This window comes from Excalfactoria chinensis, chromosome 1, assembly GCF_039878825.1.
Source record: "Excalfactoria chinensis isolate bCotChi1 chromosome 1, bCotChi1.hap2, whole genome shotgun sequence".
In the NCBI taxonomy this organism is placed as follows: domain Eukaryota; kingdom Metazoa; phylum Chordata; class Aves; order Galliformes; family Phasianidae; genus Excalfactoria; species Excalfactoria chinensis.
In genome coordinates, this window is record NC_092825.1 from 32,397,431 (window position 1) to 32,500,243 (window position 102,813).

Here is a 102,813-nt window from a genome sequence, read left to right on the forward strand (position 1 = left end):
GACGGCCTGCGATTGGATTAAGCACACTTTGGGAATATGTGCGGCTTTAAGAAGTGCTCTAGGGTTACTCTTTCTTTAGCCCATCTGGCTGCAGTGTACTTTTCCTACCGCACAGAAAATAACTCAGCTGTCTCTCAGCACAGCCCTGCACACGTTTGACTGGAGTCACTTTTTGTTCGGTTGCATTTCTCTGATCTATCTGTCGACAGCAAAGAACTTGCAGTGTATCGAGACACTTCGGCGCACCTAGGCAGCCAGCGCAAGAAGCGCTGCAGCACCATCTCTGCCCTCGATAGCATTAAACAGGAGAGCGCAGCCCTTCCCGCGCCCTCCTGAAGGCTCTCGCTATTCGCCCACACCGAAGCGGGAGCTCCGGGCGCGGCCCAGCCGCAGAGCTCGACCGTCGGAGGCCGGGGAACGCCTCCCGCCGGCAGCCCCGGTGCCGCCGCCGTCCCGCCAGCACCGCCCGGCGGCGCGGGCGCAGCCACAGCGCAGCGCGGGGCAGAGCGCGGCGCCGCCCGAGCAGGTCCCCCCGCTGGCCGCGGGCGGGGCGCGGGTGGCGCCCGGCGGGCCCGGCCCAGGGGCGGCCCCGGCCCCTCAGCCTTTGTTCCGCGCGGCGGCGGCGCGCCCACGTGCAGCGGTCCGGGCGCGGGACCCGGCCTGGCCCTTTAAACCTGCCGCGGCGGCGGGGCCGGGCCGGGCCGGACACGTGAGGCGGCGCGGCCGCCGCGCTCCGCATGTTGTGCCTGGCCCGCCGCCAGCTCCGCGCGGGGCTCCTCGCTTTGCGCGCTGCCTTCCTCCTCGCCCACCACCCCGGCCCTTCTCTCTGTCTTTCTCTTCCCCCCCCCCATCTCCCCCCCCCGCTTTTTCCACCCGCGAGTAAAGGTGGTTTCCTTTCCTTCTTTTTTTTTTTAAAGCCCTCATCCCCGTTCAGTCCGTGGGCAGGACTCGCATAATAATATTTCCAGTCCCAGCAGCTCACATCACAGACACGAACCCAGGACCGCCTCTCCTCCCCCCCAACCCCCCTTTTTTCCTCCCCGATCTCCCAAATCGCGTTATTATTAATTTTTAAATGAGCGCTCCCTCCGCCCGCTGCCGCCGCTGCTCCCGCGCCCCCCGTCCGCCCCGGGCGCGCTCCCGGCCCGGCCCCGCGCTGTGCGACCCCCGCTCGGCGCGGCCCCTCTGAGCGCACGGCCGCCACTTGCCCTGTGCGGGGCTCTCCCTTCTCTGCTCGGAGCGTTCCCCCCTCCCAGCGCTGCGATCGCTCTTTCTTTTTTTTTTTTTTTTTATTATTATTTTTATTTAATTTTTTTTTTATTATATATATATTTTTTAATTTTATTTTTTTTAACCCTCCCGCTCTGGGACCGCTCCACGTTCCTAACCCCTTCCGAAATTGTCGGAGAGCTCCATTCCCCTCCTCTTCCAGCACCGCCACCACCATCACCTCCTCCTCCTCCTCCCCTCTCCTCTCCTTTTTGGCAGCACCAGGACGTCCGGTGCGGCGGTGGCAGCGCGCAGCGAAAGCGGCGCGAGCGCTCCGTGTGCTTCCCCCCCGTCGCGAGGTGCCGCGCAGAGCCGGCCGGAGGGCTGAGCTCTCGGCTCGCCATGAGCGCCCAAGGCGAGGGACCCGGCCAGCCTTCCACCGCCGCCCCGGAGCAACCTGCCGCCGCCGAGCCGCAGAAGCGAGGACGAGGCAGACCCAGGAAGCAGCCCCAAGTCAGTACCGCGCGGCGCCGCGGCTGCCGCGGACGGGGGCTGAGCGCTGCGCGCGGGGCTCCGCTATTGTGGCGGCCGCTGGCCGGGGCCGCGCCGTGTCAGTGGGGAACGCGGCTCCGACCAACCAGCGCCCGCGGGGGCACTGCGAGCTCAGTTTGAAATTGCGAAAGCGGGGAGCGGGGGCTCGCCGGGCGCGCTCCTCTCTCAAGCCGGCAGGGTCGCGTCCGTGCGCGCCTGAGCGTGGCGGTCCCATCGGGGCCGGAGCCCGAGCGACCCGGCCCCGGCCTGCCCCCGGAGCCCGGCGCTGAGGGACAGGAGGGGATCTGAAGGGTCGCGCAGGGCTGCCTTTTCTCTTTTTTTTTTTTTTCCCTTCTTTTTTTTTTTCTTTCCCCCCTAACGCATCCCCCTTTCCCCACCTCCTCCCCCTGCACAGCGGTGCCCCCGTTCCGCTCACGGAGGTGGGGGCAGCCGGAGGGGCTGCCCTGCCCCGCACCGCACTGCCCCGCACCGCACCACCTTCGCCCCCCGCCGCCCGCCCCGGGCCCGCAGGGACCGACCCGCGCCGGGGTGGCCGCGCTCTCCTTACCTCACTCCCAGCCCCCGCCCGTCCGCTCCCGCCTCCCCCGAGTGCCATTGTCGCGGCGCCCGGGTGGCCGCGGCCCGGTGCGGCGCGCCCGCAACCCTTCGCAGGTCGCGGCTGCGATCGCGGAGCTGCCGCCCGCTAAGCGGGCTCTCGGCTATCGCCCCATTCATTCAGCATCAGCGGCTCCGGGGGCCGTGGGAGCCGCGGGCCGGGCCCCTCGGTGCTGTGCTGCAGGGGCTGAGGGCTTCGCTTTCTGGGAGCCGTATCCCCGGAGTCCCTCGGGTTTCCGCTTTGCCCGGTGCCGCTCTGACCAGCTCCGGCCCGCTGCCCCCATCATCGCCGTTCTGGGCCTTCCTTTATTTATTTATTTTCCTTTAAAATATCTTTTTTTTTTTTTTCCTCCCTTTCTTTCGTTTTTCTTCTTCTTCTTTTTTTCTAATTTACTTTCATTTATTTTAACATTTGAATGCACGTAAGGGAAAGCACTCGGCATCTCCTCGCGGCGGCCGCACCGCGGCGGGGCTCCCGCCGAGGCCCCGCGGGGAGCGGACCCCTCTGCAGCCTCCCCTGAGCCGTCGGCGGTCGGAGAGCTGCGGGCTTCGGGCCGCTTTAAGTTAACAAAGGGCATTTCATTTGGTTGTGCCCCATCCTGCTCCGGGGGTCCGAGTGAAACGCGAAGTATTGAAAAGTGGAAGAGTTGGGTAGGATTTGTGAGCCCGAACCCGCTTAACTTACCCCCATTGCCCAGCACTGGTTGGGCACTGTCAGACACAGGAGCTGGCTAAAGCTGCCAAAGCAGTCATTGCTCCCGTCTCGGCGTTTTAGGCTTCTTTTTGTTTGTTTATTTCAGATCCTTTCTCTCCCGTAAAGCTCCACTGGAGGGAACTTTTTGCCTTCGCGTTTTGCTGCGAATAGGTGTGAATGTAATGTAGAACGGCACAAAAAAACTCCCCCCCGAAGTATTTGTGTCTCTGGGAGAGTGATTAGTCTCAAACCTTTCTTTCTGGTTTTCCAGTAGGCAGCTTTGTTGGTTGGTTTCTTGTTTGTTTGTTGTTTGTGTGCGTGTTTTGATTCCCGAAAGCATAAGTGCATGTGCTAATTGCATCTGGTTATAATGAAACGCGATTAAAATGAAATGGATAACTCTATTAACTCCTGAATAGTCGTTCCTGCACGAGGGAAGCCATAGCCATCTTCTTTAAGAACTGCTTTCTGCTGCAGCGTGCTGGGGTGAGCACTGGAGCTTCTCAGGGATTTCTGAGCAATTGCAAGGAAAGTTGAACCCCTTCGGTGTGCAGATGGGATTTTTCTCTATACCTCGAGCTGTTTTTAGTTTTTCGTGTCGTACTTGAAAAGTTGTCGCATTTCTTTAGGCTGTTAATTCTTATTGCTCTCAGTAACCGCTCGGTTGTAGGCTGTCCTTCAGATCTCGGGTGCTGTAGCAGCTTGCCACAACAAGCGTGTTTTCCTGTGTTTAGGAACCAACTGGTGAACCATCTCCTAAAAGACCAAGAGGAAGACCCAAGGGAAGCAAAAACAAGAGTCCCTCTAAAGCAGCTCAGAAGGTGAGAGCATGAAAGAGAAAATTCCTAATGCTTTTTTTTTTAACTTTCTTCTTTTTTTTCTTCTTTTAAAATCAAATGGTAGCAAAGGACGTGCTCATATAGGCAGTGAGCAGTGGGGCTGGAGCCTGTGAGAAAGGCTCCCTATAGTGTATGTACGTACAGCGTGTAGTTTGCATTTTAAGTTTAGAAACAGCAGGCTGCAGGACCCGGAGCACAGAACTCAGAAGGGCAGCTTGCTTCTTGGATAGTGAAATACCACCACACATTGGATGCATTTTCTGAGATCAAGCAGTGAAATCAGTGTTAAGGATACTGCATCTCAGTGTAGATTTTTGGAAGAGGATATATTTCTTGCCCACTTACAGGCTATGCTATACAGACTAAATGTGTGTATTAAAGCTCAGTGTTTTGTCAAACACCGGTTAATTAGAAGAAAATCCAATTAAGTGTTGATGGAAATAGGCGCATGTATTGAAATTTACAGCTTTAAAATGTGCTGGTAAAGTAAACTGTGAGTTACAGTAAAAGCCCTCGATATCTCGTTTAGTAATCAGCTTCAAAGAGGCTTTCCCTTGAAGTGCTGTTTGTCTTCTGAGCCCCTGCCTGTGTCTGGGGATGGGAGCAGCCGTGCTTCCAATGGCTCTGCCTGCATCCAACTCTGGTGCAGCCTCCCTGGGCTCGTCCCCCTTACTGCATGGGCTTCGACAACAAATTCAGCGTGCCTTCATTATATCTGAATTTGAGAAAGCTAAGTGTCAGAAAACTGCCATCAAAGCAAATCATCCCTTGTTACTGGAGTTATTTTAGTGAAGGCAAATAGTTGTGCAGAGGCTTGGAAATAAATGCTGAGTTGTGTTTATGGTGATGGTCGCACAGCAGTTAGCACCAATTCGCAGGTACTAAATTGGAAACAAAAGCTTACCAAAGTCTGGTAGGGAGCTGCGATGCTGAAGGCTATCAGTGTCTTTAAACAGATCTGTGACAAAATCCGTGTGGAAGGTATTTGTAGCCTCATCTCATTATGGTTCATTTTTCATTGTGCCTATGGTGCTGACCTTATTTAGTTTGATAGCTTTCAGTGTTATAAATTCCTAGAGCAACTGCTGATAAGTGTTCAGTTGCTGGGGGGTGGTGGTGGGGACTTCATGGCTGTTTTACTCCAAGCGTTCTCAGCATTTGTTTGAGGGATGTTTTCCAGCTCTCCTTAAATTTGAGATAGGTGGGTTTTTTTTGTGGGGTTTTTTTTTGTGGGGTTTTTGTTGTTTTTTTCTCTTGAACTTTCTGAGCTGCAAAGAGCAGCGTATTCTGTCAAGAAGGTCAGGAATTAGTTATAACGCTTTACAGGTTAAGCATTTAAAATGTATGAAGCCACTCTGCAACCTCCTGAGCTTCAAAAGTTGTTTTGTTTTCCTTTTCTTTGTATAATCAAAATGTTCTTCACATTCACTTTGCAAAAGTTAAAATTCCACTCTTGAAAAGGGAAAGGGCAGTTTTTTATTAGCCCGCCATGTCCAAATGTGAGCTTTAGTATTTTAAAGATTACTCTTCAGAGTGTTGGCTTTCCTAGGAGGAATATTTGTTAATGAGATTAAGTTTGAAGTAATTCATAGAAACGTGCTTTCAAAAGGTAGACATTTCTGAGAGAAGTATTGATGTCATTTCATTTAATGGGAGCGATTTGAAAATGGCTATTAATGGAAAACAACGTGAAATCTCTCTTCCATCTGTGGGCGTATCAATTCAAGAGCTTTCCAGATGATTCTGGTGCACACGGTTGGTTTTTTTCTTAATCTAATTTATGATCTGAGCAATTTCACTGTAACAGTTTGATTTTCAGAACGCATCAGGTTACCTCCCTAATTAAAGCAAACCTTTTTCAGGTTTGGATATTACAAAAAGAGGCACTGAAGTCCTCGTGTCTTTTTATCATTAAAAAATAAAAAATAAAGTCCTCGAGGGGTACGTAATTACTGGTTTTATTTGTTTCCAGGTTTATGGATTCAAATATGTAAATGTTTGATAACTCTCCTAAAACACAAAAGGCTCATAAAGCCTTCTTAGAAAAAAGAGAGTCTGAGATCACGTTTCCACTAAATATTATAGCTCTTTTCCCAAATAGATAATTAACCCTCTCTGAAAGTGATTCAGCTTCTCACCAGACATCTGAACCGACCTCTCTGGCTGATATTAATGTTGATAGTTTTTCTACCGGTGGTATGAATGGAAAGGCTTTGGCACTGTAAGAAAGCCCTTTTTGGTGGTGGGGTTGTCACCTCTGAGAGCTGTGTGCTGCGTGTTGTGACAGACATATTTACACATACAAAGACATAAGACTTGCATTTAAAGCTTTCTATTCCCTGTCTTAGCTCTCAGGGTGAGCTCACACCGCTCAGGCCCTGTGCATGTGAACGTGGGTCCTATCCACACGCTTGGAAGTGGATGGAATTTCTAAGGAGTGGTGTGTGGCCTTTGCTTCTCCAAGTGGGTGCACTGAGTTGTGCTGTAGCGTTCACAGCATGCGAGATAAACGCACCCAGTGAGCAGACGTGAGAACGTTCTCGTGATTAATTGATGGGGTGTTCTCTTGCAAACCATTACACATCACAATTAAAAATACATTGCACAAACCAGCAGCCAGTTAAAAATACTCGAGTGCCGGGGCTTTGTTTTATTATGCTTCGCAAAGTAAATACGGTTGGCTGACAGTTTGCCCTAAAAGTCGTGATTGCATTGTGGATTTAAATATCTTGGCTCATAGGATTTTTTAATTGTGGGCTTTTTTTTTCCCCTTTGGTTTTCAGAGCTTGTGTTTGGTCTTAGTAAACTGGCCTTGGGGCATCTGAAAACAAACTGTGCTTGTTAGGAAATTAGCGACATGAAACTTCACAATGCATACAGAATGTTTCAAGACCCACTGGATAGCTAATAATGTGGCGATTCCTCTAATTTTTGACTATACATTGTTAAAAAAAAAAACACGTTTGCATATCACATATGCTTCCCTTGTTATAAAATGGGCACAAAAGGTAAGCAGCATTTGCTAGAAGGACCATTTCTCACTTCAGTTTTTGTGAACAGAACAAACACAGCACATCAGCACAGGAGGAGAGAGCCACCAACAGCCTCTGGTCACCTTGTGCTTGTGTTCCCCACAACCCGGCTGTTACTCAAGGCTGTGCTTTTAAACATGTCATTCTGTTACTGATTGAAAATATTGGTAAAAAATTAGCATTAAAAAAAAAAAAAAAAAAAAAAAGGAAGAAAGAAAGAAAGGAAAAAGAAAGAAAGAAAGAGGATTTATATGTTTTTCTAAAGAACAACTTGAGTTTTGCAGAAGGGTCGTAGTAAGGATATTCCTTTTCAGTTTCTGGGTGCTGTGTGGTTGAGTTCTGTTTGTTAGGCTGAGTTGCATTCCCAGCCCGGCGTGTTTCCCTGTGACATTCAGGGGCTTTTCTTTGTTTGGCTCCCACGGTTGGGCTTCACAAAAATACTGTATGGGCATAAATGCTCTCTTGTTGGGAAGGAAGAAAAACAATTATGGGGTCAAAACAAGGAAAAAGAGTGCTAACGTCTGTGTGTTTGCCTGAAAAGAAAATGTCAGGAAGGTATCACAGGAATATCCGTCAATAAAAACTGATCTAAAATGTGCCTTCAGTATGAGCATCTTGAGTAATGTTGCAGTTATTAAAGTAGTAAACTTCACCAATGATACCAGGTCTTGAAATGTCATTCTGTGAACACCAGAACCTGTGATTCAGTGTGTGACAACACTCAGTACCGTCTCTCATTACGTGGCCTGAGTTTGGTATGTGGAAAACCACGTCCCTCAGTTAAGCGGTCCAAAGGTAAAGAAAAAAATGGTGTGTGTGACCAGGACTCTGCCCTAAATTGGTTCATGAAAATCTATCGGGCTTTTCCCATGCTTCATTCTTTTGTACTGGTACCAGTCATAGCAGGCTGAAAGGGAAAACAAGTTCAGGTTTATCAAGGGATAGTAGTATACTTAGTGTACCTAAAAACTCAGACCACAAACCCTCTGAGCTAAGTGGATAAAGCAGGAGATGACTCCTGTGTAGAATTAAAACAGGTAAAACACACGCAGCAAGTGCAGTAGTTTTGTATCTAGCCAGTGCCTACATTTCTTCTGAGAAATTAAAACTAATAGGAAAAAGAACTTTTCTGTATGTTCCCTGTGCATAGTCTTTTGGCATGGTTTGACAGCAGCCATCCTTGTGCTGGGACCTCACCATTGGTTCACCTGCCTGCGGCTCTGGCACATTTCAGCGGAGGTCTCCAGCAGACCATTTTGCAGAGGGGCTAGAGTTCCCAAAATTTGGATTCTGTTGCATTTGCCATCTTCCTTGACAATAGATAGATGCCCAAAGAACACTTTATAGCCACTCAATTATTTATACTTGTCTTATTTTGTTAATTACCTGCAGCAGCACCACACCAGCTGTTTGGGCATGGCCATTGGTGTAGCATGGAGATGCAGAGATGCAAGGCGGCTGGGTGCCGAGGGGCTGGTGGCTGCCATTTGGGTTGGGCTGGCCTTGTGGTGCTGGGCTTGTCTAGATTGCACACCTGCCCAGAGACACACTGATGATGTGGTGGTGGCTGGCGTGGTCATCATTCTCACCCAGGACAAAAATAGCATTCCCCTATAGATCATGCACTGAAGAGTGTGTAAATCCAGTTCTAGTTCTAAAATGCAAGAGTAAAAATGAGATGTTGCTATGATTGGTCGCAAGAAATTTTTCACAAGTTATCATAACCTTGTTTTGATTACACACCTACCCTCCTGTGAGTTCAGTGATGCCTTAGCTGCATAGAACAAGAGGATGCCTCCTAGCATAGAGCCAAGTGCTGAGGAAATCCTGACCAAACACATCTCAATTTCAGAGAGTGCTTTAGAGGATTAGGGCAGCAGCTTCCTTTCTGCGTGAGCAATTATGGGCTGCTGCGGGTGGGGTGGCTGAGCACCGTGCTGTGCTGCCCAGATACGGACCCCTGTGATCTCTTGGTGGCTTTGGGCTCTCCCGGGATTTGTTCCCAGCTTCAGAGGCAACACTTCAATTAAAGCAGAGGGCCGATGGACCAGCGTGGTTTAGATTATGTAAATACCTGTGGAGCAGAAAAAGCAAAGCTTTAGCACTTACGTGTTCCTGTTCATATTAATTACTTGAAAATTATAGAGAAACATTGAATTGTTTGTCTGATCTACAATAAAACCTTTCTCCAAGCCCCTAAATTAAAAGGCAGTTTTGTGCTGCTGGAGAAAATACGGGCTATGTTTGTGAAATGCAACCTTAAAAAAAAAGTCCAGATGGAAAGAAGGGGAATATTTTCCTAAACTTCACACCTCTTTATCACCACTGGACCGCCTCTACTCCTTCGTGGTAGTTCCAGGAGTGTTTTGTCTTCCTCTGCCTTCTGAATGGAGATAAACACATCCTCTCCACAGGTTCCGGTTGTTCACTTACTGCAGTTTAGCCTGTGGAAACCCTCCTATTTACTTACAGAGTCCACTATACCAAAACATAGTAACTGGCATTCCTCTCTGTTTGCTCAGCTCACCTCTGGGGAAGATTTGGTTTTGATAAGGGCTCTGGAAGTGTTTTTTGTCTAACGGGAGGCAGAACTCGCGTGTAGCAGGAGCCTGGCGCCCGTCAGTGTGAGGGTTCCCCAAGTGGTCTCAGCCCCTGGCACCCAGCTGTGGCCTTTCTGGGGAGATGGCTCAGCCTCCCTGGCCCTGGAGTGAATCTTGCAGCTCCCACCGTGCCTTTAGTAGCACTAAATGGGAGACAAAAGCAGTTTTAGTTTCCAAAAAGTTAGATTTTTTTCATAGAGTTTTTAAGCTTTCTCTCATCCTTCAGGTAATTAAGTATGAAAATATGGATCAGTTTGAAAGGGCCCAAAACTCCGAAATGGACAGCTGCAGTATGTAGCAAATGCACTTTAACAAGTATTCTCATAAGAGGGTTTCATCTTACATGTAATGCTGGTATAAACGATTAAAGGACAAGTTTACTATTTTAACAAGTGTGAGTGATAATTTTGCCCCTTAGGAGTGTGAATTTTATTTTTCACAGCTTATTTTATTTTTTTCTTGGTGAGATATTCTTTTTAGAGTAACTGCGTTTACCTTGTAGTGCTGTTTGTGTAGGGATTCCTCTGCAGCTCCTTTGGCTCAGGTTCTCTGGCAGAGGGATCCGCTGTGCCCAGTGTTAGGTGACAGTGTATGTTACAGAGATTGACCAGCAAGTGATCTGCTTAATGAGACAGCTGATTTCTAGGGGCAAGTCAAACACCTACAGTGAACTGGAGACTAAACAGATCATGGAGACATGGAAGAACATGTAGAATGTTTCTTAGATATGTTTCTGCTTAGCAGTGTCTGAGGCAATGGAAGTCCCACTCTCATGGTGACAAAATCTCTCTCTTACCCTCAAGTGGGACAGGGCTGTTCACCTGAGGGTGTGTGGATAGGCAGAGCCTATCTAGGGGAAACTCATGGAAGGGTCTGTAGAAGAATCCAGATTTCCCTTAAGGTGAGCTACAGAACCAACTGCTGGGCTCATATAAATGTCACTGTCACTTCTAGGGTACCTTCCATACCTGTTTCCTTAAACCTCGAGTAGGATGCATGTTTTGGAGCAGTGAAAGGTTTGCTTAGAGCTTGAGGCACACAACTACCTAGAAAAACTCATATGGAGTAGGGGAGTTACCTTTTGTGTGAATGAACACGTTCGTGGTGACAGTCTGTCCAAATCCATTACATGAATGAACATCAGGAGCTTAAAAGGAGAAGTTGTAGCTGCTATAAAATGCTTTCTTCAGGCTTGAAACAGGCTGCATATCAAATGTAGTGCCTTGAGGTGATGTTGATGGCTACAAGCCATGGAAGGTTAGATGTGATGGTGTTGTAGTTCAGCACATCCCAACGCTGCCTTGTGCCCCTGTTCACAGCACAGAACAAAGCAGGGTGAAGCAGGGTGTCCCTCGGCCATGTGGGCTGGGAAATGGCAGAAGAAAACATCACAGTCCCTGTGGGCTGATGAGGAGGCTTGGTGCCACCCAGGAGAAGTACTTATGGGTAGCGTTGCAGGAAAGGAGTTCCTTGTTACCAGGGTTGTTAAATAATGCTGATGTATAAAATACACCGTGTTTCTTTTTTCCTTTACAGAAAGCAGAAGCCACTGGTGAAAAGCGACCCCGAGGGCGGCCCAGAAAATGGGTAAATATTCCACTTCCAATCATTTGATTTATTTCCATTTGATTTATTTTCTGTGTTACAAAACATGTTACAAGTCCATTCTCTAAGGAAACAATTATTTCTGCTTTGTTTGTGAAAAAGAGCATCCATATTACATGTCTGTTTGTTCTGTTGGATCGGCTAAAGGGTTAAGAGAGCAGAAAAGTTAACAACAGTTTCCTACCTTTAGACTCTGGTAGTTTGCTCAAGACACATTACTATCGAATGTTTGCTGGGAGTGAATATTTATGTCTCTTATCAGCATGGAAAGAGGCACAATTCTTCCTTCAAAGAGGAGCAGCAAAGAGATAGCTTGCTCAGTAACTGAGTAACAAAGGTTAAAGGGGCACTATCAGACATCCGAAGGTGATTGAGAGACGTGATAACATTCAGATGGTAGTTTGTACGAGGCAACATATAACGAACATTCCCTGGAATTAGTGTATATTTTCTTTGATTTCCATGAGAAAGAGCATAAGTGAACAGCAGGATACTTGCTTTTAGGATTAGGTTGTTCCACTCTTCAGGTAATTGTAGTCGTGATAGTGTGTTTTGTTTGAAACTTGCTCTTTTCCTGGCCATTTACTCTCTAGATGTGGCTGTCAGACAAACGTGTGTTGATGCTTTGGCCATGGAAAAATCTGTTTCATATACCTGACACCTTATTTCTCACTGATGTCTGTGTGTGCCAGCTGTCCATCTTGCATGCTTCTCTAGTTGTCTTTCCGTTTTCTGGTAAACCTTCTCCTCTGGACTTCTTTTTCAAATCCCTGCCCAGCTCAGTTTTGCTGTCCTGCCATTTTTCCCCTTTGGTTCAGTTCTTTCGCAAGGGTGTTAACACTGCTGTCAACGTGTGTGCTTCTGAAGGCTCAGAGAGCTTCGGAAGGTCCTTAAAACTGCTGCTGATGTTCTCCAGAGCATCAGCAGCTGAACACAGTAAAGGGCTTTAGCAGTCACATTAGGATCTAGTTTCATAGCTTTGTCCAGGGATGAAGTACTCTAGGACGTTTCAACAATTCTGTAGGGAAAACACTCGCACATACTGTGTGTGTTGCTTATTCCTGGAGTTTTTGGATGAGGAAGATTTCAGGTACAAGCATCTCCTTGGCACTAGGAAACAGGGTGACAAACATACCTATGCTGGTGATGTTCCCCCAAGGCAGCTTACAGCAGCTCAGTAAAAGACTGATCAGTTACCGCCTGCTTCCTCCCATTCAGTTCTGCACTCTCACATGTGAATGTTAAGTGTTGCTGGCTTGATCCTCTGTGCAGATCCTTGGGTGCAGCCCCACGGGAAGCAGCAGAAATAGCTGTTTTATGAGAGTAATTTATAACAGGCAAGCCATCTCCACTGATTGAGGAATGCGTGGTGGTCGAACAGGGGTGGCTGAATAGCTTTATGGAAAGGGAAAATGTAGTGGTATGAAATGTTCAAAGATTTGCTCTGAGTGCTCGTAGTCAGAAATGAAGTGAGTTTGCAGTGGAAAGAGCTGAACAATTGTGGCTTTTTTAGGCTAGAATGTTTTTCCTTTTGTATCTTTATGGGGAAGAAAGAGTAGGCAGTATCAGCGTGACATTGTATTCAGTATGGTCTGAACTGGATTGAAGAATCTGATTTACAGAAAAGGGAATTGTTGCTATTTAGTATGAGTATACATTGCTTTATTGTAAGCCCATGCATAGAGCAATTTCACTTTTTATTTTTATTTTCTATTTTTTGAAAGTAAGGCATATTTTAAGACCTTGTATTACTCTCCTGTTAGGTCAGTAGGAAGCATGCTTTGTTTACTTACATGTGCCAGTTTGGTGTGATTTCTTGTGATTCTCAGAGCGAACGCTCATCTCTCTAGCTTGCACCGAGGTAACTCTGTAGGCTGTGAGAACCAGACATGCCTTTTTCCTCTTTCTTCTCTCTTTCCAGTTTAAGTTAGTTTCACGAGTTCTTCCTCTGTGCATGGTGACATGGAGGGTGATACCGTATTTTGCTCCAGAAATAAATGCAGTTAAATTATTACAAGCCATTATCGTGCCTACTGTAAGTAAAATGTGTAAGTGAAATTCAAGAGGGATTGTGCCTAAAAGTAGCTGGCACAAGATCATCCTTTGCATTTTCATGTATTCAGAAGACACAGTTTTCTATCACCCAAACTTCAGTTGAGTTGTTAGTGGTTATTTTTTTGCTTAATCCCATTTTACTTACATACCAAGCCTTGATGATGACAGTTCTGTACCAATTAAAGGAAGGAGTCTGGAGATTTTCTTGTCCTTTGAGAGGACAGAATTCTGCCTTACAGGTATTTTCCTAAGATTGTGACCCCTTTTTTTTTTCTTTTCTTTAGTTTTTCTTTTCGTAAGGCTGGAGGTTCGCTGTCATATGTTGTTCATCAAATTGTAAAGTATTATTTCTGCTGTTTCCTTCAGTATGCAAACACAGAGACATATGAGCTAACAGAACACTGCAGAATTCCGGTAGCTGGTCTTTTTGATGGTTCAAATGAAGTATTTAATGTTTGTGACTAGCAACATGTTTATTTATATAGCATTTTTTGGAAAAGAAATAAATCTTCTTGTCTAAAAAACTTGGAAAGGATGGTCCTAGTGAAGAGGGCAGGGAACCCAGGTTATCGCAAGCATGTGATGCATCCAGTGATCTTTTCAGAGCAGTAATGTGGGCTTGGCAAGACTGTCGAGGAAAGAGGACTGTTATAAGTAGAACAGACAGTAAAAAGTGACAAACTCTTCTGAAAATACTCAGATACACAGAAAAGCTTTCCAAATATGGAAGGCTAATTGAATAAAAATCTTGACGGATCACACAGATGGGAAATGAAAATATGTGGAATCAGAAACACGATGTCTGCTGCTGGAGAACTCATCTTCACTGTAAGTTGCTGCACATGTGTGAAATGCATTGAAAGCTGTGAGACCTATTAATTGGAAGGGAGGTAAAACTCTTCGTGACCTCGGTACTCTGTAATTTTAGAGGTTTCAGTGCAGGAACACATTCTAAGCTCTTTGGCTGCATCTGCATTAGCATCTTAGGAGTGTGCTTTGGAATCAGATCTCCTAATTGTCCTAGTTATTGTATGCATTGCAGAGAAGCCTCAGAGCTCATGGGCTGGATTCATTTTGAATGAAACAAGACATGCTCCAGTAGTGCATCTAATGCAGTCCAGGAGGCATTCAACTCATAAGCTAGAGCAAAGCAAAAAAAGCCCACAACCTCTTGAAAGGTACATTGTGTGGAGTTTGGTCCTCAGCATCAGCCTGTTTTCTTCTGCTGGCTTTCTAGTGGGGATGTAGTCTGTGCTGCTTGGAAAAGGGAGGTGAAGCAACATGGCTTTTATTAGCAGAATTATGTGCCACAGGTATAAATTTAAATTCATAGGCATGCCCAGAAATCATCAAAATGTTTGCCTTGATTTCATCAGACATTCTTCACTGGGGCTTGATGCTGATTCTTGAGGAATCAGCAAGCAGTTTTGCTGCGTAAAGAGCTTGAAATCAAAGATGTTATTTTATTTTATTTTATTTTATTTTATTTTATTTTATTTTATTTTATTTTATTTTATTTTATTTTATTTTATTTTATTTTATTTTATTTTTGTGTGCGCAGACGTTGACTGAAAGTACTGGGATAAGAGTAGAGCAGCAGACTGAATGATGAATTACACTGTTATTTGCTCTGAAACCCCTGGAAATTTCGTACAGTTGTAGTGCTCTCTGGTATTGGTTTAATGGAGAAACCTGAAAGCCATTTCCGAAGATGATGTTTTAAAGGATGTTCAGGTCTTGTTTCCACTGTTTTTGTTGTCTTTAGATACGATTTTGGCGTTGTCTGATTTCACCTCCACTTTGTTTATCTTGGACCACAAGTCGATCATGGCAGAATGCTTTAAAAAAAACCCAAGCAATAGCCCAGAGCTTTTGGTGGGACTTTGGTGGGAAGAAGAGGTGGCTGTCATCGTGTCATGAAATTGTTTTAAAGAATGGGAAGATGTGGTTCTCCACATAATGGGAGGACAGAACCAGATGATTTCCATAGACAGTGTGTGTGAAGCACCCGTGTGACCACCCGGTCACTGATGCCCAGTAGGAACTGTGACCTGTTCTAAAAACCACTCTGACTCTCAAGAATCCTGTTTTCTACTAGACGCTCTAGATAGCACTTTTCTGATTGCTGGAAGATAAAAGATAATCAGAAATGACCTTAATTTCCTGAAGCAGGAATTTCAATTGATCCAATCAGGATTAGTGAGCCGTTGGAGTATTTTTGAAACTCAGGTTTTCCCCTTCTTAACGAGGGCGGAATTTCACTCCATACTGCAAGTCAGCTTAAGTGATGCCAAGCCACGTTTAAAAAATCATTACAGAATTCCTTTTTTTCTGAGAAGTGTTTCCTTCGATTACTTCCCAGTGCCGTTTTGACATGGCTGACGTATCAAGTCTCAAGCACAGAACGTGGGGGATGTTTCTGTTCCAGCAGTTTCAGTAGGCCCCGTGTCAGGGCAGGGGCCTACTCCTATTCCTCCTTCACCTGCACGCTTTTGAAAATTAAGGTTGAAATCCAGAAATACTTATCAAGCAAACCCCCCGCCTCAGGTCCTTTATAATCTAACAGGGATACCGGAAGACTGAGTCTCAAGGCTATTTCTCGCCTGTCTTTGTAAACCATTATCTAAGTGGAAGTTTCTGTCTGGTATTGCCATGATAATTGTCGTGCTTTTTAACCAATTTTGCTCATTTCTCTCTCTGTGCAGTAATTTTTACCTCATGTGAAGTCACAGCCTAGGAGGTGCTCAAAGGCACACAGGCTTCTTCACTGAGTGGAGAGAGAGATCTGCTGCTCTGAGATCTCAGTGCTTTCTTCTGTGTGTGGTGAGTTCTCATCTGGAGGTGACAATCTTTTGTCTTTGGGAAGGACAGCCTAGGTGAGAAAATAAGGCATGATCCAGACTTCTAGGCAGCTAAAGCCATGTGAGGGAAATCCCACCCTTTGGCATAAAGATGCTCTCCAATCCATACCTAAGCCAGGCCAGAGCTTTTTTATGATGACCTATTTTTGTTTTAATTATTTTGTGGTCCATTTGTAGCAAGCCATGATTAAGGCAAAATATAAGTATGGCAATAAGTAAAATATCTTGTGCCATGAGCATATTTTATGTCTGTGCAGACAACAGTGTCATCTGGGAGAGCTCATCGTTTTGGTTGTCTAAAGAAAGGGCTGTTGTAATTTTGAAAGCTAGAGTATTAACCTCTCCTTCCAGATTCCTAAATGTAAGGAGTAGGTAAAAACACTGAACTAAATGTCTTAAAAGCTTTATATTTATGTATTTACTTTCTAGCTCAGATGATCGGTAAATAAAATCACGTCTCAAAATGTAAAATTTTTTAGAAAGGTGGCTCTAGGAATTGCTAAACTTTTATCTTAAAATTAATAATTAGATTTTAAATGATTTGGGGGCCAATTTTTACCTTTATTTTCTAGTTTCCCTATTTAAGATTTTGGGTAAGGTTAAAACATAGTCCACGATTGTACCAAATGCATAAAAATACACCAAGAATTCGTTCTACTTTACCCGTGTCGAGAGAAATGTATGTCTTCATTTCTCTGCAAGCTCATCAGCAAGGATGGGACGCTGCTCTTGTCCTTCCTTGAGATCTCCCTGCAGGTATAAGCAGATGTGACACCATCTGTTTCAGTTGCAGGTCATCCTGGAGATCTAAACAGAAAATTTGACCAAATTTGACCGTGATCTTTCTTTTGCTAATTGATATTTATATTCACAGAAGTGTATCCCTCTAATTCTCTAATCTGGTTCTGCCTCTGTTAAGAGATATTACAACATCTGCAGTTTAGCTAAAATTTGCTTTGATTTCGACTGTCACTTCAGAATTCTTAAAGGAAAATCTTTGGTTCTACTTCAGACCCAAAGAGGAAGTTTTAATGAGTGAAAATGGTGAAAGTGAAAGATACAGCATCTGTAGCAAACAATAAACTGGAATACAGAGTTCTTTTCTTTTTATAATCTGCGCTAACAGGTGTTCAGAAGCCTTAAGAATTAGTTTTCTTTTTGGCTATTTATTTTGGTTTTCATAACCCTCATCGCCCATTTTACATAGGAGGAAACAGAGCACTGAAGCTGGTACTGGCAGTTTTGCACCTGCGGTGCCTGAAATCTCAGTTTTGTTGCTGGTGGGGTTGTCAACAGTCATACATCCAGCTACCTGACAGAGAAAGCGTATCAGCGAGTTCTTGCTCCTGCAGTTCCGTTTCTACTGCTGAAAACACCATGAATACAGAGAGAGGAGCTGGGCCTCACCTCCATTGAAAATGCACTCCACAAGGTTAATTGCATTGCCCAAGGAAATCTGTAGAAGCACCAGGAATAGCAGTCAGATTTCCTGGCATGCTGCCTTTGCCTGCAGCTCAAGGCCATCCTTCCTCAGTGCAGCATGCTCTGAGTAGGTTGGGTGAGGAGGGGAAGCACACTTTTACATTGTCTTTAACCAACAAGTGGGTTGTTTTTTTTTTACCTGCTTCTGAACTCAGGCATGAGTATGCGCAGAATGCACAGTACCTCTAGCATACATCTAATTGGTGGGCAGTGATGCATAGGAGTAAGAAGCTGAAGAGATGTATGTGTTCCTTATATACAGGATAGAGTGGAGAGATCTGGGACCAGCAGGAGTTTTGTACCCAAGGCAAACCTGTACGTAAGCCTGAAAAGTGTTTGAAAACACCATGCATATCAGTAGTGTTTTCTCCATTTTGTAACTTAATTACATGTAGAGGTCCAATACAGATCCAGTGAATGTCCAATACAGATCCAGTGAATGTCCTATGTGGTGACGACCCTGCAGCATCTGATTCCTTGAATGCTTTGGATAAGGTTGATCTGTTTTTCAGGAGTAGCCAATCTGAGCCCTGTCTATGGGACAAGGTACTGCCAGGCTGCCCCATCCAGCAGTAGTGTCTGTTCCCTGTCCTTCTGCAGGGAGCGGTGCAGAGGGAGTGAAAACCCACGTAATAAAGTGTGATATGGGACAGAAGATTCAGTGTAGAGATTTCAAGGTTTCTTATAGTTTCTGGATAATGATTCACCTTATTAAATGTATGTGTCCCAAGTTCTGTTTCATACTGCACGTGTCAATAATACAGTACCCTTGCAAGAAAACACCGCATTTACTCTCTGTTACTGATAAAGATGGGCAATTTTAGGAAAGGCAGTTAACACCTGTGGGGATGAATTTATTCCTCTCACATAAGAGCTATGATAATAATTACAGAGTAATAATACTTCTAGTTTAATTCTGTATCCTTTACAGACCCAAGTAGGAGATGTGGACGCTAAAGGGATGTGGGGCTGATCCTCCCCTGGAAGGGCTAGGGCAGGATAATATGAGGAAAGTGCTTTCAGGTGCATGAATGAAAGTCGTGGTGTGCTCTAAATGCAAGTATTATTGTTTTCTCTTGGTTAATCCTGGGAGTCTCACTTGAAATGGCAATTCAGTATTATATTTTTGGCACAGCGATGGATTTTCAACAAAAACAAACAAGTGGGGTTTGGTTGGTTGTTTTTTTCAGTAAATAGCTGTAAAATATCCTGACCAGGAGGTGGCTTCTAATTTTGCTGCACACAACTCAGAGGAAGGAAATGCATTTTTTTTTTGCATCAGTAGTGATGTACTTTATATGTGACTTAGTTAGCATGACCCATTCTCACTCTGCTGTCTTCAGTTTATTTTGTGCTGGACGCCAATTTAAAATACAAAGAGAAAAGAAAGAGTTGTTTTAAAGTCCCAGATTTTTCAGCCTTCAGAGGGAACCCCAAACCAGGACACCAAGGCTTGTGAAGCTGCAGGACTGAATGAGAGCCAAGTGTGGAACCTGTAATTACGGTGTTGCAGCTGCTAATGTTCATAATGCACTGTTTGTTTTGCAGTCATCTATTATTGCCTGTTCTGAGCAATTCTGATTTCCCATAAAATGCTTATCAGCCCTGCCGTTACTGGAGACTGTTGATGGGGTATGATTTCCTTGTTTGCAACGTAGAGACCTTCTTTCTAGGAAGATAATCTTTTCTACTTTGAGAGGGAGCTGCTGGCTACCTGGGCTTGGTCCAGGGTGCTTCTCACCTGGATCTGACCCTGAGTGCCAAGGGAAGTGACATGCCACAAGCTGCTTTGAGAACTCTGCAAACTCAGAGTTGCTATTCAGTGAGACAGGTAAAAGTAACAGGACCAGAGGAGAAGAGATGAAAACAAGCAGCAGTCTGTAGGCACACACATAAAGATCTGAAGTGACATTCCTAGAGCTGCTTTTTCTCTGTTCTGAAGTGCCCACTTTGAACTGGAACGTCACTTCTGTCTCAGTTTGAATAAGTTAAGGCCCTTAATTAGTAACTAATAACTCAATAGCCTTTTTCTTCACTGTTTTTCTTCTTGGGACTTTTCTCTGCATGGATCTTCAGTGTCAAGGGAAAAGCTGAAGAATGTTCCTCATTCAGGAACGCGCTGTAATTGAGGATTGAGACATTTGTCCAGAAGGTTGTGGGATTAGATCTTCCTCACCTTAATAAGCAGGCTGCCTTTGAGTGCTCCTGCTCTGAGACAGTGGTGTACCAGTTGAGTTTGAGTGCTGTGAGTGGAGCTGTATTATGTTCTTGACTGCAGGACAGCTTCTGCATGGAGTTGTGGCCTGGCCTGCAGCTCTGAAGGTTTCTGCAGAGGGTGCAGCAGGACTGGGAGTGACTGTCAGCTGAAACCTGGAGTGCAGCACAGTGCTAGCTGGATGTAAGCCTTACTATCTGAGTCTAACAGCTCTGTTCATGTTCAACTAATTGAACTCCAGTGTGCAGAGAGCTTCAAGGTTAAGTAGGAAAATACTTACAGAGTTACGCAGCTGAGAGGAACAGGTGTCTTGAATTCCATGCTAGAGCATCTGACAAACAAATAAGACATTATATGTGTATTTTGAAGTGTGGCTGCAGCAGCTTATGGTAACCTATTTGCTTGTGATTTTGATTCTTTACCAACTCTGATAGGATTGTGTGCTATTAGTACATGTACTATAAACAGTTTGTCGGTGATTCCGTTGTATGTATGTGTGTGTGTTATTTGTGTGTCAGTTTTAGGAAGCAAACAATGCATCATGTATGTCTTCATTTTGACTTTTTTCCCCCTCTTTTTAAAATAGACCTGCTGTTTTCAGTTTGTTTTACTCCAGTCTCTCACCCCTGAGAACTGTTGAAATGCAGACCTACAGGGTCAGACTGTGGTGCTATTTATGATGAGTTGAATATCAGCGCTGATAAATTACATTTCAAGTAGTGTATTATTGTTGTATGTGCAACAGGGTCAATAAGAATGAAGTCTGACCTGCAGAGGTTGATTGGCTTTGATTAGCAGTGATTTGCCAGTAGTGGCAGTCTCTGTTTTGAAGCCATTAAGACTGTCAGTGAATTGGCAAGATTTAGAAACTTGATGTCCTGTCTGCTTGGAGTAGCTGCTGGGAACTTAAAAAGCATTCAGACTGCTTGTTTTGCCTGCAGAAAAATCATGACTTTACCCTATACATTGTCTCAGTTCATTTTGACTGTTACATCAATTATCCTGATAGCGATTGAGGCCTTTTGCAAGACGCAATACAAACGCGAACGTGATCTTCCTTATTGTGATCTTATCAAAGTTGCACAGTGTTAACGTGTTCTTGAGGTTTCCTTAGTATTCACACTGAGCTCATTCATACTCTGGCTGCTCATGCTGCATTGTTTTCTGTTAATGATGGTACATGCCTCAAGAAATCCGCCCGGGGACTCTCATTCCACAGACAACTGTCTGTTTAAAAAAACAATTCACACAGCACATTGACAAAATACAGTACTTGGATTGTAGCTGTAAAAAGGCAAAGAGACAAAGGTAACTGTGCCATGGCATGCACTCTTGGATTCATTGGCATTCACGAGCTGTAGGAGGCAGGGGTGTGTGATGCGGTCACTTCAGTGAACTATTTGAAGGCTGGAATATGGGCACAACTGTGCTTTTACTTTCCCCATTTTTTTTTTTCAGAAGATGTGTTTTTGTAAATGCCTGAGTGATCCTGATGCTTCCGTTTGTATGACCTTCCTTAGGAGTCTGCTCAGCAAGTACATACAGAGTATGTCTGCTTAAAATAGTTGCTCCCATGAATACAATTCTATAGAAGGACTGTTACTGACTTTGCTACAGTTAGGATTTTCTCTCCAAATGCTTGTAAACGGTGATACATAAATTGGAAACCACTTCTTAGTTATGCTAACAGAAAACTACTGATTATGGTTTTGAGTAAGAGAAAGAATTTGCTCCTTAATCTGCAGCATATCTTGAGGAAGAAGGTTTTGTTCATCGTATTTTTGGTTTCAATTAGATCAAAATTCCTTAGGTAAGGCCAACACCCGTTTCAGAGAACAGAAAAAAGAGATAGTATGTTGTAGATGCCTTTCACACACGCACACAAAAGCACTTCAGAATTGCATACTTAATGATAAAGTTGCTCCCAGCACAAGCTTCTTTGTCTCTTTGATCACTTATTTCAGGAAGTCCAACAGCCACTACCGGCAAACAGGATACCCTTGCTTCCCAAGAAAGAGGTTATTAATCCTGTGTTTGCAAGTCACTAAGAACAGTATTTAAGGGAAAAGTTAGAGCTGTCGTGATCTTTCTGCGCAATTATAAACCCTCCTGGTTTGCTTTGTGTGATTATAATTTCAAATAAGTGAACGATGTCCTAGAGCAAGCTTTGTACACTTCATGGCTCTGTGTATCCTTCTGTACGCTCATTATCTTGAGTGTGTAATAACTGAGGTGCAGCACTTTACTGGTTTATTTGGCTTCCTTAATTTTTTATTGACTTGCTAATTTTGGTAAGAGCTTCTCGTGGCCATATCACAAAAAAGACAGGGAAGGGTTTTTTCCTTCTTTTACATTTCTGCAGCAGAGCATTCCATACACCCTGCATAAGTACAGAAACAGAACTGAACTATAGCTGCATCCTTTCTCTGTGTCTCTGTCTTCTCCTCCACACTGACTTCTGAGTACTTACTTTGCCCACACTCATTACTCAGGGCTACATAAATGTCATGGGTAGAAGCTTTGAAAAAATTCTCGTTTTGAGTAATTTGAGCATGATAAGATGGATGAAAAATTGAAAAGGGCATTTATTTAATTAAAAAATGTCTGACTGGATTTATTTGGAAGTTCTCTACCAAAATAAACATCTGGCTAAGGATAGTGCAGGTAACATTTAAGAAGTTCTTACAGCAAGGAGAATTAGACAGACAGAAAAAAAGATGTATGTAGAACCTAAATAAAAATACAGAACGATTTTTGAAGCATTGTGTATGTGATGTCTGTGCTCAGACCCTACCAGAAGCACTGTTAGAGCAGGGAATGGAGTACTGGCACTCCTGGGTTCTTAGGTTGAACCTGATCTCATTGGCCACCAGTCATATAGCCCCTCTGCCTATTTCTGCCTAGGAAATTGAAATGAAAAATAGCTTTTGCTTTTTTTTTAGGTCCTGTCATCTGACCAACCTATATCAGTGTTGCTGGAAGCTTTTATGTTTACAGCAATTCTGCTCCACATCTCTTGTCTTAGGGCAGTTGGCTTGTGTACCAGGGTTAGCTGTAGAAAGATGCAGTTCAGGAGGATGCATCCTGTCTTTCCTCTTTCCAGTTTTCCTCATCACTTTCCTTTTTTGGATCATATCATCCTGACACCTGGGCTTCTTCTATTAACTAGTTTATTAAGGTTGTCTTACTCTGCTGGGGAGAGAGTAGACAGATCTCAGAGCCAAAACCATGTCAGCTTGAGGACAGAGGCAGAATTACAGGAGATTTGAAGGCAGTTAAAAATCACATCATTCACTTCATATCCTGTCTAAAGCTGTAGGCTTGATTTTGCACTTCTAAAGAGTGCAGCAAAGAACTGGACACATAGCACATGATTTAGACTACTTCTGATACCAAGTTTGGCCCACACATTTCAAGTACCAAGGCTGAGTTTTGCTTGCAGCACATTTGAACCATGATTGACTTACAAATGAAAGAGAAAATTTTAAGGGGCATTTTCATACTTGGTGTGAGTGGAAAGTAGAGAATATTATTTATGCAGTTGGGAATGTCTGTGTCCATCGAGATGCAGTGTTGCCTTTGCTAATCTCAGATATATACGAGTATGGATTTTCTCCTTCATACAGAGGTTCTTCTTCTAGTTGGTCTGTCATCACTGACAGATCTCACGATTTACATCATACTCTGTAATGTCGGAAAGCATTGTGATTTTACAAGTTCTCTTTTATAGCAGTCTCTGAACGATGGGAAAATAAGCACTAAGAGAAGAATTTGCTGTTTAAACTCAAGTATCTTTGGTAATTATCAGAATCTTTGGTAATTATTCTGTAGTGCCAAATTGATGCTCTGTGCAGCGCTGCTGAAGGCGCTTGAGTTACCCTGGGGAGGAACTTACCCCCTGTGTCTGGAATGACTTGATGGCAAACATGTGAAGAGGAAGTGAATTTATGCTCCAGTTTAATATATTGGAAAGTTTTCCCTCGTCTGAAAGTCTTTCTTTATCTCTGAATTTCCTGGATTTTGTGGATTTATATTAGATCCTTAATGTTATTTCAATGTATTTTTTCTGGTGTTTGATGTCTTTTGGGTTGTTTTTACTGGGGATATAATATATATATATTTAATGAAACTAAAAGCACTTTTCCATTGAGGAGGTCACAAAGCTTTCATGAACACTGTGTAGCTACCAAGTGCAAGGCATCTCCTTATTTGAAACATATAGCTGTTGCTTGTGTAGGTAAAACGTTCATTTAAATGAGAAGAAAGATGCAAAAGTCTCCAAAAGAACATTATTGCACCTATTTTCCAAAGTTAAATATTATTGTCATTTTTAATACTTTTAGAAAAGAATTCACAACTTCACGTGCAGAATTCTCATGATATCTTAAAGTGCATGATCCACATTATAAATAGAATACCACACACTATGGATGTTGAAAAAAAGTCTTGAAAAAGACTTGTTTTTATTTTTTAGATACGTGGAAAGATGAATAAGCAGTTGCATGCTGAACTGATGTGCAGGCTGCTCACCCTTACTCTGTATCCGAATTTCCCATTCTAAGCCCATTGGTAGTACAAGCTGTGCAAAGACTACATACAAAGTCAGGCCTTGAGGATCAGAGAGGCATCTGAGGATGTGGGTAGTGGAGAGTGTCATTCCTGCACCATCAGAATTCTTAATATAAATGGAACTCCGTTCTCCCTCACTTGCACAGGCCTACTGAATCCATGGCATTTCCTCGATTATTGAGCTGTATAAGGGGACAAGGGAAGTTCCCATGGAGCACAGTGAAGGGGGCTGAGCATAGGATGAACTCTGGGGAGTCCCTCCTGGAAGATTTTCATAAAGTGAACTAGAGAAAACTTGTCCGACTTGATGTAATGTTGAATTTAGAAGTTAACCCTGCTCTGAGCAGGAGGCTGGACTAGATAGCAGCTAGGTGCCTTCTAATTAGACTTTATGCTGTACCCATCAACATACAGGAGCTCGCTGTATTTTAAATCTTTTAATGGCTGAGAATGTAAGTGGGGTGATTGAGCTTATAAAGGAATCCAGTTGATGCACAGATTCTTGGTTGATCTGTTGGGGATGCTTTAGGTTTAAAGATCTTCCATTATGTTTTTATGTAAATATGTAAAGTAATTGACTTGGTCACTGTAAAGTCCTTCAGGTGAGCAGAAGGCATGGGAATTGGCATGGTCAGACACCAAGCTGTGATGATCCAGCAGCTTCTATGAGATGCAATCAAAGCACAGTTGCCTCTGGGATTTCTGCTGGCCACAACACATAAAGCCCTGTAGGGTATGTAGAGCCACAGTTGTTTGGTTCTGGTTAGTTTAGACTGATGTTCATCAAAAAGCTTAATTTTACTGCTACATCCAGGGAAAAAGCCCTTATCTATCAATCAGCCACAGGATACCACTTTTTCTGCTTTGGTGAGAAGCAAAGAGGAGCATAAGGTTAACAGTAGCTTTAAGGCAAAGTCCTGCATTCTAAAAGTATCTTTTCAAATTGCAATAAATACATTCATGACCAGTACATTTCTGACTGCTTCTAGACCAAGGATGACGAAAGAAAACCTTCTATTGCTGGTCCATGACAGCATGTGTTAACATACGTTACAGATCAGATCTGGGAAAAGTTTTTGTTCCTTTATTTATTTATTTTTTCTGTGATTCGTTGCAGGAGAATAACCTATTTCTATTTAATAGAGTTCATCTGCTCAACCCATTTATTCCTTACTCGCAGTTTTGCTAATCCCTTTTTTGTGGCACCATAATCATTTCCACAGCAAATGGTTACGACGTTGCAAACAAAGGACTTCAGGTGCAGTATGAACAGATCAACTATTTAGAAACAGGTTTCCAGTTTAATGACACTATTAATAAAGAATGAGAGCGGAGAGGAAAAAAACCACACGATATGCTCTAGCAATAGAGCTGATTCAAGCTGAACACTTGTTAGGATTTCCTACGGAGTTACAGCATTATTTGAAGGTGATGACATGTAAGTCAGAAATGGATTTTCCACCTCTCCGCTAGAAATGCTGAAGTTGCTGTTTGAAGTTGCTGTGTTTGTCAGAAACAGGTTACATCCTGAAGTTCATGTGGCTTCAGAGCAACACAAAACCCCTAGCTATAACTGTTACTGAAGAAGACACTACTGATTCCTCAAGGGCTCTGCTGTGAGTGTGACTGCAGTGATGGGCTTTTGCAAAAGCTTCCTCAGACTCTCAGCAGCTCTGATGAACTTTCATGGCATTGCATTCACTGCTGGAGTGACCCAGGGAAAGAATTCTGCCAAGAATAATCCTACCTTTGATGCCAGAAGTTCCCAAATCTGTTTGTTAATGTTTCCTGCTTCCAGTTTCCCTTTAGGTTTTATGGCTTTTTTTTTTCACATCCGCTGCTTAGTTGTTGTCAGGCTCATAAACCCCACTTGAAGGAGTCAGGACACTCCTCAAGGCTGAGGAACGTCTGCATTATGTCCGTACCAAGAGGGTAGGTTATTAATTCCTGCCCAATTCAGTAGACTCATGAGTGTGAACAAGGCAATAAATACAGAAGTCCATAACAATCAATAGTTTCTGCAGCTGTCTGTATCCCTCTAGTCCTTCTTCTTTCTAGAGGACATTGCTGGGAGCAAGTCACAGCAGCTCTGGGACCATGTTCCTTACATTTCTTTCTCTCTACACACAGTGATGAGAGTCTGTCCTTGTCAATTCTTTGGCATCATTTTGAGGCTTTGTGCAGAGTTCATGCCACTTTCCCTGCCTGTGGCAATAGTCATTCCCACCGCTGCTCATTGATGTCTTTATCTAAAAGTGCCTTAAAAGGAGTAGTGAGCTTATGGAGACTTTATTAAAGGATCAGCACACCTCCTGGTGGAGCTTTCCTATCTGTTTGTTCTTCAGCTTCTTGTTGTATGATACCTCAAGACGTACCCATAATTACGGACATTTCAGTTAATGAAATTGATGAGTTATAAAAGACTTTTTCCTTATTTAATTGCATCTGTATTCTCAACACATCTTTGTCTTGCTCTCATTTCCCCTTCTGATACAGGCAGGAGGAGTTTCTGTGTGGGCCAGTAGCTCTAAACCTAAACGATTTCTAAATTTCCTTTTCCCTTTAGTTTCCCATGGGGACTATTTCTTAGTTTCTCAGAAATATTTCCCCTAGGATATGTCTCATTTTTCTGTAACTTTTCAAAGTTTGGACAGAGACTCTCTGTTTCCTGAAGTTTTAATAATCACATCCTCTGTGCCCAGTCATGGCCTGTTAATTGAGTCATACACACCAGGCTTCATAAAGGAATTTTCTATTGCTGCTCCTGAGACAGAAGAAAGAGTTCTCACAAGTGGTATTGGAGGAACAGCAGCAAATGTGGAGGTCTTTTCCTGGGCAGCATGACTAGCTGGGAGGGGCTGGTGACTCTTTGTTTATCCATCCTGAGGAAACATCCTGTGTGAGGTGCTCATTGCTTTTATGAGCTGAGAGAAGGAGAGGTAGAGCAGTCCATTTGGCCAACAGTAGCATTTTGTGCCACTGTTTTGACCAGATGTCTTGAGTATCTCTTGTAGTTGTTAAGATGGTAAAATTTTCCCATTTTGAAAGTTGGCCATTTTTAGCAATTCTGGCTGCAATATAGATTCTTCAGGTGCTTGACAAAGTCTCACAATGGCAGAAAGTACTTGGCAAAAGTTTTTAGGATCATCGCAGTGGCACAGACATCACTGCAGGTATGTGGATTACTTTCCCACACGTGATAATTCAGCCACCTGTGGTAGATACACAATCAAGGTAATTAACCACCATTTCTCATTGACTCATGAGTCAAGGTCAGTGGTGACCACCCATCTGTATGCAGCACCTCTTTTTCATTTCCTTCTTAGAATCATGCAATCATACAATCCCCGAGGTTGGAAAAGATTTCCAGGATCATCCAGTCCAGCTGCCTACCTATCACCAGTTATTTCCCACTACATCATGTTCCTCATAGAATCGTAGAATGACAAGGCTGAAAGGGACCTACAAGATCATGTAGTCCAACCGTCCCTCCCATTATCATAGCTACAGGAAACCACTAAACCATATCTCGTAGCTCCTCATCCAGACGCCTCTTGAACACTGTGAGGGATGGCGACTCCACCACCTCCCTGGGCAGCCATTCCAGTGCCTGACCACTCTCTGAGAGAAAAAGTTCCTTCTTACATCCAATCTAAACCTCTTCTGGTACAACTTGCAGCCATTTCCTCGGGTTGCCTGGCAGAAGAGGCCAAGCCCCTCCTCATCACAACCTCCCTTCAGGAAGCTGTAGAGTGCAATGAGGTCTCCCCTGAGCCTCCTCTTCTCCAGACTAAACAATCCCAGCTCCCTCAGCCACTCCTCGTAAGACTTGTGCTCCAGACCCCTCACCAGTTTCATTGCCGTTCTCTGGACACGTTCCAGTTTCAGTGCAAGCATTTCTTGAATGCCTCTTGCCCAAATCAGCCTAACCTTTGGAAACAGTGTTCTCAGAAATATCTATCCAAGTAAGCAGTGATTCCTTTGCCTTGTAGACGAAGAAGCAAAGCATTCAGCTTTGTGAGGGGACTCGCAGATATGTCTCTATGCACACGGGGACATTCTGGCTGTGGTGTGGGTGGTTATTTTAGTCTCAGCTTCACAGTAACTGTACCTGGGATGATAACATGGGCAACAATGTGAAACACTTCAATGCAAATGGAAGTGCTGAGTGGCATTGGGTGGATGGTGAGTGGCTGTGATGAGCAGTCATGTAGAGATCCATCAGATCTGATCTGATGGCAATGGTATATTCTTGAGATGTGAGCAAGAGACAGTATGTAAATTGGATGCCATATGCAAAAGAATAAATTGAAAAGCAACAAAAACATAAGCAAAAAAACTAAATTGTAATTTACAGAATAAAATATCATTGCAATTCAAAATATTGAATTCGAATGTTCGAACACTTGGCAGACTCAAAATTAAGGTTATAATCAGGGGAAAAACAGTTTAAAAAGTATGTAACTGCTTACTTGAAGTCAGTCAGTCAGGTTTCCTGTGATGTTTTGTGTTAGTTTGTACCCAATAGTAGCAAAGCTTCTTGTATTTCTCTGCCAAAACAACAACAAAAGAGTACATCTTGCTCCAGAAGTCATACACACCTCTTTCATGTCTTTAGTTATAAAATGTAGTACCTAGAATAGAAAATTGTTATGCAGATCCTTAAGTTACTTATCTGAGGAATAAATAATGTGGAGTGGTATGTACGGTATATATAAAATGTATGGAATACCCTCAAAGCAACGTTAATGGTTTGGCAAGCAGTCCCTCTCCGTGCAAGCAGCTGGGGCTGCATTTAATGTGACGTGTTGTGTGTGGCATTCAGCTCACTGCGACTCTTCCCACTAAGTTCACTGACACATGGACTGGTTTTCTTAACGTACTCAGGAAAAGGAAGCTTTGCAGCAACTAATCTCATTTAGGAAAGTAATGATAATGCAACAATAAATATGAGAGGTAAATATTTGGCGGTCTAGTGAGAAAGGTTAAGGTTAGGTAGATGGGCCATGACTGAACAGTCCTGTCCATTTCCTGTTTGCATGCTTGCAATGCTAATTGCTGTTTCAATTTTTATCTTAAAAATTGCACATCGATGAGCTGCTTTAAAAGACTTCAACTTATCTTACTGAGAACATGAGCAGTGATGCACTTTCAAGAGTACATTTTAAAGAGACAGGACAAGGGGAAATGGATTTAAGTTGAAAGAGGGTAGATTTAGGTTGGATGTTAAGGGGAAGTTCTCTACTAGGAGAGTGGTGAGGTCCTGGAACAGGCTGCCCAGGGAGGTTGCGGATGCCCTGTCCTTGGAGGTGTTCAAGGCCAGGCTGGATGGGGCCCTGGGCAACCTGATCTAGTAAAGGTGTATGTTTGGTGGCCCTGCTAGGCAGGGGGGTTGGAACTTCATGATCCTTGAGGTGCCTTCCAACCCGGGTTATTCTGTGATTCTGTGATTCATTCTGAGACATTTCCTAGTGCTACAAACCTGAGAAGCAGTTTTAAATGAGTAACCAGTGGATTTAATAAGTCAGCTAATGTACTGCTTAAAGGAATGGGAATAATTTAATATCAAACCAAAGTATTAGATAAAAAACCTGTTGTACCCTCATCTCGTAGGCTTGACTCAGGTTTTTAAAGCATGTGGATGTATTTCCTCTGTCTTCAGTCTGGGCTAATCTACTTTGAGAAATGCGTTAAGCAGACTGGTTGATCCTTTACAGGATGGTTTTTAGGGGAAGTTATACAGATAGCTGCTAGTTCAGACCTTTATTAACTTTGCTGGTCAGTGGAGATCTGTGAATAGCAATGAGGTGCTGATATAACATTTTCAGTTTTGCTGTTACTATGCAGGTTTCTGTGAAAGTAATGCCTCCTACTTATTTCCATAGAAACAACAACAGATACAAACAGCACAATTACACTATTTGAGGCACCACCCACTGCCTCTATGTGTTCACATCCACTGCTTGGTCTCCAGAATGTCCGGCAAGCATCGATGAATGTCAGTGGGTGCCGCTTCTTATGCATGGAGGAGTTCAGTCCACACCTTTGAATCGTACACACTTCCATGTCAGACAGCACTGTGTCACAGTGCCCCTCTGCTGCCATCTGTCACACAGCAACAACATGTAACAGGATATTGGTGGGAAGGTTCAGCCTCTGCTGCTGTACCACCAACGTCCACCTCTGACAGCATGAGCCAATGTAGTAAAATGAGAAGCATTACTTTTGGAGCAGCCCTCATGCAAAATTGGCCCTTCAGTACTGGAAGGCAGTTAGCAGTGCTAAGCAATAAAAGCTGTTTGTTCAGAAAAAGTCCTGGATTTTCATTTCAATATGTTTGTTGCTTAATTTGAGCTGCAAAATACTTTTGTGTTTAAAGTGAAATTAACAAGCTCTTTTACATGGACAACATTTTCCTTTACTCGGTCTTTAAAGTATTTCATTTATTTGTAAGTTGCATCTGCAGGTCAGATGTATTGCTGATTCATCTTAGTCTGTTGCTATTAAAATCATCTCCTTCATGTAGCAATAACGTAACTTTATGGCTTAAAAAAAGTCTTCGATGTATTGAAAATCAGCACGGTAACAGTATTAGGTGCACTAGTGGGAACAAGTCATGGAATGGACACAGAGAAAAACAAAGCATAATATATACATAGCTGTTCTACAGTGCTTTTTCACTGACTTTCGGCACTCTCAACCAGGTGGGAATTTTGCTGACATCAGATGAGGAAGGCTGAAAATCCTGTTTCACAGAAAAGTCATTATTGACAGACTATAGTATAAACTGATGTGGAGATAGAAGTTGATTCGTTACCTTTAGCCATTTTCCTAAAAGAAGTAGAAAACAATAGAAAAATGATTTTAAAGTCCCGTATAATGCAGTAGCAAATGAATAATTTCCCAGGACAAGCACTCACAGGCCTTCTTCTTCTAGAAGAGTGTCTGCAGCCATATTGAGTTCTGCCTGGGTCTCTCCCAGTGTTACAACTGTTAGTTTCACAGATGTGAAGCCAGATGGCATCTTCAGCCACTGATCCTCCTGACTCTTTCTCAGGTTCCTGTCATCATCCCAAAGGGCCAGGCCTGAAAGCAGCAGGATGTGCTGCTTCACGCTCAGAGACATATGTTTTTTGAAGGGAAGTAGACATTTAAGAGCTAAATGCAAGGCATCATAAGGTGCTCTGGCTTACAGACACGTAGGCAAAATAGAAAATATCCACACACATTTCCCTGTTTCACTTTCTTCTAAGGTTTACAGGGCAAGAGAAAAGCCATGTGAGAAGCTGGTGATGTCCTTTCTTATGCTCTCTTAAAGTTCATGGAGTTGCTTTTTATTTGGCAGTGAAATTCCACCTTCCTCAGCTAGTTCAGCAGTAGTTTCCACAGTGAGCACTCACTTATCTTCCCTGCTAAAGCCTTCTCTTTGCGCGAGTCCTGTTCCAAGCTACTTACCTTCATGTTTTTAACAGGTTTTCCTAGCACCTAGTTTCTTTGTTCTGCTCCTTCTTTTGACTCTGGGTTTCTTGCGACAGATTGGAAAGGTCTGGTTGAGAATCATAGAATCATTAAGTTTGGAAAAGACCATTCAAGTCATCTAGTCCAACAGACCATCACTACCATGTTAATGAAACAATGTCCCTCAGTGTCACATCTGCACATTTCTTAAGATGTCTTCAAGGATTGTGGCTCCACCACCTCCTTGGGCAGCCTGTGCCAACACCTCAGCATTCATTCTAAGAAGACATTTTTCCTAATATCCAACCTGCACCTCTCCTGCTGCAACTTAAAGCCATTCACTATTGTTCTACTGCTGTTACTGGGGAGAAGAGGCTGACCTCGACCTCATTACAACCTCCTTTCAGGTCACTGTAGAGAGTGGTAACATCTCCCTTGAGACACCTCCAGAATAAATCCCAGTTCCCTCAGCCACTCCCTGTATGACTCGTGCTCCAGACTCCTCACCAGCTCTGTTGCCCTTCTTTGAACATGCTCCAGGGCTACAATGTCTTTCTTGTAGTGAAGAGTCAGAGTAAGAAAGCTGGAGAGGCTGGGATGAAAACAGGGAGTTTGGTAGAAGTGTATTGTGAGAAAGGGTAGAAGAGAAAATGCTGGGGTTGTGCAGAGGCAGCATCACAGAAAAAAAAAGAGAAAAAAATAGGAGGTGGATGAAAAGGAAAGGAAGGAGGAAACAGATAGAAATTACAAAATGGAAAGAAAGAAAGATAAACCACAATCTATTGTGCAACATAAAAGAAAGGAAAAGTGGATCAAAGCCAGAGGGCACGAAAAGGCAAGAGATTACATTGCATTATAAAAAATGTATTAGAAAATAAGGTTTGCTTGCTTGCAGTCAGTGGACTAGATGCTGTGAAAGGTCTCTGACTGTTCAGAAGTTTTGGATCTGTGACGTTGAAGAAGCAGAGTGAGAGAGGGAACTCAAAGGGATGGAGTAAAGAGGAGCGTGAATGGAATTAGAAGGACAAAACCCCACAAGAGACCTTAAGAGTACCTGAAACTGTGTGTTAATACTTAGATATTTAAATGGAGAGGCAGTGGAACTCTCTGCTGTTTAGGATGTTATTCATTTGGGAAGCCGTATGGAGCAGTGCTGAGCACAAAGCTCAGCCTGACCATGAGCTCGCTGTGGGCAGTACAAGTGTCCCACTCTGCTCTGCTGGTCGTGACTTGCTGCCAAAGCTCCAGAGCACTCTAACTGCAAGGCAAATGCAGAACACTTGCCTCTGCAATTTGGCAAGTGTTTCTTCAGCAAAGGAAATAGTAATGAGCATATTCTGCCCACTGACCTGCCCTGTGACTAAAACGGTGGTGTAGGAGGATTCTTATATAACAGTAGTGAAACAGAATATTTCTGCTATTAGTGTTCATCGTTAAGGGGGAAAGGAAATAACACAGAACCGGTTCAAGTATTGTCACCAAGCAAACATCACCAGTATCACTCAAAGAAGATTTAGATCACATTCTGATCTTAGTTACTCAACGCTTCAGCATGCTTCTATTACTTCATAGTGCCAATAAGAACATCAGTTATCTAAATGAGCTAAACGAACACAAGGGTCCCAGTCCCATTTTCCAGTTTCTTTGTTCCCTGGTCCTTTTGGTATAGCCAGAGTGATTCTTTATAACGTTTAACCCTAATGGGTACCAGATAACAAGCAATTGTAAGCAAGCTTAGGTCTCTGTAACTAATCAGCAGCTCTTGAAAATCTGACATTCTTTGACCATATCTGGTGTTCTGTGAGCTTCCGACTTCATCTGATTAATAACTTACTCTTCATAGTCTTTCTGGAAAGAGAACTGTATCTGTATTTTCACATCCAGGCTCTCCGCCTGCTCGTGCCATATGTTCCATTTAAAGTTCCAGGACAGGAAGCGTAGTAGAGATACCTTTCACTTTTACATCTAATGACAATTAAGTGCTTAATGTTGAGTCAGTTTTTCAGTATCCCAGTTCCAGCATTCTACAGCTGAGACTTTCAGTTAAAGAAATGGGAATTAAAGAAAGTTTTGCATCTCTGCTGAAGAGTGTTGATTTTGTAATTTTCCTTCATTACTCTCCAAGGCAAAAACAGGCAAAATACCTCTCGTCTGTTGTGGATTTTTATTCCCATGGAAAGATTTTACAGACATAGGCTAAAGTTTTCTAAAGTGTGTGTTGTGGGAACCCACTGTTAAACAAGGGGGCTGAGCTCTCTAGATAGAAGCTTGATTGAAAGTAAGTGGAGTTAGGGAAGGGTTTGCATGAGATTTCTTAGTTGTTGCAAGCTGCAGTAGGTTCATTGAGTTACCACGTTCTGTACTAATGGAGGATTGCAACATGCTGCTGTACTTACCAGGGAGTGGACTAAACCAAAAGAGAACTGATGGCAGTGATGCTGAAAACTACTAGAGTTGTCTTAGGTGCTGCCAACAGGATCGCTGGTCAGTTCGCATAACCACACCTCAGGTTTTTATTACAGATGGCTGAAATTTTATATGTTTGTCTTGCATGCTATTTGCCTTTTATTCTTTTCAACAGTGGAAGATAAAGGGCTGAGGGTGATGCCATAGGAATTGCCAGAAATTGAAAGATTGTCTCAGAGTAGTATCTATACCAGGTACCTTCGTGCCTTGTGTAGTTAGAAGAAAGTAAGGAAGAAGGAAGGTCTTCATTTAATGTTAATGCACATGCACACAGGTATATACTTAAGAGACACTGTGCAATAAGGTACGCATTGGCAAACGGACCTTAGCTTCTTTTGCCCAACTCTTTTTTATATCTGGCAATCAGTTCATAATAATTGAGCAAAGGTTTGAAAAATCCAAGCATGATGTAGTATTTGTCACCACATGACATTTACAGCTGCACTACATATAGTCAATATCTTAAAGCTACAAACCCAGCCTTTGCTACTTGGCCATGACACCTCTAGCTGTATTTTAGTGCTGCTGGGGATGCTTTTATCTACAATTAAAAACACGTTTCTGGTCTGTTTTTTGAAAAATGTCCTACATTTTAGTGCCTGCAAATTTGCTTCAGGAAATAATTGTGGGTGCCATTTATAGTACTTAGAACGTTAACTACCTGATCACATCTACAAATTAGGCAATTAGACATCTAAGAACAAGAAAATGAACCTGTGAAATAATCCTCACAGGTATTTCTGGAAGCAAAATTCCAACCAAAGAATTAATGAGGTCAGGCCCTCTCAATAACAGCAAAAAGCCCAGTGACTCTGAATTGGTTTTTTGTTCAAAATGGTTATTGCCACCTGTTCCGTTAGATGATACAAATATGTGGTTAATCTGAAAAAGCACTGACCTAACCCAGTGATTAGAAGTACTGACAAAAGCAACGCATGCAAAATATAAATAGCTTCATGAAACAAAAGAATTAAATAAAGGTGCTGGATAAACGGCCTCTGAAAATAGTATCCTGCATGCAAAGTAAAATTTCATCGCAGCCAGAAGAGTTGCACGTTGGCCCCATTGTTCCACTAGTTTACCTATAGCTCTTTTAAATACAGACTCCAGCATCTTTTCTCTGACATTCTCAAAAATATATACTTGTACTCAGAAATAATATTCACGAGGAGCTGAAGTTGATATCTTAAACTTGCTTGACTTAAAGTCAGTCAATCAGCATTTAAAACTTGGCAAATATTTCGTTGCTGGTCTTCAGGTCTTGAACACATGATTCCAAGACCAAGAGAGCTTTTAGTGGCCTCTGGGGAACCCTGTATTATGCTATATAAAAACACATAGTGTTTACCTACTAATTCCATGTGGTAATTGTCATGTCATGCATCCTTCTGAGTCATCTGTGTTCTACTTCATTCTGATTTCTCCACAATTGTACCTCGTAACAGGGAGCTGTATGTCACCTCGGATATTGGTTAAAAGCAAAATAAGAGTCAACAGAGTTAGGAGACTTTTAGTCAGGAGAAAGACTGCCTACTGACATCTTCTTAAGTACATATAGTACATATAGTACATATACACTAGTTACCAAGAAGACTTTTCAGTGGTTACAAAAAAATCCATACTTCAAGAGAGGAGTAGAGAGACAATTTTATATAGTCTTCAAAAAGTCAAAATCGTGTCCAGATGAAAGAGGAAGGAAAATATCCCACAGCAGATTGAATGCAAAGCACTGATGAAGCAGGCCTGGAAAAGTTTTGAGCGACAGTCTTTTGCTTTCACACACACTGGAATTGCTAAGCCATTGGAGAACTAGTAGAGGTGTTGAATTTTGAACAAGTGGAGGCAGAGTTCATATAACATAAGGCTACAGAAGTAGAAATATACAAATTCTGGGTACTTACCTTCTACAGTAGCATATCTGCATGTCTCCTTCAGTTACTTTATATATATATACCCATCCCTGTGTATTTATGAAAGAGAATAGCCCTTTGTATGTTGCAGGTAAGATCTGAAGATAAGAAGCTTTTCATGTCAATATCCAAACATTTGCAGACATGTAGGGTTAGCGATACATAATGAAGTGCATTTGTTAGATGGGAAGTACTGTGGTCATACCAAATTTCAGGTAGAATTGTGGCACAGGTTACATTTGGATTCACTGAAATTCATCCTAATATCATGAGGTGAGACATAGTGAATATAGCAGAGCTCACCACACTGCTCTTCTCTTTTAAAAAGAAAAATAGCCTTTGGCGTAATCAGGAACAGCTCTGAGATCTGCCCAGCTGATTCCTTGCAGAACTGTTTCCCTCCTACCTTAGATGTTGTATCAGAAGCACAAAACCTTTAAAAAGCAATGGCTAAAATTGTGCACATGTTAAAATGCAGTAGATTTACATTTTATAGAGATTCCAACTGAAGACAGAAGATGAATTACATATATGTAAAAATCTGCTATGGTCAGGTTAATTCAAGCCTTAAAATGCTGGCAAACAATGCTGTGCCTGACACGGTCATGTTAGTGTAGGTCAGTGGTGGTATAATTTCCCATTTTTATTTTTAACTATGTGGAGAACAAGAGGCGTTAAAGTGGTTGTGAGAATCTACTGCACATACAAATCTATCCAGGGCTCTATGCAGCGATTATGCAACCACAGTGCTTCTCTTTTCAGCAGGAAACTGTATTCCCACTTTAGATACTGTTAGGACACAAACTAGCTCCTTTGAGCTCTGTCTCCCTGGCCAGAGGGGTCAGCTGAGCAGGAGGAAGGCCATGTTTGCCTTTAGATGGGCCCTGGGTTTCCTAAAACAACAGAAATGTTGTCACTCAGGGCAAAGGCAGGCTGCTGCAAAGCCACTTGAGCTGTGCCTGCAAAGGCAGCACACGATTCCTTAATGGGAACTTAAGCAGCTTAGTTCAAAAAACAAACAATCTGTAAACAAAAATAAATCCTGAAGAATACGTACTTTGCATGATTCGCGTGAGTCTTGTAAGCAATGGTAGCTTGGTGAAACAGCCACAGGCTGTATTTTTGTTTCTAGTTAATCTCTGTAGATCTGCTAAGAGGTCTCTCCTGAGGAGAGATCAAGCTGATGCTTTGCTTGTGAGAACAGAGGCTTCACTGCAGAGATCCAGGCATCCCAATGTGCACTCTGTGCTTTACAGTTGTAGGAGAGGCTGGATGTCAGAAAATGGGGAAGAGGACAAAGGAGATGAGCTATCATGGTATTCCTGGCTACTGCCTCATCATTCATCACCTGTCTTTGGGACAAAGTGATGCTGGGAAGCTGAGAGCCTCTTCCTAGAGATATCAGCTGAAGGGCACAGGATTTTTAGGATGCCTGAGTTTGTGCTGTTATCAGGAAAGCGTGGCCACTCTGCACTGAGTTGCAAAGGACAAAGTCATATGACTTCACATGTTGCTTGACCCTCAGAGCAACAGGAATTGTTGTTTACTCCGGCAGCTAGGCCAGTCATAGGCAGCTTTATGAGAGTAAGAAGCCTACATATGAATTATTAGACTTGAGAGTGTTTGCAGTCTCCTTGCTCCAGATGTGCACAACATCCATGCTCCAGATCCACATCCAAGCAAGACTCGGGAGCATTCCAGCTTCCTACTTTTCCTTCCATCACACACCCCAGTCTGTGAAAAGGAAAGCAGAAGGTGCAGCACAGGAGGGAGCTTTGGCATGTTCAGGCCACATCTCTGACCTGAAAACCTTGTACACCACACTTAGCAACCATGCAGTCTAAACGCAGCCAGAGGAATCTTCTCTACAATCCACCGAACATTCCTTAGCCATCTTGCAGACTTAACTCTGCTAGCCAAAAACTAACGAGCATGGCGAACTGCAAAGACAGTAGAACTGGAAAAGATAAGCTGGAGACTAAAATGGGTGATTGAGGCTGTTGCTGGAGTTTCAGGTAAAGAATCAAACAGAACAGGGCTCTTCAGCCAGGAGGGAAGGTGACTAGGTAGGGTGTGTTCACAGGGTCTTTAAATCTGTAGGGGGCAGAAATGTACACTGTCATACTTCAGATAGTGGAACTGGGAGTAATTGAATGAAATTAGTAGCTGGTAAGTCTGATGAAAACAGAAGAAGATTCTTTTTCCCACAGTACATTTTGAAAACCGTTTTTACAGCGTTCTAAAGAAACTGAAAGTTTTTACATGAATTCAAAGATTGATGACACAGATTCAAAGAAAGTGGCGAAAGTAGGGAGCTATGGTACCAGTGCTGAGGTGCAGGATGTCTCAGAGCCTTAAATCATTGCACACTGAGGCAGTGTTAAGGGAAGTGTCAATATCTGCTCATTGTATTCCTACTCTCTTCTGTAAGTGTTCCTCACTGACAGCTGTCTCAGAAAGGCTGCTGGGCCTCATGGTCTACCTAGAATACCTGTTCTAATGTTTTTGGAAAGAGGTAACTGAAAACACAGGTGTTTGCGATATGAATAGTGATGGCAGATATTTTGTTGATAACATGATATTAATAAATGAACAAACAAGTTACTGCTGAAATGAAGAGTGGAGAATCGACTATATGGTATCTCTTGTTTTCTTTATGAAGACCTTCGTAGATCTGCCTCAGCTAATTGGGAACTCTGTGAGGTCTTGGAGCTCCCTGGGTCTGGGCACTGCCAGTTCTCAGTGAGGTGCTGAGAGCATGGTGAATTCAAATGGGCAACAAGTAGTGGTGGGTCATTCTTTTGCTCTGCCGAAAGTGCTTATTTAGATCACACACAAAAAAAGAGTTTCTCTTTTTTCAGACATCACAAAATTAATACACGATGAGCTGCACACAGGATTTCATTAAGTGTTACTTTTGAGTTGTAATTCTGTTAGGTGGGTGACTTATTTTGACACTACTTCAGAAGTGGAAATGGGTTATTAATCATCCTGCATTATTTGTTTGTTGTGAAAGTCTGCATTTGTGCAAATACATACTCATTTGAGCTGGGTACTGCACACAGTATAGCTGTGGGAGGCACAGGACAGGACAGAGTGCTCAACGTGGGAGGCTATGTACTATAACTCAGCCTCAGCTGGTGACATCTGCTCTTATGTCATTTGGAGCCTTTCTTGAGCCGAGAGGTTTGTGCCAAACTATGTGTTCACTTGTTTGTTTTATGAAGTGAGAAAAAGAGGATGCCGAAGATCATTTCTGCTTATAATTTGTGCTAAGACCTTGTGCTGTTGAGGTGAAATGGATTAACATACTGTCTGTGTTAGCAAAAATTCCCCTGTTGTTCTTCAAGCCTGATATAAGACAGTGATATAATAGAAGAATGGAGGCAATGTGGAATTTTTATGCCTTTTTGTCTTCATGGTGTGTATATCCATCATTTAGTGTAGTATGGTTAAAAGGTAAAAGTGAATTATGAGTACACTAAAATTGCGTATTTTATTTGAAAGTGCTTTATAATTTTGCTATTTCTCTTTAGGTAGGTCAGCAGGCCGTAGAGCAGATGGAGGCGGTCAGCACCTTATTAGTAACTTCAGTTATAAATGTGTAAAGCTAACGTGAAAGCAGCTCCTGTTCCTTGGAGTTAGTTGTCATTTCTTCTCTAACGTCAAAAGCTCTTCCATACAAAAACCGTGCATGTGGATTTGAAGGTGCCTCATTGCCTTCTGTATATAAATCTGGAGTCGCACAGAAGTTTTTCTAGGAGAACGCGTTCACCAAGCTTCGTGACATTAGCCAAGAATCATCAGTGACTTGAAAGAGAAGTGGCTTTTACATTTGTCTTTGGGGGTTTGAGCTTTTCCTTTAAAAATAGTTTCATGGTGATGTGTCTTAATTTCTTTATGTCTTCATTTGGCTTGAGATTGAAAGGAAGTCACCAAGTATCACCAGACACGTTCTGGAGCTTAGCGCGTGCATCTTTCAAGGAAGTGGCTCCAGCTGTTTCCCTGCCCATCAGTACCGCTGTTCCCTTTCTTCTCTGGTGTCCATCACTGCCCTGCTGCTCCCAGGCACCCAGCTTCCCTTCCCCTTCATTTCACTGTCTCTCCCCCATCCCACCAAGGTAACCCTGAGCTCAGCCCCATTGCAATGTCTAAGCGAGAGCCTGGGCTCCTTGCCACGTCTCACCTCTGTTGTTGCCACACCTCACTCACCAGGAATGCTGCGTTTCGGTGTCAGAAATGAAGAAAGAGCTCTTTGGAAATGCAGTGTGCAGTCTGCAGCAATGCCTGCTGTCTCCACGTGCTCTGTACAGCCCCCAGCTGAGGAAGACTGTGATCCTAACTGCTTGCTCCCCGCCAGGAATGGTTGCTTTGGCTGACATAAGGAGGGCACTCACACACAGAAGTATTTCCAGGCACAGCTCTGTGCCTGCAAGGACTCCTCCAGGGAGCGGGGGTGGCATGGTGCGTAATTGGAGGACAGTCTTTCCTATTCAGCTAGAGTAACCTTACACAGAAATCTCTCAGGAGGACTTTTGTGACCAATACTACATTCTCAGCAGGCTGCACTACAGACCACAACAATTCCAAATAGGCCATTTCAAGTCAACATACAGACTACTTACCTGACTGCTTTGATATGTTGTATAAAATACGTATTTAGGGCAGCATTTATTTATTTATTTATTTATTTTAATGTATCTATGTATAGTTAAAGAAAACTGCATCTTCATAGCTGCGCAAGTCCTCTCTTTAGAGATGGAGCACCAAGCTCCGCTGAAGCTGAAGCTGTTCCGAAAGGTAGCCTGTAGGGTTAGGAGCATCACACAAACCCAGCTCTGTCTCTCCTCATTTATTAGGAAAAATGTACTAGAGAGCCACAGTAACATTTCTCTTCACAGAGATGTTACTGTTTTTTTCAATACTCTGCAACACGTTTGCTGGTGCATTACTGGCTGCTAACACAAGCAGCAAAAAGGTGATCTGAAAAACATCAAGCCAGGTATGTTAATTCTTCCTTCTTCCTGTCTTTCTTACTCACTGGCTTGCAAATACGGCATATCCAGGATTGCCTGTTTGTCACAGGCTTAGAATCATAGAACAGAATCATAGAATCATTAAGGTTGGAAAAGACCTCTAAGATCACCTAGTCCAGCCATCCACCTACCACCAATATTGCCCACTAAACCTTGTCTCCAGTACCACACCAACACATTTCTTGAACAACTCCAGGATCAGTGAATCACTGGTGTAATTTAGCATGAAGTGATTATTCTTCTGCATCATACGAATTCTGCCAAGGAAGCATATTGTCCAAGCAGAAGGTGACGCATGTGAATCCTTGCACGTGCAGAACATGTACTTTTAATTATATAGGCCGTATTTACATATGCTTTTTTGTGACTGAATATGTGGGTCAGTACTCTTCGACTTTCCTAATCAGACTAGCTGAGCAGGAGATCAATTGCCTGCCAGCATTTCGCAGTAGAAATGGAGGATATGTACTAAACTGCATCCAGACTGATTTACTTGCATACTGCACAGTTACTCCTGTTAACAAAAGCAAAGGGCATGCAGTGTTTTAGCATCACACATAGTGCTTTTATTCAGGATACTTGGCAGGTGAAAATCTGAAGGGCAGAGCAAGAACCGGAGGCTCTAAGCTGTTTGAATTCGTTCCTTGCAGCACTGGTTTGTGAAGTGATTTATTCGAGCTGCAGCCTATAGACCATACATCACCTTCCTGGTTGGCTTTGTTGGCACCTTGTCACATTCTTGTGGGCTTGAGGAATTCATTGTTCTTGTTTGAACTGATAAGAACAAAAAGGGATTTTCTGCCTGAGACCTTGGGAAAGGCAGAGGGGGAGGAATGTTGACATGAAACAGCAGGGCTGCACTTTCCCAAGCCTTTCAGCAGGCACAGCAGCCCACATTCTTCAATAGCTGAGGAGCCTGGGCTGGAGGTGTGCTGGTTGCCACTTGCTTTGCTGATGCCTGCTGGTGGGCCCAAGGACACGGTGCTGCACTGATCCTTCTTCTTCTGCCGTGTCCTTGGCTGCTGAAGGAAGGCAGCCCAAAGCTCAGCTCCTGCATGGACCACACTTTGAAGATGGATTGGATAATAGGTATCAAGAACATTACCTTGCCTCTTATATACTTCCTAGCAAACATGGTATCTTTGCTACCCTGGGGATCAAAACTCCAGTATTTGTTTTTTCTTCCTCCACACTTTGTGTATATCGTAAAAGAAAATGGTTTTTCTCTTCCTCCTTAAATCACAGAACGCTACAGGTGCCGGAGGTTCACAAAGATGTGCCAGTTTGAGCCATCCTGGTACTGATGAACCACGGGCTACACAAAATGTTAGAATTTTTGCTGTGAGATTCTGAAAGGCAACCATCTACTCCAAGTTTTTGCATCTGCTTTGTGCACAGAGGAGCATTTTGCTCTTTTTATGCCTTCCAGGTACCTGGGGAAAGAAGATTGTGAACTCCTCAGTTTCTCTAGTTGAGAGGATATCTGAAAGCATTAACAGAGGCTGTCCTTTGTATAAAATCTCACCTTCTTGTAACTTCAGAAACAAAATAATAGGCAGGTCTTTGCCTTTCCATGCAATGCCTGACTTAAATTTCAAGATGCCAATGACAAATAGGTAGGCTTGTATCATTGCTAAATTCAAACAGAAGCAGGGAATGCTGGGTGCGAGGGTAGGGCATCAGGTGAGGGTATGATCAGGAAAAAAAAAGAAGCCACTCATTTATTGCTTTCATGATTATTTATTTATCTATTTCTTTATTTTACCATTTAGGCTACTGATGTAGCTGCAGTCTACATGATGTCTACAAGACCATCTGGTATCATGATCCATAGATAGAACGCACCACTGGCTGCACAGCTCAGGCTGATGAGAATGCAGTGGTTTCCTTCTCCTTGGTGTTGTTTCCTGGTGGTGGGGAAGATTGGAGACCACTGTACATAACCAGGCTCTGTGTTTTCATTCATGCTTTGTCTTTCAGGGTCATGCGCCCACAAGATGCAGAAAGAATATGTGGTTATTTGAGTAAAAAAGGAATTGTGCCCACATGCATACTTGAGACGAAAAGGCATAGGACTGCATCGGGCAGGATATGGTGAAACGAGGGAGGAAAAGAGCAGAAGCTCATATTTACTGCTGTGAAATACTTTCTTGGTGGAATTCTTACACATTCCAGTTACTTCAGCAGTTTTACAGAGAATTTTTACAGTAGATACTGCCCAGGAAATATTCTGGGGCTACCACATAGGAGAGTGGGAAAAATAAGCTTTCTTGTGTCTTATCCCTTCCATGGAGCCAGTGGCCAATATCTGTCTGAGTGGAGGACACAAGCTACCTGAACTCCCTGGCCCTGCCAATAGCCAGGCAGACTTCAACAAAAGGGAGACCAGTTGGGGTCCTGTCAGCTTCTTTGCATGGCTTGGGTACCTCAGTCTAGACAGCTCCCTTTCCATGCTTCACTTTTCATTATCAAAACAGGACTGATAATTCTGGTCTTGTACTTTGTGAAATATTTTGGTATCTTTAGATGGAAAATAAAACATCCAGATGGAAAAGCCTTCCCCTTGGGAATTGTTTCTTCTAGGGAACATCATTTCCAAATGGCTGGGACAGATAAGGCCATCAGCCACCTGTTGCTTATACATCAACCTTGAAATCTGTGATTTAGTACTCTGTAACTTCCATTGCTTAAGACGCATTTCTATTTTGGCTTTGTTACTACAAGGAGTGGCCATTGAGTCTATATACAAGGATAAAATGTATATAAGATGTAAAAAGCTGAAGTGGCCACGTGTGGATGTGCAGGTGGATATGTGTAAGCCTGTCTTTGTAGTATGTGAAGCATCTTAGATGCAGGGCAGAAGTTGAGACAAGCTTGTCAGGTTTTCTCAGTCAGTATTGGTTGGTCTAATGAAAGATTCTTTCTGCCTCTATATCTTGCCTTGATCACAACTTGAATTAGTCAAATTTGCAGTGACTGTGCCATCAAATACAGTTTATGAGGTAGACTGTGCTCCTGGCAGTGGGATGTCTTCTCCCTCTGTTCAAATGGTATCATTTGAACAAGTGAAAGCATCTTTAACAAAAGCTGCCAGAGAGTGTCAGAAAGTATTCTGGAGGCAGGTGGAGCTTATGGCATAAATGCCCCCTGTACTACTTGGCTTATAGTGCAAAATGCTGCAACAATCTGATGTCAGAGCTCTTACTCACATGAGTAATCCTCCTGAAGTGAGGGCTGCTGGCACAGTCTCTGCTTTTACAGGCTTTTTTAATGGCTTTCTTTTCAGGTGACCTTAGCTTATCATCTGTTTCTCCAAGTCCAGCTCCACACATTCACATTGACAAGCTTGCCAGCTTTGAACTTTTCCTTTGCTTGTGCTTGGAAGCTGCTCTGCTTTCCAGGGCTGAGCTCACTGACAGTGTATCACTGCACTCTGCTGGAGAAGCACTGAGCTGGGACAGTCCTCTCTGGGTCTCCAGCTGTTCATCAGGGGTGCAGGTGTGATGGCCAAGCCGATAACCTCTGAGCCTTCAATAGCAAACTTCACATGCAGCTTATTCCTCCACACTGTACAGCAGAGTTTAGTGTCTTTGTGTGTTTTTTGGTAAAGAAGGTGAGATAGATAAATGCAGTGATGCTGCCTTAGCACAAATACCTGTGGTCAGATAGATTTGTTCCCTTGCAATACAGGATGACAGACACCAAAACAGCTTTCACAGGTTTCTACACTAGTCTGAAGTACAGATTGCATTTGCAGCCGTCTAATGTTCCATTTGAAAAGTATTTCTTCTGATCAGACAGTGTCCATTTATGAGTGTATTGCTTTTCTGCACAGGCAGCATAGTAAACACGAGATCCTAAGGGTTCATAAAAGAGACATAAAAGAGAGGTGAAAGAGACTCATTCTGGTCATCTCAATTCTATTTTTGTAATTGCAGAAGTTAATCTGGCTGTTGCATCAAGTCATTTTTCAGAGAAACAGGCAAACGATCAGATCCCCTCTGCAAAATGAGAATTATATAAAACAGCCTCTTCTGCATGGGCTCACTCCATATCATGTACAAGCTCACATGGTACATCTTCTAATGTTAGCTTCTTTTGTAGGTCTGGCATCTTTTTTTGCTTGAAAACAACTCCAACATAACTCATAAAAAGGCAGCTTTACAGCAATTTTGAAGTGCTGTTATATTCTGCAGCATTCCAAGTGAATTATTGCTGCACTGTCAAAGAAAACAAAAACATTTGGGAAGGACTGTTTATTTTACAGTGGTTGACCAAAAGTATGCAAGTGGTTATAAATGCAGACAGCTAACGATGGGAGGTGCCATTGCTCATTCTGTAACCCATTCACAAACTTTGACACTGATTTTAGATCACTAGAGATATAGACAGTCTCACAGGAAAACACTTCCAAATCACTCAAGCTACAAACAAACAAACACCATTCTCCTCTCTCTCACTGCGCCCTGAGCCTTCTTCTCCAACCTGTCCCCATAGCCAGCCAGACAAAAAACATGGAGATTCTATGTGTAGTGAGACCTATTCAACCTCCTTTGAGCTGTTTTCCACTATCACTAGGGGTACTTTGCAGAACTGTGTGTTTAAACTTGACTCGTCTTTTGGAGAAGCATTTTTATTAATATAGTACCATTTTAGGTGCTATAGAGGACCATTCCATTTCATTAGATACTCTTTATACTTAATTTCCCACCAAAATTGTTGCACGGAGGTTGAAGGCAAGGTAGAGCCCGCATGATAACACATTTGTCAACACCTTGAATGCTATGTGCAATTCTGGTCTGCACCTCCTACAAATATGAAGGCAGTAAAACAGAAGAAGTTTAAAAGGATGATCATGGAGGCTGTCACGTGAGTGACTACCCTCTGAAGAATGACTAAGCTGCGATTCTTCAGCCTGGGAAAGAGGTGATTTAGGAGAGCTTATAAAATCATGAGACGCATGGAGAGGTGGCAGGAACTGTCTGTTGACTAACTTTTCAGAGTCAAGAGTGAGTGGAATCAACTAAAATCAATAGTAGGCTAACAAAGAAAGACAGTCCTTAGCATTGCAGGTTGTAGGTCAGTGGAACTCCTTGCTACAGGACATTAGGTGCTAATATTTTATGCAGGGAATAGCCAAAGGCTTGGAGTGTAGCAGGGAATTACACACTGTATCCTTTCTCTGTATGCCTCTCTAGGTGTTTGCTTACAGAAAAAGAATGCAGGAATAGATCAACATCTGTCCTGGTACAGCTGTTCCTGTGTAATAGCATAAATCTATTTATGAAGGGGAGGTATATGTGTGCTCAACTTCTTCTGCCTTCCCTCTTACATTTGTAATGCAGACAAGAATGGATTCTTGAAAATGTTGAACACCTTATGCTGAGCATAAGCCCTTGGTGTAACCTCCAGTATCTTAATGGGCTCTCAGCACACTAACACCAATTTTTCTACTGCAGAAGAGCACATCTTCCTAAACAATCTGTATCTGTTGTCACCACCCAATGTAAAACATCTCACTCCATCCTTTCTGCTCAACCTCTTCTGCAGCAAAACAACTGCCAGTAGTGCCAGTGCATTTAGGAAGAAATAGCAATTGTGATTTTTATCAAATGAGCTCATTTCTTGCGGAAAAGGCACCTCTGATTAGGGATTGATCTTATATTTCCTTGCTCTGCGGAATCCCTGGATTAAATGCCATGCTTTGGCTGGACACAGTCTGAATGTTGGTTGAGTGGGAGAGGAATCCTTAGCAGGTTATGAAGCAGTCATTCAGTTAAGAAGCAAAATGATGACAACCATCATTGTTATAATTTATGAGAAAAGACCCCTGCAAGTCCTCATACTCATTGTAGAGTGGTAGAGAGATTAGTCTTGGTCTAGATCAGTCAGTGTTCTGAAGAGAAAGGAAGAAAACTGCTAAAGAATTCAGTCCACCCACTGCTGTAGTCTGCATGCTGAAACGCATACACATGCTTGCCTCAGTTGTTAATGAAGATCTGTTGATGAAGGAAGCATATTAAATCCCAGTGAACCTGCCTTTCATGAGTGTGCTGGGATTACTGAGTCACTGCTGTTTACACATTTTCCTTCCCTGTAGGTGCACACCCTTTCCCATGCGTTCCCGCAGTGTATGTGAATTGGTCTGAGGTGTCCTCCAGCTAAGCCCATTTATGTGGAATTTAATTAGAAGCCAAGGAGGAGAGTATCCCTGACTCCTTAACAGCTGATCAGTTCTTCTGCCCTCTATTTACTACCCTCACACATCAACACTGCCAGAGACTGTGCAGTATTACCTTGCATGGCTACATAATTAAAGCTATCAGAAGGAAATAAGCATGCAAAAGCCTGCTGCTGTTTGCCAAAAGTAACCTTAGTCAGTGGGGAAGAGAGAGAGAGAGAAAGGGAGAGGGATTGTGCACTTGGTCTTTTTGCTGCTTGTATTAGAATCACACACTGCTATTTCTACTATTTCTGCCAGTTGGCATCCGTCCATGCTTTCTGTTCATGCTCAAGCAGCCAGGAATACTACGGCAGGAGAGGAAGCCCCTTCTCACTTGTTGCTGGCTGAGCTGCCAGTGCCTTTTATTTGTAGTGGATCCAGCAGCAAAATAAAACAAAGGAACCTCATCAAATCAGCTGTGTTTGTTAAGGAATAGGTTCGCTGCATGGTTTTGGAGCCTCTTCCCTTCCTCTTCTGTCACAATAAAGGCATTAGATATATTTAATGTCAGGAGCGGACATGTAATTTTTTTAAAGTTGAATAGCTATGTGATTAGATAGAAAACTTCAGAAGGAAAATCCTGAGTACCCTATTACTCAAGTGTAGATGGAAGTGAATGAACTTGGCATGAACTGATTGAGATGATTAGATGACTAAATTGAGCTCTCATACAGCCAAAAAGTAGAAGTCTCTTCTGACTGGGAAGTGGTAAAAGCTGCATATAAACAGCATGTAATGAGAGAATCTGTGCCATTAACTTATATGTGCAGACTGGGTATGTGCTTACGTGTCTCATGCCCAAACTACAACCACAAGAGAAATATTTTTATGGAGACCAAATAACAGTTGGAAGAGACATAGAAGGCAAGGAAGCAAGAAAGAAAAAAAAAAAAAGCCAAGTAATTGAAAACATCCTCTGTAGAAGTAGCCTACAAATAGCATTTGAGATGCTGAATATGAACTGGCCGTACAAATACAATTCTTACTGAAAAATTATTTGTCGAGGTAATTATCAGTTCTGGACTGTCTAACCTGAAAGGATAAGGATGCTGATAGACTTATCCCAGCCTTCCTGTATGGGAACAGTACCTACTGATGCTGAGGCTGGATCTCCTCTTGGCGTCTCATTGAAAAAGGATCTTCTGGTTTTCCTTCCATACACTTCTTCTGAAACACTTAATTAGGTGGTCACCATTGGAGTCAAGTTAGACCCAAGGTGGTGTGTCCCATTCAAACTTGGCCAACCACTTACTAGTTTTAGTTCAGAGGCTCGGATCAGTCTGTTTCCTAAAGCAGCTTGCTATCAAGATTGATGGAAGAGAACAATTCTAACGTGGATAGCACAGTCTTTTTGTACTCAGACACTTTTATTTCCAGAATTTATGGGCAACTAGAACTACCGCTTTCTCCCATTAAGATGGAGGTAAGAATGATTTATTCAGCTCTATGAAAATCGTAAGGTGGGAAACTGTAATGTAGTTAGGGCAAGTTAATCATTTATTTTAAATGGAGCTGCCCGCATTCCAAACAGTTTCTTATTCTTCTGAATTAACTGGTGTTCTTGTACTCAGAGCGCTGGGACTCTGATTGGGGAAGTATTTTTTATACAAGAGTGAACATCTTATACGCGTTTCACATTGTAGACCTCTTGTGAATTGTGTAAAAGAAAATGCCATTCTCCCATTTAGGAAGTGAGGCAGCAGAAAGCAAATCAGTGGTGTATTTGAACTCTTCATTCCCTGTCTGTTAGACTGTGGTTCTTTTATCTGCAAGTACGTTCCAGGAGTTTAAATTATATTATAAATTACATAATATAATTTTCTGTCAGTTACCATAAAAATAAAGTATTTTTGAAATGTTCTCTGTGTCAGTTGGGAGAAAAGAGTATTGTGAAGGTGTTTTAGAAACATGACAGTTATTCTGAGACTGTCCCTTCTCTTAATGGTAACCCACCAGCAGTGTCTGCCTATGCTTCATACTAAGGAGTACACTGAAAATAGAAAGTCTAGTCAATGAGCTGTTCACGTTACAAAAAAGGAGCAAGGGTTGACCCTGGACATTTCATCTGTTCTTATTCATGTCTTATTTCCTGCAAAGCGAGTTAGCCATAGTGTGTTATTTTGTAGAGAAAGCTAATAAAGAGTGAGATCTAGATCACTGTTGCTTGTTGGCTGTACTGCAGCAGCCAGCCATGTGTGTGCCGTCAGGCTGCTGCAAATGAAAGGCAAAAGGCATCGCTTCAGCTGAGCCTGGTGGGTGAGCGTGTGGTCAGCAACTTGACCGTGTGCCTGTGATGTCTGTTTTGAACTGGCCCGGTGACGGCAGATTGGTAGTAAAAATCTACGTGAGAGATATTTTGTAGAGAAAGTTTTAAGATGTGAGTGATGTGGAACCTGGCCTAGTAAAAATTAGATTCATTCGGTGTCAACTGGGAGAAATTGGTCATTTCATTCCAGGATTAACCAGATCTTTAGCTTAGCTGTAATGTCTCGGGGAGGTGAACGTTTGCTTCTGGGAAGTCTGCAAGTCCCAGGTCCCCTGGCATGGGAATGCTGCATGCACTGAACAAAGCACCAGGACTCAGAGATTCCAGAGTTTAGTATCCTTTGGGGTGCTTTTCCTTCCTTGCTTTTATGGTCAGTGAATAAACCTGGTAGAATAATGTAAGTGTAGATTTACTGTACACATTTTAAGTCTCATATCCTTTATAGCACAAGGTAAGCTGTAAAAGTTCAAGGTCTCGGCTCTCTGTAAATCAGTGTGGAGCCATCAAAGGGACTGGGACAATGCTTACATACAAGAGTCAGGGCATAATTTGGACAAAAAATAATAATAAATAAAAGTAAAGCTAGCTCAGTATTATCTGACTGTAACCTTTTCTCTACCTTAAAAACAAACATCCATGATTAGAAGAGCTTTTCCAATGGCCAAACATTAATCGTTTTTCAGTCTTTTCAAGTAGGCTAGTGATCTAAAGCCAGTTAGAAATGCTTGCAGTTGTGCCTTAAAGAATCATCCTGTTACAGTTTTCCAGACTGACTCTCCAGTCTTGCTTATCTGTCTGCTGTCCTGGGCTGTCACAGTTCTTCTTGTGAAAGTGTTTTCTTTAGGAGGGACGGTGATATTTGTATGGCCAATAACACCAGCACTTGAAATGCATCTGAAAGGCAGGATTCTTTTCTCTGCAGCCATTGCAGAGCTGCATTCAGGAGCTCATGGATTTTCCTTTATTTTGCTTCGATGTGGGATACTCACAGTGTTGTTCATACTGTAGATGCTCCATAGCAGCTAGCTGGTGGATTCAGGCAATGATGATTTGCAGTGCTGCACTTTAAACCCTATTTCAAGATCTTGTATTGCCATCTATCACAGTCTCTGAAATGAAGGCCATTTCATGCCTTCCTCATAAAATCAGTGGCAGTAGGACAGACTCTGTAGAAGAGCACGGAGCTTCTCATTTCTCCTCTCTACTGAGGTAGCAAACCTTATGGGAGGTCCATATTTATGGACTGGTGTGACTCAGGGCTGGTGGCCAGGCATTTCTTGTGCTGCTGTCTGCTTGTCCGCCACAGGCTGAGACCCCGGTGCTGCAGCCTTGGGAGAAAGCTGATAACTTTGTTGTTCAAGGGTCTTTGTCACCTAAGAAATACATCTGTCTGAAAACAGCGTTGTCCTGACCCATCTGTATAGGACACAGTGATGAGGGGTGTGTTTTTTTATGAATGGAGAGTGGGAGGGAGGATGGATGGGGCAGTCAGCTGCCTTGCAGCGCTGTGAAGGCTGCAGCACCCAGCCAGCCCTACATATGCCCTTTCCCCTCTCTCTGTCTCCATTTCAGCCTCCTACGCACTCCTTTTCTGTGTCCCAACCAACACCACCACCCGCTTAGCTAGCCCTGTGGTCACCGCTTCCTAACCTCCTCCACCTCACAGAACAAGGAGGGAGCCAGCCCTGCTTCCTGCTGATGCTGGCCCCAGCGGCCTTGGCTGGGGGACAGATGCTGCTGGCAGAGGTCTGGGAGGAACTTGCAGTGGTAGCAGAAGAGAAGAATTTGGCAGGGAGGTGAGCCACATGATTGTGATTCATACTGTACTCTCGCAATGCGGCGGGAGGGCTAGGGAAGGCGTTGGGTGCCAGCACCGAGAGCAGAGACACTCACGTTCAAGCATCACATTCTTTTTATAGTAAGGCATGCCTCATAGGAAAAATATTGAACTTGGCCTTCCAGGATGAAGAAAATATGCCTGACTGTGATTTTAATGCTTGAGTCACTCGCTTAATCAGTTACTGGTTGCATGTAGGAAGCCTTCTATTAGGCTGACTTGGGAAAATTGTTTTTAATTAATTAATAGTGACAGCGAGCTGTTTTTTAATTTGTTCAAAACTGCTTTCATTTGTAGTTCCCTCTATGTAAAAACATTCTTAAGATACTGTAATTCAAAAGAGTAATCACCTTATTTCGGTCACTTGATGCAGCTGCTTCCCAGATAGGGCACTTTATTCAGTCACAGGTCGGAAGCTTGCTGGAAGGCAAACAAAGTTGTTCAGGACACACAGTGACCTAGTTGGCATGGTTCTTCTGCTTGTCCTGGCACCGAGTGGTCCCTTAGCCCTGGGTCACGTGCGTGTCCTGTTCATGCAGGACATATGAATGAATGGAGCAGCACACACCATTGGCAGTGCAGGTGACAGTTCAGAGACGGTGTAACCAGCTCAGCTGGAAATTTCTACCTCTCCTTTTGTCTTGAATACCGGATCTAACAAGTGCACCCCGTCAGCCTCATTTTGACCCGGCTCTCCTGTTGGACAGGAAGGCAGCCATAGACATGTGGGTCTGTATGTTCCAGCACACTCGCAAGGCCCAGAGGCCCGTTGCTTCCTGTGTGCTGTAAATCTGCGTTGGCATCAGAAGACACAGAGGCATGGAAGTTCCTCTTCCTCACCGAGTGTGTTTGTGATGGATTTATATTGATGGCCATAGTGTGCTGCAGCCACAGACTTCTATTATATTCATGCTCCACCAGCTCAGTCCCTATTTCCTGTGGAAGGTGAGACAAGGTGCTATATGAATGTGGGTTGGAATTATAGCTGGACTTTCTAATTGCTGTTAGCACAGGAGAACCTTTAAGAAATATAGCAAGTCCTTTTGTGTTCAGAGCTGCCTCTGCCCCCTCTTCACTAGTTCACTTCATGCTAGATTCACTTCGGTTTTGCTATGAAAAGGTAGTAAATGTGTGCCTGCATCTCTCATTATTTTTACAGAGGGTGTTTGAAAATAAGGTCATCAGTGCTTTAGTTCCCGAGGGAAGAAAAGCAGCCGTTTTCAGCTACCTAGAACTTCCAAAGTGTATAGAGAAACATGAATGCTAGTAACAACTAATTTAGGCCTCAAACTTAGATACGATAAATTAATGCTCTCCAGATTTCATTTTGGGAGCAGGACCCACTCCTACATAGACACCTTCATATGCCGTGAGCCCTGGGGCAGGTCCGGAGCAGTGTATCTACCCCAATATCCACCCCTCAGCTTCAGCAGTGATGCCTGGGCAGTGTGGGGCCACCAAGCCTGGGCAGAAGCCAGGCCAGAGCCAGGCAGAGGTGGAGTTCAGCTCTGTCAGGCTGTCCTGCAAACAGATGCCCTTTCATCACCTCCTCCTGTTTCATGAGGACAACAGGAAGGACAATCTGATTCTTGGAGTAAGGGTTTCAGAAGTTCCAGGAGAGCTTTGGGAGGAGTGCCAGCATCTTCTGTGCTCTGAAGAGTCTGATCAGGAAGCTGCTCTGATAAACCGCAGTTCTCATTCTGCTCTTGTACGGGTTTGGCACCACTAGATAGTGGTAATTTTAAGTCCGAATCAAGAACCAGAAGGCAGCAATACTAAGTGGTAGCTAGAAGGAGGTAATTACACATTGGCCCTTTCTTTGTTCTCTGTAAATGTTCCTACTTCCTGAATCTACTGGACAAGCATCTCTTTTGTTTAGGCGGCTGGTCGCTGAGGAGAAGCAGGTCTCCCGTGTGCCTGAGGCTGTCATGGGGCTGTGGGCAGCCAACATAAATCAGAGAACCCAAATCTAGATATCACGGGGTGCAGAAATGCCTCAAGGCTGCCTTTCTGCTTCTCTTCATCTGTGTGGGACTCTCAGTCTAAAGCAATCAGTTATCTCTGGTTTCCCTGTGGGATTTGATGGCTTGGGGCTTAGTGGTTGTTTGCAGTGGCAAATAACTGCCTTGGATTGAAAGGAGGGTTCAAAGTCCCCTGAACCGAATCCCCTCTTTAAACAGCGAGCCTTTTTTTTGTTTGTTTGTCCTTGCAGGAGGAATCACGGGGGGTTGCTGGCTGTGATTCACCCTCTGCCATCTCACTTAGGGAGGTTTCACGTCACCGCTGCCCTGGGTGGCTGTGTCACACCGGAGGCCATGCTGCCAGCCCAGCCGGGTGTCTGAGCAGCCAAGGTGTCTATTTTGGGATTAGCACAGTTTTGGGTCTGGCATGTTATTGCAAACAGCTGTCTGTGCATTCAGGTTCCTAAAATATCTTTAAATGCCTGGGTGTGTGTGTCTTCCCTAAGACACAGAGGAAGTCTGTGGTGGAGCAGGAACTTGTCCCTAGGGCAAGGCTGTGACGGTGCGGAGCTGTGAGTAAATCAGTGTGTAGCTCATGGATGTTTTTGAAGGCAGCTCCAAACGCAGCTAGTGAGAGAAGCACATGTGAGATGGTAGAAACTCTGCCTGGGAGGAGAGCCCAGGGCTTCACGTGGCTCTGTGACAGGCAGGGCTCCACGACAGGCGTCTACCTCACTGTCCCATGTTAGTGAATTACATCTAGAGCAGCTATGGTCTGTATGGTGAAAAACAAACAAGCAGATCTATAGCTTTGAGATGTCAGCCATCTGCCAAGCAGAGGCTCGATAAATCAAGGTTATACGAAGAGGGTAATGCGCACACGTGTGTTTTGCAGGCTTTGCATATTTCTCCCATGACCAGTTTTTCTTAGCTGATACTTTACAGAAGATGTTCCTAAGATTTATGCAGCTGATGGCAATTAAAGAATGGTGCCGGGAAGACGTGTGCCCCTTTTGGAGGGAATTTAGTTGCTATCTCTCTGTTTGATTGTCTGATCTTAGAAAGTGATGGAGATTTGCAGTTTCCGCTGTTCTTAAGTGAAACTGTAGGTGTTTTATGTCTTTGCTGGAGTTTTAAATGAATCTTTAAATCTGTTGCTTCATCTGGTGCCCCTGATAACGTGCTTGAAGGTAGGGTGTGAGTGGCATGGAGCTTGCAACCTGTCTGCTCTAATGCCATTTTTTGTTCCTGGAGGCTCTTTGTCAGAGCCTCTCATCTACAGGAGCAGCCTGCTGTGCTGCTCCAGAATGAATCCCATTGAAGAAAATCAGCTGGTATGAATGAATGGAGACTCCAGCTCTGCCTTTGCTGCCGACGGAGATTCTGGCTCAAGTCTGGCGCTCGGAGGCAGAGCTCACACAGACACTGGGGGAGGCTAGAACAAACCCTACTAGACCAGTTAAGGAATATTCAGAAGAATGCAGAATCTGGCAATTAGTAGATGCCTTCAGTTGCTTTTGAGCTGCATGCTTGTTAACAATTCACCCCAATTCTGAAAAATGCTAGAGTATCAGTCCCTAGACTTACAAATAAGCATTTTATTAGCTTTCAGGTACACACGTACTCTTTGGCACTTGCAGAACCTAACTAGTACTACATAACAGTTGCTTTATTTCTTTATAATCTCTACAAATTCTTTAATGAAGAACATAAAATAGAAGTCAGTAACAATGTTTATGAGGAAATGTATTGTGTTTAGGTGCACATTGTGAAGGAAAAAAGGCATTAGGATTGTTCAGACTATAGGAAACGAGGAGAGGAGGAGGAAATAGTGTTTGCTGAATGTGTTTATGTGAGGATTACATGCAGTTTAGGCAATTCAAGATTTCAGAAGCAGATAAGGGCTTCTAAATCAGCCATAAAATCTGTATCTGATTTTTCACACCAACGAAATAACAAAAAAAGGTTTTGTTTTCTCTGGAGGAAAACAGACTGAAGGAGGCATAGGGCCAAATTCTGATCTCACTTTCGCTGGTGTTCAGTGAAATTGTTGGAAATACGCTGGATTTACACTGATGTAAGTGAGATTAGAGCCTTGCTTGTGACAGATAGAACATTGCCTCTGTGTGCTTGGTATCATTTGGGGCTATTTGAATGCAAAAACTATTTAGAATACATTGACACTGCTGTAATGTAGTTGACAAATTGTAGTAAGCAAGTATGGACAAATATTACATAACAATGTGCAGCTTTCAAGTAATTTTGCTGCTTTTTTGGCTGAGTTCTTTGGGCCTCCCTGTATCTTTGCTAGTTTAAATACATTTCTTATGAATGAACCCTTTAACTTAGAAGGAGTAAAAGAACATCAACCGTGAAAGTCTGAAATGAGTCAACACTCACATGCCATGTCTCTTTCAGTTGCTAAGCGACAGCTTGTCTTGTCCAATCTTTAAACTGAATTTCTGGCTGGATGTGTTTATTCTCTGGACGTGAGCGTAGCCTGGCAAATCTGCAGTGCAGCCTCTGTTGTTGCTGCATAGCCTGTGGGTGATACATAATCATTTTGCAGATACATTAACAAACTGGGGTGAATCAGAGTTGTGGCATCAACTTAGACGCTTCAGCAACTGTAGGTCCGTTCTGCGTGTATTTCTTCTATTTTACATTCTAAATCTGAGGTCAAACTGTATGTTGCTGTAAGCCAGTGGATATCCTTTTAGTTCAGTGGATCTGTTGCAATTTGCACTGGCTGAGAGTTTGGCCGCTAAAAGCTTAAGTCAACAGAAGTTTTAATTGGGACAAAAACAGTAGAAAAACGGAGCAAAGCTGTTGCTGTGGAGAGACATTTCTATGATGTCATCCTCAAATAGTAGTGTTTTGAGTGTAGTCTGTCCGTTCGTCTTAAACAGAATTAGTACAGTTAAGAAAGGGGGGAGGTGTAAACGTTTCAAGGAGGTCTTTGAACGTTTTCCTGAAGTGTTCTTTGCATCTGAGATCCCATTTTTTTTGTGTGCCTTTATTTGCTCCAGAATACCGCTGCCTGCCAACAAAGGAGGGCCTGTCCTCCCAGGAATTTTCTGCATTCCTCTCTGGAGTAGGCATTTTTCTCAGCTACAAAGGCCCTTTGGCAAATTCCTTCTAATCACTGGATTTACCCCGTGCTCTGATAGGTGCCATTCATGAACTTGGTCTGCTGTTTGATGGGGCTGAAGCATTAATGGGATCGTTTCATGATAAACAAAACAGAGCAACCTTACTTGAGGAATCACAAAGCTGCTCTCCTAGGGCAGTGTGGTTCTTTCTCTCTCCTTTTCCTTTCCCTCCCTTCTTCACTACCCTTTGGTTTATTCCTTATTTTTATGAACATACCTTCTCATTTTGTTCGCTGACCATTTTTGGCTGCAAGTCTTATGCGCTCTGTGCCCATGCCCCAGGATATCATGTACACTCATATCAACTGCTGAGCTTTAACAGCTCTGTGGGTTCTCCAAGTGGTCTTACACACCATCAGAGCAGAGATGTCAACAGCTTCTGATTCCTGTGTTCCTCTCACATGGATGCAGGTTCTGGGATTCCTTCCCATTGGTCAGTAATTGGTGTTGAAGGGAAGTGAGAAGGGTAAAGAAGTTAAGGAAGGACTCATCCTGGAATCAAAATAAAAGACGAAGTTACCACTGCTTTTAAACTGCATTGTTAATTGTGATTTTACAGTGTTTTAGACCACGCATTTTCAGGTTTTTTTCTTTCTAGTGACTTTGTAAGTACTACAAATACGTTGTAAAGGACAGTATTGCAAGCTCACAGAAGAAACACTGAAATAGTTTTGTTTACAAAAAATAACCTCATCAGCTAAAGATAGGATAGAAGTGCATCTTTTCTTTGAAGTTGTTTCTGCTTGTCTTTGTGCCTTGATGGGACCCAATCAAATAGGAACTCCGTGATGCTCTAACTATTTTTGAGCTCAGAGTTGGTGAACATATAGAAGTGTTTCTTGGCCTGAGGGAAGGTTCAGATGAGCTGTCTGAGATTCTGTGTAGGGAGGATGTGGCTGAGCTCCAAAGCACCTTACCTAGCTGAAGTCCTAGGAAGCCGCAGCCATCCAGCAGGATCCCGAGAGAGCAGGCTGTTCCCTGCAGAAACCTCCAACTGTGAGACCTGCCACTCCTTTCATCTCACATCTCACAGTGCTTCTGACGAGATGTCACACAAAGTGCTTGGGTGAGCAGTTTCAAACCGATTCCTTTCCATGTTCACTACTTAAACTATTGATTCAGCTATTTTTGAAGCTGATAGTGAATCAGTTAGGTAAACAAAAACCAGACATTTTTGTTCCAGAATTCCCTAAGGCCAAGCAATCTTTTTCCACGGAAAGACTTTTTGCTGGAATTTTCCTCTCCAAAATTAAAAGAGGGAGGAAACACATATAGAAGGGAAATGAGCATGTCATCTCCCATCTGTTGCACATAACTTTTCACACTTCCAAACTGCTGAACAACATGAGGAGAAAAACTGGATGTACTGCAAGTATGTTAAGGAGGTCTTAGACTTAAAAGCAGTACATCAGTAGGTGCAACACACGAAGCCATGATAGTCCACTACCTATATTTTCTGGGGTCTCTGGACAACTCTCTGAGCTTTTCAAATGAGAGCTCGAGGTACCTTAAGTACCTGCTAGGAATGTTTAGCTTAGAGAAAACAAGATTTACTGTAACTAGTCCCAGTTGTAGATCTTCAGGCAAAAACTTCTACGGGCTTGAAAGGCATGTAGTTTAATCTTCCTTCCTTTGTCCTTTTATCCATCTTGGTCTCATTGCAAAGCTATCAGAGAAGGCAGGACCTTTCTGACATGGTTAACAGAAAACTGGCCATCTGAGCTGACGTGAGCGGAAATGGAATCCTGATGGTCCTGAAGTGGATCCTGATGATCCAGTCGAAAAGTAAATGAATGTGTACAAATAACACTAAGAAGCTGCATTTCCAATAAGTTAAGGGAAGAACAAGAGGTGAAAGTGGTTATGGTGCAGGGTAAGTAACCAGGTTAATCTGGCATGAACGTAGTGGACAACCTGGTGGGACAGTTATCTTGGTCATGCCACAGCCAGGACATCTCGGGCTTATTTCACTAACTTTAAAGTACTGTGCTTACGAAGGAACCACACCTGATAGCTCTTGTGGAAACTGAGGGTTGGGAGAATACAGAGAGTAGTTAAGGCACTGGCTGCATCATTGCAGTTCAGTCTCTTTAACTGTAAGAAGATATGAGATATGAATGACCTCAAGGCCCCAGAGCCCCTCAGCTATTCCATATCAGCTTCCAAACCTGGAGTGCACAATGTTTTATTAGCAGTTGCTATAACTAAAAACACTTACTTGGCACCCACCAGTATGATATGCAGGGACCTTCATGCATTTTAGTGAATTAATTAAATGTATTACCGCGTTTAATGTCCACAGTGGGAGATACAGTCCTGGGCCATGTGGACTCAGGGATGCATGGTTTGAGTGGGACACATGATTAAAGGATGTGTAGTCATAATCCCAATCAGTGCACTGACAACTTTATTTTTTCATTTGTTCTCTTTTTGAATTCATTCTCCAAAATATTCACTGCCAAAAATACCGCAGGGATAATGAAATAATGTGAAAGCAGCTTTATGTTTGAAATTATATGTTTCATATCTCCTGAGAATATCTTGAATGGTGTAGAAAATTGAATTACATTTAAATAATGAAGTCTTTTTCTCAAAGAATATCAGTAAAAATAAGCTTTGCAGTCCTCAAAGAACTAGCGCTATAAAATGCCAATCATGGCTTAATTGTGATTGAGCATGTTAATTACAGATGATAGACTAAAGGTCTTAGAAGTCTAATTCTTGATTGGGTCTAATCATCTGGTTTTTTCGTGGTGCTGAACTTTAAAACTTAGGCCTGCAGCTAAACTAAAGGAGGGAAATATAGCCATGAGGTCACATCTAACAATGATTGAAGGTGAGGCCCTTCTTGTGCTCACTTGGAGACTAGGGGAGAGTCCCAAAGGGGTCACCCCAGAGGTCATAGTCTCCAGCAACAAGCTCAGGTTTTGTACAGGTCTGTTTCCTGTACACTTAATGGAAAATGTGTCTGTATAACTATTTGAAAACCATACTTGCCCAAAGAAAATGGTGCCCTTCCCATTATATATGGGAAATACCAACATGAGCAAAGGGAAGGCTGTGCCTCCGTGTGTTCATCAGTCACTTCTCTGAAAGGAGACTTTTGCCTATGCTGGATGCAGAGAACTAGCAGATAAGGATCTGCTGAGGGTCTTGTCCGTACTCTTTAGGTGATCTGATCCCTCCAGTTGAAATAAACCTTCAAGTAGAACATGTATTCTGTGAAGGAGATAAGACTGGCATTGGAGAAAGCCTTCTGGCATTTTGGTGTATGGAAATAGCACAACGATAGTTGTCTCCCAAGGTCCTGGTAATGCTAGAAGGATGACACTGCTAGTAGCACACCTTCATGTGATGCAGGTGACAGCACACACAAGAGCATGTTTTGGTCTTTAATCTAAGCTAACAAAAGACATGCAAGACTTACTTATCTAAAAATGGGATATCTCTTGCTGCTTATTGCATTCCTCTTTCCCATGGCTGCTGCACAAATGGGCTTTGAGCAGCCATGTCGCACTGCTACCCTGAGTTCATTGCACTGGCTCCCATTTGCTATCCATTGCCAGGCTGGAGTTAAACAACAATGTGAACTGAGTGTTACTCAGTTAACTCTCTGTTACACCCAGGGCTGTGATTGCAACTGCAGCAAAATTTGAGATGCATCGGTGTGTGATTGAGCACAGGTAAGAATTTGTGGAGGACTGTTATATTCATCCCCAAACACTAAGTTATTTAATCAAAGATTCCCAGGAGGAAAGGTTCATTTCAGTGATTTGCCCATTTCATTTAAAACAGAAAAAAGGCTGCATGTCCTGTCCCAGCGTTTTCTAAATGAAAAAGTCTGTTTTTCTATCTGAGATATGAATCAATCTATGATTAAGACAAACATTAAAGGCCAGAAGGGAGCATCTATATCTGCAGTGAGAAATTTCAGTCAATTATTTGTGGTTTCGTTTCATGAATCTTTGTTATACTTTTATTTTCAAAGGACTTTTAATCGTTTTTCCTCTTCAGTGCTCGGAATAGCAGCTGATAGGTCATGCAGCTTTCAATTCTCTGCCTTTAGCATGGCATTAGTCAGATTACAAGGCAGACACTCTCACTGGGCTGTGTGATAGCAGTGCGTCACCTGTCATTTCAAATGGAGGAACCAGTGCTGTAGCTGGAAGGAAGAATGTGCTTTTTGATTGATAGCACCATTTTCTCTCTTAGATTCAGCAGCCAGCTTCTCAGCCACAGCTGCTTGGCAAGCAAGTCTATCTGGGGGCTACTGAAAACCATGGTACCACTACCGCTGGAGTGATCATATACTTTGTGTAACACTTAGGAGACTTGTCAAGTCTGGTTTAGTCTTTGGATGGAAACATAGTCTGCAAAGTTCTCATAGAATGGGGAAAATGCTTCTAATCAGCGCTAAATTCTATATGAGACCTTTCAGAAAGATAGTACAGCCTCTTATATGGGATTGTACTAACCTCATAAAGCTGATATGAGGTCGATTCTTCACTAATGCCAGAGCACAAGTGCAGAACTTGGCTTGCTGACCCTTCACATTTTCAGATCCCGCATGCACATGAGGTACACATTTTGAAGAATTAAGGTAATTGATCATGGGAGCAGCTTGCTTAGGGGATGTGGTGGATTCTTCAAGACTTGCAGTCTCTCAATCACAACTGGATGTTATTCTGAAAGATATGCAGTGCCTCAATTTTGATACTGATACAAGAATTCCTGGGCAAAATGACTTGTGCTGTGCAGGAGGTTGGACTAGGTGAGGACAGTGGCACCTTCTGGTCTAATTGGTATCCTCTTGGGGCTTGGGGGTTACTACAGTGAACCCTACGTTGTGCCTTAGTGTTTAACTCTATTTTAACTTACATGGAGACTATTCACATTGCTGTAGCAGGAAAAACGATCTGAATGCAGAACTCCATCCCTTTGAAAGCTGTGTGCTGTTGAGATGGTAGCAATCCCCTGAGCTACACAAAGAGGGTGAGGTCAACATGGGAATGAGAGCGAATCAGCCTGGCTGCCTGCTGCCATGGGAGCAGCCATGTTACAATATTACTATTACCATGATATTTGGCTGTAGGAAGCTGTCCCCTTAAAGGTCCAGCTGTGCTGGTGAAGGAGCTCACTGCTCGGCCAGCGGTTATCGACCTTGACCTGCTCTGCTTCCTAGTAGTGCTTCCTATTCTGCCTCAGGCAACATTGTCCAGATAGTTCAGCTGGATTAAGTGGTTTATCTGAACCAGCCTGCCCAGCTTTGTCCTCAGGGGTTGGCAAGCTGTGCCACAGGGAATGCCAGAGGCCAAGCCAGACAGGCTTCAGATTCCCATGGGAAGGGGATGCCAGCTGTAGGCTGAGCAGAGTGTCAGGCCTGAGAGATTTTGTTGCCCTATTTGTGGATGTTGAATTCTACCATAGTAATCTTCGCTGGACCTCTGCCATACCAAGTCCAGGTTACTGGCACGTGCTTTGGAGGAGAATTTGTTTTATTTGCTTGTGTAGGAAACAGAAGTTCACCTCCTGTGAGTTGTACTGGCCTTGCTTTCCCTGCTCATTTCTGGCATTTCCCTGCCACCACAGTGAAAATATGTTCAACATGTCAGCTCCTGGTGAGCAATAATTGCATTATCAGCTCCATCAAGTTATCAGTGAGCCTATAAAGCGGCGTCTTTTCCTGGACCCCTATGCCTTGCAGCCTCGGTGCTTTCAAAGAAGCACACATGAAAGAGATTGCTGTGCCTGGCATCAGTACAGACTTGTGCTGAGACCAGGCTCATTTACTGCAAGTTTTATTACCTGTGGAATGTAGAAAGGATGTTCAGTGTAGCATGTCCGATGGGCAGGAAGCAAACTAAGGCTTGATTTTTAACTCTAGTTCACATCCAAATATTTTGTTGTGCAAGAACTGCTAATTTTTGTTTAATCTTCTTAACAGCTACTGAGCCAAAGTCAGCTGTGGTCACATCTGTGTAACCTCAGAAAGGAGGCTGAGGACTTACATTCCAGCAGATTATTCTGGATTTAAATGAGGGTGACTGAAGCAGGATCTGGTCTAGGGCTGGTGGCTGGTGTTGATTTGAGGAAGGTACATCGGTGTGTAAAACCTGCTGCTCTGTGGGAAGGATTTGAAGGTGGCAGTCTTCGAGAATGGGCAGAAGCCAGTCTGTGCTAAGTTGATTTACTTCTCAGCATAATGTTGGTTGGCATGTGATGAAATCACTGTTTCTATTAGATGTTCACTGAATCTGTTACAGAGGTCCTTGCCGGTATCACTTCAGTGCAGGTCCTGTCAATGCTTCCATTATAGTATTTGTTCATGAGTAATATCATAACATGGCCATAAAAGTTCTCTCCAGATTGAAAACCGGTGCACGGGTTCCCAGCTGAGATCCAGGAACATTTCTCTTACGCTTAAAATTTGAAGGAAATTGTCTTGGCCGTGGTTTAGTTAGAATAAGACAAAAATAGGATTTTGGCTGCATTGGAACATATTTTACATTTCTTTCGCTAAAACAGAAAAAATATTTTATACATAGTAATTTTCTTCACTGTTTTTATATACAACAGAATGAGGGAACTGGGCAGTAAAAAGACACATGGCTGTCCACATGTGAAAATATATCTTATATATTACAGATATTATAATATATCTTAATTCCCCATATCGTCAGCAAGGGGATTTTACTTTAAGATTTGGTCGAGAGGAAAAAACAGTTGCTAGTGCACTGAAAATATCATGTAGGCATCTCCTTTTAAAAATGTAGATGTACAAAACAGGGCTAGGTCATGGGTTTGCTAGTCTAATGTTTTGTATATAGTAGCCAGCATGAGAAAAGGATAGAAGCAGTCTCCTCATAGACGGCTGTTAACAAAGGAAGCCCACAAGGGAAGGTTCTGTCTGGTTTATGGGCCTTTAATGGTTGTCATATGCTCTCTAACACCAGAGTTTGGATGTAGATAGCTAATGGAGCTAACACACGTTTTCATTTCTGCCCATTCTCCTTTAGCTCCTCTAGCTGCTCTTGTAAATCGATATAAATCAATGACTCCCAGACAGATCCTGGCCCCACGGATACCTTTACAATCCTCACAGAGTTCTCTGCGCCTTTGGGTAGTTTGGCGCTGTAGGAAGCATGGTGATACAGTAGTACCCAGACTCACTGCGTACTGGGATAGGTGACCCATCCTGATCTCTGCTAGTTCTTGCTGTCTGAGTGCTTTGAGGGCATAGAATGAGGAGGAACGTTACTTTAAATGAAGGAGGGGAGATTTAGGTTAGATGTTAGGAAGGAATTCTTTATGCAGAGGGGACTGATGTGCTGGTATAGGCTGCCCCAGAGAAGCTGTGGAAGCCCCATCCCTGCATGAGATCAAGGCCAGGTTGGATGGGTCTTTAGGCAACCTGGTAGAGTAGGTTGCAGCCCTGCCCATGACAGGGGGTTGGAACTGGATGATCTTGTAGGTCCCTTTGAACCTAAGCCATTCTATGACTCAGTGATTTCTTAGTGAGCTAGAGAGCGGAGGACTTTTAGCTGCCTGGAAAAGGCACTAGCCTCTAATTCTGGAAAGTCAGATGCTGAATTCCTGATGGGGAAACAAGAGGATTTTAAGTCTGGTTGCGTGCCCTTGGCTTAGTGACTGCTAAAGGAGAGCTCTGACAAGCAGCATAGAGGGACTGGGAAATCACCATGGTGTTTAGCACCAAAAAACTTGCTGCCGTTTGTTTTTCACATGCCGCGTCTTTATTCGATTTTGAAACTTCTCTGTTCCAAACTGTGTAGCTGCTGTAACTGCATGCTCTGGTAACTCCAGGAACATGAAGTGACCAAAGGAGATTTCAGGAGATTAGGTGGCAGAGGTTGTTTTATGGTACTTTGAGCATGGCTGCTCATATGCACTGGAACGGGACTTGTATTCATGAGAATAGCTTTCATAGACATGTGATGACTTTAGATAAAGCCAAGGCAGTAATTAAGCTGTTAGAAGAGAGAGTCATCATTTACATATATTTTGAATTGTGTGGGAAATTTTCTGGTATTGTAACAATGGAAGTCTCATATGTACTCAGTGCAATATTGACAGCTGGGCAGAGATTCTAGTGTTTTACTGCGGTGAGGGGCTTGGTGGGGCACCACATGTATAATAAAGTGTGTCCCTTCATGTGACACAAGCCATTATTGCCGGAGTGAAACCTGCCTCATTCCCAGCTGCCAGGCATTGATTTTGTCCTGCATGCACAACTCCAAATGGCTTCTGTTTGGCTCTGAAGTGCATTGCTACTCATTACTTGTATCAGTGGAGCGGACCAATCTGAAGGTTTAAAGTACTTCAGAAGATTTTGTCATTGTGGAAAACTCCAAAACGTACTCTGAACTCCAAACTAGCATATCAGTAGTCAGCTCTCCTGTAAAGGCTCGCATTTACTCTCCATCACTGTGTGCTAGTGGGGGGAGGTGGCAAAGGTGCATGTGCATTTCCTGGCTTGCTTTCACCTGACCTGAACCAAATCCAAACACTCAAAGCAAAGTCACAGCAGAGTTCAGCAGCACCCTGAGGTCGCGGCATTAACCCATTCAGAGTTTGAGAATGAGGGAAAGGAGGGGATGCCTAGAGAGATCAACAGCCCTGTGAACCTCCTGGGCAACTGGTGAGCAGCGTAAATCGGTCTGGCTCCATTGACCTGCAGCTATGCCAAGTATGTGGGAAGGGGGCTGATGCATTCAGGCAGATCTTGCTTTGCTTGCGTTCATTCAGAAATCGTGCTGTACCCAAAACATGGCATGAGCACATAGTTTCAAATTTAAAAATAGAAATCAGTATGATTTTCTACATGCTATGTGTTATTTTTTTTCCTGTGTGATAGTTATTCATGGAGATGTTAACTACAAATTCACATGAATCCCAAGGAAGTGTTTGATCTAAAATAAGGGAAATGCCTTTACAGGAGAAATGTATAAAAATCTGATTGATATTTATTTTATTAAGCATATATAGATTGTTTGAGTTTGTGTCCTGGCTGTAATCCCTGTATTTGGAGCTATGCTGATGGGAAAATGGTATCCAGCAATTTAGGAAAGGTGATACTGTGTCAACAGATAGGCACTGGGTTAGGACATGTGACAGTAATCTTCCACAGCATTCAGAGCATTCAGACCATATGCTTTAAAACATCAGTAAAATACAAGTCAGAGCCATTTCCTCCCCGCAACCCCCCCCCCAAGAATCTTTGGGGGATGTGAGGAGGGAGCCGCGGCCCCTCTCTGGGCACTCACTAAAGGGCACAGGGACAGAGGAGAGGACATGGCGCCTTGTTCTGGATGAGTGAATAAGGCTCAGCTGTGTGAGCAAGTGAATGAACAGAGCCAGCGGCTGTATGATGTGAGCAGAATGTGGCAGACTGGCAGGAGGTTTGCCCACAAATGCTTACTGGCAGCTTTTCGGAAGGTCTCGTTACAACAAACTCATGTAAACTAACAGTGGGCACTGCTGGCTGTTCTCTCTACTCTCGTTTCTCTGCACTGTCCTGATTTTTGTCTACAGGCTATAAGGGCCTTTTAGAAAAGTCTGTAGCATGCAGTGGAGTCTAGCATCGGCAACTGATTTTTCAGTTCAGTCACCATCAAGGCATCTCATCTGTGCCAGCTGTTCCCAGTCACTGAAGGCAAGGGTGGCCGTACACATGCAAGAGGGTAATCTGGGAGCCCTCTGGAGCACACTTACAGCCTGGGATGGTGGGAAACCCCTTCAGCTGAACCTCTTTGGCTCAGCCTGGATAGCTGAAAGCTCAGACAGGAGGAAGCACCTCCAACCACAAATAAACAGTTTCTGTTCATTGGAAGGTAATGGACCAAAACCTGATGTTTTTACTCAGGCAGAACTCTCACTGAAGTCATCCGGCAGTGTGTCTGCAGCAGGGCGGCAGGTCTTGCTCTGGGGTTATTTATTGAGACCATCATTTCTGAACCTCCCACTGGTAGCGCCTATCTTCCTCAAAAACAGGCTGCTTTGGAAAGGAGCACAGGGGAGTCCTGTGTAGAGGCAGTAAAATGGTTTACATTCTGTATTAATATTGATTTAACAATCATAAAAGAGCATAAATGTTTAAAAATTAAACAATTTTTTGTTTAAATATTAAACATTGGTATTTCTCCTCCTCCTGATCTTTACATCAGCCTTGAATGTGGTTGAGGCTGTTTCAGAGTCATTCCTTGCCATCTCTCCAAGGTAACTTTTCAGCCCAGAAGCTTCCAGGCAGAAGGTACTCAGTGGCTGTCAGTAGCTGAAAGGGCTATTTCCAAATGTTCATCACTGTTTATTCCTGTCAGGAACTGTTCCTCACCATTTGAACTTTCAAGCTCCAGCCCAGATTGTCCAAAGCGTCATGCAGATTGATCAGCAATGGCATAGGGGGGAATAACCCATTCAGGCCGCTTTGAAAGATCGCTAACAGCTTCCTTAATTGAATAAAGGTAACTCGGTGTTTTATGAGCATCTCTTAACACAGCCATTAGTTTTATCAGTCTGCAGTTTTAAAAGACATCCCTTCTGCAACAGTCCCAAGCTACTGCCAGCTCACAGTGCTGCCACTTGTGCAGGCTGCTGAGCCCACGGTCCAGCTTGGGGCTCACTCGTGTTGCCTCATGGTCTCAGGATGGCAGGACAGGCTGCGAGCACCTCGGCATTCCACACACAGCACACACTTCCAGTGTAATGGAATGTGATGCATGGCCTCAGAGCAGGTTGCTGCTCTGCCTGCAGAGCGTGGCTGTTCCTCGCCAGCATGGGTGTGGGAAAGAGCTGGAAAACAGGCAACTGAAGTTGAATATCCTCCTTGGGTAGAAAATGTATTGCAAATGTGCAGGGCTGCAGGTTCCCTCTGATGGATCTTTCCCTTCCTTCCTGATCCTTCGAGGCTATGGTAAAAATGCTGAGGTAATACAATTGCTGGGGTTTGTGTGGATGGTTGCTTAAATAACCCAAGGGGGAAAGATACTTCAGGGCTGAGGTTTGTTTCTGGGGTGTTCATCGTAGCTGTTGCAGAGGTTGCAAGGCCTGTGAGCACATAGCTGAGGGCAGCTTCCCTGCCCCTGCCCATGGTCGCACATTGTGCTTTCACATCCGGTGAGTAAAATGCTGCAAGGATGCTGTTCAGCTCCCTGCAGAAGCTGTGCTCCAATCTCCTTTGCTCTTGCAAGAAAGTGAATCCTGCTGCTGTATCCACACCTCATTCCTTAGTGCGGTCTGCAGACGATGCAGGAACATACTGAGGCAGTAACCCAGCCCAGAACAGGGGCTGGCCAGGCTGGGGAGCCCAGGAAGGGGCCTAATTGCTCCCATACTTGCGCTGAAGTGACAGCGAGAGCGCTGTGTGTAAAGCATGCCTATCTTTCAGCAGCAAGTTGTTTGTCTTCTCACTCTGATTGTTAATGACCATGAAATGCTAGCGGGAGGCCAGCCAAGACACTGATTCCTTTTCTTTCTCTCTCCTTATAGATTTCAGGGATCCTAACACTTTGGGATAATGAAATAATGTGGCTTGTCAGTCCAAAATAATAACACTTTACAAAGTGGAAATGCAAATTTCCTGTGATATCCCTGAATAGCAGGTGGTATTTCCTGATGTATTGTTTCTGACCTTCAGGGAAATTGATATTATTAACTGACTAAAGAAAATTAGGACGCTATCAAGCTCCAGCAATTAAAGTAAAACAATGAGAAGATAGATATTAAACTGAATAAAGCAACAAGTAAGAGAAAGTTTGGATTTTGTGTATTTGTTGTTGTTTTTAATAATGCTGTGGGCGCTGTATGTTAAGATACAGAAACTCTTTTTACAGAAACTTTGATGTTGCAAAGGGAATACAAAAAGATACTTAACTATGAGCTCAATTGCTTCTAAGGGCACAAGCAAATAATATGGAATAACTAGCCATTAAATTATTACATAAGTAAAAATTGCCCATGTAACAAGGTAAGTAATACTCATATATGGCTGGGAAAATGGACAAATACACAGTTGAGATTCTAACAGGAAGACCAGGAGAAAACACGTTTATGCTTCTGTTAACTAGATTATACTTTGGAAACCGGGCAGTCTGTGCTTGCTTGGTTACAGACAGGCAAAAATCACACAATTTTGGTCCTGATTTTGTAAAAAGGAGATGAACTCTCAACTTTCTTAATCTTCCCTTCATGTAGATCATGTAGCGTAGACTCATACCTTGTACGAATGTAAACCACCTAGGGCTATGTTATATATGTCATGTCTCTTATACCTACCTAAAGCAAGGACTGACAGCTGGTTTCACATTTCCTTTGAACAGACCGTGCTGCATGTTCCTGTATTACATATAACATTATGGCTGAATGGCCTATATAATGCCTGTGGAATCTCCAGGATCCATTTTCTTCCAGTACAGCTGTCCTGTGCTCTCCTACGTGCAGTTCCTCCTAATCATGCTATGAACCCAGTTGAGTTTGTTTCCTGAGGTTGTTCAAACAAACTTGAGCTTTCTAGTTATGTGCAGCTGGTCTTAGTGGTTTTTATGTCAACTCCCTGACTTTCCTTGATGATAATTTATTATTTAATTTCTCTGCAGCACATGCATGTATGTTCCTGTAATGTAAGGAAGTGCTTGGGAAAAAGAAACCCTCTTGGCAGTCATTCTACAAGGCAGACTAGCTCTTGCTTGTTATATTAGTGGCAGAAGTATGTGATCCTTGATTCGCGGATGCTAAAGCCATGTGGGACCTTGTGGTTATCTGATGTGACCTCCTGAGCAGAATGGGCTGTTGGAAGTCCACCGCAAGCAGAGATCTGATAGAGATTTTGCAGAAGCGTTCTCGATAGGACATTCCTTTTTACAGGTGGCATTTGAATGGAGGTGACAAACTCTTATAATCTTTCCAGTCACATTTAAAAGACAGGGAATGTGGTAGAAGTCAAGATCAGTTCCAGGAAGCCTTCCTTCAGGTATTTTTGACACTGACTTGTTCTGTACTGAAGTGTTTCACTTGTTTGGACCTCACTTCCTTAAAGCTCATCTTGTGTCAGTACTTGGAGCATGTGTTCTTTGTGTGAGGGGATCAGGAAATCATCAGTGCAGTACCCAGTACAGGGACAGTAAATTTCCCTGATATTATAAATGTTGCAGGAAAACCTTGTTGCCCCAGGGTCTTTCCACTTGCTTTCTGGGTTTGTTGCTTGTTGCTCAAGAGCTGTACAGTGTCATGGGAAGACAGGAACAGGGTGAGAAGCTGGGTGAATGTTAACTAGTCAACTTGGAAATACCAGCCGTGGTATTTTTTTCAGTCTACGGTATAGCAAGATTTAATTCCTCCTAGTCCCAGGACTGACTGCAGTATGTAGTCCAGTGACAAGACAGCTCATGACCTTCTGGAGAGATACGTGCAGGTGTGGAAGAACAGATATGGGAATAATTTCTAATCTATTTAATATATGTCTGAGTTACGGTATCCTGGCTAAGCTTTGCTAAGTGTTAGTGTGTACCCATGCACGAGCTGCTAGCCTGTCCTCTCTACTAAGTACTGTTTGTTTCCTCATTAAAACAGATGTAAAGTGATGCTTTTTATCCTCAGAAATGAAACTGGCAAGAACCTGCAGCTGGTGATGACTTGTAAAACGTTTTCTAAGTCAGTGATGTCTCTGTGTCCTTCAGTCATGAAGAATGCAGTAGATCACCAACATCGCAATAGAAAGTTGTGGTTTTGGTTAGTAGCCATTCAGAGATTAAAAAGTCATTGTTATCCATGTTGGATTCAACACAATTCATATGATGGAATGGTCATGGGATGAGTGTTGCTGTTGTGAAAACAGTGGGGAAGTGATCTGAGTTGCTGATAAATAAACCCAACATAAACCAAGTTCTGTCTTGTAACACTGTCCAGTTCTGTTACAACACCAGTGTTGTAAAGGGGCATGTATATGTCCCCTGAGCTAACAGATTATATAGGTTTACTGGAAACAAAATGAATACCTCCAAGAATACTTAGCTGCTGCAGTAGGATGCACTTTTCTTTCTGATTCACTTTGAATGAACGCCTTTACATGGTATTCAAGAAAATCACATCGTTGGAGGTGTTGTTTTTCAGATGAGGTATAAAAGCAAGGCCCTGACCACTTGTGATCATTAGAGTTCCCATGGCTCTTTTAAAGAGTCGAGGTTTTGACCCTGGTGTCCTGGCCAAATTCCAGTCTGTGTAATTACATCCTTCCTTCCCTGTGCTTAAACTGGATATGGTGTTCTTTACCTCATGTCCTAGCTATATGCAACATTGTCTTGTGCTGTTAACAGATCTCATTCCAGAAATGGCTGCATTTCAGTGCGAAGTGACACAGATCCTTTTTTCAGGTTCCCAAATCACTTCCAGTTTGAAAATCGCTGTGGGATCTGGAAAGAAAGGGATATTCAGAGATAAGATTATATATTTCAATGTTGTGTTGCTTTTTGATTATTTCATTTATTACATAATCTTTTTTGTAAGAATGTCCATGTTGAGCCAAGGAATAATACATGTATGACCCCTTATACAGCATCACAGGTCTCTCACAGGACACCTGGTAATGCATTAGATGTGTTAGTCTAAAGAAGTGCTGATGATTAAAACAAATGCATTTGGAAAGAAGGAAACTCACCGTGAGTAATACTGTCAAGGAGAGAGGTGAATATGTTTGTCAGTGTGGTGTCCAGGCACTTCCCAAATGGTTTTGTACAGAGTTGAGTGCAGGTACCAAAAGGCTCAGATTGGAATTAGTTCTGTAGTCAGGAACTAAATGTACTTTCCTCTGTCTATTACAATGTGCCATTTGGATCCCTGTAATGGGGTGCAGCATGGATGAGACAGCAAGGGGGAAGTGCGCTCTTGGGTCTTACTGGGTAGCATTATATGTGAAGGTTCAAAAATGTAAATGGGCCAACTATTTTATGTGGAAGGACTCATGAAAATAAAACTCGTGGTCTGGGTCCTTCCAAATAAAATTATCAACAGCACCAAGTCACCCTACGTCCTGTTTTATGAAGGCTCTTATCTTTGGCAGAGAACTGCAACCTTCTTTCCTCTGTGCTCTGTTTTCAAGGACACGTAGATCCTGTTCTTCCATCTGGTCTCTTGCCAGTTGGTCTAAGCACAAACATCATCATCTTATCATGGGATGAGAGTGGACATGTCTTCATATGAGCATATCTTCATGTATTAAGTCATGGCTGGGGCTGGGTGTTGAGACCTTTGGGTACCTCCACAAGGGATGGTTCAACCAACCCCAGCCCAAAAGTGTCATCAGGTCCCAGGACACTTAGGAGTAAGGAGCAGGAGAGCACCACCACAGTGCTGAGCAGGGAACCATATGGAGCGTGCGTGATATTGGGGGGTTCCTTCTGAGGTACAGAATGCTCATTAATAGTATCCTGATGTGGAGATCTCACAGAACTCCTGGCTTTCTTGTCAGTCAGGAAGCTTTCTGGAACTGTGACCATGCATCTGGAAGACTCATGAAATCATCAGCTTGAGGCTTGCAAACCAATTTACAGTTAGCAAAACATTGTCTTTTTGAGAAAAAGAAATAATAAAAAAAAATTGCTAAGCAAGATGGAGCTAGACTATATATCACTCTCATGAGCTCTGTGTTTAACCATAAAAAATATATATATTGATTCAGTAATAAAGGACAATTATACAATGCCGAATGAGCAAAACAGCCACAAATTGCCAAGGGCATGTGCCAGCAAGGGCAGACAGGAATTAAAGTTAAAAAAACGCGGCTGAAAAGGCCACACATTTATTAAGGTAAATACATCTAAATTAGCCCTGAAGGCACACATTCCTGGGAGGTGATGAAAGAAGAGGCATGGGCAACTCCTTATCCCATCACTGTCCCCCACCCTTTTGAAGTGCTTGTATAACAAAGAGTGAATGTCCCGGCTGCCAGCGCGGTCTAACCACAAGGCTGAAACAGACCTGTTTCTACACAGATTGCTGTGCTGAGAGATCGTTTGAGCTCTTCCTCAGGAAGACCACGAGCTGCTACGGATCTTTCTGCCATCAGCCCTGAGCAGCAGGTTGTTTTTCTGCTTGCATGTACGGGTATAATCATACAACTCCCCAAGGTAGGGAGTCCAGGGGCCTTCTTATTCCTCCCTGCTTTTTCATTATCTGAGAAGATGAACCCTGATTCTGATTCTAAAGTGTAGAAAACCCCATTAGTACCCAGCAATCCTTCTTACCAAACTTCCCAATTGCTCTCAGAAAATAAGCACAAAACCAAACACTCTGGTATTTATGGAGCTGAAGAAGAGCTCCCGCAGGATGCACTCTAGGCTACCCAGCTTCATTCTCAGGATAAAGCCTTGCTTGAGATTGGACTGGGAAGCCTCACTGGTAGGGGATGTGGGGACAGTGGGGTGCCTGGAGCATCCTGCTGCCCACTAGCAGAGCCTCGCTCCCCACCATCAGCTTCCATACATGTTAAAATCTAGAGCATCAGGATGTCCTTGTCCACACTGCTGCTGCTGTTAAAATGATCTTGCATCTGCCATTTAGTGGCCTGGTGCTGTTATAATACTTGATCTTGCATGGGTGGATTACGTTCAGCTGCAAATCAAGCTTCTGTCTACCCGGGGCATGTTAACGTCCAGAATGCATGTGTCTCTCTGCTTACCACAGCATCATCTGGAGGCTTGCTATCCTTCTCCTTCATCACCCTCACCTCTGCTGCCAGAACCACCAAGCCTCAGATGCTACCAACTTGCACCTATTTGGCACCTCCCAAACCACACAGGATCCAATGAAAATAAACTTGCCAGGAGATGGAAGCATTTACCTGTTTGAGTAGATTCAGCAATTGATTTTAGTCAAGAACAAGATCGTGCTCTATTTTTTGCAGTACCACCGGTCACACACAATAAACAAACAAACAAACAAATGATTGAGCTTGTATTGTCACTTAGAAACAATTAACGGCAACGACGAAGTATGGAAAGTTTATCAGGAATTGAGAGTGAGTATTGAGCAGTCTGGTTCTCTGGGATGAACAGCCTTTGGTAAAACGTTCACAAGCGCTCCCTAGCAACAGTAACGTTTAAAACCAGACTGCTTTCCAAGCGCATAAGGTGCTCTGTGAGCAAGGAAACCTCTGTGAGCTGTGGCAGTGCTGTGTGGGGTGCTCCAGGCGCTGCATTCTCGGTGTGGCATCGGGTTACACAGGACAATAACGAAAAAAGCTGCAGGGGATTTGCATGCCTAACTAATACACGTACCTTTGGTGTTCACGTTGTTAGGTGCATGCAACTAATATGATCTACAGGTCAGCTGTAGCTTAGAAAAGACTTCTAAATATCTGTAGCTGAGCAGTCGGATAATTGTCCTCTTAAAGTTAGGATCAAATCCTTCTCTCCTAGACTGGACTAAATTCAGTCTGTCCAGGACGTAAATAGCACAACTCCAAAATGATGCTGGGACTATCAGTAGCAGCATCTATTTCTCCCTCCCTCTTGTCCTCCTTTCTTTCAGAACAGGAGCAGTGTGCGTGCAGACACTGTTCATATTTGTGCTGCTGTCAAGAGGCCAATGGCATGATATTGTAGACTTTGATTTTGCAGTCTTTTAGCAGGCAACTGAATAGCTAGCTGAATAGCAAAGAAGAGTTTTGCTCCTACCTTTTAAAATGCATCACTGCATCCTGCGGATTTCAGAGTGATGCATATGGTGAAGTTACTGTTACAGAGTGAACAGTGAAAGCACACCAGAAATGCAAACCAAGGGCTCCTTCTGCTTTGCAAGGAGTGCCTACAAATCATTGATTTGGACACAGTGAATGTAATTTCCATTAAAATAACAATATGAACTGAGGTCAGAATTTAATATATCGTAATGACCTTTAAAATGCATCAAGTCAGGATGTGGATTAATTGCAGCAACTTGCCACCAAGCCCCTGGTATATTTCAAGTATATGGAAAATGTATTTCTATTTCAGACACTGACTTCTTCATGAAACTGTGCCAGGATGTCAGCAGGCTGTGTTCGGACTCTCTGACAGACACTCTCAGCAGCATCAGTTTCCTGGAGGCAGTAGTAATTATCAAATCTATTCGATAGACAGACAACCATCAGACATCTGTATATCCCAGACGTACAAAAATATCCCTCGCCAACCATGTGGCGGGAGATGTGCTCAGACAAAAAAAGCTCCAGAGAAGTGCCTCGGGCCAGATCCTCAGCTGCAGAAAATCAGCAACCCGCCTTCCTTGCACTTTGTGCCTCTTCTTCAGAGGAAACCCCTGCCCAGCCATCACAGGGCAATAGGAGGTCACAGAAGGGACAAGATGGATGGAAAGAGGATTTTAGGGCCAGGCCTGGGATGAACACATAAGTTCCATACAAGATGCTTTCTATCTATGTCCAAAGGGTCAGAAATAGAAAAGAGGCTGCCTACATCCCTTGTATCCTTACTTCAGCTTGTGCTGATGGGGGGACAGACAGCTCTTCCTAAGGGAATGCAGAGTGTCCGAGCGGTGCCTGGTCATGGGTTTAGGCAGAGTCCTGCAGTTGTCTGTGCTGGTGGCTGGGGCCTTCTCTCCAGCCCTGCCTCATCCTCTGCCAGCGCCCAGGCACAGCTCAGGAAAAGGCACTGGCCATGGGGCTCTGTCTGGGAGGAAGAAAAGTTGTGTGGATACAGCCCAAGTTTCAGGCCTGCAGTGGATTGTTTTCTCCTGTAGATGAAGCCTGCAGATTTCCCAGGTCCATTGGGCCTGGTTCACACAGCAGCCAAGAGCCTGGGCCTCCAAGGGCTCGAGGCTGGTCCTTCAGGAGAGCATGAGGTGGAGATTCCTAGATCTAAAGTGGTTTTACAATGCAAAGAAAGAGGAAGAAAAGTACAGCCCTTCCCATCAGCAGGAAGATGTGTAGAATCAAGCATTCCATTTCCTCTCAGTCTCCAAGGGTGTTGCCTGGCTATTGCAGCAGCACACTGGTAGGGACACAGGCACAGGGCAGAATTATCACCTCTCACTGCCAGGACATGTCTGCAGTCCCCGGCCCCGAGCTGCCTAGCATAGCAGAATTTACTCCTTGCTTGCCATCACTGTCACTTTAGTTCTTTTTCAGTCCCTGTTGTTGGCAGAAGCTTTTGGAGACATGAATGTGATTATTTGTATCTAAGCCTACATTGTGCACAATGGGCTCTGCATGTTTTCCAGTCTGTGCATGGCACAAGAATACTGTAATTGAATGAATAAAGGTCTCTGTGACCCTAAAATGGAGGATGAGAACCAAGGTACAAGACCAGAAAGAGAAACGTTACCTGGCAGTATGTTTTGAAGTTAAAAGTTCACTTTCCAAATGATTGCGGACTTTGCAGAATGTCCGATTCCGGACTTTACTGCCCTGTTTGTTGTGTTACCTCACTGGAGACCATTGCAAAAATTAAGGGAGACTGAGTAACTCCTGGCAGTCAGGTCCCGGCATGAGGCCACTGCTGAGTCCTGCAGCTCTGATCAGCTCCAGGCAGGTGGTACTGCTGGGAATGGTCTCTGAGGCAGAGCAGCCTCTGATTTAATGGTCTGTATGGCGAGAGGTGCCTGAGCGAGTAGAGAGGGAAGGCTACAAGAAAAGCTGGAACCGGATGGTAATGTGATCTGGTGCTTTTCACCTCTAGGTCATCAATTCAAACCTAGCCGGTTTAGAAGTAGCCAGAAATTATTTCCATATGGGTCAAGAGAGATGCATGTGAACACAAGAGTTGCTGTATCAAAACAGACAAGATAATCTGGAGGTAAACAGTTGCACAATAGTTACTTGTGTGGAGAAGTCTGCAAGGTATAAAGCTGAGTAGTTCCTGACCAGTTTATATCCTTGGATCATGAGGGTGAGATTTCTTTGCAAATAACATGTAATTTCTGTCTCCTAAAATGTACTCTTTTGTCTTACACCGTAACTAAGAATAATGAACCTCCCATTTGGCATTCTCAGTAGTCTGTTTGTGCTGGAGATTATAAATAAGCATATATATATGACATTTGCTTAACAGGAACCAGTTTGTGCTTATCAACAAACCATCAGTGCTAAATTGTGTCCTAGGATTCTTTTGAAATCTTGAAATGTTGCTGCTTATCATTTTAGCAGAAAAATGCACAATGCGCTGAGTGAAACCTGAATAAAATGCATCAGGAAGGCTTATCAAATGCATCATGGGTGATAATAAAGTAATGGGGAGACTAATAGAACAGAGGTGTCACTAAAGAAGAGCAGTCAGCAGCAGCAGCAGATCCTTCTGCAGCTGAGGTGTGGGACTACTCAAATGCATTGATTTTAGCTAAGTGCACTAATGTAAACTTGTTTATAGTATTTAACAACAGACACAAGGCCTATTAAATGGGCATTTCATAAGCTGCTTTACCTTAAATATTTTATAGAAATGTAACTGGTACTTACTGAAAATTACATACATAAAAATTGGTATCATCTATCGAGAGCACTGAACTAACAATTATTCTGTTGAGTTTTGATTATATCCTTGATAAACTCAATGGGGTGTTGTAGTGCTTGAACTATCAGCTCAGCTAGCAGATGAAGAAAAATTACACCATTCCCCTTCCTATTCTCACTGGTAGATTTGTATTTCTAAGATACTCAGCTGTGGTGGGAAATCTACACTGAGGAAGGTTGGGTCGAAGTAATTGAAAAAATAATGAAATATACTAGTATAAAATAAGGCAGAATTAGATTTTCAGTACGTTTGTTTCACAGTTTTTATCCTCCCCAGATGCAAAACCATTGCAAAAGTAGCAACCTGCAAACTTTTTGTAGTGAAAGTAGCTTTTGTAGGCAAAACGTATGAAATCCTATCCCCACTGAAGTCAATCTGTTGGCTTCCATTGCATATATATGAACCTGACTGGATACGTGTGCCAGTGCCTGAATTTTCAGGCTACCAAAAGAGTAATGTGAAACAGTGTGTTTTGGATTTGCCAATTAAAATATAAAATTTCAGTGCCAGTCAAATAATTATTAAAAGTCACTTTGTGTACTTGGAAAACTGTGATGCTTTCTGCTCTCCTCCACAAGTGGAATAGAAGCACTATTTACTTTGTCATCACCTAAAGTTATTGCTGTAGCTCCTGAGATGTTGCAGGGTTTTCCAGCAGCAGTCAGGGGAGGTCAGTTTAATAAGCTAATAAATATTTCTTGAATGACCTGGCTTTGTATTTGGTATAAAGAACTCTGAGTAGTGCCAAGTAGGATAGAAAATAAAGAATAAAAGTTCCAGAGATTTTGCCAAAATTCTCCACAGATTACTATTAGCCTCATTTATGAGACTGCACAGAGGACTGTGAAATCTCCTTTGAACTCTTAGGGCCAGATGGTTTTGCTGTTAGATCCTAATGACCCACAGCAGTGTGCGTACACAGACGCCCCGGTTACCAGTTGGCTGCAAACACGGGGTGTAGGCAGGAGAATTCATGACCTGTGCTTCCAAAACACAAGCTATTCCTGCTTGGGTATGAGGGGGAGCCTCCCCTTGCTAATGATGCTGTAAAAAGCTTTTCTGCTCACCTCTCTAAGGGGAAATCATTTCTAAAGCAAGTCATGAGCATTCCGGGCTTGGAGGAGTGAGTGACAGGCACAGTGCCACATGCAATTCTTCTGATGGCCATGAAGCCATCGAAAGGCAAAGAGGCTCTCATGGGCTTTGTGGATCTCCAGTCCCAGCACTGTATCTCCATGCATTCTCGATGAGTGAGGGAAAGGCTGGACTCGAACCAATTAAAGCTTTAGGGCAGAGCGGTAGCTGTGGTGCTGTCACATGGAACTGCTTGGAAGACATGATTTATTTTGGATTACATTGGTTTTAACTAGTATAATATGAACTTCCTGATTTTTCTAGGATATGTGGACAAAAAGTCTAAATATGGTTTTACTCATCTTTTAATTTAGAACTACAAGTGTTTTGGTGACCTATGAAATTATTTTAACGATCTCTGCACAACACTGAGCTGTCAGCTCTATAAATGTCATCCCAACTGGATACTAGTTTCCATCATGGCCATTTAGCCTCACCAGCAGAGCTACCTCCATGTGAATGTCTTCTCTATGTCAAGCTGTGGAAATAGTCACAGTTGCCAAGAAGCATCAGTCAAACATCTTCATAATACTCCATTTAAAGAGAGAGATGCCAACACGACATGTAGGAGCACCGTGACTGCAGCTTGCCCTTGGAGCTTCAGGCACAGTGGTCGGTGAATGATTTACATGCAGACCAGTGCTTTTATCTCTGATCATTAAAAATGTGTTCCAGCATGGCTCATCTTAGCTGACACAGGCTTATCCTTAACTGTCCTTATTGTAGCACTAGGAAAAGTCACAGGGTAAGGGGAAGCGCTCCAGAGAATGGGAAGTGTGACAAATTGAATTTGATACAAGTTTTGACCGCTGGTACAAGATGAATATGGACTCGTCACACAAGGCTGCTCTTTTGTTCTTATAAAGGAAGCAGTGAAGTTGTTTGACCAGTGTCTGTATTTACCAACAGAGAGAGAAGTTATCTGATGGTATCATTTTTGTCCGACAGGGAGTTCCTGTGCTAGGTTTAGGCTGCAAGGATGTTTTAAGGTACTGACAAGGAGTAAAGTGACAGAATTTGAAAATAAAGAGAGAGGTGAGGCAGCAGGGGAGGTGTGGAAGAAGTATGTTGTAGAACAATTGGGCTTTGAACATTCACATCTTAGAATCAACATTAAAGCTCCCAAAAGGTTGGCACATGTTGCTTTTTAGTTGGTTAATTTTTCAGAGTAAGGGATCTTATCACAAAGTTCTAAGGTACTGGGTTCATCTTAGCCCGCATTTACTTCATAGTTTAAACATGGCAAAACATTCTGCTGCATTTTGGATTTATTCTTGTAAGTCAGACAAGACACGGTCACAGGATTTTTCTAGCGCTGTTGCTTGGTCTTTGAGAAAGTTATTTAAGATTGCCTTGCACTTGCATTTGATGTAAATTTGATGTAAAACATGATTTTGTACATATGGAATTTCAGCTGATATAGATTCAGTGTAAACTAGCTGGTTTTTTTTCCACTGAGGATAAAAATAAGGTGTGGAAGCTGAGTGTTTCATAGAACTCTGCTTGCATACCATCACTGCAATAAGTGAGGCAGCCCCTGGCTGTGTAGGAGACCTGCCATTGTATTGTGTGGGCTCCTGGAGGGATATGTAATAATTCAGAGCCCTCACGTCTCATGTACAACTTCATTTTGCTCCAAAGCACCTCTTTAAAGCCTCTTGTCCTTGGCTTTTTGTGGCTCCAGTCTTTTCTGAACATAACCAAGACGGATTCCCTTTCTTCCCAGCTAGTTGAACACTCTGTTGCCACAGCCTTTTGAATCAGAGGTGTCTCCTTTGAAGCCCTGAAAAGATCTCTTAACTCAGTGAACACAAAGCTTAGCAAGTAGAGGCATTTTTATCTGTAGTGTGTCAAGAAGGTTCCAAAGGCATCACATCCACGACAGTTAATGAAATCAAAGAGACTGCTTAGGAAGCGTTCCATTCTTCCTGTGTGCCCTGGTTCTGCTGGTTTGGGTTGGCCCCAGAGAGGGTCTCTGAGGGAGCATGCACTGTGGTACCCAGCGGCCATAACAAGTAGTCCTGTGTCCAGGGCTTATCCAGGGGATGAGCAGTGCCCCATGTGCCATCATGATACAGCTGTCACTGCCACCACCCTGGGCTTGGCAGGAGCAGGCACGGCTCCCACGCACTGTAGTGCGTGCCACTAGTCCGGGCAAGGGGCTGAGCCCAGCTCCTCATCCTTTGGAGCTGTGTTTCTTCCATTTAAGGGAGAAGGCAGAACATGCGCTGTGCTCCGCTGGAAGCCTGGCTGGCAGTGAGCAAACGCTGTCAGGGAGCTCCTGACATGCAGCACTAAGATAGCAGAGGTCTCAAATGACTGGGATTCCTGCGAGCCTTGGTCAGTATCACAGACGGTTTCCAACTGGGCAAAGTACAATATTTTCCCTCTGCTTTTTATGAATGGCCGTATAGTATTGTGCTTGAGTCAGAGTCCTCCGCGAAAGCCATTCATAAAAATAAAAACCAAACAAAACAAACACACACAAAAACTTTCTAGGTCCAATCTGGAGCCACTGGGTGCCAGAGGCTGGGAAAACACACTGGCAGCTCAAACCCCAGCTATCACTGAAAGTATTCAAGGGGCTTTCTGGTGGTCTGAAAAGTATGAAGTGCTGTGTGGAAGGGCAGCTGGTAGAATTATGGTGACACATACTAGGCAGGAAGCCAGGGCTGGCCTTGTTTCAGACATTGTCTTTCCTCTCATTGAAGTGTCAGGACCTAATTCATGGAAAATTTGGTGAGTTGGCAGCTCTTTCAGAAGATTTCATTGAGCTACAGTGTGCGAGAGTCACATGAATGCGGTGCACGCAGCCAAAAATATATGGGGATTTCTGAACAGGAGAAAGCAGTCAGCCGCTAAGAATGTCTGCAGATTTCATAGGGCTTGGGAGTAAACGTACACAGGTGTAATCAGCAGGCAAGGAAAAGAAAACAAAGCAGAAAAACCTTTCAGATTACCGAAGAGCTCCATTAAACATGAAACAAATAATATCTTTGTCCAAGAGCAGCAAATGCCTGTAATCAGTTCAGGGCTTGCAGTCCACCTGGAAAAGGTGTCAGGAAAATGCGTGCCTTGCTAATCACTTCTCCACTGCAAGGGAACTTAATGGAAAAGGAAAAGATCCGCCTCAAAGTTTAAAGACAGACCCGGTCATTGCTTTCTTCTTTTTTATTCTCGGTCAGTTATTTATGTGAGAGCAGAACTTAGCGCCTGAGGCAGGGGTACAAAAATAAAACAGCAATAAGATTCCACCAAATTAGAGAAATGACTGCAAATAAACAAAGCATCCCTTGTTACAGTGGGATGCTGGTGGCGGGCTGTCTGAATTGAATCAGTTACATTGAATTTACATTTTCATTGATCCTTCCCACTGAAATGCTGCTCTGAAAGGCCAGTTACACTAAACTGTTTATTCAGAAATATTCCAGTTATTTCCTACTACACTGTCATGAAAATTAGGTTTTTGGCTATCTGGAGGGACAGCGTGTTGGCTTCTGCCCAAGTGAGGCACTAAAATCACTGCTGGGATTAGGAACAGGCAGGAAGGAAGGGCAGGAAGAAAATCATTGGGTGCCATTCATACGCTTTGAAAACAGAAGATCCTGGGGGGTAGAGTGGGGGGAAGGCTGCTTTGCCCCACTGAAATAAGAAAAGCCCTTTTGTGCTCATGGTGTCAGGATTTCTTCTTGTATCTGTGGTCGTATTGTTCCATACAGCTCCTTGCACCCACAGGGGTCACACCACCAGTGGTGGTGTATTATAGCTATGTGGATGTCAGTTCCCTTGCTGGTACTCCTCCTCCTCCCTGCGGCTCCAGGGGACGAGGTGGGATGGAGGCCCGTGAGTCATGTTCCCAGCTCATCTGGAACCTTGTTTCCCATTCCCAGGTGGGAGCAGCCAACTCCTCAGCCCCTGGCTGCGCCACCTTCATGGGCAGGTGGGTGCAGTCCCCGTACCTCCTGCTCATGTGTCCAGCCAACCCAGTGACTGGAATCCCAAAACCACCCCAAGTGGCTTGTGAGGCTCATCACCTCTTTCATTGGAGCTCCCAGACCATTGCTTCCTGGGGACAGAGGCATGGTTTGTCCTAACTGCTAGCTGCAGCAGGGCTGGCTTTGGTCCATCAGGGAGCCCTGCTTGGGAACTGGTCCCTCACCTCTGTCCAAGTTGGTCAAGAAGGAGGGCTTACTTGCAACTCATGACTGAAAGAGTGTGGAAGAGGGTGCACAGTGTAGCATCCATGGAGACAGCAAAATCTGGCTATAGAACTAGGCTATGAAGTCTGGTAAGTAATGCAGCAAAGTAAATCCAGCCATGTCATAGAAGAGCTGGAAGTCAGAGCACGCTAAAGTAGACCTCACCTTGATTTTGCTTGTACACATTTAACATATTTTTCTACAGCCAGAGTAATCAGAGCAAGGTCTTGCTAAGTGTAGGACTCTAAGAACTGGGTACATTCATCACTCCAGTTCTGAATGTGAATTTTGCCTGTGTTTTTTTTCCTTTGCTGAATGGAAACTTCAGTGAATTTGCTTCTCATCATGCTTTCTTTTTTTGACTTTTCAGCCTCAACAAGTGGTTCAAAAGAAGCCCGCTCAGGTAAGAAAAGCTGATTTAACTTCCTTGGACTGTCTTAAATTGAACACTCCCTCAGTATTTAAACTGGTCTCATTTACTGTAAAGAGTGAAGGGAAATGCATCAATAATATGAAGCAGGGGATTGCTGCTGGCTTCTCAGGCAGTATCGCATTTGAAGATCTTCTGTTGGATGGTATCGTTCTTTAGTACCTTAGACAAAGTGGAAGCTAAGGTATAATGGAAACAGTCTAGTACACTGCATTCATGGCCTCTTCCATCTTATTTCGCCAGGACACTCACGTGAAAAACAAACCAACAAACAGAAAACAAAATGAAATAAAAAGCCACTAACTCTTATCTAACTTTGTTACATGTGCTCCAGCAGGGAAGAGGTGTGGGCATGGGAGTAAGTCTGCCCATCTCTACTTGTCAGGCTCCATGGGGCAGCAGTGCTGTTCCTTGGTGAATATGAATGATTGCTGAGTCAGGAGCAGAATGGGCCATTGCTTTTCTGGAGAGAAGTCTGTTTTCAGAAGGGAATAATACTTTCCTTTTTCCACCTTATGGTTTTAATACATTATTGTACAGTGTGCATTATAGTAATGTCTACTGCAATCTGAATTAAGAGCTGTTACATAAGAAACAGAAAACATCCTAGCTGTGAGTTGAAGGGGTGAAATGATGTAACTATCTAAAGTATGTGTAGGAATCAAGTTTCTACAGAAGAAATCAATACACTCACAGCAGTGGTGAATCAGTGGCACTGGCAACAATACTGATGCCTTCTAATAGCAGAGATAACATTCTAGATGAGTGCTGTAGTGTCTTCAAGTGAGGTAAGTTTTGCAAGGAGAGGTAATGTCTTTTATTAGGCCAGCTCACAGAAGAAATGCAGCACCAGTCCCTGAGGACCCACCATCTACAGCCTTCTGACTACAACACACAATTCAAAACACACTGAGTTGTTCTAATAAAAGATATTTCCTCTCCCTGGTCTCACTTACATCCTTCAACTGCGAGGGCCGCGGTCATGCTGTTCCTTGGATAGCCTGGTAGTAAATCTGCTGGCAGGCACAGAGCCAGCCTTCTCCTCCATGGCACTGGGGAGGCAGGAGGCTCAGACCGTGGTGAGCAAGGGGAGGCCAAATCCAGGAGGTAGAAATGGAGGCTGTCTGAGTGGTAATGGAGTGTGAGCCCTGGCACAGGAAGGGAGGGAGTGCCTGGGACCGAGGCTGAGCTGGGGTTGCTTGAGGATGAAGTGGGGCCCTGGAGTACCATAGAGAGGTAGGAGAACAAAGTAACAGCCGGTTTAATGATACAGGAGTTTGCACTGAAGCACTGAGATTCCCAGGATGGATCTTCTCATCCTTCCTTTCCCAAAGCAGTGGCTGTGGTGATCATGCCACGGGTGTTTCAGCCAGCCGGGTGCAGCCGCTGTTGCATCTCCACAGAGATTGAGAGTGAGAGAAGGAGCCCTTTGACATCCCCATTAGTAATGGAAACGTTTGCATAGAAAACTAGGAGGCACGAAAGAATGCATAAAAGGAGTGAGAGGGCTTTTTAGCAATCCCCAGTCATCACAACAGGACTAGTGGAATTACAGTCTTTAAATTATTTGTGTGCCATGTCTTCACTCAAAGAACATTTCTTTTTTTTTTAATCCTTGGCCTGAGGGATTTCCAGTGAAATCACTGACTCGTCTTTAACCCTTCCTGGTCTAGCCAGGCCCTAACCCCACACTCCTGCTTACACAGCACTGCGGTTTTGCTGGCTGTGGGTGCCTGATGGGGAGCAAACTGATGACTGAGAGCAAGTACTCCTGACAGCACCTTCCTGTGACTGGGAAAAGAAGGAGGTAAAGCAGTGTAATCCCTGGGACAACCAGAAACTTCGTGCTTCTGGGCTGTCCTGTAGCTTTTCTCCATTCCCTTTTATACTACTGATTTTCCCTTTAAAGGAGGGAGGTTCAGTCTAAGAATTAACAACACGAACATGAGCTCATGCAGGCTTCCAAATCTGACCTGTCTAAGGAAATAATGATAAATTATATAAACATGGGGACTACATGGAAGTTCATGGAGGATAATGTAAATCTTACTCTACATGCAGAGGAATCTCTTCCTTTTCCATCTGTTTCCTTCAAAATATCCTCCCAGATGGCTTTACCATGTGGCAGCCTGGATTAAGTTAGAAATGTGTCCTTTCTTCATCAGTGAGGACTGAAGTGGCTGCGGTCAGGAACTGCTGTGTGATGCTGAGCGTGTACCCCAGCCTGCCACGGTAGAAGCAGCAGAAGCTCTATCCCTGAGTGCAGCACTCTGAATTATTGGCCTTTCCTATAAGACTTCTGTGAGTGCTACTTTACATCACTGTTGCTGTCATTCCTGCTCCTCCTGCACATGCCTCTTGGTTTTGCGTTATATATAAAAATATAGAAGCCGCAAAACCGGATCACATTCTCCTTCTGTTGATGAGAGTTTCCTTCCCATCACCTTTTCCCAGGTTTCAAGCATTGCACAGAACTCCGTCACGCTCTGAATTCCTTGATCCATATCTGTTGCTAGCTTAGGGCCGTACAGACGCCTTTATAAACTTCCGCAGTATTTTCAAACATCCCCAGAGCTCTGAGGAGTGACAGTCATGCAGACAGCAAATGCAACTGTAAATTCAGATGGAAAGCTTTAAGTAATATCTGTACACACCTCTGTGATGTTCGCTGACACATACGCTCACACTTCCGTGGGGAAATGAAGAAAAGATACTGAGCCTGACTGCACGCCATCAGGAAGTTTAGCACCTTCACATAAATATGTGCCTAAACCTCAAAAACAAGAAACTCTCTTTAAATCCACCGTCTCAGAAGAACGGGCAGCCAAACAGTGCAGATGATGAAGTAATAGCACTGAGGTGTGCAAAGAAACAGCCCAAACACACATTTCTCCCTTTCCTTGTTTTTAAGCTATTTGTAGCAGCTGTAGCCTCTGCCAGATGGGAGAGTGACGCTCTTAAGTAATACAAAGGAAATAGATATTTTTAGGAAAACATCATGAAAGCTTTCAAGGTTTTCTGAAAACAGGACATGTTTTATTTTGATTGTTTCTGGAGAGGAGAAATCCAGTGAGTGTGGAACAGCCCTTTGAAAGTCTTTTTATAACCTCTTCGGGAGGTCTGTTAAAGTCTGAATCTGTGCAGTTACTTGAGGTTGTGTCAGAGTCTCACAGGCATCATAGCGCTCTGAGCCCAAGTGTACTTCTCTATCTTACACTAGGTGCATTAGTTGCTCTTAAAACAAAACAAAGCCTAACAAGAATAAGAGCTAAAAACACTGTTTTCTATAGGAAAGCAAATGCACATTCGTGGTGTTTATTCATCCTACTCGGTTCTCAGTCTTGATAGCAATTAAGTCATGCATGTTAATTAGTCATAATATATATACATCTCACAACTTCCAAGTTATATGTGTTCCACAACTGCACCCATGGCATATGCACTCAGTGTAGGACAAACAGTAAATCCTACAAGTGTCAGACAGGCTCTGCAGCCCAGGAGCTGCACTGATGATTCACATATTCATATGCAGCCCAGAAGCATCAGACCTCAGGAATGCAGCTGAGAACAGGAGACATGATGCTTGTGGGGCAGCTCTGACATGCTGGGATGCCCTACCTGGTGCCTGTTGTGCCCACGTGCTGCATCACCTCTCTGTGCCCTGTATTTCCACTTTGTACCTGCTACATGTCACACGGGATTTTTTTTTCCCCTTTGGGAAAACTCAGAGAGAAATGTGGTAGAAGGACTCAAAAGTTCCAGTCTAGCAAGGATTCAGGGTTGAAAGAAACTGCTGGTGTCACAAGAAGGCTGGCAAATCACTCACTGCCACACAGGCATGTTCAGTCTCTGAGGGAACACATGGCACTGCTCAAGCCCAACCTACATCCTGCCCACTGGGGAGCAGTGCAGCTTTGCTCATTGGAGCAGTGGCTCTACAAACACCTTTGCCCTAGAAGATGATCTGGTACCCTGGGTTTTCATCACTCTTCCCACTTAGCCATCAAGTTGTGCTGTGCCTGTTATACTTTTTCTGTGTTTACTGATAGGGAGAATTGGGAAGTTGTCAGTTTCCAGAGGGAGAAAACTTTATTTTCTGTATGTATGTGGAATTTTACACTTCCAACTTAGGGTGCATGTGTGTTTTTCACACTACTCCTAAACATCCTCTGAACAATTGAGCTGCCTTTCTTTTATCACTGCCATTGTTAAAGCAAACACTGAATGTTTTCCCAAAGACAGCTGTAGGAACCACCTTATACGTGCTTGAGCCCCTCAGCACTACGTGTGTGCATGCCAGCCATGTGTGGGTATTACAGCACGGTGAACCTGGACTCACTGCACCTCCTCATGTGGGGCATGGTCCCAATGGGGCTGCACGAAGCATTCCCAGCAGGACCAAGCCCTGTACCCACAGTGGAACCCCAGATCAGTGCTCTCCTCCCACCACCTGACAGGGCACAATGTCTTCTGGATTTCTGCATAAATAGCTTCCCAGTGAGATAAGCTGTTTGTATTGACCCTTTCCCCATAGGTGTCCCTGGAAGGTTCGTTTTTCCAAAGCTTCACATTATTACCATCACTTACGTTTTTAAAATTGATGGATGGTTTCATTTTCATTTTTTAAGTTCCTGCTTTGGAAAAACCTTCCAGATTTGGCCTCTGAGCGTTCTTGAAACATTGAAGCAGTCTGTTAGGATTGATGGCAAAAGAAACATGCAAAGTAAAGAAATAAATAGAGATAATGTTGAAGTTGTGGGCTAGAGCTAGAATCGCTAAGAAATTGGGCCACTGGAAGAAGGAGCTTGCAGTTCCCTTCGGAGTGGTTTGAAGCTGAAAAAATATGTAACCAGAAGAAAGAGAAGAAAGAAAAGATGATCTTCGGTGCATGAGTATATTCAGGGATTTGATGACGTTCAAAGAATCAGGAATCAAAAATGGAGCGATCATATGGTGTATGTTGCTGCTCTGTAAGGTCATCTTTTTAACGTATTTATGGTTTCTTTTATTGATGGTGGCCTCTCAGTTCCAGGCTGGCAAGCACTGCCAGCGGTTACGACTCCACACAGTAAATAGTGCAGCCACAGGGTCATCCATTGCACATCAGGTTTATGAAAAGCACTTTTATAGAAATTGATTTTGCTCACAGCTCATTCAGATCTTTTCTTCAATTGAGCTTCCTTCTACCAGGAACAAAAACATAAAACGAGCTCACTTAGCATTTCCAAAAGGAGCGGACAGATGTTTTACCAAGGTAGTTAAACGTTTAAGTGTGCACCATAAACTGCTGCTTCACTTAACAGCACATCTTTAGATACTCACATAACATTTGTAATACAGCCCTTAATCTTTTTGGTCCAAATGTACCAAGAGATACACAGACAGCCCTGTTCCCCCACAGGCAGAATTTGGGAGTCTGGCTGAGAAAAGCAGCAAATCCCCAGACCACTAGTTGCCCAGTCTCTCTTTTGGGGCCAGTAGACAGCTTCCCTGCAGGGTCAAGGGACACCCAGCAGCTGTTCCTGCTCGGCAGCTGCACTGCTGTAAATTCTGCAGGGTAGGAGGAATAGTCTGCTTCTTGCAGCACCACGGTGGCTGTGGAAGTCACCCTGAAAGTCGGTCCCTTGCAGAGCAGCCCAGTGCATCTCACCCGAGGAGGCTTTCAGGCTGTACATGGTGCCAAGAGAGAAGCATTATCCATGCCGCTCACCCAGCTTTGGACTGTGGAGCAGTCAGTGATTGAGAGGTTGAAGAGCCTCTGAACAAACAAACGGGAGGAAAGTGGTTTGGTTATATTCCAGCTTCACGCAGCACCTGCCTCAGTGCTGAGTTCTGCATCACCTTGCTTGGCCTGCCTATGGTCTGAAAGCAAGCTGAAGTGACACTGACTAAGGAGTAGAGGTGTCCCTGTCACCTAGTGGAAGAGCCTCCTGTATTCTTTGTATTTTATCCGTGCTGAACTCTTGCAGTGTGCAAGACCCTTTTTAGGGAAGTCTCACTGTGATTCAAACATCATCTAGCTGAAACTGAGATGTTGATGCTCCCATTTTATAAGGGACTTACGAGCATGCAGACAGTCATGTTTCAGTGTAACTAGAAAGGAATCAGATCTCCAGGGATATTTTTGCTTCTTGGCTTGTTAGGAATAAGTTGTGGGATTCAGAGTCAGGCGTCTGTAACGTGCAGCTTAGAGGTGCCCTGGCTTTGTCAGTCATTTCTGAGTCATTTGAAGAGCAGGAGTGTCACTACATCACCCAGTCTGGGAGGGGTCTTTCACTCTGAGAAGCCACAAAAAGATTATGTTATCTATTCAAACATGGAACACGTCGTTTCCTTGACACGAGCCCTAGCACAGGAAGCAGCCATCTGAATGCAGCGCTGGTCACACATTAGCCAATTCGATACAGACATGCTATCAGGTTGCTGCTCTTTCCCAAGGTACGAGGCAAGGCCTGCTCCTAAAATTCTCCATGCTGAGCACACAGAAACACCCAGAAACTCCAACTGTTGGGCAGCTCCACACATGGCGCTCAGAGCAGGTGTTGCAGCTGAGTACTTGGGGGCCAGAGGGGTAACTTAAAACTTTCCCATAAGAGAGCAGTACCATATCCTTGCAATTGCTCCATCTCCTACTTCTCTCCCCTTCCCTCCTGCGGAAGAAGCCCACCATGGGCAGGGGATGGCCGTGAACAGGAAGGCCTTTAACCCTGTGGCTGTGACCACAGATGTTGAGGGAGGCACCACATTGAGTTCAAGAGTATCAAGAGCCTGTACAGCCAATACTTGGGTATCCATCTTGACGAGCATATGGGATTTTAGGAAGTATGGGCCACCCCCTGAAAATTTGGATTATTTTAGGATGTTTCCAGAATGATATCCAGAAAGTTGAAACTACCAGAATGATCACCTGTTGGACCTCTAGCAACAGAAATAATCAAAATGCTGATTAGCAAAGATAAGGTGTGTCAGAAGGCTGTGCAGAGAGAAAGCACTCTTTTCACTGAGGGCATTGCTTACTGAAGGTCTCGTAAAGGCTCTGCGTCTTTCACAGTCAGCGTCATTGTTCCTCCACACCCAGCTGAAGTCACTGAAAGATGCCCTATTTCTTGGCATAAATATTAAGTGTCCCAGGGCTATAATCCAGCTCTTTTACTCCACTGAAAAACATGGGACATGGGCCTTATGTAACTAAGATTGGCTTCAGGGTTATATGAGACTATCTTAAACAACATACTGCAATCCACTTTTAGGAATTGACGCGTCTTTGCTTTGCCTGTTCAGGGCCGTATCAGTTTTGTTTCAAATTGCATGTTATGAGTGAAGCATGCTGTAATGGAGATAAAATTAGAGAAACACAATGTGATTGAAGTTAAGACCAAAGAAAACACGTTTGTCATGTGTTAAATAATTTTCTAGAATGGTCATCTACAGTATGTGCATACCAGCAGTATTAAAAAAGATTTGGCTAGGGAAAACAGAGGTATTCTCAGCCCTTATTAACTGATATACATCTTTAAACGTGTTCTGGAAGGAAACATTAAGAAGCCAGTATTTTGTTTTATCCTAGAGTTTCCATGGCATTGGAGGAATTTTATAAGGTCCCTTTATTGCTTAAAACAACAGCCTTAGAATGGACGAGTAAGGAGCATTTCACAGTCACTCTGTCAGTCACCGTGGGGTATCATCTGTGGAATTCAGTGAATTTAGTTCCTTGAAATCAGTACTGTCATGCAATTCTGGAGAGAGATGCAGCCTCCCTGGGCAGCCTGTCAGCACATGACACCTGTGCCAAATGTTAGGGCTGGCATGGAGCAGTGGGACTTAACGAGCGTGCCTCCTCCCATGTGGCTCACAGAGGAGAACTCAGGCAAAGGATTCCTTAAAGTCAGTACAAAATGAAATCAAAAAGGACATTCTAAAACCACTTCTGCCAGTGGAACTATCATCCTGTGCTCTTTTTGTGCTACCCCTTTGTGCTGTGACAGTATGAGTGCTGTCTATAACAGGCTGCTGTCCGGAGAGGAGCTGTGAGCTCACTGTTGTTGATTGAGCATCTGATTTTGTTAGCATGGTGCTGCTGTACTTAAGGACAGGGTAAAAGGTTGAGAAGCTTCTTCGTAGACTATGCAGTGAGACATGCTCCTAATTCCCTCACGGTGAAGGCTACAGGAGTGTGTATGTATTGTTCAGACATTGACACATTACAAAGCAGTGCACAAAGGACCCACCCAATGTCTTTGGGCTGCCCAGTGTCTGTATCATAGTATCATAGTATCATAGTATCATAGTATCATAGTATCATAGTATTGTGCGAGTTGGAAGGGACCTTAGAGATCATCGAGTCCAACTCCCGGGATTCGAGCCCTCTGTGTAGCAGAGCGGCACTTCTACCCCCTGCTCCACAGGGGGGGATTCGAACCCGGGCCCCCTGGTGTTGCAAACGGGAATTTTACCGCTGCGCCACCGGAGGCACACAAGATTCTGTAATCTCAGTTTCCTGCGTATAGGACCTAAATAAATAAATATGCTTTTCTCACAGAGGCTGGAAAAAAAGCCATTCAAAATGACTGCCTATCTCTTGGGTGTTTTAGCACTCACATCACTATAGCAAACTATCTCATGGATTCTGTTTCATTGGGATCCCAGTGCCACAAATGTTAAATTCTTGATCAAGTCCACTCCTCCAGATGGTGAGTATCACCACGATGAAGTTCTGCTGCTGATCCCACTGGAAGGCATTTCTGGAAATGCCAGAATGTTTCCAAAAAATGTTGGCCAAAATCTCTTAGGAATGACTGTTTCTTATATCAAAAAGGGGATACGATACTGCCAGTGTACTTTTTTTATGTTGCTTCTGATCTGTTGACGCAGTCACATTGTTAAGGGCCAGTCTCTGAGCTCAGGTTTGGAAGGCTATTTGCCACAAAACAACCATGGGAAAAGAGAAGGAGAGGGAAAAGAAAAAAAAAAAGAAAAAGACTCACCCACATTCTGCCCAAATTCAGATCTCAGATTTCCCACATCTTGGTATTTAATTTCTCACAGAGTTACCAATGATTGATCTCATGGCAGGATTAGTGGGAAGAAAAATGAGAGCTCCATTGAAACCAGACTTGAGTCTGGAAAGATGGGACATGTGAGCTCTAGGACCCAGGAGATATCAGATTCAAGGCAGCAAATGGCTTCCTCCTACCCTTTCCCCAATAATCATGCTTGTTTGGAGTCAAAATCTGGAAACTGAAATCAGAACAGCAGAGAGGCAGTTACAGTATATTAGGTGGCTCCCCCATCGCTTTTACAGTCTCCTGAGAACTGTGTTATATGGTGGGGGCATTTATTGTAATTTATGTTGGTATTTAAATTTATGAATAGGAAAACGGATTAACATTGAGGTATAAATTGCAGTAATCTGCCTCGCTCCTAGAAGAAAATGTGTTTTAAACACACATTTCTACCAGAAACCTTTTCTGATTTGATTAAAGAATATAGATGTGCTCAACTGGAAAAGAAACTCCCATAGTAGGCTCTACAATCAAAAGGAAATTTTCAGTATCTATTGAGCTGGACAGGCCCACACTGTTTAGATCAAACTATCTTGTTTAGAAAAAGCTTCTCCCTACGGTCTCAGTGCAGATGGAACTAGAAAATTTGGGTTCCTGCTCCATGCTGAAGAGGACCATACTTTATTGCCCTTCCCACCAGATGGCGTGGGGATATTCAAGAAGTTGAAAGATCTTTAAATGCATTGCTCTAAATCCTTTAGGAGTCGAACATGTTAAGATGACAAGAAGTGTATGTCATTAGACTGTAACTACCCTTTTTGGATTACCTGGTATTTGTAGATTTATTGGCAAGATGGCTTAAATTAGGGATATTTTTTTTAGCCTGCAGCATTACATAATAAAATAGCAACAGAACTTTTTTGCTGTAAAAAAGGGGAGGAATTGGGGGGGAGGGGGGAGGAGTTTATTCAAACCAACACAAAGTTCCCTGATTTTGCACTCTTTGCCTGCGCAGAGAGGTGCTCCACAGTTACACAATCAGTAATGTTTGCAAGGAAAGCATTCCTATTACCCCATTTTGCTCAGAGTCATTGCCCTGCCTTTCACTGCAGACCTGCTGTTTAGTCTGAAACCAAAAATCAAACCCAGGACTGCAGCTCTCAAAGTTAAATACTCGGCGTTGCTGCCAGCACAAAGCCTCACCAGTGTCTGTGTGGTGAGATCTGTGATTAAACTCTTCAGACGTTTTTAAAAGCATTTTACAAGTCTGTTAAGCTTCAGTGTTTTCTTTCTTTCTTCCTTTCTTTCTTCCTTTCTTTCTTTCTTTCTTTCTTTCTTTCTTTCTTTCTTTCTTTCTTTCTTTCTTTCTTTCTTTCTTTCTTTCTTTCTTTCTTTCTTTCTTTCTTTCTTTCTTTCTTTCTTTCTTTCTTTCTTTCTTTCTTTCTTTCTTTCTTTCTTTCTTTCTTTCTTTCTTTCTTTCTTTCTTTCTTTCTTTCTTTCTTTCTTTCTTTCTTTCTTTCTTTCTTTCTTTCTTTCTCTTTCTCTTTCTTCCTTTCTTTCTTTCTTTCCTTTTCTTCCTTCCTTCCTTCCTTCCTTCCTTCCTTCCTTCCTTCCTTCCTTCCTTCCTTCCTTCCTTCCTTCCTTCCTTCCTTCCTTCCTTCCTTCCTTCCTTCCTTCCTTCCTTCCTTCCTTCCTTCCTTCCTTCCTTCCTCCCTTCCTCCCTTCCTTCCTTCCTTCCTTCCTTCCTTCCTTCCTTCCTTCCTTCCAGAAAAAATAAATAAATAATTTAGCTGAATTGTACCACAGAGTCTCACATGATCTCTGCAGAACCAAATAAGCAGGCTCAGCTTGCTATCTTTATGAAATATGTTTCTCATTTATGGGGGCTTTTCAGAGCACAGCTCTGGGAAGGTTGAGCTGCCTGTGTTGAACTCTTTCTTTCACAAGTGCAAAAGAAGCCGAGGGAAAACCAGGGGAGCTTCGGAAAGAGCGGTTGCCACAGCCCTGCTTCCCACAGCCACGCTTCCCACTGCTGCACTTCCTGCAGGCCCAGCTCACCTCAGTCCCAGCACTGGCTCTCACAGTGGGTTACATGCCCGGCCATGAGCTGCTTGTTCAGGAGACCAGTGCTCGTAAAAATGTCACTGGAGCACTTCCCCTTTGAAAGGCCCTTTCATCTTACTCTCCTGCAGCCCCTCTCTGGTGGGCAGGCAGGCTTGACCGGGAAGCTGCCGCCTGGCTTTCCCGCATAGCTGGGCCCTAATGAGGTGTGTGCGGCTCTTGGCTGCAGGTTTTCAATCTCTTTCTTATTACTTCAAAGCTGCTGCTCCAAGGCTCAGACAAGTTTGATCGCTTGGCAAAATCTCTCAGCTGGGACTCAAAAGGAAGACGTTTTATTTTATTGTTTATCATTATGGATAGATAGCTGGTCCCAAACCACAGTTGCCAGTGGCTGCGTAAATGGAGCCGTATTGCATTTTTAAGTGATAAAGGATTGGAGGTGAATAGCTTCTGACAGTTGCTTCCTGTCTGTAACAAGCAGTCATTTTGGAGGAAAAAGAAATAGAAGTCTAACAGGCCTTGTTTAATTACCCTTTTCATGTTCTAAAATAAGAGTAGGGAGCAAAGAGTAAACAACACAGATCTGACCATTGTCTCAAAACCAGTCCTGGTGTCCCTCTCCTTGCCCCTCCTGGTGTCTTCTCCTTGGCAGAAGGCAGAGCTTCACCATGATTCTTCCTCTGCCACTAAACACACAATATGCACAGTCATCAGTGCCTCTTCCAGCACTGCAGGGCTCGGGAGGAAGGCAGGCCTGTTCAGGTTTACCTTCATGGACTCCATCATCCTTCTGGGCTTTGTGGTCTCCACTGCCAGCGAAATAAGAGCTTATGCAGTGGCCCATAACATTGCAGTGGACTCTACAAGCCTAGGGATTTTGAAGATTGGCATTCATGCATGCATTAGTAATTAGAGACCATTATTACAGCCCCTTTTGCCTTTTGCTCCAGTTTGGGTTTTGGCTCTGGGTGTGCACACAGAGCAGTTTTCCACTGCTGTAGTTTACAGCCTCCACAAGAAGTTTGTAAGAGCAGCTGATCAGAACTGAGGTTGGTCCGGCTCAGTTGTGTATGTTTCTAATGGCATTACTGCTTTATTTGCTGTAACATTTTGTCCCCTTTCCATCAAAACTGTTTACAGCTCACAGGACTGAAGCTCTCTAAGATAGAATATGTCTCTGTCAGTGTTAGTACAGCATCCACAACTGTTTCAAGAACCATTTTTCACTTTAATTCTGTTCTTTGCAGACTCTAAATGGTGATTCCTTGTGAAATTGTTCAAACTAGTACTGAGATTTGGCTGGAGATTTTCACTCTCCTTTTAATCACATGGGGAACAGATTTTTTCAAAGTGTTTTGACCTGCTTAGGTCAAAAAGGCACTTGCTCTACTCATATGCCAAGCTGCGTTTAAGAAATCTGGCCTGACATGATTTAGACAGACAAGTCTCAATTTCAAAAGGCTTCACCAGAGCTGGCTTCAGCGCTGAGCAACGTGCTTGTCAGAAACCTCACTGCTGAGTTATGTCAGGGCTGCTCTAAAATCCATGGCAAAGTTAGGCATTGGAAACAGGCTTATTTAAGCTCATTTGTAGGAGACATTGAGAAGCAGATTCTAAGATAGGTATTTTTCAGAATATTTATACACAGACCAGCCTAATTTCTGCCTCTGGAAGTTCTCATGGAGTCCTTCTGGATTTCAGAATCCCATGTCAGATAAACCCTTTATCTCAGAGTAACCAGAGTCATTATCACTTCATTATATCGAACAGTTCTACTAGTGACAGGTAAGAGGAGATAGATAGAAAAATGTTTTTGTATTTGCTTATTCTAACAAAAAAAAAAAAGGACTTGAATCCATGTTTAAAGAAAACTGTTCTAATTTAGAGTGGAATGTCCTGTCCTGTTCAGAAGGGATGCTCCTGAGCAATGTCCTGGTCCCATTCATTTGCCTGAACCTGTGACTTAAAACCCAAAGCTTGACTCAACCTTGAAAAACACTTCATCCATTATAGGAAGACGATCTATAGGAGTGGTTCATGGATGTGCAAGAATAGTAACTCTCTCTGCCTTCTGCTGTTATTGCTCTCAGCCATGCTGTTGGCACTGGTTCTCAGCTTTCTAGCATCTGAGTCCCAGGGCAGCCCCAGCAACTTCATTCCAGCTCTCCCAGTTAGTAAACCTTCTCCAGCAGCTGGAGACATAGATTACCCAATAATCCTCACAAGCAGCCTTTTTGCTAGTCAGGAAGAATTGTTCCATCAGTGGTGGGAGAGGGCATCCTTCATTTGCTTAGTAAGTTTATGCATTTGAAAGGCCACAGGCTGATCACCTGCAGAACAGTATCGGTATTTTGCTTTGTTAGCTCACTTTCTGTCTCTTAGAGAATATTTGATCATTTATATGAAAGTGGAATGACTTCAACAAAAACTGCATCCTCTGTATACAGATTCGGAGTGGATTGTCCGTAGGCAGAAAATGCAGCTTGAAATATTTGCTTCAAATTCAGAGAGCATGGATGTTTCAGAACACGACTGCATACGAGTTTCCAAACCAGCGCTTTGCATACATTCATGCTTACAGAGGAGTGTTATTGTCACCATTGTGCATTGCTTTCCTTACTGTGGAAGCTTGGAGGACATCTCCAAGTTGAAATGAATTTTAAGTTGCTTAAACTGCTTGCTCCCAAGAGCATTAGGCAGCTCTGCACATGCCCACCATCTGGCACATAGGCACTGGGTAGGTTAAGCAGCAGTTCAGTAACACCACTCATTGGTATTTCAACACTGGATTCATGTTGTAGTTAAGTCTGCAGCCTTTTGAAGACTGAGGTTCTTTGGTAGCAAGGAGGACTGTTAAAGGCAAAGTTAATGGGAACATAGACATTTAAAGCAATGATGTTGTTTTCCAGCCCTTAGATGTCAACCCCAAACTGTCCCATCAGTTGCCACCTCTCCATTTGTCTCTTCCTTTATCTCTAATGTCATTATAGTTCCAAGATTTTGGCTTCCTTGGAGGGAGCTGTCTGTTTGCTATCATCAGGGCTGTCCCGTAGCTTAGTCAGTGATTGTAGGGTGTCACATGCAGGACAAGTACGGGGAGACGGCGGAGGGTTTCTGAACTGCTCTGTCGGTAGAGTTTTCAACTCTATTTTTAACCACCAGGCTGGGGAATTCACATTCCTCCTTACATGCTAATAGTGACAGCACATGGAAATTGCTTGCTTGCAGGCTGCTTGACTCAGCTGTATTCAGATACAGATTTTCAGTATTGAAATAATTTCTTTAGATGCCTATATAAAAATATTCTTTAATCCGGCATTTACAGTTGTGTGACTTTCTTTATGTGGTCATGGCGGTCTCTTCTGCCTTAATGAATCCTTTTGTTGTGAAGTGTGCGCACTAATACCTGCAATAATATGAGCTCTGAATTGAAAATCTCAAATTTAACTTTGCCTTACTGCTGAGTGACTGCTGTCACAAACTCAGCAGGACTGCACGCTGACTGACAGCCCCTTGGAACAGGAGTTTGAGCTCTTGCCAGCATGATTTGCAGAGGGCAAAGCAGCTTGAAGCAAAAGTTCCCACACAAAGCTTGATGCAAAAAAAAATACCTATGATGAGTGTCTGCTAGTGCTGTAAGAATTTCTAAAGCAGTTCAGTGTGCTGGCCGTGGAGCAGTTGGGATGGCTCTGTGTAATGTCTGGGCACAGCCTTGGTTATCTGCGGCTGCAGTAGGAGCCACTGGCTTCAGGGACTCCTGAAAATATAAGTTTGCATGCCAGGGGATTTCAGACAAGTTAGCAGACAATGGTCCACAGTCTGCAAGTTGCTCTTGTCAGCAGTTCTTTTTTGATGTATCTATTCAAGCATACCCTTTCGGGCTTAGGATCCAGCAAAATCTGTGCCAGTAGCAAATGCTTGGTTATAAAATAAAAGCTCTGACAGATTCGGAGACTCTGCATGTACCATCGCTGTGGTCCTGCAGTCCATCTCACAACATTGGTTTTAGCTTTTTTAGTTCATATTCATGAGCAGAAGGAATAAAAAAGAATGAGTTGCCAACTGAATTGACAGTTTCTAGAGGCAGTTAGCCTTGAAGTAGCTGTAAAGGAGCTTTGCTCCGGTAATTAGAACATAGTAAAAGCTTTTAGAAAACTGAGAAACGGTTGTCCTTCTGTAGATGGGGGGATGCTGCTGTCAAACAGGAACCAGTTGTCTCAGTGCTATCCTGTGCCCTTTCAGGTGACCTGGTGGATCACAGTCATCCATACAGAGTGCGACATGGGAGACCAGCAGCCTTCTGGCCTGGCTGCTGAATGCCAAACAAAATAGCCGGGGCATCTAAAACAGGACCATTCTCCTATCTTCAGACATGTGGGTCCCACCAAAGGTGCCATAATTTGAAGCTGCAGTCAGTGAAAGCCCACTAGTCATGCTGACTGCAGAGAGCATTTCTAACGGAAGCCTGCTGCGCTGCATCCTGGTTCTTTTTGTTGCCGTCACTGTTAAATCCAGGCTAACAACAGCAGTGCCAGCCCCCTGCAGAGTAGCCCTTCTGAGGGCAGACCTCTGCTGTGGACCATTGGGAAACATGTGGCCTTGTTCAACAGATCAACACCAGGAAAAGGCAAGGGGGCCATGCTGGTGTGTCCCAGTCCACAGGGCACATCTGCCAGCCTCTTGATGATGACGCCTCTCTGAAAGAGACCATTAAACATTTGTGCACATGCGGAAGGATTTCTCAGTGCTCTTTTCTAGGAGAGACAGCAGCTCCACATCACTTCCTGCTTGTTAGGTCAGTTACAACAATTAAGGATTGAAATAGCTCAGGATGCTGTTTGCCGTCTGTCCTTACAGTATCACACTGTGACCTGCAGCAGTTCACTTACATGATAGGTTGGCTTAAAACCACCTGTCTGTATCTGAGCTATCTTAGACTTTTGCAAGGCAGGAACCTAATGAAGAAAAGTTTTCTGTCTGCTGCACAACAATCTGATCTCTTTGCTGTCTTTTCTTCCTGAAAACAGTGATGTGGATTTGAAAAGGAGAGCTGCGAGCCTCAAGTGTTTTTAATAATCGGTTTATGATTATTGGTTTATTATTTGTTGGTTTTAGTTCAATTTTTGGTTTCTTGTCTTTTGTAGTACTACAGGTGCGTGTTTGGATGTACATACCTGTCATTAAATTAATATTGATTCATAGATAGATAGATAGACAGACAGATGAAAGATGAACTTCTCATTTGTTTTCCTGGTCTCAGCAGCAGAGACCACAAGGAAAAAAAATACTGTGAAAATCACAGTATAAATCAGGAAATTGGGCAGGTCTTTAGCTAAAAATAGCTCTTTATGGCTCCCCTGGCTGGGCTCAGAAATAGAAGTACATCCTGCCATGTATTTTCCCTGTCTCCCATCGATGCTAGGCTGTGATCAGAAGTCCACCATCATGGAAAATGGGTCAACTGGGGGACAAGGCAAGGGTAAAACAAAGTGAGTGCCTGCATGTGTCCTGTGGGCCTCTGGGACTCAGTGGCGAGAGTGCTCTAAGGGATTAAGCACGTGATTGCCATCAGATGCCATTAACCAGAACCAATGTCTACCTGTGTTATGTTCCGAGCATGGAACCCACAGTCATAATTTTTAACTGAAATATTTGGCTTGCAGGCAAAGCTGTTGTTTTCAGTGGCCATCGCAAGTTCTAAATTACCAAAGCTTCAAGACAACGTACTTGGTGTTACTTCTCAACACACAGCCCAAGTTAGCTTTTCAGTAGGTGCCGGTAGACACCACTTTTCTTCTCGCCTGAGATAGTGTAGCAGTCACAATCCCACTCTGCAAGGATGATAAGCGAGGAAAATGCATTACACGATAGCAGGATTAGATAGAGCGCGAGCGCCAGTCTCCAAACGCTGCGGGGGACGGAGTGAAAGTCGCTTAACCACGTGGTGAGTCAGGGATCATTTTCACACAGCGCTCTAAATATAACTGTGCTGCGAGCAGGAATCAGTTGTTGTGAGGAAGAAATGGTTTATCTGCGTGATAGATTGATGTCTCCTGGAATTTAAATATTAATTGAAAAGTCAAGGTCGGAGGGCGGCTGACACTTGACTTTGCTCTCTTTCCTCCGTCCACAGCTTTGATCACACTACATCTTTCTTTGTGCCTGGTGCTCCAGCGAGTACCCCAGGGTCACGGCCCATTTCCTAGTCAAGAGGTATAAACCTGCTGGCTTAAATGGCTGAGGCCTGAGCTTTAGTGGAGGGCAGGGGTCTGGTAGCAGAGGGGGGAGTGTTTGCTTCATGCTTTTCACATTTCCCACATAACCCAAAGCAGACTAAACAAAACCATTGTGAAATCTCATGGCTTGATGCTGCTGTGGTTATATTTTTTAAGCTGTCATCCATTCATTTATACTTAGGTTTATTCCCTGGATTTACAGCTATTTTTTTTTTCCCCATTCTTTTCTTGGGAGGGTATGGGGGGGTACAAGGGGCTGAAACCTTTTGAAAGAGGATTGCAGAGAGTGGTGGCCTATGATTAAAGCTGTGTGTTTTTCCTTGATGCCGCTCTTCTGCAGCAGTGTCACACATGGTAGCATTTAGGAGCCCTTCACAGCTGAGGTGTTTCAAACACTAATGAATGGAAGTTTGGCCATATAATGCAGACAAGCTTGAAGGCATGCTTTGCTGAATGGTGTACTGTAGTGGCCTGGGAAAGGAAGAGAGTTATAAATTGTGTCAGTTAGCCACCGAGACAAAATGAAGCCATGTGGAAAATCAAATCTATTAAAGTATGAAGACTGTTATAAGCTGTTTTAAGCTGGTCATTCTTAAAAGGTCTCCGTTGGCTGAGGGGATAAATACCTATTTTTCATAGATCTTTTTCACGTGCTGGCTTAGGAAACGATGAGCAGTGTTTCAAAAAAAATCAACCTTTCTCTCTCGGCCCCTTTTATCAGAAATGTTTGTTGCTCCCGGTTTACTGTCTGTGTCCTGAAAAGCCCAGCACATTGGTTAAATAAGCAGCACAAGAGCGTTGCATTCAGCCAGGTGTGCTGAAAGGAAGGACAAAGTTTGCTCTGGGGCTGAGGAGAATGGCCAGCAAGGAGGCGAAGGCTTCCCACAGCACCCCCTTCACACTGGATATCTGCTTAAAATCCTTCTCATAGGAGACCCATGACAGAGCACAGCAGGGATTTCTCTTTCTTGGTACCCCATGGAGTAGGAAGGAAGAGCAGCAAACTAAAGTCATGTGGTCTGAGAATGGAGACCTTCCCCTGTTCTCCACGGTGGCTTCTTGAGGCATCACAGCAGCTGTACACCACGTTTTGTTACTGTAGGATGCAGAAGTCAGCTGCATGAGAGGAGGAGGCAGCCTTAGACGCACGGTCACCACATACTTATTTTTCTTCTTTTTGTATATTCTAGGAAGAGACTGAAGAAACATCCTCACAAGAATCTGCAGAGGAAGACTAGGAGAACGCACCATGCAATTTCTACCTCATCAGCAGTTGGGTCTTTTGAAGGGAGAAGACACTGCCTTGACCACTTATTTTCTATTGCCACGGTCTTTCCACTTTTGCCTGGGGGGAGGGGTGGGGAAATTGCATAACCTTAAAAAGGATTTGACTAATCAACTTCTTTATAATCCCTTCACAGTCCCAGGTTTAGTGAAAAACTGCTGTAACACAATGGGGACACAGATTTAACGATGCAACTTCAAATTACTGTTTTCAATTTTCTTAACCTACTAATAGTTTGTTTGAGCTGCTAAGTAAGGGTGACTGGGTCAAGAAGAACTCCAAATCAGGTTTAAGTCATTCACTGCACTGCATATAAACAAGAAACTTGTAACATATTAATTATAATGGGCATTGAAATAGGAAAGGCTGGGTGTGTAACACCTAACCTTGCAACACTTCCAGCAACCCACTCCCTACTTAGTGAACTCTCTGTTTTAGAACACCAAAGATAAGGGATAGATACTACTTTTGTTTTGGTTTTGGTTTTGTTTGTTTTTTTTGTAACCTCCTTGTAGATTTGTACTTGATTTTTTTTCTTTTGGTTTTGGTTTTTGTTGTTTTTTTTTTAGTCTTACTGATATTTCAGGAAAAAAAAAATATAAGTTGAAAGCTGAACTCTCACTTCGTTCAGCTGGTAATCGGAAGAAAGAGCAACATGAAAAAGGTACTTCCGTTTTGCAAAAGGGAAGAAAGACAAAGATACGTTGTATAGTTTTACGTACAAACATATCAGCAGAAGTAGTAGGAAACAAAATGAGCAGCCCTCGCCTTCTCGACTGTACAGAGCCCGAAGGAGTCGGCTTTCCGTAGAGCCAGGTGTTTTCTGTGGAAGCAGAAATGATTGACACCAATTGATAACGCCATTAACAAGTAAGTCTTTATCAAGAAAAGCGTTTTAAACCGTGTAGAAAGGTACCTCAGAATTAATCGTGAGTTTATCTGAACAAAATAATCTTGATGTTTTGGTTATTTTCAACTAATTTCCACCCACCCTGCACCAGATTTCAAACAAGATGGATCTCTCTTCATTACTCATCAGTCATGATGTAAGAACCAACACCATGTACCTCAGTTAAGCTTGTGTATAACTTTAAGCAATGCATTTTGACATAGGATGGTTCACTGAGCACCTCTGTGCCAGTTGCGTTTCTCCATCTTTTCATTCAAAGCAGCACTTTTAGCAACAGATGCAATATTACCCCACTACTCAAAGCTACCTCTGATTTTTACAGTTAACTCAACAGACTGATAAATACATGCTGCTATACACATTCAATGCAGGAAGTTTTTACTGGGTAGATAATCATGAGTATCTTCATCTTCCCCTTATTTCTACTTCA

The 102,813-nt window shown here is 43.5% G+C and overlaps 1 protein-coding gene across 2 annotated transcripts; it reads left to right on the forward strand.

Annotated features, from left to right (window-relative positions):
* The first annotated feature begins 1,456 nt into the window (after positions 1-1,456).
* On the forward strand, positions 1,457-101,526 carry HMGA2 (high mobility group AT-hook 2). 2 transcript variants are annotated; one of them, XM_072359453.1, is made up of 5 exons: positions 1,457-1,722; positions 3,784-3,870; positions 11,057-11,107; positions 82,830-82,862; positions 101,379-101,526. In XM_072359453.1, exons 1-5 carry the CDS (start codon positions 1,612-1,614, stop codon positions 101,424-101,426), a joined length of 330 nt encoding a protein of 109 aa, XP_072215554.1. In that variant the 5' UTR covers positions 1,457-1,611; the 3' UTR covers positions 101,427-101,526. The 2 variants fall into 2 exon arrangements, with proteins under 2 accessions (XP_072215554.1, XP_072215561.1); XM_072359460.1 differs by lacking the exons at positions 82,830-82,862; positions 101,379-101,526 and adding an exon at positions 51,239-51,323.
* The last annotated feature ends 1,287 nt before the right edge of the window (positions 101,527-102,813 follow it).

Excerpts from the sequence above, each read along its gene's own strand:
- HMGA2 (XM_072359453.1), top strand. The coding sequence starts at position 1,612 with ATGAGCGCCCAAGGCGAGGGACCCGGCCAGCCTTCCACCGCCGCCCCG. Across the intron at positions 1,723-3,783 it reads GACCCAGGAAGCAGCCCCAA|GAACCAACTGGTGAACCATC; the intron begins GTCAGTACCGCG and ends TCCTGTGTTTAG. Across the intron at positions 3,871-11,056 it reads CCTCTAAAGCAGCTCAGAAG|AAAGCAGAAGCCACTGGTGA; the intron begins GTGAGAGCATGA and ends TTTCCTTTACAG.